This window comes from Uloborus diversus, unplaced genomic scaffold (assembly GCF_026930045.1).
Source record: "Uloborus diversus isolate 005 unplaced genomic scaffold, Udiv.v.3.1 scaffold_12, whole genome shotgun sequence".
In the NCBI taxonomy this organism is placed as follows: domain Eukaryota; kingdom Metazoa; phylum Arthropoda; class Arachnida; order Araneae; family Uloboridae; genus Uloborus; species Uloborus diversus.
This window is the reverse complement of record NW_026557876.1, coordinates 4,289,490-4,396,907: the sequence shown is the minus strand read 5'-3', so window position 1 is coordinate 4,396,907 and position 107,418 is coordinate 4,289,490. Positions and strand designations below refer to the sequence as shown.

The 107,418-nt window shown below is 35.4% G+C and overlaps 1 protein-coding gene across 1 annotated transcript; it reads right to left on the bottom strand.

The window, feature by feature from the left end:
• Positions 1-21,155: 21,155 nt before the first annotated feature.
• LOC129232487 (cystathionine beta-synthase-like) lies at positions 21,156-102,227 on the bottom strand. Its single transcript, XM_054866636.1, is given in 14 exon segments — positions 21,156-22,848; positions 29,642-29,726; positions 33,120-33,228; positions 41,137-41,271; positions 45,050-45,233; positions 50,697-50,781; positions 60,982-61,107; positions 64,292-64,303; positions 64,305-64,454; positions 68,748-68,962; positions 70,721-70,855; positions 78,672-78,778; positions 89,637-89,781; positions 102,217-102,227. Coding segments are annotated over 13 exon segments (1,674 nt in total). The 5' UTR covers positions 89,780-89,781; positions 102,217-102,227; the 3' UTR covers positions 21,156-22,660.
• Between the last annotated feature and the right edge of the window lie 5,191 nt (positions 102,228-107,418).

The window sequence follows — 107,418 nt, the reverse complement described above, 5'->3', positions numbered from 1 at the left end:
ATACGAGACTTTTTTTAAAAATAACATTTTTACTTTTTTTAATACTAATTTTGTGCGTGCATGAGAAAAATCAGGTTAAGATGTATCGTGTTATATCGAAACCGTGTTATACCAGACATTTTCAAAAATAACATTTTTACTTATTTTTAATACTAAGTATGCACATGCATTAGAATAATTTGGTTAAGATGTATCGTGTTACATCGAAACCGTGTTATACGAGACTTTTTTTTAAAATAACATTTTTACTTTTTTTAATACTAATTATGTGTGTGCATGAGAAAAATCAGGTTAAGATGTATCGTGTTATATCAAAACCGTGTTATACCAGACATTTTCAAAAATAATATTTTTACTTACTTTTAATACTAAGTATGCACATGCATTAGAATAATCTGGTTAAGATGTATTGTATTATATCGAAACCGTGTTATACGAGACTTTTTTTTTAAATAACAATTTTACGTTTTTTTCAATACTAATTATGTATGTGTATGAGAAAAAAAAACAAATTTTAAGATGTATCGTGTTATATCGAAACCATGTTATAGGAGAATAATGTAATCAAAGGTAATAGCAGTCTTGCACTATACAGACAAAAGCGAGAATCGCGTTCGTAGAAATTTTTTGCCTCCGCAGAATTTTTTTTCAAACTGCTAACGTTAATTTAAAAAAGTATTTTTATTTTGTTATTTTTTTAAGGGAATTTTAATAGGAATCGCAGTTTATTTCCATTACAGCCTTTTAAAGCACATGTGTAAAAAAAATAATGGTTTTTGCAGTTTTCTTCAGTTGGTGAAAAATAAGCAAACTATATGTTATTGTAAAAAAAAAAAAATTGAGTAATTTAAACCACTTTTTTAAAAATCTGTTTCATGTTTGAATATAAATTTAATTCTTTATTCAAGGGTGATCTAGGCAAAATAATTATTTGCAGAAAATTTTCCAGTTAGGATTTGTTTCGCCAGAAAGCTTTCCATTTTATCTAAGTCTGGGTAATAGTGTAAATCAAGGGATGTGTACCGTGTTATATCGAGACCAAGCTTCATGAACACAAAGTAAAAACTTATTAGAGTCATCAACCATTAACAGAATGTATGAAACCAAAATGAAATTCCATCTTTTTTAAACATAACTCCCGTGTTATATCAAAACCATAAAATGTTAAATTCAAGTTTCGAACCGTGTGATATCGAAACGGTGCTATAATAACCGTAAATTTGGTACTGTGTTGTAGAAGTACTGTGTTATATGAGGGATGCCTGTACATTAAACATAACTCCTACAATTTTTAAAAAATCCTTCAAAACTGATTTTGATAAAATGTTCCATTTTTTAATGCTTGAAAACCTTGAAAAGCGTCAAATTGTGTCTTTAGTCCTTGCCTTTTGTGATTTTTTAAGAAATTTTCAATAAGAAATCTTGTCAAAAGTTTTTTTGCTGCTACTTTCTTCAGTTTCTCAGATTTTATTTATTTACAACGAAATACCGAATTTTTTTCCAAAAAAATCCGGTTATTTCGGGAAAACTTTTTTTTGGAAATTTTTTTTATCCTTGAAAAGTCCTTGAATTATCCTTGAAAGCACTGTGTTAAGGATAATTAGCACAGCCTGAATGTTTTGCTTAATGAGGATATCCTTCATTCATTTTAAGATTTTAATACCTGTTTCCAGCTAAAAAAAAATTCTAGTAAAGCGCTAACTGATTATGCAATTTCACAAATTGAATAAAATAAAATTATCAAAAAAAAAATTGTGCTCGACTTGTATTTGTTATATTTAAAAGATATTTGTTGTTAAAAAAAACACAGAAAACATTTGCTTGTACAATTAATAATAATAATTTTATTTGAATATGCTCAAAACTAAATGAGCAGTAAAGTAAGTTTTGTTCTGTACAACTCAGCATAACAAAAAAAAAAAAAAACATTTTTGCTGAGTATGCTTGGACTTTTCAATGGCTAAATGAGTTTTCTCACAATGAAATTTTATTTCATGGTTGAGAAAGATTTATATTCTTTTAATTTCCTTTAGAAATAATTCCATAAATTATTTCATCAATCATTTCAATGATTATTTTTGTTGCATATGTGGCAATAATTCGTAAATATATATTCCAAAAGCACTTGTACTAACTTGAAAAAGTATAAATATAAGAATTCAGGGCTCACAGTACCTTTCAAGCACTTTTTTTTTTAAATTTATGTAAATTATATATATTTTTTTTAATTTATGTAAATTATATATATATATTTTTAATTTATGTAAATTATATTTTTTGTTGAAACCATAACATGCTTATTTACTTTGTAATCAATAATTTTTTTTTTAAATTTTAAAATATTGCTTACTTTTTTAAAAAATTCAAAACATTTAGGAAAATTTCAATTTTTTAAAAATCCCTAAAGCTTTTTTGTTTTTAAACTAATATAAAAAAACTGTGCATTCATTTGCTTTTGTGTTAACTAGAAAATTTTCTGTGATCAATTACGGAAAAAATCGTAATTTTTTTCAAAAAAATTTGGTTTTTAAAGGTATAACATGCTCTAAACATTTGAATAATTTATAAAATGCTTATCCAATGCACAGTTTTGTTAAATATATTATCTTAATTGCAAAAAGTATTACTTTAAAGCTGTATCTTTAATAGAAAAAAATCCTTAGGGATTCTTATGACACGAAAACACAAAAAAAGATCATCGAGGAAAATCAATTTAAAGTTTTCTTTTTGCATAAGAACACATAGCGAGCATGACTTAAAACCACTCATAACTTTTTAAATATTTGAACGGAAGCAATGAAACTTTTCCCCTGTGTTTGGACTAGTGTTTAGTTTTGAAATAAGCAATAAAAATATTTTTGACTGTTTGGTCACTTTTGAGGTACTGTAACCCCTTATGTCCATATGACCTTCAAAATAATAGACAACAGTCAGTTTTTTTTTCCAACATTTAACTCTTTTCTCAGATTTAAAGAGATCCAAAAAGGCTTTAATTTTTAGTGTACAAGTCGCATAACGTCCTATCAGTGCCACACTATCAGTGCCACTTTTACATCCACTTTATGATGGGTAACTAAGGTAAACATATGGGTTGTGGCTAGTGCTTCAGTAGTGGTCACTTCAAGGTTTATGTTTGAAGAAATAGTCTCCGGGTGGCCACTATTGAAGCACTGTTGACTACCAGTGTGTTAAACTGACTGTGGTGAGAAACAATTGAGTAAAAATGAAGTATTCATAGCTTTTTTTTTAATTTGCTTAAATATTTTGTATATAATTAGCAGCAATTCTTTATTGTCGAGTGAAATTGATTCCTCTAAATTTTCAATGACAAGCTTCTAGCGCATTGTGTTTCAAATGGCTACGTTGCAGTACCTTCAAATGATCACTTCATCTGTAAATAATTTCATCCAATGCCCTTCCTTCGTTACTCACCCCACTCACAAAGACAATAAAATCTTGGGCATGTCATTGGTTGAACATAATTCAAGGATCACGCCCACCTGTTGCCAATTGCTTACTCATTGGCTGTCATTTAGCTCATCATTAAAAATGACTTAGACTTGGAGGGCTGTGATTGGTTGAGCATGTTTTAAAGAACACGCCCTCTTGCTTTCGATTGGTTGTCATTCAGCTCATCATTAAAAATGACTTAGACTTGGAGGGCTGTGATTGGTTGAGCATGTTTTAAAGAACACGCCCTCTTGCTTTCGATTGGTTGTCATTTAGCTCATCATTAAAAATGACTTAGACTTGGAGGACTGTGATTGGTTGAGCATGTTTTAAAGAACACGCCCTCTTGCTTTCGATTGGTTGTCATTCAGCTCATCATTAAAAATGACTTAGACTTGGAGGGCTGTGATTGGTTGAGCATGTTTTAAAGAACACGCCCTCTTGCTTTCGATTGGTTGTCATTTAGCTCATCATTAAAAATGACTTAGACTTGGAGGACTGTGATTGGTTGAGCATGTTTTAAAGAACACGCCCTCTTGCTTTCGATTGGTTGTCATTCAGCTCATCATTAAAAATGACTTAGACTTGGAGGGCTGTGATTGGTTGAGCATGTTTTAAAGAAACGCCCTCTTGCTCTTTCGATTGGTTGTCATTTGGTCCGCTATTAAAAATGTCATCCAACCCAATGTCCACTATCAAAAATGACAAAACCCGAATGGACACCATTTGCTAATTGTGCTGTGATAGAAAAATGAATTGAGAAAATGTCGCTTCTCTGGCAGAAAGTCCTATGGAGACAGTGACGGTATATTTTGCAAGGAGGTCAAGATTTTGTACCTTCCTTAGAGGTCACCTTGGAGGGGAAAAATGGCCTGAAATTGTGAAGGATTCGATGGTTAAAATAAGAAGTAAAAATAAGAAATGACAACTTTAAATTGCAGATTGCTGCGGACACCTATTTCAGGATTACTGGGAACCTCTTTTTCAATGCAAAGAAAAGTGAGCTTATGGATAAAAAGACATTTTTTTTTCACTGAAAAAGGGGTCTGTAGTAATCTGCATTTTTCGGTTGTTAGTTCTTATTTTCACTTTTAAACAGGAGTGCCCACGGGGGGGGGGGGGGGAAGGGTTATTGCGCGCAAGTTACGCCATCAAAAAAAATTGGGGGGGGATTCATTTTTTTATTTATTTATTTAAATTCATAAATTGATTTATTTTCAATTTAAATAATTTATTTTATTTTATCATGTTTATATATATTTTATTTCGTTTACTTATTTAGTTTGTGTGTATATACATATAATTGGCGTAGCACAGAGAACATTTCTAATAAAATAATAAAATTTACAGTAATTTAAAATAAATAAATACAGTTGACTCTCTGTTTAACGACTTTCAAGGGACTACAAAAAATCGTTCTTAAGTAGAAAACGTCCTTAAACAGAATGCTTTAAACACTACAGTGGACTATCTGGGACCGTGAAAAGCCGTCGTTAAATAGAGAAAGTCGTTAAATAGAGCGTCGTTAAACAGAGAGCCAACTGTAAATATTAAAAATTCATAAAAAAGAGAGTTAAAGAATAAAAAAGGGAAAGAGGGTTGAGAATGTAGAAGGGGGGGGGGAATTTGCATCATTGAACTTGGGGGGGGCACCCCTGCTTTTCAAGCATAACAGTATTTATTCAACTTTAATTTGATGGTTGCTTATGAAGAGTGTAAAGAGATTGTTATTTTTGTAAAATGTTCTGCACCATGTATTAGTGAATGTTTCCCGTTTGTGCCACAGTAAAAAAAAAACTTTTTTACAGAAACAATGAAGGATAAAACAAACACAATTTGTAAAGTTTATCATGTGTACACAAGTTTCGAAGTTACGAGGAACCTTTTTTTCATTAGAGTTTTGAGCTTCCAACATTAAGAAACTGTCACCAAAGAAGCCAAAATGCAGTTCAGTGCCCGAGGCTCAAAACTTTTCTTTTTTGCACCAAAACTGGGATTCTCCGTAACTTGGAAAACTTGCATGCAATAATCTTGCATATTGTGAGCTCAAAAAATGTGGATTTTATTAATTTGTTTTATCAGCGATACTATTCAGTTGATTCACAGAACATAGTTTCAATTATCGGCTTCATTTTCATTTCAATGCAAACTTTTGTATGCGAAATTTCTATTTCTATTTCTTTTTTATATTGTTTGCTTGTGTAAACTCTTGCCACATTTCCCAAACTGTTTCCGTTATCGACTGCAGTTTTGAGTAACATTTATTGTATCGGTCTCCAATGTGCGTAACAACAAATTTCGCGTTGTCTAAAAATACGTGTATACAATTTTTTTAGAAGCGTACCAAATTCTTTTAGACACTGATGAACACCTCTTAAACTGCTTTAAAGCATTCCTCAACTGTAAATTACAGTTTTTTACTTAAAGAACTAAACTTTTACTGTATTTGAAAAATAAAAAACTGTTTTATTCAAGATGAAATACTAAGATGTACAAAATGAATGATCAACGGAAGGGAAAGACATAAAATAAAACAACACGGTATGCACAGTATGTAGCAATAATAAAATGTTGCACTATAATAGCACTGTACAGCATACAGTAACATATTTATTAGTATGAATGGAAGATTCACTCATATTTATTGTTGCGCTACCGTCGACGTTTTGTAGTTCTCGCAAGCATCTCGAGAATGTAAGCTCCCCTCCCCCCCCTTTTTTTCTGATCAGAAACTTTCTTTTTCTTCCCATTTTCACAAAGTTTAGATGAAGGTTCCATTACAGGGTTGCCACTCAATTTTGGAAAAAAAAATTCCCTGTGTTTTCCCTGTATGAATATGAAACATTACAAACGAGCGAGCACTGATTATTTGGAAAAGAAAACTAATATCTTGATAATTTCACCGCAGGGTAAAAAAAAGAAACACAAATTTCTAAATAAATAAGGGAAAATAAATAAGAATTCATAATAACTGAAATAATAGCATAGTGGTTGAATATATTCAACTTTTTATTCAAAAAAAAAAAAAAACTTCTCTTAGCCATGGACCTAAAAGTGTATAAGTGACCCAGAACAATGATTATCGACGACTCATTTCATGCACTCTAAATTATCACGAAATTCAAGATTCTATTTTTATGATAAATATTTTAATATTTACTTTTAAAAAAAAAACTTTCAAGCAAAATTACCATTTTTTATTTTACTTTATTAATATTATTTATAATTATTACTATTTATTTATTTTTTGGTAGTTTATATATTTGGAAATTGGTTTTTATAACTTCAATTTAAGAAGGAAAAAATTCCCTGTATTTTCCAGGTTTTTGAGGAAATTTTCGAAATTCCCTGGATTTTCCCTGTTTTTTTTTGTTGATTTTTGAATTCCCTGTGTTTTCCCTGTTTCTTCAGGTTTCCATGTGGAGTGGCAACCCTGCATTATATTTCATCAACTTTAATATTTCAAATGAAAAAACTTAAATAAATGAATGATGCTGAGTGACGAACAACGCGATGCATAGACTAGTTTGATGTGGAAACTTCTCTGTAAGTGATGCCTAAAGGGATGTAATAGTATTCACGAAACCAATATTTAGTAGCTAATAACGAAGCCGGTACTTCCTTCTAAAAAAATTCGTATTATAGACGAAAAATTCGCGTTAGCTCTAAAATTCATAACTCGTGAAAAAGCTCTTGTTCCACATTGGGGTGCTTGGGTATGCAAAACATAGTTCGGAATTGCACAAGAAATTCAATTTAATTTTAGCGGCGGCAAATTGCGTGATTTAAAAGTCTTTTGAAAACATTAATGTCTGTTTCGATGCCTTAAAATGCACTATTTTAATGTTTAAAAAAATATATATAAATAAAGTGTGCAGCAGTGCTTGGATATGCAAAGCCCAGTGCTGAATTCAACTAGAAACTCGTTTCAGTTTTAAGCACTTTATTATTTTTTTTATTTTATTAATATACAGTCGGACCTCCATATATCGAAGTAGGAAATTGCCAGAAAAAAATTCGATATATGGAAACGATCTTATTTTATCATAAAAATCTAATGAAAGATTAAAATTAAAGCTAATTTTCATGTAGGAAACCCCATTTATAATTTATACGAGCATCGGATTAAATGAAAATTAGTAATTAAAAAACTAACAGAAATTACACATTTTTCTCCTTCATACATCTTCATTCTTCGCCAATTCAACTTGATCCGCAACATTAAGGGATTTTCGTTTTGACAAATCGAGAGAAAAGTAAAAAATTAATCTACTTAACTTGAATGATTTTTACTGAAGTTAAAAAGATTAGAAATGATAATCAACAGACAAATGGGATAGTTTGAAACTACAGTGCTACTGGTTACAACTAAGACTTCAAATAAGAAATTAAAGAACTCCAGAACGGAACAACAACCTATCAACCTATCTACACAGCCCTCAACCCCAGATTCCTTATGAGTTTCGTAGCAACCTTTAGTGAACATCATTTTCTCCCCTAACCTTCATTTTTCGTGAGACAAACAGTCTAAAATGGAAAAAAAAATCTACGAATGTCTCGAATTTTTTTCGATATATAGAGATTTTTTTCGATGTATAGAAACACTTTTTCTGTGTAATGAACATAGAAATTTGCTGTGATTTCGATATATAGAAAATTTCGACATGTGGAAGTTCGATATATGGAGGCTCGACTGTATTATTAGTAAAATAAAATGGCGAGCGGGGCACTCATCAATATCACCTAGGGCGACAGAACTACTACCCTGTAAGCAAACTTGTACAGTAAAACTAATTTACAATAGATAACAACAATGCAAAATAAAATAAAAATTGTGCTCTTTAGCAGCGCACAGTAGTAACGAACCAACCATCCTTATCCCCTAGATCAGAGTTCCCCCCCCCTACCATTTCGCAAGTTATCTCCAAAATGTGTAATAGAATGGTTCGAAAAAAAACTTTTTTCCAGCTAGAGTCAGGCGTGGATCTAGAGGGGGGGCCATGGCCCCTCCCAATGAACTTGTGATTGTAGGATTTTTTTTTTTTAAAGGAGAAAAAAACGGAAATATTATGAAAAAATAACAAAATTTAACACATGTTTTTTACATTAAAAGAAATTTCGGCCTTAATTGGGAGAGAAATTATATCTCTCTCCTCGAAAAAGAACTATTATTCCTAAAATTTTTCTCCTTCGTTTGCATCATATCTTGATTCCAACTTTAGACACTTGGACGTTCTCTAAATGCTGTTGTCCTCAGAGTCACCTATTGCTCTCGAGACCAAAGAGAGCCTAAATTTGCTATTTACGGCTTTAATTTCGAAATGTTCCGTTGGGAGAGCTCACGAATCCTCAACGCTTTATTAATACGTGTAAAAATAGCTTAAAATTAGCTTTTTAGAGCCTCTAAGGTAAAATATTTCTAGCAAGGTTGGATTCCAAACACACACACTCAATCTCCCTTTAGAATCATTCATTTTAATAAAATTTCTCGAGAGTTTGTTCAAAAATTTTGGATAGCCCCTCCCGAAATGATCGGCTAGATCCGCCACTGGCTAGTCTCGAGGACAGTTTTTTTAGACTTACTAATAGTATTATGCTGTGAACATTTCAGCTTCTGACTCACATTTTAAGAGGGTGCTCAGTGACCCCCTCCATTTCACATCAGCCGTAGCATAGGAAATGCCACACATTCAGAAATTATTTGATTTCCCCAGCTGTGTTTTTTTTTTTTTGGAAATAATTATTTTAATGCAATGTATATGCTTATTACTAGTGTATACAGTAGAAGACCGTTATAACACACACCTTGGGACCAGAGCTTTTGCGTTATACAGGTTTTTGCATTATATAGATCATTTCACAAATTTTGAAACTAATATTCAGAATATATCCTATATATTAGCACTTCAGTATGAATTCTATCTGCAACGAGTATCAAAGCACCAATATTACAATTAGTCATTCACAAATAAGTCACAATCAAAATCCTGCACTTCTGCTAGCTTAATGGTTTGCATAACAGCTGCATTTTCAAGAGCCATCTGGTATTTTCTGTTTACTATGAGTACTAATTTTCAATTTAAAAGCTTTGAATGAAGACGAAAAGATGAAAAACTTTCAAAATTTAATTTGCCTAACAACTTTTATGTTTGCAAAGCAAAACAGAGGGATTTTTTAAACTTCAAAACCTATTGTTTACTTCTGAAAAGTAGTGCGGTTTATAGAGAATTGCGTTATACAGGTCGGCGTTGTAACGGTCTTCTACTGTATTACAATATTTAGCATTGTTTTCAATATATTTTTTAACCCCCCTCCCCATACCTATGACGTTTGGGGGGAGGGGGTGGAGCCCCCCCTTCCAGTTGAAATAGGAAGCTAGAATTCTTTCAGTAGGTTATTATCCACAAGTCTAAAAATAAGGAGGGGTGTCCTGTTATCCAGGAGAAACTTTTTTTTTTACATGTACAGTTGAACCTCCATATATCGAACTTCCACTTATCGAAATTTTCCATGTATCGAAATTTCAGCAAATTTCTATGTTCATTACATAGAAAAACTTTCTATATATCGAAAAAATCTCTATAAATCGAATTTTTTTTCGGGATTTTTTTTCACTTTGGACTGTTTCATGAAAAATGAAGGCTAGTGGAGAAAATTATGTTCCAAAAGATTGCTACAAAACTCATAAAGAATCTGGGGTTGAGGGGTGTGTAGATAGGTCGTTAATTCGTTGAGGAATTCTTAAATTCCCTCAAGATTATTTCAAGTCTTAGTTGTAACCAGTAACATTGTGAAATCAGTTTCAAGTTATCTCTTTATTCTGTTGATTGTCATTCCTAGTCTTTTTAGCTGCAGTAAAAATCATTCAAGTTAAGTAGATTGATTTTTTACTTTTCTATCGATTACATTGTCAAAACGAAAATCCCATAATGTTGTGGATCAAGTTTAATTGCCGAAGAATAAAGATGTATAAAGGGCAAAAATGTAATTTATTATTTTTTTAATAATTAACTTTTCTTTACTCCGATGCTCGTACAAATTAAAAATTGGGTTTCATACACGAAAATTAGCTTTAATTTTAATGTTTCAGGAGATTTTTAGGATAAAATAAGATCGTTTCTATAGATCGATGTTTCTATGTATCGAATTCTTTTCCGGCAATTTGCTACTTCGGTATATGGAGGTCCGACTGTATTTTTGAACCACCCCAATGCAGATTTTTCAAATCTATCACTTTTCAATGACTCACGGGATGAAATGTTTCCAAGGGAAACATGCATTTTTCACAAGTCTTGTCTACTTTAGCGCGTTTCATTGAAAACAAAATTGCAACGATCTGCACTAGAGCCGCTACATAGACAGGCCGACTCATCAGCTTAAGTTTAGCCGTTTTGGATCGGATTTTTCATTGTTGCACTGCTAGGGTTACCACACCAAAGTTTTGTATTTCGCCAAGTTTGCCGAAAATAATATTTATTTAATAAACAATTCCCGTGCCACTAATAATTGCTCACAGTGAACAGTTTTTTTTGGATGTATTCATTAAAACACATAAAAAAATCAGATGTATACATGTTTTACTTTTTTCCGAGATTTTTGAACACAACCTCCAAAATTTTCAATGTTTAAAGTTTTGTGAACAAAAAATGTCTTTTTTTTTAATGAAAAGTGTTCAATAGGTTGGTTCAAAAAGGCCACCCGCTATTTTTTAGTCTTACTAATAGTATTATGCTGTAAAAGTTTTAGCTTCTAACTCAAATTTTAAGAGGATGCTCAGTGACCCCTCCATTTAACATTAGCCATAGCATAGAAAATGCCATGAATTCAGAAACATTTCATTTCCCCTGATGTGTTTTTGTAAATAATTATTTTATTGCAATGTATATGCATATTACTCGTGTATATTATACAGGGGTGATTGTGAGTTCATCAAAAAATACCTGAAAGTTTCAAAGCGAGAACGGTGGGGGGGGGGAGTACTCTTTGGCCCCTCTTACTTAAGTGCACCTTTGCCATAGTTTTAAATAGTTCTGAGTCAAAATATTGTGCGCACATTTAATTAAATTTTTAATGGGTTACAAAGTTACTTTTGAGCTGGTGTTATACGAATTATCTTGACATTTGTACATCTTAAGGGATAGTTGTCCATCTTAAGGCTCTTGCAGGTATATTTGATGAGTATTATATAATTTAAAAAAATTGCGGAGGTAAGGAGATAAAAGCATAACGAAAAAAGAACATAATTCCGGTATTTTCAGACAAGAAAATACCGTAAATACGTCCGAAAATACCGGAAATTCGGTAAAATACCGGACCACAATCACCCCTGAAATTATAATACGCAGCATTGTCTTTTCAGTTCAATGTATTTTTTTAGCCCCCCCTCCCCATAAGTATGAAGTTTGGGGGAGCGAGTTGAGCACCCTCTTTCAGTTGAAATAGAAAGCTAAAACTCTTCCAGTACATTACTATCCACAAGTATGAAAATAAGGAGGGCTGTTCCGTTATCTAGGAGAAACATTTTTCTTTACAAGTATTTTCGAACCACCCTCATTTGACACCTACGCCCTCCCTTTCCTTCCGTAACCTCAAAATTTCAGCTCTGCAAACGGCGGAGTTTGGGAAATGCCGAGAACATTAAGAGTTCGTCTATTGTATTTGTTGTACAGATAAAATGTTCTACATTCCTTTATATATATATCCTCTTTGCAAGCATTTGTACGATGGACGGCCCCACGAGTGCAGGTTGCTCGTGTCATTCCAAAACTGTACATTCGACGACGAAGCACTCTCGATAATCGACTTCTTCTCGGATGATGTAAGCTGTATTTTTTGAAGAGTTTTTATTAAAAGTATAAACCAAAGTCTTGTTTATTTGTTGTCTTGATTCATCTGCTCATTACTTTCCTGTTTGAATTATGAAGACGCTGGGTATTAGTGCAGTGTTGCCAGGTGGTCAAATCCAGATTTCCCCAATTTCCTTCCAACTTTTCCCCAAAAAGCGATGTTTTCTATCAAAATTCCCCAAAAATCCAAAAAAATTTTTCCACTAATAATTTCTTTAAATGAATCGACTTCCTTTAATATTTTTGTCTCTTGAAAAAAAAAAAAATTCCCAGATAGCGTATTTTTTTTATAAAATTCCCCAACTTTTTTTTTCTTCCCATTTTCGCTTTTTTTTTTTGTCTTCTTTATCTTCACTAATAATAAAGCTGAAAGTCTTTCTGTCTGGATATCTCTCTGTCTGTCAGGATCTCTGTGCCACGCATAGTGCCTAGACCGTTCCGCCGATTTTCATGAAATTTGGCGCAAAATTAGTTAGTAGCATGGAGTGTGCACCTCGAAGCGATTTTTCGAAAATTCGATTTTATTCCTTTTCTATTCCAATTTTAAGAACATTTTCCTGAGCAAAATTATCATACGATAAACGAGTAAATGACCAAGCTATCATAACGTGGAAATGTAACGCGGGCAAGCCAATTGGCGAGAAATTCATCATGCATTATTTGTAAATATACAGGGGAACCAAAAGACCTTTTAATTTTCTACTGCGGGCAAAGCCATGCGGGTTCCACTAGTCATAAATACAAGCGTCTGACCGAGAGATAAGAAATAGCCAAATGTTTTTCTTTCTACTTGCATTTACTACTCTGCTTCTGTATGTACATTTAAACTATGATTTTTGTATATATTTATCCAAGAACATTTTCCGTTACACTTATTTTTGCCTGTTCCACGTACCAACTAGTTACTCACGCAGAACATTAATGCGAATTCCGTAGCATAATATTCCGCATAATATGAAATGCGAATTCCATAAAGTTGGGCAAAGCTAAACCAACGCTGTTTGAAACAAACAATGTAACTACTACTTCTTGTTGTGAATCTAAACACGAAAAAAATTCTTTTTTCCCCCTAGGTTTTTTCTTTCCCCATGTTTTCCCCAAGAAAAAAAATTTTCCCCAAAGAATTCCCCTCAAAACTCATTTCCCCAGAGAGCACCAGATTTCCCCAAAATGGGGACATTTTCCCCAATCTGGCAACACTGTACTAGTGGTGTTCCCATAGGGTATAACTCCATGTATGCCGTATACTCTCATTTTTTTGACATATAGCTTACAGTAATGTAACAATGGGATCTAGTGCCCCTGATAAAAGAAAGAAATGGCACCCCCCCCACACACACAGGATCGCCCACATCTGAAGTCACCGGAGGTCTTTGTGACCTCTAAAATTTTTTTTTTCTTTTTTGGAATATTTTGATTAATTAATTCAAAAAATAGGAGGCAGCATTGTAATTTTTTTTTAGTTTTCTTTTTTAGAATTGTTTTCAATAATGACATAGAGTTCCTTCTCAGTAGATGTTACATATGTGTATATATACAGTAGAAGACCGTTATAACGCATACCTTGGGACCAGAGCTTTTGCGTTACACACAGGTTTAGGTCGTTTCACAAATTTTGAAACTAATATTCAGAATATATCTATATCTTAGCACTCCAGAATGAGTTTTATCTGCAATGAGCATTAAAGAACTAATTATACAATTAATAATTTCCAAAGAACTGTGTTTCACAATCAAAAGAAAGTGCATTATCCTGCACTTCTGCTAGCTTCATGGTCTGCATAACAGCTGCCTTTTCAAGAGCCACCTGGTATTTTCTGTTTACTATGAGTACTCATTTTCAATTTAAAAGCTTTGAATTAGGATGGAAAGATGAAAAACTTTCAAGATTTAATTTGCCTAGCACTTTTTATGTTTGCAAAGCAAAACAGAGAGATTTTTTAAACTTCAAAACCTATTGTTTACTTCTGAAAAGTTGTGTGGTTTATAGAGAATTGCGTTATATAGGTCGGCGTTATATAAGGGTCTTTACTGTATATATATATATTTATACCTTCTAGCTCTTTTTCTCGCGAGATTTTTTTTTTACATTTTTCAAATTCTATGATCAAAAAAAAAAAAAAAAAAAAACTCGTTTTTTTAAATCGGTCAAAATGCCCCCCCCCCCCTCCCCCCACTTGCCAGAGCCACTCCTGCCAACCCCCCTGTTACGCTACTGATAGCGTTATACCCTCAAGCTTTAAAAATGTTCATATAATGACATATTACGTATATCATCGCATACACATATTGTGCGTAGTGGATTAGTGGGTGTATAACCTCGGAAAAACGGATGGGAACATCACTGCTGGGTACGAACTTTAATTAGTGCAACCACCTTAGGAGCGGATACAGGCTGCTATTTTAGGGGAGGGGTCCTGCAAAAGAAGGACCCTCTGCAGGGTTTGTACCCTCCTTCAAAACTCCTCCAATACTCCTTCATTTATAAAAAAAATTTTTGAAGGGCCCTTCAAACTCCTTCATTTTTGTTTTGACTCCTTCAAAACTCCTTCTTTTTTAGAGAGTTCAAGACTACATAATCTTCCTCTATAACAGAAACTTAAAATACTTACATTGACAACTAACTTCGTAACTAAGGCGATTTTAATATAGTCATTTCGTGCATTTTTTTTTTTTTTTTTTTTGATTTACAAATTGATTATAGTTAATTCATAAAAGTTGAAGATGAAATTTTATTAGAAGACTAAGACATTTCATAAGTGAAGTAAAACATGCTTAAATTGTGGTTGGCTATTTTTTCAAGTTTTATGATTATTGTTTTTCCCTCCACCGCACTCTCGGCAGCAAAATTCAGGTTGTCTAATCATTATTTAAATCTTTAAAAATATATAAGTAAATGTACTACATTAGGTGATTGCGTTAAAAAAATTGTTAAGTTTGTTAAGTTAATTGCAGTTATGATATTGTAAAAAGGGTCATCCACAAGGGATGTCATGCTTTGAGGAGGAGACGGGCTCATGAAATTGTGACAAGGGGAAAAGAGAGGGTGACACAAAGTCACATCACTCAGTTATTGTAGCGATATGTTTGTAAAAAATATGATGTGACAAGAGGAGGAGTTTGGGGGTGAAGTGTGACACTTTGTGATAAAGGGTGCAGATGGTCAAATATATTGAAAAAAAGTGTGACATCATTTAGTGACACTCCATTAGTACTCCTTCAAAATCTCATTTTACTCCTTCAAAACTCCTTCATTTTATTTCTGAAACTGAGTACGAACTCTGCTCTGCCTTACAAAGGAACCTACGGTTTCAGGTGCAAAAAAATTCTGAACCTGCTTGGATCTCAATAAAAAGCATCACATTGATCAGGAATAATGCAAAAACGTTTCTAATTAATTTCATAAGCAATGAAAAGAAGTACAGTCGGACTTCTCGGTTAGTAGAAACTTTATATAAAAACTTGTCAGGATCCTAATGTGTATCAGGGTTCGTACTCAATTTCAGAAATAAAATGAAGGAGTTCTGAAGGAGTAAAATGAGATTTTGAAGGAGTACAAATGGGCTGTCCTTAAATGATGTCGCACTTTTTTTCCCCAACATGTTTGACCTCCTTCCCCTTTGTCACTAATTTTCACACTTTATCTTACTCCTCCTCTTATCACATGTCATATTTTTTTAAAAACATCTTATACATATAAAATCTGAGTATCTATCTATCTATCTATCTATCTATGTCCAAGCTTCTTCTCCCGAACGACAGTGAACTGACCATCGAACCAGGTATCGATGGATTCGTCATCTTCCCGTCTTCATGTTTGGCTATTTAACATAATCCTCCGATAATAATTAGCGGAGATAGCAATTAAAAACTATTAATTATGACTCTTAGATTTCAAAATCAAATCCCTATTTTTCGAAGGCTTTCCTCCATTCAAATTATTATTCAGTGCTTCAACTCAACTTTCCGGATGAACGCTTTTATTAAAATTTACAGCGTGTAGAAAATCATTGAGATGAAAGATCTGTTGCCATTTCTTTTTCTCGAATATAAAGAAATAAAATTAGGCTTTTGTTTTAAGGCTTTTCCTGTGATCAGGGTGTTTAAGTTGTTTACTTTTCGATTATTTTGCCGTAATCTGCAGCAAAATTTTGCTGTGTGTTTTTTTTTTTTTTTTTGTTCAAGCCTGATTGTTAAATACGCGTCACATGACATAACTTTCATTTTCGAGGAGGACCGTGCACGTCGTAAAGTAAATGAGTGATTTACAAGTTATTTGAGTTCTTTGAGGGTTTGTACCTGGAAAACGGATTGATGTAATTCTTGTACGACCATGTGGATAGAATCCATCCAAATATTTATCTGAGTGGTATGTTGCATTAATAAACACCCGGGCAACGCCGGGTAGTAGACTATTTTATGTAAAAAGCGGATTGTTATTGTGCATAAATATTTCCGATATAGTCTATCAGATGTAATTCAGTTTAACGTGAGTAAAGATTATAGTTGATAATGCATATATTTTCCCCTTTTGTGCTGACTGAAAATGCACTCATAACTTGTATCATTGATTACGATTATTAACGTTGATGAGGTGTTTTGGCAAAAATATGTTTTACTGGTGTTTTGCAAACCTTGCTTTACGCGCATTTATTTATTCCTTAACGCGTTAGAAACTAGTGTCAGTGTACGACAAAAGCATCAACTGGACTGCTCTTACATTTTTTAGGTAGCCCGTGCAACGCCGGGCACGCAGCTAGTCTTATACATATAAAATCTGAGTATCTATCTATCTATCTATGTCCAAGCTTCTTCTCCCGAACGACAGTGAACTGACCATCGAACCAGGTATCGATGGATTCGTAATCTTCCCGTCTTCATGTTTGGCTATTTAACATAATCCTCCGATAATAATTAGCGGAGATATCAATTAAAAACTATTAATTATGACTCTTAGATTTCAAAATCAAATCCCTATTTTTCGAAGGCTTTCCTCCATTCAAATTATTATTCAGTGCTTCATCTCAACTTTCCGCAACAACGCTTTTATTAAAATGTATAGCGGTGAAGAAAATCATTGAGATGAAAGATCTGTTGCCATTTTTTTTTCTCGAATATAAAGAAATAAAATTAAGCTTTTGTTTTAAGGCTTTTCCTGTAATCAGGGTGTTTAAGTTGTTTACTTTTCGATTATTTTGCTGTAATCTGCAGCAAAATTTTGCTGTTTTTTTTTTTTTTTTTTCAAGCCTGATTGTTAAATATGCGTCACATGACATAACTTTCATTTTCGAGGAGGACCGTGCACGTCGTAAAGTAAATGAGTGATTTACAAGTTATTTGAGTTCTTTGAGGGTTTGTACCTGGAAAACGGATTGATGTAATTCTTGTACGACCATGTGGATAGAATCCATCCAAATATTTATCTGAGTGGTATGTTGCATTAATAAACACCCGGGCAACGCCGGGTAGTAGACTATTTTATGTAAAAAGCGGATTGTTATTGTGCATAAATATTTCCGATATAGTCTATCAGATGTAATTCAGTTTAACGTGAGTAAAGATTATAGTTGATAATGCATATATTTTCCCCTTTTGTGCTGACTGAAAATGTACTCATAACTTGTATCATTGATAACGATTATTAACGTTGATGAGGTGTTTTGGCAAAAATATGTTTTACTGGTGTTTTGCAAACCTTGCTTTACGCGCATTTATTTATTCCTTAACGCGTTAGAAACTAGTGTCAGTGTACTACAAAAGCATCAACTGGACTGCTCTTACATTTTTTAGGTAGCCCGTGCAACGCCGGGCACGCAGCTAGTATTGTTATAAAGACTGTGTGATGTCACTTTTTGTCACTCTCTCTCTCTTCCCCTTGTCACATTTTCACGAACCCGTCTCCCCCTCAAGGCATGACATCACGTGTGGATGACTCATATCATAATGGTGATTTGCTAAACAATTGTTTTTTTTTAACACAATCACTTAATATAGTACATTTGCTTGTGTATTTTTAAACATTTAAATAACAATAAGACAAACTGACTTTTGTAGCAGAGAGTGGGGTGAAGGGGAAAGCAATAGTTATAAAACTTGAAAAAATAGCCAAGTACATTTAAGCAAGGTTTACTTCATTTTTGAAATGTCTTAGTCATCTAATAATATTTTAACCTTAAACTTTTATAACTTCTATGATCAATTTGTAAATCACATCTTTATGAAAAAATAAATATGCGAAATTACTACATTAAAATCGCACTTATACTTCCACCCTTGTGACAAAGTTAAGTTGTCGACCTAAGTATTTCAAACTACTGTCATAGAGGAAGATTATGTAGTCTTGAACTAAGAAAGTAGGAGTTTTGAAGGAGTTAAAACCAAAATGAAGGAGTTTGAAGGGCCCTTCAAAAAAATTTCCTAAATGAAGGAGTATTGGAGGAGTTTTGAAGGAGCGTACGAACCCTGTGTAATAATTAAAAATGCGATAGAATATTTATAAAAGATGGACAGATAAAAAGTAATGTTTTACAATTAAAAAACTAAAATGGGGAATAACTTGTAGTACGTTTTATTCCAAGATAAATATTGAAAGTATGTGTTAAAAACACACACACATTTCCAAAAAATATTTTTATTTTGAAATTGAAAATTCCTCATTTTATTAAATTTACATTATTTTTTGAAAAATTGACTTCATTATCGGCTCAGTAAACACTCGGTAAATCAAAGCTCGCATGATCGATATTCTGCTGTAAAATTCCAAATGTTTACTTTCAAAATGTTGTAAAGATTGTTGCAATTGTGTTTACATTTTATTCATAAAATTATTTGAACGCAGTTTGAATTACCTGTATCCCCCCTCACCCCCCCCAAACTAATAGTGGAGTAATGAAATATATTTGATGCTCAATTTTACAGAACCACAAATGAAGTAAGTATGATAGACCAAGACAGGCTCCGACTGGCAAAGTCTGCTATCGCCAGGGGTCCCCGAGCTCGGAAGGACCCCCCAAACGAAGCTTATTTTTTTGTTATACCAAAAAATGATAAAACAGTGTTTTGATTTCCTTGTAACTCTTTCGATCTGCTTCCTTATGCCTTTTGCGAGGATCCGGGTCTGATTACTGAATGGACCAACTATGCTGTGGCCTAAGGCCCCTGCTTTTTCGGGGCCCCTAAAAAGCTAAATTTGTTTTAGCCAAAGACGAAATGTGTAAGGTGAATTGACTGCATGAGAGCCTCAAAAAATGTCTTGGCCAAGGGCCAACTTCAGAGCTACAAAAGAGGCAAGTTAGGTAGCTGTCTAAGGGGCCCAGGCCCGATTCCATACATTTTGGGCCCTCTGCAACAAAATCTGCAGGACCTTCTCCAGAGGCCACAAGCCGCAGTGTATATTGAAAACGTTAATAAGTCTTAGTGCTATTTTTTTTTCAATTGGGTTGTTCGTTGGGCCCTTAAGGACGTGGCCCCGCACTGTGGGATCTGCAGGTACGCAGATCCAGGCCTGAAGGCAGGGCCTGATGAAGATATTTTCAGCATTAGCACCACATACAAAGTCAAAGCATCGAAGATTGACATTGAAAGTTGTATTCTGATGCACTGCGTTAGTTACAGCCCAACCATTCAGACATTTATCAATCACAAACAATGGCAGCCCTCCCACCAACGTAGCTGGTCTGTACGCCAATCTCACTTAGATCATAGATCTCCTCAAATTAACGCATATTAGTTCCTTACTTCTTCGATTTCATGAGTTCTAATAATAACACGCTCAAAATAAAGTTATATGTGTAGTAGTAATATATATATGCATTTTGCTTACGATCTTGCTTTACTTTCACTTAAAAGCCTCCTTCAATTTCAAATCCCGGTTTTCCGATTGCACTATACTTGTATTGACCAAATATAGTTGTGGTGATAGGGGGGGGGGGAATACGTGACAGGGTTGGTACTCACTTTCAAAAATAAAATGAAGGATGATTAATTAACAAAAACGTTTCGGTTTAGATCCATCGCGCTTCGAAACCATATTGGCCACACTATAATTACTCACAAAAAATTTGATCAAAATCGGTCCAGCCGTTTAAAAGCTTTATTGTGACAAACGTCCGCAAAGAAGATTTTTTTGAAATTTTTGGAAAAGTTTCTTTTTTTCAATTTGTAAGCTTCCTGCGGGCCAAATGTGGTCCACGGGCCGTAGGTAGGAGACCCCTGGTCTATCCTATTTTGAAGAAGCTTAAATATTGCTCCCTGCCTATTATTTGAGAAAAGACGTGAAATGTGTTGGAGTTCTGGAAGGGGGTTTTAACCCCTCAAATGACTGTTCCCACTTTCGAAAGACTCCGAACTGGATTAAAAATACTGTTTAAGGCTTTCACGGGCGGCGTCAATATGGGGAGATAACATTTCCGGGCTTATTGGCCGTGGTCTAATTGGAGTAGAAATTAAAGACGTTTTGGCTTGCTTTGCTGCAGCCATCATCACCTGCTCAATTTGCTGCATCATCATATGGCACCCTGCTCTTAGATCCGCTCGCCACAACAGTATAAAACATACTGTGGTCCCATCCAATCAGAAACCGGTAGCCACCACGGCTTGTGAATCCCATCCAATCAGGAACCTTATTCCACCAGCGGCTTGAGAACGCCTCCCAATCAGGACCAGCAGCCCAGCAGCAGTTTGCTTAAATACCGGAGCCACTGGAGCCAGGAATCAGTCTCACCAAACTCAAAATACTGATGATGGCTGCAGCAAAGCAAGCCGAAACGTCTGGAATTTCCACTCCAATTAGACCACGGCCAATAAGCCCCGAAATGTTATCTCCCCATATGGATTAAAAATGTACACAGACAATTTTATTTGTCAAGATTATTTTATTGAACTTACAACAACATAAATAAATACACAGCGAGAGGGCACTGCTTTGCAATGCCACACATCATCCTGTACAGTGTAATATACAATATGTACAATAAGTATTTCAAAATGGACATGGACGCACTATCAGTTCATCTGTGCTTCAGTACTATTCGAGATCCAAGTCAACAATTGAATTATTTTAATCCAAAAACCCGGCCATTCTGTTCTTTGAAAAATTAAAGAAACAGTAGAAGACCGTTACCTTGGGACCACAGCTTAAGCGTTATACAGGATTTTGCGTTATATAGATCATTTCACAAATTTTGAAACTAACATTCAGAATATATCTATATATTAGCACTTCAGAATGAGTTTTATCTGCAATGAGAATTGAAGCACCAATATTACAATTAGTTATTCACAAATAAATATGTTTCACAATCAAAATCCTGCACTTCTGCTAGCTTCATGGTTTGAATAACAGCTGCACTTTCAAGAGCCATCTGGTATTTTCTGTTTATTATGACAACTAATTCTAAATTTAAAAGCTTTGAATTAAGAAGGAAAAACTTTCAAAATTTAATTTGCCTAACCATTTTTATTTTTGCAAAAGCAAAACACAGGGATTTTTTAAGCTTCAAAACCTATTGTTTACTTCTGAAAAGTTGTGCGGTTTATAAAGAATTGCGTTATATAGGTCGGCGCTATAACGGTCTTCTACTGTAAATGAAGACTTTTTTCATGAAATTTCCAAAGATTGCTTTTTGCCGATATTTTTAATTTTAATGACATCAAGCATGGTCTAAAAGTTCCATATTAAGCAGGAAAATCTTTATAAAATGGTATTTACATAATATTATCTCGGCAAAGAATAGGAATGTGCTACTTAAAACGAAAAAAAGTGTAAAATGAACAAATCTTGTGCAAGCAAAAATCTTAGTTGTAAACGTACCTCGATCCCATGATTTCAAAAGGGGCAAAGGTCCCGAAAATCCTCAATTCACTTTCCAGTCGATATAAAATAAGTAGGTATAGGGTAGCACATGTTAAAATACCTTCAAACTTTCAAAATAATTGAAATAGTTTCAAGATGCAAAAGGATTGAAATCGGCTGCCGTTTTCGCCAAAGCACGTGCTTCGTTGAACATGCAATGTGGAAAGCTTCCGAAAAAAAAATTATTTTCCCCTGGTGGACGACTAGTAAAGAGCGCCATCTATTGAAAAGAAAGTCAAACTTTTTGATGATTAATTGATAAAATTGCAAAAACGGGAGAAAATGGTAAAAAAACGGGAAATCGGGAGATGGAAGCAAAATACGGAAGTCTCCCGTTAAAAGCAGAGTTGGCTAGTATGTATACCGCACCAAATAAAAACTGGTTAGGGTGTAATTCTAATAGGTATTCATTTCAGGATGACTCGTCATCGAAATGTTCAAGGGGAGGCAATGACTGACGAAAAGCAAAAATGGCCGCCTTCGGGAACCGGACTCGGCCAATCGAAGCACCTCAGGAGTGGGCGGTGCCGTCCTCGTCGTCCGTGCTCCCGTCCTGCAGGGGGGCGGGGGAGGAGGAGGCGTCCGACTTGCCCCCCACCTGCGCCTGGGAGTCCTCGTTGGTGATGAAGCTGATGAGGTCCATCCGGGTCACCACCCCGATCACGATCTGCTTCGTCTCGATGCGGTCCTTGTCCACGACTGCAACACACAAGAGTCACACAATCACCACTTTTCTCCAATTCAATAAATCTTATACTATTAAAAACCGAGCGTATGTGCCTATGTATCTATCTACAGTGAAACCTCAATAAGTAGTCGACCGGTTAAGTGGTCACTCCGTTTAAGTGGTCGTTTTTCTTTGGTCCGGAAAAGGTCTCATTCACAGTAATGTAAAACGATCCTCCTTTACTGGTCATCAAATTCAATTTTACCCCCTTAACTAGTCACTCAAAAATTGTTTTCTAAAATTCCTTTTCCTCGTCGGATCTTATAAAATAGTGTTGGACTTAGTTGAAAGGCTGTTTTATAGTAATTTTTCCTTGAAATCTCGATCCTCGGTTCTGGTCGTTCAAAGCATACTTCTTGCTGTGACTCTGCCGAGTGCCAAGAGTATGAATCAAGCTCCTTTCAGCAAGACATACAAAATATAATGCCTGGAGAAAGTTAGTCAGTATTTAACATCCGTTCAAGGAACTACAAACACAGAATTTAAAGCTTGATGTATGTTAGAAGAGATTATTCTTTTCCGTAAGCAACAACTTCATCAGTCAATATTGAAGAATTGTATTAATGTACTGTAACTAAATAAGTTGTTATTTAGTAATGTATGAGTAAGAGAAAATGAAACAAAGTAACTATCATTAGTATTTTCCCCCTTTTTAATATTTCCACTAATTTATAGACATTGATTGCATAAGCTATTGTTTTTCTCACAGAATTCTACTGCTATTCATTGATATTTGTAAGGCTTTTTTTTTTCTTCCTTAATTTCCCACTCCACATAAGTAGTCACTCCGCATAAGTGGTCAAAAATTTTTGGTCCCTTGAGTGACGACTTAACGAGGTTTTACCCCAAATCACTTTTCCCGAGGCCCAGTGAACTGACCATTGAACCGGGTATCGATGGATTCCCCGTCTTTGTGTTTGGCTATTTGTTAGAGACAGAATTTCTACAAACATCTACACTTTTGCCATAGTAACTTAACCTCACGATAATCAACCGATGCTCGTTCGGACCAACGATCCGAGTGAATCGGAAGCCGGCTGTCGGATCGGACGCTTGACGTAACGGACTCCCGCCATTGGCCTAGCGGGTAGGCGTCCGCCACTTGGTGCATCCTGATTGGTTGCGTGGACGTGAGGGCATTGATGTGAATAATGATGAGGACAGGCTATTTAACAGCGGACGGAGTTGAGATTCGCTCTCTCTTTTTTAAGACTCGTTCGGTGATGTCTGTCCTGTAAAGCGTAGCTCGGGTGGAGCTCGTATTGCTCGGCTGATTGCCGATGAAGCTCAGCTGATCATAATAATAGATTAGCGGTATTAGATGGAGCTTACTGAACAAGCTAGTCATATTTAATTAGTCTTTCTACCTTTGGCTTCAGTTAATAGTTTATACAATTATATTTACTTTTTTCTCACGTGTTAATAAATTTTTGTTATTTTAAAGAAGTCTCTTCATCTGTTATTCACAGAAAGTTGATGAAATATTAGTTCTTTCACCAACTCTGCAAGAAGTATTAAAGTTAATAGGTGATATCAGTCATCAATGGTATCACTATTCAACACAATCCAATTTTTTGAATAATTTTTTTTCAATTCTCTCAACACTTCCACTTTCAGCGCAGAAAAACAGTGAACTAAATGTTAGGAATCAATAGAATAAACCGAATGTGGATCGACGAGAAGGATGTGTCCACTATGTTGTCTAGTTCGTTTATATTTTTTTATGACTGTTTGGCTAGATTTAGCCACAGTAACACTCAAGAAAAAACTTGAAGTTTTACTATGGCGATTATCTAGTCGGCTAGAATAAAGTTTCAGCAAGTAACAACTTCATCTCTTCGACTTCAACTTACGAGGGGGGACCCAAAAGTAACCGGATTTTTGTTCTAAAATATTTATTTATTAGTTTATTCACAAAATTTCTTTAATCCCCTTTAAAGTGTTCTCCCTTAGATGCAATACACTTGTTAATTCTTTTTTTCTACTGTTAGAAGCTCCTCTGGAACTCTTTAACTTTGACCATGTCCAGTGCCCGTTGCGAAGCAGTTTTTATAGTCTCTACATCATCAAACCGCTTTGATTTCAGAATTTTTTTCATCCCCGGGAACAGAAAAAGATCACAGGGGGGCTAGGTCTGGCGAATACGGGGGTCGTAGAACGACTGGCCACTCCTGAGAGGCCAAGTAGTGGTTAATAGTGAAGGCTGTGTGTACGAAAGCGTTATCGTGGTGAAGAAAAAATTCTTCTGATTGCCCGCGGGAGATCCAACTTACTCTTGTTTCTTCTAAAGTTTCGTCAATCATAAAATGATTTTTTGGCGGATTTTTTCAACGTTTTTATTATTTCGAGACATTGAAAGGCGCTCAGAACGAACATGATCTTCAACAATCATGCTACCACGTTTAAAGCGCCCAAACCACTCGAAAACTTGTGTACGGCTCATAGCATTCTCGTTGAAAGCTTGTTGAAGCATTTGGTAAGCTATTCCATTGCCGACTTTTCGAGCACGATGCAAAATTTCAAGCTTACAGTTTGTTTTTTCAAATTTGCCATAATGAGTTCGCAGGCGGAAAGCAACAACACTCGAGAAAACCAACACTACGATCCGAGGTTATCAACTAAACTGACGCCACTTGCACAGCTGGTTTGTGAAGGTCTCTACTTGAGCCATCTAACTGGAGATCACTCTACTACATCTAGGATTGGCATCGCACCATTAGTCCGGTTTCTTTTGGGTCCCCCCTCGTATAAGGACCGTTTCCATGGACACTCTCGACCCCGGAAAAAACCTGCTTTTCGCCGCATTCCGGTTATTAGCGTGTTTTATGTGGAATCTTTCTACTCCTGCTAGCTTCTGGAGTGAAAGCGGTGTTTCTACCCAGAATGCATTACGCGAAGCAAGTTCGTCTACCAGCCGCTAAGGATGCTGGGTAAAAACCGCTTTCTCTGGTATAATGGGAGAACCTCTTTTTACATGGAAGCAGAGAAATTTTCAATCGGGTTTTTTGCGGAGCCAGAGCGGGGATTTACTCATTGAGAAGGAATAGATGGAGAGAGTGCAACTCTACTATTCTGATACGTCAACAGTACCATGTGACCTGGGGAGCAATTTCGTGTGGACCGTAACCGCTGAAGAAGTTTTCATTAGCTGAAGCCATGTATGAGAACAACTTTTAACTGTAGAAGGGAAAAATTAGATTTATAGTAGTAGTGCAGTGTTCTAGCATTGTAAACGGTGAGGAAAAAGCCACACCAGGAGGTCCAGTAACTTTTCCCTAGCACGTACGAATGTTTTTTACTTCTAAATAAAGAAAAAATAACATTTATATGCATTTAACGAGTACATATTCCACAGTTGCCTATAATTTTTAAATTTTTGTACTTATTTTAGCTATAAAATTTATAAAAACATTGTATATCTTGAGTGCAAATAACAGTTTAGTTCCATAAAAACACTTTTCACTTAACTAGTCATTATTTTAACGGCTCTTAAGCATTTTGTGTAGATTTGCTTTGTTGGCGAGTATCTTCTCGCCAAGCTCCTGTGAACAGCAGATGCGCAAATAAAGATTCGCTATTTTTATGCTTCAATTTAAATACTAGTATGCCAGCGTATGAAATCATTTTAAAACATTGATTACAATACATATGAATCCATAAATTTTCAGTCAATAACAGAACACTTTAAACTATTTGTACACGCCCGTCATTTCAGGGAATAAACATCAAAATACATGAAAAGAGCAATTACATTATATTTTAAAATGCGGAAGGAAGTGGGGAGAGGGAATTTGAATGATAGGCCTGTATTTGTATCCGTTATTTATTTATTTATTTATTATTATGTGGTAAAGGAGTTGGAGCCAGAGTTGCTCTGATTTGTAGCCCCGACTTCATAATAAGCGCCGTCGCATCGTAAGAAAAATATTTAATGCCAAAAGAGCGATTGCGTGCCAAAACGCGACAACTTCCCAGCCAAAAAAGTCACCTGACCTGGGAAACATTGGATCCCAAGCTTATTTCACTGAGACATTTGCTATGGCTCCCTCCATTAGTATTCCTTCTCAATGGGATTTACTGATTCGAAAACAAAGTTGTGAACGCGGCTACTGTTGACAGTTCACTCTGCTAAGCTGATACATTACCTAATATGTTACTTAAAATCACAAGTTTATGTAAAATTAATCGAACCAACCAATAACAGTGGCGGCGATGGGGACTGAAGGGGTGGGCAAAAAAAAACCAGCAACAACTAAAAGCCATGACTTTTAGTGGCAGCAAAAAAATGAAAAAAAAAAAAAAAGAGAGAGAGAGAGAAACAAGTGCAATATTTTGCTAGGGCTGGTTTTGAGAGCAGATGAGTGCTAATTGATATCTTCATCATTGTGCCTTCATCGCGAAGCTATAGAAATTTTCAAACACTCCTTTAATTTCAACAGAAGAGAGGAGAATTTCAATTTATCAAAAACATGGCACCCTGCCCTTCGATCCGCTCGTCACAACAGTCTAGAACATACCGTGGTCCCATCCAATCAGAAACCGGTAGCCACCACCGCTTGTGAATCCCATCCAATCAGATACCAGGATCACCCGGCTTGTGAATCCCATCCAATCAGGTACCAGGATCACTCGGCTTGTGAATCCCATCCAATCAGGTACCAGGATCACTCGGCTTGTGAATCTCATCCAATCAGGTACCAGGATCACTCGGCTTGTGAATCTCATCCAATCAGGTACCAGGATCACCCATCGGCTTGAATCTCATCCAATCAGGAACCTTATTCCACCAGCGGCTTGAGAACGCCTCCCAATCAGGACCAGCAACCATTTGCTTAAATACCGGAGCCACCGAAGCCAGGAATCAGTCTCACCAAACTAACACCACTGATGATGGCTGCAGCAAAGCAAGCTGAAACGTCTTTAATTTCTACTCCAATTAGACCACGGCCAATAAGCCCGGAAATGTTATCTCCCCATATTGACGCCGGCTGTGAAAGCCTTAAACAGTATTGAATGGGGATTTTATTCCAAAATCTAAGTTTTATAATTAATTGTTGTTAATTGATGTCTCCGCTAATTATTATCGGAGGATATATAATTATTATTGTCCCAGCTCAAGTGAGCATAATTTCTTAATAAATATGTCTATGCAATGCATATAGTATATACTGCCGTGTGCAGGTAAACGGCAGTATCTGCAGAAATGAGTTTTCAAGATATTTGAAGAAACGCGTTTTGGATTCAATACCAATAATAGGGATATGTTGAAATTAGACGTCTTTTTTTCAGCGGAAACCAAAAAAGCGAGCTTGTAAAATAAAGATAACGTACAATAGATGACAAAAATGCAAAAACGAAAAATTTGCAGTTACTGCCCTTTACCTGCACACGGCAGAATTGTGTTCTGAAAATTTTGACACTTCCACTTTTCTTTTTTAATTTCTAGTTTTGGTTACAAAATTGAAAACTAAAATAAATAAATGAACCATGACCCCCCCCCCCCCCCCCGAATAGCCGCCACTGAACAATAACAAATAGATGTAACCAGTAAAGATTCAGGGTTGGCCGGATTGGACAGAATGGTTTTTTTTTTGAAAAAACCCATTTTGAAAAAAAACCCCATTATTTAGCCCACTTTTGGGTTTTTTTAAATTTTCCGAGAAGTTTTTAAAAAAATTTATTAATTTAAATATTTTAATAATTTAAACTTCTTTTTTATTTGTTCTTCACCACAGACAATGGACGTAAAAAATGAATTTTGAACTTTAATAGTATTTTTTAACTCTTAACAGCATTAAAAAATACTTCAAAGATTTTAAATAAATAAATTTAACTTTTTTCTTTAACTGGTCAATAAATAACTCAAATTATCTTGACTAAGTCCTGTCGCGTCGGATTTTCTCAATATTTGTAGATTGTACAGAGGAAACTACTCTAGCTAAAAGGCTTTCATGTGAATTATTTTCTGCAAACCAACACGTCACAAATCTTGAATAAACAAGGTATATTTTTTAGAAATTAACAGGTTTCACAAACGGTCGGACAGAATAGGATGTACAGTATTTTCATTATCTTACGAAAAAGTTTAATATTTCTTACTCTGTACACAGAAATAGAAAGACAGGCAACATAAAATTCAAAGAAATGTTTTGATTAAGCTGGAATGCAGTAGAAAGGGACTTAAACTATTTCAGGTTCTACAGTAGATTTGCGTAAAAAAATGAAATACAATAAAGTAAAATGAAAAAAAAAAAAATGTAGTAATTACAAACGAACAATGGATTTTATCACTCGAGAAATAACTTTGCCCTAACTGTTGGTAATCTTGGAAACTAAAAAATCTAAAACTTCACCATTCTTAGGTTCCGTTGTCTTTTTGACTTTTCTTCAGAAAACGCTGAATTTTCCAGCTTTTTTTACCCGAAGACGTTTTTTGTGCTTTGTCCATATACTTACGCTTTATTATGCTACAAGTACCCCACATTTTCCCTAAAAAAAGACAAAAAAAACCACATTTCTTTTTTAAAAAGCCAGCTTTAGTTGTTTTTTTTTAGGTTTTATTTTAAAAAAACCTGGGTCCATGGGCTTTTTGAAAAAAACCCGGGTTTTTGCCAACCCTGAAAAGATTGCATTCGGGTGTTGTAAAAACCAACGTAATGCAAAAAAAAAAAAAAAGTGAGCTCATGAAAGAAAAAAAAAAACATGCGACGAAAAGTCTCGAAGTGCTTTTAGACTTTGGGCGGAAAGACGTGAATCGATACTCACACTGCCTCTGGTTGTGGACCACGAGTGCGAAGTGGCCCCTGTCCAGGATCCTCGAAAGACGACCCAGGGTGGTATCCAGCGTTATCTGCAACAGACAATACAGGCTCATGGATTATCAGGATTGTGAGTTCATCAAAAAATACCTGAAAGTTTCAAAGCGAGAACGGGGGGTAATCTCTGGCCCCTATTACTTAAGTGCACCCATGTCATAGCATTAAATAGTTCAATAGTCAGAGTCGAAATAGTGTGTGAACATTTGATTAACATTTTAATGGGTTACAAAGTTACTTTTGAGCTGGTGTTATACAAAATTATCTTGACATTTGTCCATCTTAAGGGATAGGTGTCCATCTTAAGGCAGGTATATTTGATGAGAATTATATAATTTTTAAAAAATTGCGGAGGTAGGGCATAACCAAAAAAAAAAAAAAAACAACATAATTCCGGTATTTTCGGACATAAAAATACCGGAAATACGTCCGAAAATACCGGAAATTCGGTAAAATACCGGAACACAATCACCCCTGTGGATTATATACAGTAGAAGACCGTTATAACGCACACCTTGGGACCAGAGCTTTTGCTTTATACAGTTTTTTGCGTTATATAGGTCATTTCACAGATTTTTGAAACTAATATTCAGAATATATATATATATACTAGTGGTACCCGCACGGCTTTGCCCGTAATAGAAAAATGAAAAGGTCTTGGTTCGCCTGTATATTTACAAATAATGTAGGGTGAATTTTCTCGCCAATTGGCTCGTGCCCATGTTACGGTTCCACGTCATGATCATTTCGTAATTTACTCGTCCGTCTTATTCTAATTTTGTTCTTAAAATTGGAATAAAAAAAGAACCACGTCGAATTTTCGAAACATCGCTTCGAGGTGCACACCCCCATGCTACAAACTAACTCTGCCAAATTCCATGAAAATCGGCCGAACGGTCTAGGCGCTATGCGCGTCACAGACATCCTGACAGACAGAGAGAGATCCTGACAGAGAGACATTCAGCTTTATTATTAGTGAAGACTAGCGGTACCCGCACGGCTGTGCCTGTGGCAAAAAATAATTGGTTCGCCCGTATATCCTCATATAAATAATAGTCGATGATCGAGTAACCCGCGTGTCTCAACAATGAAACTCCCACCACGCAAATATTTAAAATACATTTAATGCTTTAGCCACAATAATGCGCTGGTTGAATGTAGAATATATTATTTGTTCACATTACCCCTATATATATATATATATATATATATATATATATATATATATATATATACACACACACAGTAGAAGACCGTTATAACGCACACCTTGGGACCAGAGCTTTTGCGTTATACAGGTTTTGGTGTTATATAGGTCATTTCACAAATTTTGAAACTAATATTCAGAATATATATATATATATATATATTAGCACTTCAGAATGAGTTTTATCTGCAATGAGTATTAAAGCACCCATATTACAATTAGTTATTCATGAATAAATATGTTCCAGGATCAAAAGAAAGTGCATTATGCTGCACTTCTGCTACCTTCATGGTTTGCATAACAGCTGCATTTTCAAGAGCCATCTGGTATTTTCTGTTTACTATGAGAACTAATTTTCAATTTAAAAGCTTTGAAATAAGATGGAAAGATGAAAAACTTTCAAAATTTAATTTGCCTAACCATTTTTATGTTTGCAAAGCAAAACAGAGGGATTTTTTAAACTTCAAAACCTATTGTTTACTTCTGAAAAGTAGTGCGGTTTATAGATAATTGCGTTATACAGGTTGGCGTTATAACGGTCTTCTACTGTATATATATACATTACAAAATGCAAACAATAAACACGTAAGGGATTTACAAAACTAAACAAATAAGAATACTAAAACTAATAATAAGACTAAGTTGATGAAGCCAGAACGCCTCAGCAATGGTTTACTCCATTTTATTTTATTTATTTCTTTTCTAATTTTCTTGTATTTTGTTTCAGTACATACATACATATATATATATATATATATATATATATATATATATATATATATATATATATATATATATATATATATATATATATCTTAATATATACATAAAATGCTAATGTGCGTACGTAAAGACAGGGTTTTCTCTATTACCAACAATTCCAATCAACTTCTGCTTGGGGTTGTAAGCACCCCTTGGTCTCCTGGTGGGAATAAGGGAGTTTGGTCGCGGTGGATGGAAGTGGGTGGTTGTGGGTGGCAAAAAGGTGAAAAAGTATATGTCTGTCTTTTCTAACTTATGAGAACTACGGGAAAGTTCATAAAATTTTGGGAATAGTCGAGAAAACTCCAGAATGTGTGCAACTGTTACAATCGATCTAGATTGTTCTAGAAGATTCTCAATATTTCTAGAATGATCTAGAAAGTTCCAAAACATGCGCAAACGCTACAATGGACTAAGAATGTTCTAGAAGGTTCTAGAAATTTCCAGAATGATCTAGAGAGTTCTAAAAAGTTCTAGAATGATCTAGAAAGTTCCAAAACGTCTATGAACGTTATAATCGACTTAGAATGTTCTAGAAAGTTCTAGAAATATCCAGAATGATCTAGAACGTTCTAAAAATTTTTAGAATGATCTAGATAGTTCCAAAACGTGGACAACTGCTAAGATCTATTTGTAATCTTCTAGACTGTTCTGGTACTAGAAATTTCGATATTCGATGGTATATAAACCAAAAGTCGGTGACTTTTCTTGCTACAAAATAACATCATCGAGGCCAGTATAATGACTGATAAAGACAAAGGACGAATAGATTTATACCACGGATACCTTTAGTATCAAATGGATTGCCTTTTACTTTTAAACGCTTACAATTCCCGGTGAAACTGGCTTACAGCATGACTATCAACAAAGCACAGGGTCAAATCTGTGGCGTTGACTTAAAGGAACCATGCTTTGCACACGGCCTATTATACGTTGCATACTCACGAGTAGGATCACCTCGAAATTTGTTCATTTACAGTCCGGGCAATAAAACTATAAATGTAGTCTATAAACAAGTATTGCAAAGAGAAACTAAAAAGTGTGAATGTATAATAGTATGTGATATATATATATATATATATATATATTTGTCATATATTGTATGTTCAATATAGTATATAAATAATTATGAAAATAAAACATAACTTTTCAATTTACTAAGATGTTTCGTATTTTAACTTATAATTATTTCAATTTCAATTAATTAGTTAATTAATTTATTATACTCTCTATACATCGCATGTTTAATGGTCGACAAAGTCTCTCAATATTTAAAATAGAAATCTATATAATCTACGTTGGAAAGAGAATTCTTAAATATTTTATGTATCATTAAACATGCAATGTATTTTAACCCGAGCAACGCCGGGTTTTGCAGCTAGTATATATATATATATATGGTAAGAAATTGGGGGAGGGGGTGTGACAATTCACAGAAAACGAGGCAGATGGGGCTCACCTTGTGGAAGGTCGTGTAGAGGATGTCAGACACCAGGGAAGTGGACATCACCTTGCCGGCCATGATCTTGGCCATCACGTTGCCCAAGGTCACCATGCCCTTGATCACTCTGGAGGGATAAGCAACACATACATATAATCCACACATTCACAAACCTCAGTCAATTAAATACATCCACCTCATTAAATCACTCCATTCTGCGAAAAAATTCCCTGCATTTTTCCTGTGTGAATACGCAACGTTATAAACAGGGTGTCCGCGCATATGAAAAGTCAGGAAAGTCATGGATTTCCACCATGATCGAAAGTGGTCATGGAAAGTCATGGATTTCAGTGTAAAATGTCCAAAAGTCATGGAAACTGACTGTTGGTCATGGATTTCGCACTCTGTACAGATCGCTGTTCTTCCGATTTCGAAAAAACGAAAATGATTTTATCGCCATTCATCTACTTTGTTTTTCGGTGCACAGAAAAGCTGATTTGTCGATAACATTTTCCTGACGACTTACATTGTGTTGACCAATCAGATGAATACTCAACGTTGAATCCTTCCAGCACCTGGCGAATTTGCCATAACTGCGCATGTATGCGGACTTGATCTCCTGACTGACAATATATCTATTATATTTATGCGCAATTTTGATGTCATTGTCAATTGAAGTAACTTGCGAAAGTCATGGATTTCAAGAACGTGAGTCATGGAAAGCTACGAGCAGAAGTCATGGAAAGTCAGGGAAAGTCATGGATTTCAAAACTCAAAAAGTAGCAGATACCCTGTATAAACCAGCGAACAGTGGAACATTAGTATCCTGATAGTTTTGTCACAGGGGTAAAATGTATTAATTGATCAAATCGACAGGAAATAAGTGAAGAATTAATTACAATCAGGGTTCGAAAATATCATGATGTTTTCAAAAATATCGAAAATATCCGATATTTTGATATATATCGGATATTTTGATATCTATCCGATATTTTCAATCAGCACAAACAAAAGTCTTCAAAATAGTAAATGCATCTTCAAAACACTCAAGATATTTTTATATTATAATTGCAATATGTAGACTTAAAATTAATGTTTCTTTAATTATTTACATCTAATATTTCATTTTACATTTATATCCATTTTAATGGAGTTCATTTAGCATTAGCCGTTTTACGCCTTTTTCTTCTGTTAGCTACTTTTACAGTTAAATATGATTCAGAAATAAATAGGATGCATTAGTCGGTGCACAGTCACAAGACATTTTCTTTTTTTTCTGAGCAATGTTTAAAATTTAATTAAGCACTTTTAATATGAATTAAAGTTGTTACATTACTAATAACTTTATGAATATAAAATACAAGTAAAAAAGGAATATTATATTACTTTGTTATATTATGATGTATTAAACATGATAAAATATAGAACATAACTTTTTGGAGTTTTTTTATTAATAAATGAACAACTTTACTATAATTAATATACCTTGTATATTGAAAATGCCGTAGTTCAAAAAATAAATATCTAAAATATCAAAATATCATGATAGTTTCAAAATAAATATTGGATATATATCGTGATATATATCGATATATATATCATATATTGTGATATATATATCATATATTGTGATATATATGATATATATCGACTGATATATATCGGTGATCTACGATTACAATAGCATAGCAATTGAATTTATTTAAAAAAAAAGACTTAGAAGCTCACAAGATAAAAAAAATGCATTAGTAAGCAAAACAATAAACATTGATTTCATGCTTCAATAAATATTGATTTCATGATTAAGTTAAATCAGCAGAAAATTCAAGACTCATGTCAAATAAAACAATGAATAATTTTTGCTCTCATGATAGACATTTCAATATTGACTTAAACAAAGAAAAAAAAATATAGTAAGCTTCCTGTTTTTGCATTTATTTATGATTTAAAAAAAATTATTATTATTATTTTGTAGTTTGTACATTTTTGGGCATTGATGTTTGCAACTTCAGTTTAAAAAAAATTATAAAATTCCCTGCATTTTCCAGGGTTTTTTTTTTTTGCTGATTTTTGAATGTTCTGTATTTTTTCTGTTCTTCAGGTTTCCCTGTGGCATGGCAATTAATTAATTATCAATCAATTAAAGTTCTTTCCATCAGATCAGCGCAATTCTCTCAGGCCCACGGAAGATCCGAGTCCCAGGTTATTCAGACGAAACGAGCTCTCAGATCTTCAACATTATGATCAATGTGGAACAAAATTTTACACAGTCGGACCCCGATTTAACGAACGTCTATTTAACAAATTCCCCGACTTGGCAAATTTTTCTTCTTCCCCGACTAAAATAAAGGCAAATCCCCTATTTACCAAATAATAAACACCGATTTAACGAACCTCTGTTTAACAAATTTCCCGATTTGGCAAATTTTTCTTTCTTCCCCAGCTAAAATAAAGGCAAATCCCTTATTTACCAAATAATAAACCCTGATTTAACGAACCTCTGTTTAACAAATTCCCCGATTTAGCACATTTTTCTTCTTCCCCGACTAAAATAAAGGCAAATCCCCTACTTACCAAATAATAAACACCGATTTAACGAACCTCTGTTTAACAAATTTCCCGATTTGGCAAATTTTTCTTCTTCCCCGACTAAAATAAAGGCAAATCCCCTATTTACCAAATAATGAACCCTGATTTAACGAACCTCTGTTTAACAAATTCCCCGATTTAGCAAATTTTTCTTCTTCCCCGACTAAAATAAAGGCAAATCCCTTATTTACCAAATAATAAACCCTGATTTAACGAACCTCTGTTTAACAAATTCCCCGATTTAGCACATTTTTCTTCTTCCCCGACTAAAATAAAGGCAAATCCCCTACTTACCAAATAATAAACACCGATTTAACGAACCTCTGTTTAACAAATTTCCCGATTTGGCAAATTTTTCTTCTTCCCCGACTAAAATAAAGGCAAATCCCCTATTTACCAAATAATGAACCCTGATTTAACGAACCTCTGTTTAACAAATTCCCCGATTTAGCAAATTTTTCTTCTTCCCCGACTAAAATAAAGGCATATCCCCTATTTACCAAATAATAAACACCGATTTAACGAACCTCTGTTTAACAAATTTCCCGACTTAGCACATTTTTCTTCTTCCCCGACTAAAATAAAGGCATATCCCCTATTTACCAAATAATAAACACCAATTTAACGAACCTCTGTTTAACAAATTTCCCAACTTAGCACATTTTTCTTCTTCCCCGACTAAAATAAAGGCAAATCCCCTATTTACCAAATAATAAACACCGATTTAACGAACCTCTGTTTAACAAATTCCCCGATTTAGCAAATTTTTCTTCTTTCCCGACTAAAATAAAGGCATATCCCCTATTTACCAAATAATAAACACCGATTTAACGAACCTCTGTTTAACAAATTCCCCGATTTAGCACATTTTTCTTCTTCCCCGACTAAAATAAAGGCAAATCCCCTACTTACCAAATAATAAACACCGATTTAACGAACCTCTGTTTAACAAATTTCCCGATTTGGCAAATTTTTCTTCTTCCCCGACTAAAATAAAGGCAAATCCCCTATTTACCAAATAATGAACCCTGATTTAACGAACCTCTGTTTAACAAATTCCCCGATTTAGCAAATTTTTCTTCTTCCCCGACTAAAATAAAGGCAAATCCCTTATTTACCAAATAATAAACCCTGATTTAACGAACCTCTGTTTAACAAATTCCCCGATTTAGCACATTTTTCTTCTTCCCCGACTAAAATAAAGGCAAATCCCCTACTTACCAAATAATAAACACCGATTTAACGAACCTCTGTTTAACAAATTTCCCGATTTGGCAAATTTTTCTTCTTCCCCGACTAAAATAAAGGCAAATCCCCTATTTACCAAATAATGAACCCTGATTTAACGAACCTCTGTTTAACAAATTCCCCGATTTAGCAAATTTTTCTTCTTCCCCGACTAAAATAAAGGCATATCCCCTATTTACCAAATAATAAACACCGATTTAACGAACCTCTGTTTAACAAATTTCCCGACTTAGCACATTTTTCTTCTTCCCCGACTAAAATAAAGGCATATCCCCTATTTACCAAATAATAAACACCAATTTAACGAACCTCTGTTTAACAAATTTCCCAACTTAGCACATTTTTCTTCTTCCCCGACTAAAATAAAGGCAAATCCCCTATTTACCAAATAATAAACACCGATTTAACGAACCTCTGTTTAACAAATTCCCCGATTTAGCAAATTTTTCTTCTTTCCCGACTAAAATAAAGGCATATCCCCTATTTACCAAATAATAAACACCGATTTAACGAACCTCTGTTTAACAAATTCCCCGATTTAGCAAATTTTTCTTCTTCCCCGACTAAAATAAAGGCAAATCCCCTATTTACCAAATAATAAACACCGATTTAACGAACCTCTGTTTAACAAATTTCCCAACTTAGTACATTTTTCTTCTTCCCCGACTAAAATAAAGGCAAATCCCCTATTTACCAAATAATGAACCCTGATTTAACGAACCTCTGTTTAACAAATTCCCCGATTTAGCAAATTTTTCTTTCTTCCCCAGCTAAAATAAAGGCAAATCCCTTATTTACCAAATAATAAACACCGATTTAACGAACCTCTGTTTAACAAATTCCCCGATTTAGCACATTTTTCTTCTTCCCCGACTAAAATAAAGGCAAATCCCCTATTTACCAAATAATAAACACCGATTTAACGAACCTCTGTTTAACAAATTTCCCGATTTGGCAAATTTTTCTTTCTTCCCCAGCTAAAATAAAGGCAAATCCCTTATTTACCAAATAATAAACACCGATTTAACGAACCTCTGTTTAACAAATTTCCCAACTTAGCACATTTTTCTTCTTCCCCGACTAAAATAAAGGCAAATCCCCTATTTACCAAATAATGAACCCTGATTTAACGAACCTCTGTTTAACAAATTCCCCGATTTAGCAAATTTTTCTTCTTCCCCGACTAAAATAAAGGCATATCCCCTATTTACCAAATAATAAACACCGATTTAACGAACCTCTGTTTAACAAATTCCCCGATTTAGCAAATTTTTCTTCTTCCCCGACTAAAATAAAGGCAAATCCCCTATTTACCAAATAATAAACACCGATTTAACGAACCTCTGTTTAACAAATTTCCCAACTTAGCACATTTTTCTTCTTCCCCGACTAAAATAAAGGCAAATCCCCTATTTACCAAATAATGAACCCTGATTTAACGAACCTCTGTTTAACAAATTCCCCGATTTAGCAAATTTTTCTTCTTCCCCGACTAAAATAAAGGCATATCCCCTATTTACCAAATAATGAACCCTGATTTAACGAACGTCTGTTTAACAAATTCCCCGATTTAGCAAATTTTTCTTCTATCCCGACTAAAATAAAGGCAAATCCCCTATTTACCAAATAATGAACCCTGATTTAACGAACCTCTGTTTAACAAATTCCCCGATTTAGCAAATTTTTCTTCTTCCCCGACTAAAATAAAGGCAAATCCCCTATTTACCAAATAATGAACCCTGATTTAACGAACCTCTGTTTAACAAATTCCCCGATTTAGCAAATTTTTCTTCTTCCCCGACTAAAATAAAGGCAAATCCCCTATTTACCAAATAATGAACCCTGATTTAACGAACCTCTGTTTAACAAATTCCCCGATTTAGCAAATATTTCTTCTTCCCCGACTAAAATAAAGGCAAATCCCCTATTTACCAAATAATAAACACCGATTTAACGAACCTCTGTTTAACAAATTTCCCGACTTAGCACATTTTTCTTCTTCCCCGACTAAAATAAAGGCATATCCCCTATTTACCAAATAATGAACCCCGATTTAACGAACCTCTGTTTGACAAATTTCCCGATTTGGCAAATTTTTCTTCTTCCCCGACTAAAATAAAGGCAAATCCCCTATTTACCAAATAATGAACCCTGATTTAACGAACCTCTGTTTAACAAATTCCCCGATTTAGCAAATTTTTCTTCTTCCCCGACTAAAATAAAGGCATATCCCCTATTTACCAAATAATGAACCCTGATTTAACGAACGTCTGTTTAACAAATTCCCCGATTTAGCAAATTTTTCTTCTATCCCGACTAAAATAAAGGCAAATCCCCTATTTACCAAATAATGAACTCTGATTTAACGAACCTCTGTTTAACAAATTCCCCGATTTAGCAAATTTTTCTTCTTCCCCGACTAAAATAAAGGCAAATCCCCTATTTGCCAAATAATAAACACCGATTTAACGAACCTCTGTTTAACAAATTCCCCGATTTAGCAAATTTTTCTTCTTCCCCGACTAAAATAAAGGCAAATCCCCTATTTACCAAATAATAAACCTCGATTTAACGAACCTCTGTTTAACACATTTCCCGACTTAGCAAATTTTTCTTTTTCCCCGACTAAAAAAAAGGCAAATCCCCTATTTACCAAATAATAAACCCCGATTTAACGAATCATTTTAACAACCGAGAAAAAATGTTAATTTGAGATAGGAAATATTAGATTGTTTCCCAAATGTTGTAAAAAGCAGAAAAAGACGTTTTTTTTTTGGAATTATCGATTTTTGACGGGCTAGGGGGCAACCAACGAATGGTGATTCTGATGCAGAAAGCAAAAGTGAAACTCCCATTCAAATTTACTTTTTGAAATTCTTTACATGGGTATTTTCTTCTCTCCGTAAAGTCGAAAGAGAAATATTCTGAGTCAAGTATCAAGGAAACTGTCAAACATCTATTACTCAGTGCAACAAAATTTCAAATTAACTGCTGTGTAATAAGTCGTGGAATGCTGAATAAAAGGTGTAAACTTTCTAATTATGGATATTTTTGCGCAACTTTCTTATTAGGGGCTTTAGATAAGGAAAACACAACTTTTTAATTTTTTTTTCACACCCCGATATTACAAATAACCAGGATTTAACGCGTAAAAGTTTCGGTCCCGACGAATTGGTTAGAGTGAGGTCCGACTGTATACAGTTTATTCTGTTAATTGCACTGCAAAGGTTCATCAAAACAGGTTAGCTAAATTAATTTAGCAAGCATGGCTACCACACTTCCGTCCAAGGGACGGCATTCCGTCTTTTCAAAAATTTTGGCCATCAGGTTTTTTTTCCATGTTCAAAATGATTTTTATAAATGAAACATATCTTTACTTTTGAATCTCTCTCTCCAAAAAGGTCTTATTCTTCTGAGGACGAAAAACTGGCCTATCTGCTAAAGTTAAAAAGATAGCTGTTTTTTTTTTTCAAAGAATAACTAAATAAGTTACTCAATCTGTTGATTTCAACCATTCTTATCTTAATCTGGAAAATTTTGTTAAAGTTCTTATAACAATGCATCTTATAGCCAAGAATCTCAAACCTGAATTTTTTTTAATTACTATTTTTTTGTATGAAATATGAACTATTTATGTAACATGAACTATACAATCTGAAGCTTTTTTTCTGCAGTAGCAAATAGTAAGTTTTTTTAGTTGTATTTTATCATTAGGTTCTTTTTCTACTTTTGCCTCCTAAAAATCTTGGACAATGATATGTTGTTTTTTTATTTAGGTTTTAATTTTTACTTAATCTTACAATTTGGTTTTACTATATAGTTACAGCATCAAAAATTAGCATTATATATGTCTAAAACATCAAACAAACTAAGTGCTAACATTTTGGTGTCGCAAAATGGAGCCACGCGTTTTTCAGTCCTGGCCAATTTTTAGAGTGGCACCCATGTTAGCAAGGAAACATATCTTGCCAATGAATCAAGAAGTGTGGGATAAGTTTTCCAAATCGTCAGGCTCTGACCACCCTACCGAGTGACTTCCATCTCTTTGGATCTCAAAAGAATTTCTCAGCGGCATGGGAGAAATCTGTGTTCCAAATGTGAAAACCACATCGGGCTGGATTGCCGAACTGCCGACCTCCCATTGCTTCTATGAAAACTCAAAAAGATGGAAGTCTCCGGGAGCGAGGTCGGGACTCACCCGGAGTCGTCGACCACGGGCAGCTGGTCGAATCCTTCCCTCACCATGCAGTCGATGGCATCCTGGCAGGACATGTGGGGCAGGATGGTGAGGGGCCCACTCAGCTGGAGGCTGGACACCTTCAGGTCCCACCACCTGGAAGAGAAGTTAATGCACCCGCCTTTAATAAGAAAAAAAAATTACAGACTGTTAAAAAGCAATTTTTGCAAATTCCCGCACTCATGGTTCTTCGACTTGATAGCCACAAAATGTCACTCACCAATTCACAGGTGTCGAAGTAGTCCTATATATCCTATATTTTCAAAAAAAGTATGAAAATCGTCCTATATTTCCTATATTTTTGGGAAATGTCCTATATTTCCTATATTCCGTTTTTTTTTTAATTAAATTTATTTCTATAAAGCAACAGTAAATAAACTATCTGACTTCGGATTTTTCGTCAAAAGTACGTGTGCAAACGAATTTAAAATTAAAAAACGCAACTCACTAAATCCTGCAACAGGCATCTTTTCTCATTGGCTACAGCAATATGACGTCATTGTAGTGGGTGGAGTTTTGAGAACGAATTCTGAAGTTGGTTTTAGAATTTTGCGTTTGGCAACAGCAGTTTGTTTTGTTTTCCAGCGTGTTTTTTTTCGGTTTTTGGTTTTCGCGGGTATATTTTTGTGTTCAGTGCATTTTCTGATCGGAATGTTCTAATAGTCTGTTTGCAGTCTTTTGTTTTGGTGGAATTTTATTGAACAAAATATCTGTATAATTGTGCTACAAAGCATTGGTTATTTACTGTTAGTTCTCAACACAAAGACGGTTTTTATTTATTTATATGAGCTATGTTTGTGACACTTCTATCCCTGCAAAAATTGTGAGTTGCCGTGTTAACTATCAATAAATTTCACGTTCTTTTTTTTTTTTTTGTCTACAAAGTACACTTTTTTCAAAAATTATTCTTTCAACTACAGGAAAGTCATTTCAGGTGTAAGTTATAATTTTGTTTAAGGGTTTTTTTTAAACAAAATCATTGATAAGAATAAATAAATAATATGTATGTATTATTTCTTTTTTCATAGCGAAACTATTCATATAATGTGTCCTATATTTGTCCCATATTTTTTGTGTAAAATGGCCTATATGTGACAAGTCGATCACTTCTACCCCTGAATTAATCTTAAAAGCTAATTGTAAGACGTATTTACTTACTCGTTTTTTTATTTGATGCGTGAGCAGTTGCATTGTCCCTTTACGGACGCTTGTTACGAGTCGCTGATCGGAAAGCTACGATGTGTAAACATCGGAATGAATGAATGATTCCAAGGATGTGACGTCAGCGCATGAATGACGTAATCTCCTGATGACTCGGGGCAGATAGAATGTTCTAGAAACATCCAGGCATTTCTTAGGCACGCATTTCCGGCATGGCATGTGTAGGATATAGGCAGAAGGAATCACTTCTGCTCTCGTTTCTCATCGATTCGGCCGAGGATATTCGTTCTTTTTGACGAAGCTCGCTTATTGAAGCGGCGTCCCGAACTCAGCATAGGAAATGGCTGTTAGTTTTCGCCATGAGCGTTAGGGACTTAAATTTTTTTTTGAAACATATTAAGGAAACTTTATAGTTAGTTGAAACATGTTTTGATTATTTTACTGTTTACAGAAGTTGTATGATTTACAGTTAATTTTTATTACAGTAGAAGACCGTTATAACGCACACTTAGGGACCAGAGCTTTTGCGTTATACAGGTTTTGGCGTTATATAGGTCATTTCACAAATTTTGAAACTAACATTCAGAATATTTCTATATATTAGCACTTCAGAATGAGTTTTATCTGCATTGAGCATTAAAGCACCAATATTACAATTAGTCGTTCACAAATATGTTTCACAATCAAAAAAAAGTGCATTATCCTGCACTTCTGCTAGCTTCATGGTTTGTATAACAGCTGCCTTTTCAAGAGCCATCTGGTATTTTCTGTTTACTATGAGTACTCATTTTCAATTTAAAAGCTTTGAATTAAGGTGGAAAGATGAAAAACTTTCAAGATTTAATTTGCCTAACAATTTTTATGTTCGCAAAGCAAAACAGTGGGATTTTTTAGACTTCAAAACCTATTGTTTACTTCTGAAAAGTGGTGCGGTTTATAGAGAATTGCGTTATAAAGGTTGGCGTTATAACGGTCTTCTACTGTGTATAGTTCAATAAAACAAAGTTAGTTTTAATTGACTCTTGTTACTTCAATCTTCAAAGAAACTTTCAGACATGATACGAAGGCATCTGCTAACCTGTGGAGTTGACTGTTTTTTAGTTACAAGAGTTAAGCTTGCGTGTTAGGCTGACACAACTTTTTAACAGCTCCCTTCCAGGGCATATTTTAAGGAAATTTGACTGTGTGGGCAACTCCAACTTCCTCGGAAAGGGGGGGGGGGATTGTAAATGTGCAGTTTATGTTTGTTGAATAATCGTCAAAAAGGAGTTGGGGTGTGAAAATTGGAATTAGGGAGATTATTGTTAATGGTCGTTTCGTTCGATAGGAAAAGAGTGTAAAGAACATAAACGCTGTGACTCAGCGTTTAAAATAGTTCAAACAGTCACCGAGTTTTTGATTTTTTTTTTAATTTCATTTATTATAATATAACCATTCATTTTCATTTTAATACAACCAAATTCAAATAACATTGTCTTTTTCAAAAAAAGATTTCATATAAAACCTCTCTTTGTAAAGTTCAGATGCTTCTTCATTAGAACCATTTGAATCTACAGTAGAAGACCGTTATAACGCCCAACCTATATAACGCAATTCTCTATAAACCGCACTACTTTTCAGAAGTAAACAATAGGTTTTGAAGTTTGAAAAATCCCTCTGTTTTGTTTGCAAACATAAAAATGGTTAGGCAAATTAAATGTTGAAAGTTTTTCATCTTTCTATCTTATTTCAAAGCTTTCGAATTGAAAATGAGTACTCATAGTAAACAGAAAATACCAGATGGCTCTTGAAAATGCAGCTGTTATGCAAACCATGAAGCTTGCAGAAGTGCAGGATTTTGATTGTGAAACATATTTATTTGTGAATAACTAATTGGAATATTGGTGCTTTAATACTCTTTGCAGATAAAACTCATTCTGGAGTGCTAATATATAGATACGTTCTGAATATTAGTTTCAAAATTTGTGAAATGATCTATATAACGCAAAAACCTGTATAACGCAAAAGCTCTGGTCCCGAGGTGTGCATTATAACGGTCTTCTACTGTACATAGAAACACATAACCGATGGAAAAATTTAGGAAAATGTAGGTGGGCAATTTTATTTGACTCTGGGGCCAATTTTACTTAACTGTTTTTGCAATTGCCCAAAAAAAAACCCATTAAAATATGCCCTGCTCCTTTCAGCTTTGTAATGGACGAAGGGCTCTAAAATTCCAGTTCTGATTGCCTAAGAGGTAGGCCTGTGCAAATTTATCAATTCTCAATTGGTTGAATATAGAAAAAAAATATTCTACATGCTTTTCGGCGTTTTCACCCCATTCTGCGGTCCCTCGGGACTTTGGATTATCGAGAGTCGACTGTACTGCCGTCTGCAGGTAAAGGGCAGTAACTGCAAATTTTTCATTTTTTTCCATTTTTGTCATCTACTGTACGTTATCTTTACTGTACAAGCTCGCTAATTTGGTTTCCGCTGAAAAAAAGGTGCAAAAAAGACGTCCAATTCCAGCATTTCCCTATCGTTAGTATGGAATCCAAAACGCGTTTCTTCAAATATCTCGAAAACTCATTTCTGCAGATACTGCCTTTTACCTGCACATGGCAGTGTATGGCCATATGCATGCTTATTCAAAGAATCAGTTATAAGGTCACTCCTGGGGGTGACCTTGCATGGAGCAAGTGGTAGTCGGTTGCAACGAGGTCGGGCGACTCACCAGTGCTTCTCGCTCATCTCCTGGTGTATGTCGATGAAGTCTCTCTCGGTGAGCCAGGAGTCTGTCAGGAACTTGGTCATGTAGTTCCTCACCCCGTCAGGGAGGAGCACCACACAGCGCTGACCCTCGCGCAGCTCCCTGGCTGCCCTCAGGGCGCCACTCAGGGCACTGCCGCTGCTGCCACCTGGGGAGAGAAGGAAGACTATGAGAACGGGATGTTGTATAATATATTCAGACATAATTAGTCTTGCCATTTAAACAACCCTCTATTGTCATCATAAATGTATGCGTATCAATTTTCTCATTGTTTGTCTCACTGTCCGGTAGATGGCGCCACGAGTGGGCATCAACTGTGTTTCTTCTGTGGGATATAAGAAGTAAGATCACAGAGTGTTTGTGTGGTATTTGGTGTGTGGCTGTCTTTCAGCATGGTGTTCTTTTTTCCTCATGTCCGAACAGTGTGTGTTATTTAGAATATTTCACCTTACAGGTATGAAGTTAAATGTTCATCCATCCTGTTTTGCAACGTACATTGTAATTTCTTTAACTTACCAACTATTTTAGACTTTTAAATACAAGCTTTTTATAGCAGAAGTATCTTTCCTTGTAATGTGTCATATTCACTCTGCTTAGTGTTAGACAGTATTAGAATATGTCAGGTATCTTCGCTAATGCAGGGTTCGTACTCAATTTCAGGAATAAAATGAAGGAGTTTTGGAGGAGTTTTGAAGGAGTAAAATGAGATTTTGAAGGAGTACTAATGGAGTGTCATTAAATGTCACTTTTTTTTCAATATATTTGACCCTTTATCACAAAGTGTCACACTTCACCCTAAAACTCCTCCTCTTGTCACATCATATTTTTTACAAACATATCGCTACAATAACTGAGTGATGTCACTTTGTGTCACCCTCTCTTTTCCCCTTGTCACAATTTCATGAGCCCGTCTCCTCCTCAAAGTATGACATCACTTGTGGATGACCAGGGCCGATCCTAGGGTGTCGGCCGCCCGTGTGCAAAGACCTAATGTGCCGCCCCTCAAGAGTAATTTGCATATTTTGATTAATCTTAAACGTCTATATAAACCTTTCTTTAAATTTCTATGCCAAGTTCGAATTTAAAAAAAGGGGGGGGGGGAGGGAAGAATGATCTTATAAAAAGGAAGAAATTTTTTAAAAGAAACTCCTTAGGTACAATTTATATTTTTGAAGAAAGTAATAGATACCAAAATTTACTAGTCGTAAAAACGCATTTTATAGTCTTTCTTTGGTGACATCAGAGAAGGTACGGAGGAAGGGGGAAGCGTGGGGGGAGGTGTCAGGGGTTCAGGGGAGGAGGATTGCTCTAAGAAAATTATCGAAAATGGCGTATGAAAAATATTTTTAGTTAATCTTTAGTTGTGTTTGGTTGCAAGGACAAAACATTCAAGTATGTTCAAGGTGCATGGAGAAATTTTCGAAATTGAAGTCAAATATCGCAATTTTAGGAACTTTTTCGAGACTTTAGGTGAAAGTAATGTTGCAGTTCTTTCCTAAAATTCTTTCAAAATCGAAACCAGCTTGAAGCTTATTTTTTAAGACCGTTGCTAAGGTGCGTAGACCGTACCTTAGCAAAAGAATCAGTGTTCTTCCCGAAAAATCTCCGAAACTGAAACTTTAAACCCGCAATTTTGGGTTACCTTTGATGACGTAGCAAGAGGGAAAGAGGTTCAATCGTCTCCCATCGAAATATAAGTTTAAAACGCAAATTTAGGCCGTCTTTAGTGACGGTAAGGGATCTGGCGGCTATCCTCCGATAATTTCTCGGCACTATTTTTTAAAAAACCCATTTTTGGCTATATTTGAAAACAATAGGGGAAACGTGAAAATATTCTGAACCAAAATATTTTTCGGAACTGAAAGGCTATTTTTGGGAAGAAAGGATTTTGAAGCTCTTAAGCGGATATTTCTCAAATCGCATTTTATATCATCTTTGGTGACGTTTACAAAACTGGGAAGCTCTACGGATCTTTCGGGTATTTTTTCAACATTAATACCTGAAAAATATAACTATAGACTTTTGTCCACCTCACGTCGACGATTGATGGATATGCCTTAGCGCCGTGAAAAGTTACAAAAACCTGGAAGTTCTCCTCCGGAATTGATTATAAGAACTATATGATGCGGCCTGCGGCCGCCCCTTGCTTTGGCCGCCCTTGGGCGGCGCACACTCTGCACACCTGCTAGGATCGGCCCTGTGGATGACCCATTTTACAATATCATAACTGCAATTAACTAAACATTTCTTTTGACGCAATCACTTAATGTAGTACATCTACTTATGTAATTTTAAATATTTAAATAACAATCAGACAACTTGACTTTTGCTGCCGAGAGTGTGGTGGAGGGAAGAGCAATAATCATAAAACTTGAAAAAATAGCCGAGCACCGTTTACGCATGTTTTACTTCACTTATGAAATGTCTTAGTCTTCCAATAAAATTCTCACCTTCAACTTTTATGAATCAACTATGATCCATTTGTAAATCGAAAAAAAATAAATGCACGAAATGACTACATTAAAATCTCCTTTGTGACGAAGTTAGTTGTCAATAGAAGTATTTTAAGTTTATGTGATAGAGGAAGATTATGTAGTCTTGAACCAAAAAAGAAGGAGTTTTGAAGGAGTTCAAACCAAAATGAAGGAGTTTGAAGGGCCCTTCAAAAAAAATTCATAAATGAAGGAGTATTGGAGGAGTTTCGAAGGAGCGTACGAACCCTGAAATGGCGTTTGATATCCTGTACATAACACGGGAGACCGAAGCGAGGTCTCCGAGTCATAGGACATGTAAACGGGGGGCGCCCCTGACGGGAGGTCACCGTGACCTCCCAAAACTTTCCTTATCTGGTAATTTTTGTCTGGCAATTCAGCAAAACTGCCATAATTTGGCTAAATTTAAAGTTCCCTTTGACAAACGTATGATAATTCAGCAAAATTTGTAGTTTTATTCGGCAAAGGTATCATAATTTGGAGTTCGTCCACCAAAATTATCATAATTTCTGCAAAATTCGGAGTTTCGTTCGGTAAAATTGTCATAACTCAGTGAAATTCGGAGTTCCCTCTCGTTGGGCAGACTGAAAATTTCCACCCTCTCAAAAATTTATGTTTGCATGCAAAGTGATTTGAAACTGCAGGGTTTTTATAAAGTCTTAAAGAGAAGTTGTTGAGAAATCTGCCCTTCAGGTTTAAACACAATCTTTTTCTCATATTTTGATCCTGATCTCAAAAAGTTTTTTCTTTTTTTCTCAAAGTTAATCTACTTCAAGACTTCTCTTTTTCACAAAGTCTACCTCTGCACCTTTCTTCGACTGGGTCGTTGGTATTTTGCATGTAGCTCTGCCCTAGCCCTAGCTTATTAAGGACAGTGACTTACTGCTTAGTCGAATGGGGGGTCTACCGGAGTAGGGCTCAGCTAAGAAGGATTTTCTAGACCTAAGAAACATCTTACACTGTCTAAATGCTCCATTTTGATAAACAATCAGCTTTAATGTAAGAATTTTCAATTGCAGAAATCCTCATATAATAGCAAATAGCTATGGCATGATAATCTTATACTATTAAAAACTGAGCGTATGTATCTATGTGTGTACCTATGTATGTATGTCCAAGTCACTTCTCTCGAACGCCAATGAACTGACCATCGAACCGGGTATCGATGGATTGGTCATTTTCCTGTCTTAATGTTTCGTTATTTAAGATAATCCTCCGATAATAATTAGCAGAAGTATCAGTTAAAAACTATTCATTATGACACTTAGATTTCAACATAAAATTCTTATTTTTCAAAGGCTTTCCTCCATTCAAATTATTATTCGGTGCCTCATCTCGACTTTCCGCAGCAATGCTTTTATTGAAATGTGTAGCGTGAAGAAAATCATTGAGACGAAGGATCTGTTGCCTTTGTTATTTTCTCGAATACGAACAAAAAAAATTCTGGTACTTGCTTTGAGGCTTTTTTTTTTTTGTAATTGGAGGATTTAAAATGTTCCTTTTTTTGGTTATTTTTCAGCAATCTGCCGCAAAATTTTACTGATTTTTTTTAAAAATAAATTTAATTAAACAGCCTCTAAAATTTAATTAAACAGCTACAAAATTAAACATGACTATAAAAATATAAACATCCTCATTTAAGAAACTACATTTGCAGAAAATAGAAGTCCACATCAGTTTCAACATCCGACAAAAGTTTCATTCTCGGGATTGGAGAATCTGGGGTTCGATGCCGACGTCCCACTAGGGGGCCCACAAATGTGGTACATCAAGCTACTGTTATGGATTAGCGCCTCTGCCCTCCCCTTCAGGTTAATGTTAAAATTGTGGTGGTAACTAGTGGCGCCATCTCTTGATGGTTAATTCAGTTATAACAGTTCAGAGCAAGGGATAACGATGAGAGCCTACTAGAAGGATTTAACCTGTTCGAGATGAATGACGCGTCTTTGCGTCAGCGCTAGGTGGTTCTTCAGAGATGAAAGACGCATCCGTGCGTTACGGTAAGTAGTACGCAGCTGGCCTAACGACGCTTTTAAGCGTTTTGAATTTGGAATGAAATGTTTACTATTAGATGGCGTTACTTATCCATGTTCCGTTCAAATGATTGCTCTCCTGCATTAGTATTTCTCTCTCTCACGTCAGAATGGGGTGTGTCAAGTGTCTGTGATTTATTGGATTTCGTGAAAGAAAATATAAACATGTGCTTGCAAGTGAGAAGGGAAACGTATACTCATTTTGAAGTGGCTCTTTCTAGTTTCGGTTCCATTTATAATGGGATTGGAGTTGAGATATTCTAGCAAGGGGTTTTACTTTTGTGTTCATTTGGTAGCCATGATGAACACGTTTTATCTTTCCGAGGAGGAAATATCTTAATTTATGACCGATACCTCTATGGATCTTTTGGGTCACATTGAAACATCTATAAATTATTTTTGTTGGAGTTCTTCATACAGTAGTTACTTTCAAAAATCATACGCCGAAAAAGAAGGCAAAGAACTTAGACGGAGATGTGTCATTTGCTAAAAGCAGAATAAAAGACGTCACACTACGTATGAGTGTAAAATGTTCAATGCGCATTTATCTGTGCTTTGAAATTTTTCATGCGGCTTTAAAATATTAATTGTTACAATATTCTTCAAGTATTTCATAATATTAAGAGCAAATACTTTCCCTGTTTTGTAGAAAATAAATTGTTTAATTTTGGTACTTTTAGTTATTGTAAAAAACAATATATTTTGCATTTTTATTGTTAAATATCAATTATTTTCATCCAATTTTTTGTTATAATTGAAATTTTGATATATTTTATCATGTATTAAAAAATAGTTTCATTTCTGCTTAACGTATACATTTTATCTATTATTATGTATGTGTACTTTCCGAAATTGCGTATTAGGCTTAGCGGGAGAAATTGCCCCGACCTGTGTGCACACAGTCCTTGGTAACAGTTGCCGTCCTGAGGGAGTGCTATATTCTGCGGACTGCCGTCCCGAACGGGTTAAACAAATGGAACAGTGTTTCTCAGAGCATCGCTGGGGCTGAATGTCAAGAAGACAGGTGCCTACATGGTCCAGAGACAAATACAATGACCATTTTGAGACATGTACACAGTTACTTACCACAAAGTAACCCTTCTTTCTTGATCAGCATGCGAGCCAGCTGGAAGGATTCCTTGTCGTTTGTCTTGATCCACTTGTCTACTATCTGAAAGAAGGCAAGAATCGTCACCGACACACTCGTCTTAATTTTTTAACGAACGGCAATGAGAACGACTACCAAGTCCCGATCTATTTTTTTGAAACGCTAAAGCAAAAGAAATACTTCAAATACTTAATACAGTCGAACCTGTTTATCTCGAACCTGCCTATCTCAAAAACCTCTCTATGTCGAAGTTTTTCATTTTCCCTGCATATAAAGACCTAATTCAATGTTTTCCCCCATGTTTGTCTCGAATGAAATTTTCTGAAAACCTGTATATCTCGAATTTGGACTAAAGTAACTTTCTTGAGTTCGATCCCCGACGATCTTTATTAACTGGAATTTGGAGACAAAAAGCATTTTTCTTAATATTGGCAGTCACATAATCCTCTAGAATTAAAACTTTATGTACAAGAAGCAAGTTTTCTAGCAATTATATCCATTCGGAAACTGAGAGGAAGGGGACATTGTTGATGAGTAAAATTGCTTCCAAAGTTTTACTTTCGAGTCATTGCTCCAATTACTTATTTTTAGAACTTTTTTCAAAACCTCTGTATCCCGAAACCTCCATATCTCGAATTTTTCTTCTCTCCCGTAAAATTCGAGATAGACAAGTTCGACTGTAGACCAAAGTAAACAATTGTTTCAATCAAATTCAAAAATGTGCATTGTTGGGGGAAATATTTTGATAAACTGTAACAAGAAAGTTTCTTTAGCACTAGCTTAATGCAAGGTTGCTAAGTGAAAAAGTTGATGCAAGATATATCATGATGCTGGATAATCAATAATTTTAATGCTGTTCAAATTTTTATTTCCGACTTTTCGAGTCAATGAATTTTAAAATACTTTCAAGCGTTAAGTTTTACAGTCAGGCAGGGGGGGCCCACCTAGAGGGGGTCGTGGCACGGACTGCGCCATGGAAATTTTTAGGGGGTGGGGGTGTTTTGAGGGGGCATATCTTTCTTTTTTAGAAGGATTCTTGATTGGGGGGGAGTCTTTACTGTTTTTATTGGGGGGGGTACACCCCTTTGCTCAAAGGGGGATCTGGGTCGGGGTGGTCATTTGATCATGTCAGGGTTTCCGCTACAGTCGCATTTTTCACATCATGCGAAAACACTATCTGAATTGCGAAAATAAAGCAATGCATTTTCGCTTTTTTCCTCAAATAAAAAATAAATTATTTTTTTTTTAAAAAAAAAGAAGAAATCTATGATCCTAGAGAGAAAGCATGCATTGCGATAATCAACTTAATCTTTTTTAAATCTTAGCTAAGATGTTTAAACTACAATTAAGTTCAATAACTATTAGTCTTATCCAGCATTATGTCCCCCCAAAAACTGCTTTATAAGGAGGAGGAGACTGCAACGTTCTAAACACCAATCGTGTTTTCTTTTTTTGTTTTATGTTTTAAAAAAATAGCTGTTGTACTTATTTCTTCAAAGATGTCACAGATGAAATATGAATTTTATTTTCAACTGGAAATGAAACACACTGAGGCATATATAAATATATGAGAATGTGTAACATTTTAGCATTTTGCTAACATTTTCCCCTCAATTTTAGCTTTTATGTTAAAGAACTTTTGAACCCAGCTTAAACCTTGGATCATGTGCATTTTCTTTATGAAAATTATGAAAAAATCTTAAAAAAATCCACACTGAAGTGGGATGTGGGGAGAAAAGAGTGGATATGAGATGGGTACAACCTTCTAGATATGTCCGGGTCAATATAATTAACTAAAACTTCAACCTTCAGTTTTTGAAAAAATAAATAAATCAATCAAAACAAAGAATATTTTCTAAATTTTATAAAGTTTTCAATGACACAAAAAACTTTTGTTGAATGAAAAAATATTTTTTTAAAGGAAAATTGTTAAATGCATGGAGTACAGTTGACCCTTGTTTATTGCGGTTAATTGCTTCCGGACTTCACCGCGATAACTGAATTTCCACAAAGTAGGATTCTGTATTTATAAACCGAATATTTTCCTAATTAGAGGGCATAAAACTTACTGACGACAATTTAAATAGGTTTTTAACATACTTAGAGCCCCCTAGACCTGAAACAGCACCCTTATCCAACATTACCATTGTATTACTTAATATATAGCACAAAATATGAGAAAACGAGATACATTACACGGGATATATATCACATTAATTATATTGGGAAATAAAGTACACACACACATGCAGTTCTTACACACTGCTACCAATCTATGAAAATAGCTCAACTTTTGTTCGATGGATAATTCATTTCCAGTTAGTGACCGTATGTACCCCCTTTCTTCCTCTACATTTATTCTCATCAAAGGTATTACGCATACAGCTTAAAAAGCTAGTACAGTAGAAGACCGTTATAACGCCGACCTATATAACGCAATTATCTATAAACCGCACTACTTTTCAGAAGTAAACAATAGGTTTTGAAGTTTAAAAAATCCCTCTGTTTTGCTTTGTACACATAAAAATGGTTAGCCAAATTAAATTTTTCGAGTTTTTCCTCTTTCCACCTTAATTCAAAGCTTTAAATTTAAAATTTGTAAATTCAAAGCTTTAAATTTAAAATTTGTACTCATAGTAAAAAGAAAATATCAGATGGCTCTGGAAAATGCAGCTGTTATGCAAACCACGAAGCTAGCAGAAGTGCAGGATAATGCACTTTCTTTTGATTGTAAAACATATTTATTTGTGAATGACTGATTGTAATATTGGTGCTTTAATATGCATTGCAGATAAAACTCATTCTGAAGTGCTAATATATAGATATGTTTTGAATGTTAGTTTCAAAATTTGAAATGATCTATATAACGCAAAAACCTGTATAACGCAAAAGCTCTGGTCCCAAGGTGTGCGTTATAACGGTCTTCTACTGTAGTACGTTTTTGAACACCATTAGAGATGTATTTATCCCCTAGTAATAATATAGTGATTTATACTTTGCAGTTAGCGTTTAAGGTTAAATTGAGATAAACTTTCTTCTGCGATTTTAAATCTCCACTCTCTCAACTAGTACAACTACAATCCCTAAGAAGAGCTCACCTTACCTAAAAGACATTATTTGTAATTCTCTGGTAAGAAAAAGTTTACACGAGAACATAAAAAAGGCTCATTGCTAAAATTGAAAAAAAAAAAAAAAAAAAAAAAAACAGAAAAAGTCACAATGTAATGAAACCGCGAAAATCAATGCGCGAAGTAGCGAGGGACAACTGTAGTTGAATGCATAAACAGTCAATACAAGAACTAAAAAAATGAATTTGATTTTTCCCTTAAACACTTGAGGGGAGACGACCACAACCCCATGTTATTTTTAAAAACAAGCAATGATTCAGTAAATATTAATAAATAGATAAAAAAAAACTGGTTTGAAATTCTAAGCATGGTTATTTTTAGTTCATTATTTAATTGTTACAAATTACCTTACATTGCAGAAAATTATATGGGTTTTTTGTTAAACTCATTCAGCATCATTTCATGCTTAATCTCAAAGTAATTTAAAATAAAAAAAAAATCAGCCGATCAGAGAGTGAAAATCTTCCGATTACAAATAATTGGAAAAGTGGCGCCGATGACCAATTGATTGGGGCATCCCCATTGCTTGCCATTTTTTTTTCACCTAAAACTTATAAGGGAAATGGTCAAAATTTTTACATTCAAAAATGTGCAAACTTTGTTTACTACATTATTTTATTTTTGCCCCTCCCCCTAACCTCTGTTGTATGCGTTTACTGCAAAGACAATCACAAAAGGAAAAAAACCTGAAAGTTGTGCGATTGAATTGTTTGTGTTGAGATTTGAATTAATCAGGGTCGCCACAGAAGTTCAAGAATGAAATTCCCTGACATTTCCAGGTTTTCCAGTCGCTTTTAGAGAAAATTCCAGGTTAATGAATGCCGACTTGCCATTATTAAATACCAGCACAATATATTTTTTAATGTAAGTAAAGCTACTTTATGAACAAAATAATGCTTAAAAAATGATTAATAATTGTAATCTATATTTGGGTTAAGTTAATACAAACTAAAAATTTAATTCTATTGATTACAAAAGGACTGAAATCTCAAACACACTAAGCAATTTTCGGCAAAGTCACAGTTTCAATGTTGGCATGTTTCCAAGAAAAGTTTTCACCTATAAAAGCAAAAATTTTTAGACTTTAAATTTTTGCGAACATCATCCATATCACGAGAAAAAAAAAAGCCGAACGAAAGCCCGTAAAATACTAATAAGGCTACAGATGCAATGCAGAAAATAAAAGTAATTTCTAGCTAAGCATGGCTTGGTTTTTTTTTTTTTTTTTCAAAAGAAGCAAAATAAAATGTAGTGATATAATTCAGAACTTTATAATTTTTGTATTGATATTTCTTTTTGCTTTTGTAACCTTATTACATTCAGTTTTCAAAAATGAGCTTGAATTTTCCTTCGCTCGCCTATCAGGAAAATTCGCATCCCTAGAATGCGACATTTCCGTACTTCAGCATTTTTAACAAATGGCAAAGCAGTTTTACCTATCCGATCAAAAAAAAATGGGAAGGATTCCCTGACATTTCCAGAAATTTCGATAATTTGTGATTTTTCCCGACATTTCCCTGACCATTTTAGGTGATTTTTATTTTCCCCGACACTTCCAGGTTTTCCAGGTGTGTGGCAACCCTGTTAATGCTCACAATGTTTTCTGATGCAAAATGTTGCGGACGAATCGGCAATGACGTTTTCTTGCTAAGTCATCAGTGTGACGTCACAAGCGTTTTGCTGCAGTTTAAATGGTGAGATGACCATCTGCAACACATTGTTGCATCAGTTGATACTTTAAAACTTGATTTTAGCATTTTGGAATTTACAAGTAAAACTAATGCTTTTAAATTTCTGCCATGTCTTCTTATTTCCATTGCGTAAAACTCAAGAGTTTGGAGTAGAGATCCTTATATACGGAGAGATTGGACAAAGGCACGTTGATCTCCGCCGTGTTTAGTCCAAGTGTTGTCAGCTTGAAATGGCGTGTGAATTTTTAGCTTTCCCACGGAATATAGGACATGCTAATCTTTAAAGAACAGACTGATATAATTTCTCCTCGTATTTTCATTAAACAGAGTGAGCGCCAACAAGGGCACCCATATAGGGGAGCAAGAGGGGGCTCGAGCCCCCCCCCTTAGAAATTGGAATTTTCTTGCTTTTAGTATATTTTTCTTTGCAAAAATGTAAAAACATTTCTTCTCTAGCCATCAATGAATAATTTATTAAAAATGTCAAACTTTAATAAGTCTGATCTGCACTGAAATCAGTTTCTATAGGGAAAATATCCTGCTAAACCATGGGGAAAATATGTGAGCCCCCCCTTAAAATTATGCATATGGGCGCCCATGAGCGCCAAGTCTGTCAATCCGGCGCCAATCGTTTCGTATCGTCATAGCGCTTACAAAGAAATTTTTTTTTCTCAAAAATTTGTTCAAAAAGATGGAAAACAAACAGATATTTGTGATCTGCACATTTCATTTCATAATATCATAACTAGTTTATAATTTATTTCGATACAATGTACAGTGATATTTGGGGCAGAAGATGCATTACGGTCTACGGGTAGTGAGCATCTTTGGGCATAAGATGGCCGCCATTCCGAAGTTGTCCAATCTCTCCGTATTTAGGATCTCTAGTTTGGAGGGGTATTTTTTCTTTTTTTAGGGGGGGGGGGGGGGGCACCCAGAGGCGGCGGTTGGCACTGAAAAGTGGGGGGGGGGGTCAAAAAAAAAAGACAATTAAACGCTTTAGGATTTTTAGCGGCAGCAAAAAAATGAAAGAATAAAAAAGATTTAAAAAAAGAAAAAGTACAACATTTTTCTAAGACTGGTTTTGAGTGGTAATTGTTTGCAAATTTAACAGCTTTACTCGCGTTTTTCTTAAGATTTTGATGCATTTTAGACCCAACGCCTCTCCCCGAAGGAACGCTTCGACATGCATTAGACTTGCATTATTTATCCCAAAGCATTTTGAGATGTCACGATCACTTGGCAATCACAGGGATGAGAGTGGTCAGAGAGCAAAAAGGAGGAAATCCAAAAAATTTCGTAAAAGGAATGACATCCAAAACCGCATCAAAATAGAACCTGAAAGCCATGATTTTCAAAAATTCAATAAAAAATGGCTAATTTACCAGTTTTAAAGGTAATACGTATTTAATTAAGTATAAGTAATAATTTTATACAGTTTGCTGCAATGTACCATTTCTTGCAAGAGTGTTTATTAATAAATAAGTCTAAATTTTGAAAAAGAGGCAACAATTTCTAACCCCTGAGCTATTGAACAAAGGATTGGGAGAGTCGGAAGTCAATCTTGGCTGTATCACACAATAGTGTCAACTTTTCATATTTTTTAGAGAAAAATACATTTTTTTCATTAAAACCATTTGAGTTTATAGTGTTAAATGAGTGAGAACATAAATTTTAAAATTCGGGTCTGTTTGTAGAGTAAAAATTTACAATGGAGAGAAGAATCTAAAATTTCTTTATGTGGTAGAACATACTTTTCATTGTAAGAATTGAAAATAAATAAATATATATGTATATAAACGATTGGTTATCTTTTTCCTTGCACTGGAACCCAAAATTTGTCTTTAAAAACTTCCTAATACGATTTCGGAATCAAAAGAACAACTTGCAGCCGCCTCATTTAATCATGAAATCTCAAAACTTTTAACAGGTTGTAAAGCCTAAATGGTTTGAGATTCCCCATAAATATTTTTTACACTTCATTTAATACACAAAAAAAGTAACCATGCAAAGTTTCAATAAAATTCGAGACTGCAGGTGCTATGCCACATTTTTTGATTGACTTTTGCATTTTTTCCAAAATAAATAAAAGAGAAAAATATTATTGAAATGATGAATAAAATAAGCAGATATAACGTAGCATATAGTGAAAAAACACCCAACATTAAAAATAATTGAAATACTTGCAGGATGCAAAAAGATTGAAATCGCAAACAAGGCATGCAAATTTCGGGCAGCACGTGTTTGACATCGTTGGCATGATTCCAAAACATACGTTTTTGGCAGATATCGCGGAGGATGAAGATTCGTGGGAGAAAAGTAGAAAAAATAAAAAATCGGGGACCGAAAATTTGAAAAAATCGTATTTTTTCCCGATTTTTGAGAAAGATAAGGCTTGAAAGAAGTAAAAAAAGGAGGAAAAGTTCTAAAAATGAACAGAAAAAGCCGGAAAAATCTCATCCCTGCAATCATTACGTTTGGCAAGTGTGGCTTGTTTAAAGGACAACAATTGATTTACTAATATCTAAACGATGAATAGACAGGGTTCACACTCAATTTGGATAAAAAAAAATTCCATGACTTTTCCAAGACTTTTTCATGACCTTGTTATACAAAGAGAATAATATTATTCAATGCCAAACTTGCCAATTTTCAGAAATGAGCCATAACAAAACTTTTACGTGAATACCACTACCTCACTGAAGCTATTACTTGAGAATGAAAAAATTTCAGTGCATACCTGCAGGAACTAATAAACTATTCTCTCATTTGTCTTTATCATATAAATTTAAGTAAAGTAAAAATATAGTGAAATGCTATATTGATGCTTAAATGTCAAATAAATATTTAATAAATAGGGCAGAATAGTAATGAATGCGAGGAAGATTGAATCAGTCACTAACTAAGCTTCCAATAATAAATTCATTTCATAAAAAATATTGCCCTTTGGTGTCAACAGTACTTCTAATCAACCATGTAACTTGACAGTACAGTCAAACCTCCATATATCGAGTTAGCAAATTGGCCGGAAAAAAATTCGATACATAGAAATTTCGATATATGGAAACGATCTTATTTTATCATAAAAGTATCCTAAAACATTAAAATAAAAGCTAATTTTCGTGTATGAAACACAATTTATAATTTATTCGAGTATCGGATTAAATGAAAGTTAATGATTAAAAAAATAACAGAAATTACATTTTTACGACAACCATACATCTTCATATTCTTCGGCAATTCAACTTGATCGCAACATGAGGGGATTTTCGTTTAAACAATGTGATCGGGAGAAAAGTAAGCAATCAATCTACTTGGATGATTTTTACTGAATCTAAGAAGACTAGAAATGATAATCAACAAACAAAAGGGATAATTTGAAAACTGATTTCACAGTGTTACTGGTTACAGCTAAGATTTGAAATAAACTTGAGGGAATTTAAGAACTTCAGAACGGAATAACGACTTAACTACACCACCCTTGAACCCCAGATTTCTTATGAATTCCGTAGCAACCTTTAGTGTGAATGTAATTTTCTCCTCTAGCCTTTATTTTTTTATGAGACAAACAATCTGAAGTTGAAAAAAAAATCTACGGAATGTCTCGAAAAAAATTTCGATATATAGAGATTTTTTCGATATATAGAAACAATTTTTCTATATAATGAACATAGAAATTTACTGGGATTTCGATATATAGAAAATTTCAAATATGTGAAAGTTCGATATATCGAGGTTCGATTGTATTTATTGTTCATTGCCAAGTTTGTCAGTAAGTTCATTTTCCTAAACCAGGTACTTCAGCTGGCCACATGGATTAGTTTTGTGAGATGGCACCCACTGTTTGACTATTAGAATCCCCCCTATATCTATGTTCTATTGCCTGACTAAAGTCTTTATTTTTAAAAGTCTTCAACAAATTAAGATAAACTCTGATAAATGTAATGCTTTTTTTTACGAGTGGTTGGAATCAACCTCGGATGCAATTGAATTACACTTTCTTTTTGAGTGAGCGTGGCAAAATCAAGAACATGAAAGGCTTTTTGCTACAGAATATAACAAAAAGAAGTTATGAAAATAATAATAAATTCAAAATTAGTGATGTCCAAACTGAAAAATCACATTAAAAAAGGGGGTGGGGGGCTGTTACAGAAGCGGATGCAAAAGGATTTCATAACTCAGTTTTGTTTTTGGGAATGCTCCATTTTTGAGCATTAATAGCTTTTTCATGCAACACTATTAAACTACTCAAGATTTTTAATGGTCTTTTTGCTACTGTTACTTTATTACTATCCAAAGACATTTTGCCATAACTTTAACTAAATTTCCATGACTTTTAATGAAAATATTAATTTTCCATGACTTTTCCCAGGTCTGAAATTCATTTAATTTTTCCCATGACTATCCAGGATTTCCATGACCCGTACCAATTCTGAGAGATCAACTAAAAGTGACTGCTAGAGCTGAACAATGTATCGGAAAACAGATATACAAAAGTTAACAAAAAAATTATGATCTGAAAATTTCAACGTTTCTGCTTTTTAAAAAATAATTTCTAGTTTTGACTCCTAGATTGGAAAATAAAGCAAATAAATGAACCATAAAAGGGGGAATTGCCCCCCCTCCTGAATTGCTGCCACTGGGGGCACCCCCGATCAAGGTATGCATAGGGGTGCAGTGGCGTAGCCATGGGGGGGATAGGGGGTCAGAACCCCCCCTCCATGGGCCCCAAAAAATCATTTTTCAGTTCAACTTGAAGAGTTTTTGTTTATGAGCAAAAAGATTTTATTTAATATAATAGCTTTTATGACGGTAAAAAGCTTATGTCTTTCTGTTTGCACAACATTTTTTTCTCTTTGAGACAGGGCTTTCCTTCTTATGACGGCAGTATTGATTAAGGGTATTTTCAAAGAAGAGATTGGTTTATAATGTCCTTTGTTGTTTAATTGATAAAGAGAAATATATATATTTATATATATATTATATATATATATATATATATATATAATTATATATATATATTATATATATATATATTTGATAGCAATATAAGGACTGAACAAGAATGAAAAATTCTTTTAAAAAGAAGGAAAAAATTAAAAAATCCCCAAAATAACCCTGGGGGCCTCATCAGGGGGTACTCCCCAAGGGTAGGAGAAAAACCATGAGATGTTTCGTGATGCCTATTGAACTGAGTAGTGAAGTTCATTTTGGTTGACTTGTCCAGATTATAAATACAATTACATGATAGTGTTTCTATATATATATATATTATATATATATTATATATATATATATATATATTTTTACTTTTAAACTTCAAAAAACATTAATCCCCCCTAAGGATTTTTTCCTCGCTACGCCACTGATAGGGAGCATGCGAACTAATGATAGGAATCGAAAGAGGGCCCAGGAGTGTAGCAATAGATTGATGAACAACTCACCGTTCGGTCTAGGACAGTGGGCACAAAGTCGTATCCGATGCCCTCCACTTCGTAGAAGGAGGTCTCTGTCTCGTTCAGGGCCTCTGGTTCTGCAAGGATGGAGCCGTAGGGGTCCACGCCCACAATCTGGGGGGGGGGGGGGAGAGAAAGAACTCTGTCAGCATTATAGACTAATAATAAGAATAGACCGAGCTTTCCCAGACTTGCTGATGAAAAAATGGGTTCATGGATACATCATGTGACTGGTGGGATGCTTGGCGAACACTTTGGCGGCATGGTTGCTAGATGGCAACATTATCTATAGTTTGGCACTCGACATGTATTTAAAGACGTAATGTGTCTGCATTATAAATTTTTCCAGGTGCAGAGATTGAACTGTTTTTCTTTTAGTTGTGCATTATTTTGACATTAGTAATTGGTTTTTGATCACAGTTTTCAGTCACTTTTATTTCATTTGGAACTGCTACGTCAGCGTTGGCGTAAATGTTTTGCGTTAACGCAAAAATATACTAATCGGTATCTTAAATTGAAATTGTAGGTAAAAATCTTACCGTTTGCCGATTCTTTTTGGGCGCTTGCATCTTTAATTGCTTAGAGAGTTATTGAAATTGACTAAAGAATATGCACAGTACTATCTAAACGAAAAACTCACTATATTAACAAAATATTTACAACTTAGATCCATAAAAGATCATTCTTCCGTGTTCCATCAATTCTATTTATTTTATTTCTCGCGGGCGTTGATCGTCTGCTACGCTCAACGCCCGCTGTTGCTAGGATATCCACCAGTCACATGGTTTGGTTTATGAGCAGCAAAAGGGTTGCCATAGCTTGGTCTACTCTTATTATTAGTCTATGGTCAGCATTTCACGAGAACGAGTTGAAAAGAGCTTCGAGCGCAATTCCACTCAAGATTGGGGCTTCAATTAATAATTTTATTGAATTTAAATTTTAATTTAAAAAAAAAAACTAAGCTTCCTTTCTGCGAAATTTTACTTCAGTATAGAGAAAAGAGTCTACTTAGGGTAGAGAAAAAGTTTCATGATTGCATCTTTAATAGATTTTCAGAAAAAGGTACATGAACCTGTGCAAATTAATATTGACGGTATAGGGGGTACTGACTCCCCTTAAGGTATCCGACTACGTTGAAAAGGCGATTTTCGACCAAAATTCACTTTTTCTCAAAATAGTTCTATTCAACAGCCCCATTCCTTAAGATTATGAAACATTTTAGTTTTATAATCTACGCGAACTAGAACTCACGTTATAAGCATTTGAATACTAAGCATCTGCAGTATAACGCGTGTTTGTCGAATCTTTACTTACGTTTTTTGAAGAATGCAATTATTTCTCGATACTGGCTACGGAAAACATGATTTTGCAAATTCTATTCAGTATTCAATCATGAAATTTGGCATGCCTGTCTTATAAGTACTTGTGAGTGGAATAGACCACAGATTATGTAAATGATGAAATATTTTTTGATTTATAGCTTTTTTACCGAAAAAAGGTGACAAATTTTTGAGAAATTTCTGGATAAAGTCACGTAATTTGTCATAAACCTTAAAATTCTAGAAATATTTCTTAGCCTGCGGTCTGTTTCATGTGTAATATTTATAAATGTGAAAAAATCTAAGCAAATTGTTTACAGCTAGTTAATTTTTATTAATACAGTGTTTCTCCTAACTGGTAATTTTCAGTCATTTTTTCCAAAAAATCACCCATTTAAAAAAATATATTGATATTGTGGTTTATTTTTAAGCAAAATACATGTTTTAAGATCATTCTGCTTCTAAAAAAACATTAATTTTATTTCATAGTAGTGTTTTTAAAAAAAACTGCTCTGAACCTAGTCGGATACCTTGAGCTATTACCGTATTTTCGACAATAAGCGCCGCACCCGGTGTAAGCGCCGCATCGTAATATATTCTCAAAGAAAAAATTTTTTTAATGTATGCGCCGCACCCGGTGTAAGCGCCGCACCTTCCATAAGCTCGCACTCGGCATTAAACGATTTAAAAGCGCAATCAGTAGTAAAGAAAGCTGGATTAAATGTAAATAAAAAATATTTATTTTATTTCTCGTTAGTATTTTTAATTAACGATAGTGAAATATTTTAAAAATTCCCCATTTTGTACTTTTTGCCTTCGACATCCTTCGATTGGCTATCACTTTTCATGTTTAATTTATCCGATTTCCGACGGCAAACGCATCTCTCGTCAATGCCAAACTCTCTAGCAGCAAAACGATTTACAATTGCTTCTGCCTTTACTACCTTAAATTTAAAGGCTGCAGTATAACTTTTGAATTGCTTAGGAGCAATTTCAAAGCAACTCTGAAAAAATTCCGTAAAAAAAGATAAGCCAAGAACGTACGAACGACAGCAAAAGATGCAACACGATGATGTGAGTGAATAATAAAATTAGAGCTAGGAGACAAGTTTCCCATTAGGTTGCTTGACCAAGCAACCCATTTTTGTGAGGGAGGTGGTAAATTCCCTTTATAAATTGGAAATCCATCCCTCTCTCTTACTAGTACTTTTGCTCCCTTCTCTCCGACGCGATAAGGCTTGCTTGCCCACGTGTATCAGCGTTTCTCTCCTGAGTGAAATGCGTACAATCACTGACTCACCTTCCCTCCCCCCTCTTTGCTTTACTTGTCGCCCAAGGTCGAAGGATTTCCTGTCCCTACGCTCCGACGTGATAAGGCTTGCTCGCGCACGTGGATCAGCATTTCTCCTCAGTGAAACACGTGTAATCGCTGACTCACCTTCCCTTCCCCCTCTTTGCTTTACTTGTCGCCCAAGGTCGAAGGATTTCCTGTCCCTTCGCTCCGACGTGATAAGGCTTGCTCGCGCACGTGGATCAGCATTTCTCTCCTCAGTGAAACACGTGTAATCGCTGACTCACCTTCCCTTCCCCCTCTTTGCTTTACTTGTCGCGCAAGGTCGAAGGATTTCCTGTCCCTTCGCTCCGACGTGATAAGGCTTGTTCACGCACGTGGATCAGCATTTCTCTCCTCAGTGAAACACGTGTGATCGCTAACTCACCTTCCCTCCCCCCCTCTTTGCTGTACTTGTCGCCCAAGGGCGAAGGATTTCGCGAAAGGAAAGCAAACGATGTGGTGCCATCTGTTAGCAGCATTTTCAACTTTTTTTTTTAAACTTGAAAAAAAAAACCACTGTACCCGCCGCACCCGTTATATGCGCCGCACCGCTAATTTTTTTACTTTTTTTCTTGTATGCGCCGCGGCGCTTATTACCGAAAATACGGTAAATAAATTGACCACTGCAATGAGCGCCATTAGTTACCTTGCAGTTGGGGGCACCTCTCCTTGATCTTGCGCCCTATTCCGGTGATGGTGCCCCCGGTCCCTGCCCCCATCACGATCATGTCCACTCTGCCCTCGCACTGCTCCAGGATCTCTTCGGCCGTGTAGTCATAGTGGGCCAGGGGGTTGCCAGGGTTACGGTACTGGAAGGCATTCAAGTCCTCATTACTGATCGTTCTCAAGAAAATACAGTACAAAAATTTCATGTTGTTCAGTTACACAACAAAATGATTATCCCCGATTACAGAACAGTACAGTACCTGCACATGTCTTCAGAAGTAAATACAGTCGGACCTCTCCATACATCGAAGTAGCAAATTGCCGGAAAAAAATTCGATATATAGAAATTTCGATATATAGAAACGATCTTATTTTATCCTAAAAATCTCCTAAAACTTTAAAATTAAAGCTAATTTTCGTGAATGAAACCTAATTTATAATTTATACGAGCATCGCATTAAATGAAAGTTAATAATTAAAAAAATAATAAATTACATTTTTGCGCCATCATACATCTTCATTCTTCGGAAATTAAACTTGATCCGCAACATGAGGGGATTTTCGTTTTCACAAATCGAGAGAAAAGTAAACAATTAACGTACTTAACTTGAATGATTTTTACTGCTGCTAAAACGACTAGGAACGATAATCAACAGACAAAAGGGATGACTTGAAGCTGATTTTACAATGTTACTGGTTACAACTAAGATATTTGAAATAAACTTAAGGGAATTTAAGAATTCTAGAACAAAACAACGACTTATCTACACACCCTTCAACCCCAGATTCCTTCCGAGTTTCATAGCAACCTTTAGTGGACATCATTTTCTCCCCTAACCATTATTTTTCATGAGACAAATAATCTAAAGAGGAAAAAAAAAATCTACGAATGTCTCGAAAAAAATTCGATATATAGAGATTTTTTCGATAGATAGAAACAATTCTTCTATATAATGAACATAGAAATTTGCTGGGATTTCAATCTATAAAAAATTTCGATACGTGGAAGTTCGATATATGAAGGTTCGACTGCAGAACTAATTAAAGCTAATGGAGAGAACCAGAAGCTAATTCAACTCCATTAACATTGATAAAAAAGTAAAACGTTATATAAGAGGGTCAGTCCGAAAGTTAGTTGCACTGCTCAAGAACACAAATAAAGGATTGAAATTTTACAATAACTTTAATGTAATTTTAAAGTTCCATTCAAAATCTACTTTTTAACGTAACCACCTCCACAATTCAAGCATTTGTCGAGGCATGGTGCAAGTTTTTTGATGCCTCCTGCTAAGAAATCCCGTCCGATAACCGTAGTTGGGTTGCAGCTTTGACTTTGTCATCTAAATGGTATCACCGCTTTGAAAGTTCATGTTTTTTGGGACCAAAAACATCGAAGTCGGGAGATGAAAGTTTGGGGTGGCTTGGGAAGGTGATTCCACACTCCCCACCTAAACTTGGTTTTCCCTCACGCTCAGCGTCGTCAATATCTGCACGTCCATTCTCAAACATGTTGCACCATTTCACTGAAGCTTAACGTGACATTGCATTTTCACCACGTACTTCATGCTACTGTCCATAAATTTCAGTGCAGTTGCACCTTTTTGTCTACAAAATCGAATCATTGCACACATTTCCGATTTGGACGCTACTTGCAGCTGTCGAGACATGTTTGCGACTGATAATCAGAAAAACTAAACTTGTCTTGGGGAAGCCGATGCGTTACTCAATAAATCAGGGTTGCAAACTCCTAAAAATGTTTCCCCCTAAACTGAACTCATAAAACCCCTAAATGACGTCAGAAAGTCACGTGATCCTTTAACTGTGACATCACACATGGGATTAAAAGATCACGTGACCATTGATATTTTTCGTTGCTCAGTGGAATAAAATCATTTTTACCATTTTTATGTCATTTCTGATCAAAACCAATGGTTACAAAGGCTCAAAAAGTAAATGCAAGTAACAAAGTGCATGAATCAATCGAAAAATAGCATTTTCATAGGTAAAAAAAGAACATTTTTACCTAATAAAACCCTAAAATTTAAACCGCTAAATTTACCCCAAAAAATTTTCACCCCCTAAAAAAATCCAATTCTAAAATTTCCCCCCTAAATTTAGGGGGAAAACTCCTAAGTTGGCAACCCTGCAATAAATGAACACGTCTCAAGTGTTGCCACAGAATTTCATCAAAATTGTCTTAGACGGAACAAATTTACGAAGAAGTGCAACTAAAACTTTCTGACTGACCTACGTATCTTTTCTTTACTAATAATAAAGCTGAAAGTCTCTCTGTCTGGATCTCAGTGACCCATGCAGGGCCTAGACCGTTTGGCCGATTTTCATGAAATTTGGCCCAAAATTAACTCATAGCATGGGGGTGTGCGCCTTGAAGCGATATTTTCAAAATTCGATTTTGTTCTTTTTCTATTCCAATTTTAGGAACTCTTCACCGAGCAAATGATCACAACATGGGCGAGTAAAAATTACCAAATGATCATAACGTGGAACCACAACATGCGCAAGCACAGTAAATTGGAGAGAGATTCACCATCCATTATTTGCAAATACAGGCGAACCAAATGATTTTTTCATTTTCCACTACGAGCAAAACCGTGCAGGTACCACTCGTTAGATATAAAGTAATGAAAGAAACCTTCGTTTTAAGTCTGTACATTGTTATAATAATATAAAAAAAATAAAGAGTGTGACTTGAGGATGCATTTACTCTTTTGAAGACTTGAGTTTGTGCCGTTTGAAAATATCGGATGTGCATCAAAATATCCTACAGATATCTAAATATCGGATACAGTAGAATACCTTTATAACGCCGACCTGTATAACGCAATTCTCGATAAACTGCACTACTTTTCAGAAGTAAACAATAGGTTTTGGAGTTTAAAAAACCCCTCTGTTTTGTTCTGCAAAAATAAAAATTGATTGGCAAATTAGAGACAGTTTTTCATCTTTCCATCTTAATTCAAAGCTTTTAAATGGAAAGTAATATTCACAGTACACAGAAAATATCAGATGGCTCTTGAGGATGCAGCTGTTATGCAAACCATGAGGCTTGCAGAAGTGCAATTCACTTTCTTTTGATTGTGAAGCATATTTATTTGTAAATGACTAATTGTATAATTAGTGCTTTAATACTCATTGCAGATAAAACTCATACTAGTGGTACCCGCACGGTTTTGCCCGTAGTAGAAAATGAAAAGGTCATTTGGTTCGCCTGTATATTAACAAATAATGGATGACGAATTTCTCGCCAATTGGCTATATTCATTTGCTTGCCCATGTTACGGTTCCACGTTATGATAATTCCATAATTTATTCGTCCACGTTGTGACAATATCCTCAGGAAATTTTCCTTAAAATTGGAATAGAAAAAGAACAAAATCGAACTTTCGAAAAATTGCTTCGAGGCGCACACCCCCATGCTATAAACTAATTCTGTGCCAAATTACATGAAAATCGGTCGAACGGTCTAGGCGCTATGCGCGTCACAGAGATCCTGACAGACAGAGAGACTTTCAGCTTTATTATTAGTAAAGATTCTGAGTTATTAGTTTCAAAATTTGTGAAGTGATCTACAGGGTGATTATAATTAAAGTTCCACTTTCAAAACGCTATAAAAATAAAACCACTAGTCAGAATGACGTCAAACTTCAACGGAATATTATCGAAGATGGGGGGAAACGAATGGCAGAATAAAAATAAATAGTTGGAATTTTTAGCAATAGATGGCGCTGCAGGTGTCAAAATATGCAACTCAAAACACCTGTCATGCACACGACTCATTGAAGTTGCAGTTTCCCTACAGCCTAGCCGTCCCGATCACCTGATCTTAGCCCATGTGACTTCTGGCTTTGAGGCTATCTGAAAGCTGTTGTGTTCAATGCTCCGATTGCAAACTTTACTGAGCTGAAGGCCTTCATTGCGCAACATATTCTTAACGTGACCCGGAAACACTTCGATCAGTTGTAGAACATGCCGTTTCTCGATTTCAACTTGTTTCAGAAAACAGGCGGGGGACAGCATATTGCGCCAGTCTCAGGGAAATTAAAGATGAATTTGATTTTTACTGATGCTTTTTCTACGGTTTTTGGCCTCAGGACAATTAAAAACCGATTTAATTAAATGATGCTTACAGCGCCATCTATTGCTAAAAATTCCAACTATTTATTTTTCTTTTGCTGTACGTTTCCCCCGTCTTTGATAATATTCCGTTCAAATTTGACGTCATTCTAACCAGTGGTTTTACTTTTACAACGTTTTGAAAGTGGAACTTTAATTATAATCACCCTGTATGTAACCTGTATAACGCAAAAGCTCTGGTCCCAAGGTGTGCGTTATAACAGTCTTGCACTGTATTTCCGAACCCCGATTCCGACGTGTTTCGCTGGAAAAGGAAACAAACAATTCAAAAAGGATCCCACCTGGTCCAGGATGATGCTGTTGGGTATCTGCTGGTTGACCTTCTGCGCCACGCTGATGTGCGACTCCGGTGCGTCGAAGCGTGCGCTGGTGGGTGTGCGCACTATTTCCGCCCCCAGTGCACGCAGCACGTTCACCTTCTCGGTGCTCATCTTCTCCGGCATCACGATCGTGCACCGGTAGCCCTTCACGGCCGCCGCCAGGGCCAGCCCGATGCCTGCAACAATGACTGTTAGTTTTGTAGCAATGGCAATCGCAGGCTTTTTTTAAAATAACTTTTTTACTTGTTTTTAATACTAATTATGTATGTGCGTGAGAAAACTCACGTCAATATATATCGTGTTTTATCGAAACCGTCTTGCGTGTAGTATCGGCACCGTGTTTCGTGTAGTATCGGAACCATGTTTCGTGTAGTATTGAAACCGTGTTGCGTGTTTTATCGAAATCATGTTGCGTGTTGTATCGGAACCGTGTTTCGTGTAGTATCGAAACCGTGTTATACGAGACTTTTTTAAAAAAAACTCTTTTACTTGTTTTTAATACTAATTATGTATATGCGTGAGAAAAATCATGTCAATATGTATCGTGTTGTATTGAAACCGTGTTGGGTGTTGTATCGAAACCGTGTTTCGTGTAGTATCGGAACCGTGTTTCGTGTAGTATCGGAACCATGTTATATGTGACTTTTTTTAAAATAACATTTTTCTTGTTCTTAATACTAATTATCTATGTGCGTGAGAAAAATCATGTCAATATGTATTGTGTTGTATCGAAACCGTGTTTTGTGTAGTATCGAAACCGTGTTTCGTGTAGTATTGAAACCGTGTTATATGAGACTTTTTTTAAAATAACTTTTTTACTTGTTTTTAATACTAATTATGTATGTGCGTGAGAAAACTCACGTCAATATGTATCGTGTTTTATCGAAACCGTCTTGCGTGTAGTATCGGCACCGTGTTTCGTGTAGTATCGGAACCGTGTTTCGTGTAGTATCGGAACCGTGTTTCGTGTAGTATCGGAACCGTGTTTCGTGTAGTATCGGAACCGTGTTGCGTGTAGTATCGGAACCGTGTTGCGTGTAGTATCGGAACCGTGTTTCGTGTAGTATCGAAACCGTGTTTATACGAGACTTTTTTACTTGTTTTTAATACTAATTATGCATGTGCGTGAGAAAAATCATGTCAATATGTATCGTGTTGTACCGAAACCGTGTTTCGTGTAGTATCGAAACCTTGTTGCGTGTAGTATCGGAACCGTGTTTCGTGTAGTATCGAAACCGTGTTATACGAGACTTTTTTACTTGTTTTTAATACTAATTATGCATGTGCGTGGGAAAAATCATGTCAATATGTATCGTGTTGTATTGAAACCGTGTTTCGTGTTGTATCAAAACCGTGTTGCGTGTAGTATCGGAACCGTGTTGCGTGTATTATCGGAACCGTGTTTCGTGTAGTATCGAAACCGTGTTTCGTGTATTATCGAAACCGTGTTTCGTGTAGTATCGAAACCGTGTTTCGTGCAGTATCAGAACCGTGTTGCGTGTAGTATCGGAACCGTGTTATACGAGACTTTTTTTAAAATAACATTTTTACTTATTTTTAATGCTAATTATGTATGTGCGTGAGAAAAATCATGTCAATATGTATCGTGCAGTATCGGAACCGTGTTGCGTGTAGTATCGAAACCGTGTTTCGTGCAGTATCGGAACCGTGTTTCGTGTAGTATCGAAACCGTGTTGCGTGTAGTATCGGAACCGTGTTTCGTGTAGTATCAAAACCGTGTTATACGAGACTTTTTTTAAAATAACATTTTTACTTATTTTTAATGCTAATTATGTATGTGCGTGAGAAAAATCATGTCAATATGTATCGTGCAGTATCGGAACCGTGTTTCGTGTAGTATCGAAACCGTGTTGGTAGTATTACTTCATACTTAAAATCAGAACGTGATTGAAAAGTAGGAGACAGCAGGGTACCTGTGTTTCCGGAGGTGGGTTCTATGAGGGTGTACCCCGGCTTGATGGTCCCCTGTCGCTCGGCCTCTTCTATCATCCTGAGCCCGATGCGGTCCTTCACGCTGCCTCCCGCATTGAAGAATTCACACTTTGCCACTGCAAAAGAATGGTACAAGTCCAAAATTTGATTTTTTTTCCCAAGGAGTATTCAAGCATAAAATCGCCCTTTTTAACTGCGGAAATCGAGTTGAGAAAAACCTGCCAAAAATTTTGAGAAAACAAAAAAATCCTTGCCAATTTCTTTCCTTATTATGAGGGCGAGATTAAGGCATGAGCGCTGGTCTAGAGCAGGACAATTTGGGGGGGGGGACCCCAAATCGGTCGCTGAAGTTTTTAAGGAATGGAGTCATTTCATGTTGCAGTCAAGCTAAAATTGCAGTTAATCTTAATAGTTTTATGTTTAGGAAAACTGCAAAGCAGCCAGTAAAATATAAATTGAAGTCCTCAGTCTGGAATAGCAAATAACCGAGCTGGAGGCAGATGTCATCCCATTGAAGCTGAGAGCCAGTGGCGGATCATGGGATTGTGAGGCCCCAGGCGCAGCCTGATCCGGAGGCCCTCTATTGACACAACAAAAATGATATAGTTTATTAATATTAACAATGCAGAAAATCATATTTTTTGAATAAAAAAAACAAGTTTTGGAGGAGGTGGGGTGCGCAGTTACATTCTCATTTAAAAGGGACATTTCGGACAAAAAAAAAACATAATTTTTCGTAATTTAGTCAGAGCAAGGGGAGATTTCCACCGAGCTCCAATTTCTGGCATTTAGCAAAATCCCAGTTTTACCCGGTTTTCGAACGCAAGTGTAATTCAGTGGCTCAGCTGGAAAAAAGTCTTAGAAGGGCGGTGCACTTCACAAAAAGAAAAAAAAAGGAAACCTGTGATCTGATAAGTGAAAGGGGGTCCGGGGGTTCTCCCCCGGAAAAATTTTGAAACTTGAAGTTTTAAAAACATAATTTTAGACTTTCTTTGCTGATGTTTGGGGACAAAAAGGTGCAGGTGTCTCAGCGGAAAGTAGTAGAAATTGAAGCCTTACAAACGCTATTATAGGCCATATTTATTAACGTTAGGGTAAGGGATGGAGACCAGGGAGTGCCCCCGATCAATCTTTTTAAAAAATAGATCGAAATCAATTTCTCTCTCCTCCCCCTTCCCAATTTTCGAAATTGAAGTTTCAAAAACGCAATTGTAGACAAACTTTACATGATAAACAATTTTTCAAGAAAAATTTGCTGAATCTCTTCTGTGAAAATTTGTTCAAAAATTATGGCCCTAAAAGCTTCAGCAATTTTTTTTACTCAGGGGCTATTCCACTTAAGTTTTTTCTAAGTGTAGTTGAAAAAACTTGATTTTTTTATAATATTAAAGGAAGGTTAGTTCGGGGACCCTTGCTCGAATATTTCCTGAAATTTAAGTCTTAAAAAGGCGATTCTTAAGACCATATTTTGTAACATTAAGGCCAGTAATTTTTCGAGGGTCATTTAATAAGTCATCAATGAAGCCTTTTTATTTTTGTTCCTGTATTTTTTTATTTATTTTTTGACTTCAGTTGGATGATGAATTTCTTTCGTAGCACGTTTACAGAATGAAGAAAATATGAAAGAAACATCAGAATTTTTGAACATCCAGATTTTTTAACACTATTTTTCTGGAAGTATTTATTTTCTTCTGAAATTCAAAATTCGAAAATCCTTATTCTGCCGAAGGTTTCAAGTAAACCTTAAAACCTATGTTTTTCTTTTTTTTCTTTTTTTTTAAATCATTACTATCATTTTTTTTCGAAGCATTAAAACACGCTCTTTACCTGTGCAGAATATGGCATATGTACACTCCTGAAAATAAACTGGAACACTTCTATAGTTGGGGAAAAATTAACCTGGCAGCATTGTGAAAGCTACGCAGATCTAATTCTTAATTATAGCATTACGACGCTGTCAGGTTAGGTTTGCCCCAACTACAGTTTTTATATAAAACGTTTGCCTTCAATGAGTAAATCAATCTTTATGAAATATAAATTCGAAAATATATTACAAACTAATGGCACCAGTGAAAGAAGGAGAACACTCAAAATCAACTACTTTCGCAGCAAAGGCATTTAAAATTTTTAAAGTAATTTTATAAAGCGTTTTTGCAATGAATTGACAGATGTTCCTTTTCTCCGTAATGAAAATATAAAATACAGAAGAATGAACAGTATATATATATATATTTTTTTTTTTTTCAAAAGCTAAACCTTTGTACCATTAAACCTATTATATTCAAAACACCATATCATCATTTAACACCATGATAGCAGCATTATTCTAAAAATTAAAGTTATTAAAACATATTATTAAACTTATCTCAAAAAGAATGATCTTGTCGTTGATTGAAGACACAGAGCAAAAGCTCGTTCACGAGCACGAGTGAATCACAACAGCGGCGAACGTTCTCCGTTCTTCCTCCAAAAAAAAAAAAAAAAAAGAAAACAAATTCCCGCCTTTTCCAAATTACTGATTTAACTAAATACGTCATAAAACTATCTTGTTACGGGTTGGTTGTTGGTGGGAAAGCGGGAAAATTTGCAAAAAGTAAAGAAATAAAACACAGCTGTGCCATTGTGCCGATGGATTCGACTTGGACCCCCCACAGATCTGTCTGCTCCCTTCGGCTCTCTTCTCCTTCTAGATAAGGAAGGGCAATATAATTGTTCGTCAAGAAAAGTGACCATTCGCAGAGGTCGAGTTACATGATCCCATGTCCTCCTTGCCTTAAAAACACCGACTCGGGCATAATCGCACAAATGACGACTGGGATATTTTGAAGACTGATATAATACTGCGACAAATGACGACTTGTTATCTTTTTTTTTTGGGGGGGGGAGGGTCTAACCCTCTCTAGACACGACCTTGGCCAGGCCCGGATCTATAAATTTTGGGCCCCCCCCCTCCCGCATCAAAATCTGTAGGGCCCCTCCCCAGAGGTCAGCAGTGTGTATTTATAACGTTAATAAGCCTTAGTGCTAGGTTTTTTTTTTTTTTTTAATTTTTACTTCTTGGGCCGTTGGGCCCCTTACGGACGTGGGTCCCCTGCACTGCGGGATCTGCGGGTACACAGATCAGGGCCTGTCCTTGTGTATTTCAATTAAAGTAAATATCTTCATGATCAATAGTGTTTTTTTTTTTAACAAGATGCAGACTCTTTACTCAGCCGAGTAGTAAGTGACCGAATGTACGAAGTACTCGGCCAAAAAACTACTTGGAACGGTAAAAATTATTCTAGCAAGACTATTTGTGCATTTTATCGGAAAGTACTAGATAGTTTTAAGTAGGAGTATTTAAAAACATACAATCTTGAACTAAAACTCTGGGAAGAATGAGGAAAATCCAAACTCCTGGGAAAATCTAAACAAAGGCACCTGAAGCCTGGGGTCCCTTAAGACTCAAGAGGCCCTAGCTCTATTGGAAGCAATCATCCCGCGCCTAAAATCCATGATTATCTATCAATGTCCATGAGTTTTGAGTATTTACCATGGAAAACCATGATTTTGAGGATGTGACACTTGTCGGCTCCGAGGCCCCCAGCTATCGCCTCATGCGCCTATGCGGTGATCCGCCACTGCTGAGAGCATAGACTAATAATAAGAGTAGACCGAGCTATGGCAACCCTTTTGCTGCTCATAAACCAAACCATGTGACTGGTGGATATCCTAGTAACAGCGGGCGTCGATCGTAGCAGACGATCAACGCCCGCGAGAAATAAAATAAATACAATGGATGGAACACGGAAAAATGATCTTTTATGGAGTCCGATTTGTAAATTTATAATTCTAAGTTGCAAATATTTTGTTAATATAGTGAGTTTTTCGTTTAGATAGTACTGTGCATTTTCTTTAGTCAATTTCAATAACTCTCTTAGCAATTAAAGATGCAGGCGCCGAAAAAGAATCGGCAAACGGTAAGATTTTTACTTACAATTTCAATTTAAGATACCGATGAGTACATTTTTGCGTCGACGCAAGACGTTCACGCCAACGCTGACGTAGCAGTTCCGAATGAAATAAAAGTTACTGAAAACTGTGATCAAAAACTAATGACTAATGTCAAAATAATGCATAACTAAAAGAAAAACAGTTCAATCTCTGCACCTGGAAAAAAATTATAATGAAAACACATTACGTCTTAAAATACATGTCGAGTGCCAAACGATAGATAATGTTGCCATCTAGCAACCATGCTGCCAAAGTTTTTGCCAAGCCTTCCACCCGTCACTTGATGTATCCATAAACCAATTTTTTTCATCAGCAAGTCTGGGAAAGCTCGGTCTATTCTTATTATTAGTCTATGGCTGAGAGTGCCAACAAAGTGAATTTATCTCACCAGCGAGTCTCTGCAGCATGGTGTGGTTCAACTCGTGATGAATTGAAGGCAAACCTTGGGTATTTAGCAGTAAGTTACCGCCCCTAAGCCAGGGCTAAGGCCCAGAACTGCATGCAATATACTTGTAGAATATATTACCGCTAACAGCGTTTATAACTTACATCCACCATGATAACTAAATAACAATTTCCGTCTGTTGAGATCAGAAGACACTTATTTAAAAGCAAATCTTTTATTGAGGATGTTATAATGTGCAACATGAATTTCATAGCTACGAGCTTTGTAGCTAACAAAAACAACGGCATAACCTTCTAAAAAAAAAAAAAAAAAAAAAGTTTCCTTACCTTATAAGTACAGAACATTTGCATAGTTCAGAATTTTACAGTTCACGGTTTGCAGTGATACTTTTCACTTTAAATATATAAGAAAGAATATGCAAATGTGCTTTCAAATGTATGTACGAAAAACAATCAAATTAAATAATTCTAACAATACCAGACAGCCCGGTTATCACATCCTGAGACCAGGGCCGTCCTGGGGGGGGGAGGGGGGGGGCGAGCGGGGCAATCACCCTGGGCGCCACAAAATGAGGGGGCACCTTTTTTGATGAAACACGACGACATCCACACGAAAACGACTTTCACAAGGGGAGCTCCTCATCCTATAAAATGCCCCAATTGTATAAAATTATTGGCGCCTTGAGGAGCCCCCTCATTTCGTGTATCATAGATACACAGTCATAGACACACAAAATAGAGAATCATTGTGATGATTCTCTATTTTTTCCTAGGGCACGAAAATATTCCTCTAAGTCTCCAAAACATTAGTTTAATTTGTATCATTGAAGCAGATAACAATTTTTCAGAATATAACTGTTTAGAAACAAACAAAAGGCACTTCTCCTTTGTCTAGTGCTCACCAAATTTGCTTGAATTCTGCCCCAGCGTGCAGTGACGTAACCATAAAGAAGTTTTAAGGGAGCACATTCAAAAAAAAAAAAATCTTTCTGATCGGATAGGAAAAAGGTCTAAAACTGTCTGGTCAAAAATTTGAAACTTTTAGTTTTAAAAACGCAATTTCAGCCTTAAAAACACTATTATAGGCCATGTATATTGATGTTACCGTAAGGGAGAGAGCTCAGAGACTGTTTCCGATCGATTTTTTTTTTTTAAATAGATTGAAATCTATTTCTTCTCCCCCTGCAAGTTTTTGAAATTGAAGTTTCAAAAATGTAATTTTAGACAAACTTTGAAGATTCTATAGATAGGAGGATCTGGAGCATTTTCCAGGAAAATTGTTCCAAAATTATGGTTCAAAAAATTTAAGCAATGTTTTACATTCAGGTGCTATTCCACTTTTTTTTTTTTGTAAGTGTGGTTTTAAAAACCCATTGCTTGTGATATTAAAGAAAGGCGGCATGGAGACCCTTGCACGATGATTTTCTTAAAACTCAAGTCTTGGAATGCAATTTGTAAGACCATATTTTGTAATATTAAGGCCACTGATTTTTCAAAATTAAAGCTCCAAAAACGCAATTCTGAGAGATTTTCGATGTTCTTGAGTATTTGTGAGCTTCTCCCTAAAACTTACAAATATGTGACACAAAAGAATAACATCTTTGTTTATAACATATTTGAAAGCTGGTATTAAGTTGGTCCAAGTAAAACCAAAAACTCATTAAAAGAATCATCGAATGAGTCCAGATCGAAATTTAATTTTAATGTAATTTGCTTTGATAAACGCATTTTCTATTTATAATCAGCGAATTATTTGTTCGTGTTCTTAGTTTGATCAATATGAATAACCAATTCAGTTTTTATTGTTTGTTTTTTATCTAGTGGGATAACATTTTACAAGATAAAAATTTGGATTTTTGACGTTTTTATTTTGCGAACAGTTTTGGGCATTAAGGTTTCAGAAATATTAGAAACAGATTCATTGCTTGCATTTTTAATTGTATTGTGCATAGCCCTCCGATTATTCTGTTCATTAATATGTAAAAAAATAATTATTACGTGTTATGCATTGATGTTATAACTAACTTGATTTTTCTGTGTGTATAGGGGGGGGGGGCGCCAGGAACTTTCACCCCGGGCGCCGTGAGCTCTTCGGATGGCTCTGCAGTTTCGTCCTTAATTAAAAATCTTCAGTCAGGAATAGTGAATAACCGAGTTGGAGGCAGATGTCATGCCTCCTCTGGAATGTTTTTGAAAATAAATTCAAAAAACGAAACTTTAGGCGATCTTCAGTGATGCGGAAGACAAGTTCTTCAGAAATTTTTTCGTAATTCAAGTCCTGAAATCGAACTGTAGACTATATTCAACGACTTTAAGGGAAGGACCTCTCCTCTGAAACTTTATCGAAATTGAAGCCCTAAAAATGAATAATTTGTTTCAAGTTTGACCTTAAAAGTCTGGAACAGCCATGACCAACCTCTTATGTTATAGATTCTTCTGTCGTATGACATAACGTTTAAAATTAATGGGAGTTTACAGACATGCCTTTTTTGATCCAAACATTAAGACTTTTGATGAAGTAACAAAAATATTTTCACTTCGTCATAGAGACATATCTTCAGAAATTACCTTTCAATACATTGTCCTCAATATCTTCCGTAATGGCGTGAATCAAACTTAAAAAAGCTATACTCACCTGTCTATTTCTTCTTAATGAATAAAATTGTGATCGAAAAATAGTTCAAAATACTGCTTCTCTTGGGGGGGGGGGGGGGTAACTTTAGCACCAAATTGTGGGTGTTGGAATTGGACGAACCAAGTTCTGGCTTCATGGAAGCATTTTCGATCTTTCTCTTGCCCGAACTCAGGCCCAGGGCCTGATCACCGCACAGGCCAACTAGGCCTGGGCCCCCATGTTCCTAAGGGGCCCCGAATTTTTTAAAAATTACTGCATATCATTAAAAAATCAAGTTTTTTGGGAAAAATATTAAAATTAATTATTTATTGATTGATTGAAAACTTCCTCTTTCAAATAATATTGTATATTATTTTGCATTGACTTGAAGTGTTAGAATAGAGAGGGGGGCCTCCATATCATTATGGGCCTTGGGCCTTACTTTCACTTAGTCGGGCCTTGCTCAGGCCGACATTTCAAAATAAGCGCTGCCCGTTATCAGAGGCAAGAGGTTAAGGATGAATTAGTACTATTTAAAAACGTACACTGTTTTACAATAATTAAAATATTAAGTGCCAATTTAGTTCCAGTTCATATAAACGTTTTCAGCGTTAGACAAAACCTTTTAGACCACACTATAAAAAATTCAAAATCATGATTTAAAACAGATTGGAGAGACTGAATACCGTTGACCTTAAATCACAATAAAAGCTAGTATTTAAAAAATGAAGACTAATGCAAAAATCAGAGATTTCAAAATTAAATCAGTTTTAAAACTAACAACATTTGCAACCAAAAATTTTCAAAAATACAAAAGCAATTTCAAAATTCATCTGCAGATTGAAAATATCGGATATATATCAAAATATCGGATATTTTCGAACCCTGTCCTCAGAGGGGTAAAGGTGTGAATGACTTACACATCTCGCACTTGATTCCGAACTCCTGAGGAATTTTGTTGAGGCGAATCATGGGCGTGTTCCCGATGGCATGCAACACGTTTGGCAGGATTTTGGGATCTTTGGCCCTGAAAGGAAAACGACAATCAAAACAAATTTCCAATCACACACCGAGCTCTGCCCCGACGGTTAAAGAATGGGGGTTGTTTCCTTCAGTCAAAAGTAGTACAGTCAAACCCAAACCTCCATATATCGAACTTCCACATATCGAAATTTTCTATATATCGAAATCCCAGCAAAATTCTATGTTCATTACATAGAAAACTGTTTCTATATATTGAAAAAATCTCTATATATCGACATTTTTTTTCGAGACATTCGTAGATTTTGATTCAACTTCAGGCTGTTTGTCTCATGAAAAATGAAGGTTAGGGGAGAAAATCATGTTCACTAAAGGTTGCTACGAAACTCATAAGGAATCTGGGGTTGAGGGCTGTGTAGATAGGTCGTTGTTCCGTTCTGGATTTCTTAAATTCCCTCAAGCTTATTTCAAATCTAAGCTGTAACCAGTAACACTAAAATCAGTTTCAAGTGATCCCTTTTGTCTGTTGATCATCATTCCTAGCCTTTTTAGCTGCAGTGAAAATCATTCAAGTTAAGTAGATTGAATTCTTTTACTTTTCTCTCGATTACACTGTCAAAACGCCCCCCCCCCCCCCCCTAATGTTGCGAATCAAGTTAATTGCCGAAGAATGAAGATGTATGACAGCGCAAAAATGTAATTTCTGTTATTTTTTTATTTTTCAACTTTCATTTAATCCGATGCTCGTATAAATTAGAAATTGGGTTTTTATACACGAAGATTAGCTTTAATTTTAGTGTTTTAGGAGATTTGTACGATAAAATAAGAGATAAGATCGTTTCCATATATCGAAATTTTCATATATCGATTTTTTTCCGGAAATTTGCTACTTCGATATATGGAGGTCCGACTGTACTTATAGTCACTGAAATTGATAGAATCAACAGAAAAAAAATGTATATTCATTTGAATTTTTGGCATCTTGAATTCAAATTATGTTTTTCGCAATCACGAGCGTGTGTGCGTATGAATGCGCGTGTGTGTTTGTGTAGGCGCATGTGTGTGGGTGCGTGTGTATGTGAGTATGTATGCATGTGTGTGCGTGCCGTGTATGCAGTGCTTTGTGCGTACGCGCGCGCGTGTGTGTAGGCATATGTGCTTGTGTCTGTGTGCAGGCATGAGTGTGTGTGTAAGCATCGCGAGTCCGGTCGACGCGACGGTGGTGCTGGCAGAGGGTGCTGGTGGGAAAATAAAATCATAGGAATTCAAAAGAGTCAAATGAGAACAATAAGCAATCGTGATTGCTCAAAAAAACAACAACATGGATCCAGAAAATACTTTCATTTCCCCAACAGTTATTTCTTAATTCATTCTTCAAAATGTCCGATTGTTCAAACAAGGCGTGGTCTTGATGACGTCAAAAATGATGCTCTTATTAGGCGCATCTTTCTACCGCATTTTCACGTTATGATAATCAACAAGCGAATCAAATATTGCGCTCTGCGCTTGCAATCAACCCTATCGTTGCCAATACACGTGAGTAAAGATGCGAATTAAATATTTTGGACCGTGAATGGCAACAATGAGTGGCATTTCATCATTTGTGATGTCATCGGCAGATGCACAAACAATATAAAAGCGCACCGATTTAAGTAATGTTTTAAAAAAATATTTAACTTATACAAATTATTTGAAAAATGGTCAGATCCTATGTTTTTTTAAACATGTTCCTTTCAGAAAAAAATGCTTTTAAAATTTTGGAAAGGACCCCATTGCTGTGCTGAGAAACCAGGATTCGCCAACATATGGATGTCTCAGTTGACAAATCGATTAACTCCACTTTAAAAAAAAAATCATCATTTCTACTTTAATAGTGCTCAATCAATGCTTAGCATGTGAATTTGGATTAAAGTTTTGACTCAGTACATTTCTGACCATGTCAAGGGCGCCCATATAGGGGGCAAGGGGGGGGGGGGGCTTGAGCCCCCCCCCCTTTGAAATTAGAACTTCCTTGTTTTTAGTGCTTTTTTCTTTGCGAAAATGTAAAAACATTTCTTCTCCAGCCTTTAATGAATAAGTTATTAAAATTGTCAAATTTTAATGACTCGAATCTGTCCAGAAATCGGTTTCCATGGGGAAAATATCCTGCTAAACCATGGTTAAAATATCTGAGCCCCCCCCCCCCCCTTACAGTTTTGCATATGGGCGCCCATGGACCATGTGGTGGCAGAAAATGTAACGCGAGGCTCCACTCCTATGAATAACACTATCTTCTTCACAACTTTTCACAGCTTTTTGATTTATGGAGTTAATCGATTTGGAAAGTGAAGCATCCATATATCAGTCGATATATATATCATGATATAAATCACGATATATAAACCCAATACTTATTTTGAAAATATCATGATATTTTGATATTTTCAATATTTATTTTTTCAAATGGTATTCTTCTTTACTAATAATAAAGCTCAAAGTCTCTATGTCCGGAGGATGTCTGTGACGCACATAGCGCCTAGACCGTTCGGCAGATTTTCATGAAATTTGGCACAAAATTAGTTTGTAGCACGGGGGTGTGCACCTCGAAACGATTTTGCGAAAATTCGATGCGGTTCTTTTTCTATTCCAATTTTAAGAACAAAAATATCATAAGATGGACGAGTAAATTACGAAATTATCATAACGTGGAACCGTAACATGGGCACGAGCCAATTGGCGAGATACGAAATGATCATAACGTGGAACCGTAATGTCGGTACAAGCCAACTGGCGAGAAAATTCACCATACATTATTTGTAAATATACAGGCGAACCAAAAGACCTTTTGATTTTTCTATTACGGGCAAAGCCGTGCGGGTGCCACTAGTTTCAATATAAAAAGTATCTTAATCGCAGCAATTCATTTCTTACCAAAAAGTATGCACTATATTTTTATGATACATCATTTATATGACAAAGTAGTATAATATTCATTTTTACTTGTATTTTGTATGCATAAAATTATTCGTAATGTAATAATTTTAATTCAAATCAAAAGTGCCTAATTAAATGTTAAACATCGCTCAGAAAAAATGAAAATGTCTCATGACTGTGCACTGACTAATGTATATTAATATGTTATACTGAGTCATATAACTGTGTAGCTAGCAGAAGAAAAATTGAGTAAGCTAATGCTAAATCAACTGCTTTAAAGGGTTACAGTACCTCAAAAAATGATGAAACGATCAAAAAAAATTTTTTATTGCTTATTTCAAAAGTAAAAACTATTCTGAACACAGGGGAAAAGTTTCATTGCTTTAGTTCAAATATTGAAAAAGTTATGAGTGGGTTTTAGGCCATGCTCGCTATGTGTTCCTATGCAAAAGAAAAACTTCAAACTGCTTTTTCTCGATGATAGTTTTTTTGTGTTTTCATGTCATTAGAATCCCTAAGCATTTTTTTCTATTCACCTTTAAAGTAATACTTTTTGCAATTGGGATAACATAGTTGACAAAACTGTGCATTGGATAAGCATTTTATAAATTACTCAAATATTTAGAGCAAAATAAACCTTTATAATAACTGACTTATTAATTTCCTATCTTAATCACCTATCTTAACTGACTTATTATCAAGTGTTTAAGATAGGTGTGTCCCGTACGTCCAGATTTTTGAGGCCGTGATCCGAAAAGTTTACAAAATCAATGACGTTAAATCCAAATATCGAGCTCAATTTTACAAAAAGAAAAAAAAAAGGGGGGGGGGGGACGCCACCCTTTAACCCCTCATCCAACAACAAACTTGCTTGATTTTTGAACCCTCACTTTTTTGGAATCGAAAGTCACCACTGAAAACGATCTGGAAACGCGCAAGGGAAGACTTACCGGCACGGACGGTGCATTAGTAGGAAAACCCGATTTACAGACACGACACGAGGCGGTGAATCTTTTTGGAACTAGCCGCCTGCGGCAATCAGCTTGTTCACATTTTTACGCCATTCGTCTTTTCATGCAAGCAGCTACCTACGGCGGCTGTTTGGCTAACTTGTGTCATTCACCTTTTTACATCAAGTTTGCCGCCTCCGGCGGCTATTTAAATAAATTTGGCAGCGGTACTAATCAATCCATCTCTCGCTTTTTCAAAATTTATTTGAATAAAATATTTTCTATTTTTATATCCACTTGCGTTTCGTGCGATTCGTTTTTTCACGCCAAGATTGCCGCCTTCGGCGGTTATCTACCTGTACGATCTATCTCTAACTTTTCTTATCCATCTCTATTTTAACCTCCCCGCCCATCCATTAACAAAAACAAAGATCACTTTAAAAAAAAAAGGCTTTTCTTTTATTTAAGTAGAGAGAAAAAAAGTTATCTCCTATGTTCCCCGTAGTTCGCAAAAAGTAGCGTTTCCAAAAGAAAAAAAAAACTGTTTAGAACAAACGTGATTCATATAAGCGGCGGCCACTCTATTACTAAAATAAATATTTGCAGTATTTACGAACAGGGTTCGTACTTAATTTCAGAAATAAAACGAAGGAGTTTTGGAGGAGTTTTGAAGGAGTTAATTGAGATTTTGAAGGAGTACTTATGGGCTGTCATTAAATGATGTTGCACTTTTTTTCAACATATTTGAATTACATTATTATTACCCCTTTGTCACAAAGTGTCACACTTCACCTAACTCCTCCTGTCACATGTCATATTTTTCATAAAAATATTGTAACAATAACTGTTACTTTGCCACCCTCTCTCTTTCCCTTGTCAATTTCATAAACCCATCTCTCCCTCAAGGCATGACATCACTTGACACAATCACTTGATATAGTACATCTACTTATGTATTTTTAAATATTTAAATAATAATTAGAAAACCTGACTTTTGCAGCTGGAGGAAAACAATAATCATAAAATTTGGCACAAAGTTAGTTTGTAGCGTGGGGGTGTGCACTTCGAAGCGATTTTTCAAAACTTCGATGCGGTTCTCTTTCTATTCCAATTTTAAGAACAAAAACATCATAAGATGGACGAGTCAATTACGAAATGATCATAACGTGGAACCGTAACATGGGTACAAGCCAATTAGCGAGAAAATTCACCACGCATTATTTGTAAATATACAGGCGAACCAAAAGACCTTTTGATTTTTCTATTACGGGCAAAGCCGTGCGGGTATCACTAATTTCAATATAAAAAGTACATTAATCGTAGCAATTCATTTCTTACCAAAAAGTATGTACTATATTTTTATGATACATTATTTATATAACAAAGTAGTATAATATTCATTTTTACTTGTATTTTGTATGCATAAATATATTCGTAATGTAATAATTTTAATTCAAATCAAAAGTGCTAATTAAATATTAAACATCGCTGAGAAAAAATGAAAATGTCTCATGACTGTGCACTGATTAATGTATATTATTATGTTGTACTGAGTCATATAACTGTGTAAAAGTAGCTAGCAGAAGAAAAATGAGTAACACAGCTAATGCTAAATCAACTCCTTTAAGGGGTTACAGTACCTCAAAAAATGATGAAACGATCAAAAAAAATTTTTTATTGCTTATTTCAAAACTAAAAACTATTCTGAACACAGGGGAAAAGTCTCATTGCTTTAGTTCAAATATTTAAAAAGTTATGAGTGGTTTTAGGCCATGCTCGCTATGTGCTCTTATGCAAAAGAAAAACTTCAAATTGCTTTTTCTCGATGATGGTTTTTTTTGTGTTTTCATGTCATTAGAATCACTAAGGATTTTTTTCTATTCAGCTTTAAAGTAATACTTTTTGCAATTGGGATAACATATTTGACAAAACTGTGCATTGGATAAGCATTTTATAAATGACTCAAATGTTTAGAGCACAATAAACCTTTATAATAACTGACTTATTAATTACCTATCTTAATCACCTATCTTAACTGACTTATTATCAAGTGTTTAAGATAGGTGTGTCCCGTACGTCCAGATTCTTGAGGCCGTGATCCGAAATGTTTACAAAATCAATGACGTTAAATCCAAATATAGAGCTCAATATTTAGTAAATTACCGCCCATAAGCTAGGGCTAAAGCAGAAATACATTAAATACACCGCCAGCTCAGTCATTTCCAGCCGAGGACTGCAATTTCGTGCTTATTAGCACTCATCAGCCCGGCATAGGAAAGTGACTGAGCTGGAGATGGAAAACCTCTTATGGAAGCCAAGAGGGCCAAACAAACTGGTAGCTAATGTAGAATTAGGTAGCTAATGTAGAACAACTGGTAACTAATGTTTGTTTGGCCCTCTTGGCTTCCATAAGAGGTTTTCCATCTCCAGCTCAGTCACTTTCCTATGCCGGGCTGATGAGTGCTAATAAGCACGAAACTGCAGTCCTCGGCTGGAAATGACTGAGCTGGCGGTGTATTTAATGTTAATATAGAGCTCAATTTTACAAAAAGAAAAAAAAAGGGGGACGCCACCCTTTAACCCCTCATCCAACAACAAACTTGCTTGATTTTTGAACCCTCACTTTTTTGGAATCGAAAGTCACCACTGGAAACGCGCAAGGGAAGACTTACCGGCACGGACGGTGCATTAGTAGGAAAACCCGATTTACAGACACGACACGAGGCGGTGAATCTTTTTGGAACTAGCCGCCTGCGGCAATCAGCTTGTTCACCTTTTACGCCATTCGCCTTTCTATGCAAGCAGCTACCTACGGCGGCTGTTTGGCTAACTTGTGTCATTCACCTTCTTACATCAAGTTTGCCGCCTCTGGCGGCTATTTAAATAAATTTGGCAGCGGTAATAATCAATCCATCTCTCGCTTTTTCAAAATTAATTTGAATAAAATATTTTCTATTTTTATATCCACTTAAGTTTCGTGCGATTCGTTTTTTCACGCCAAGATTGCCGCCTTCGGCGACTATCTACCTGTACGATCTATCTCTAATTTTTCTTATCCATATCTATTTTAACCTCCCCGCCCATCCATTAACAAAAACAAAGATCACTTTAAAAAAAAAAAGCTTTTCTTTTATTTAAGTAGAGAGAAAAAAAGTTATCTCCTATGTTCCCCGTAGTTCGCAAAAAGTAGCGTTTCCAAAAGAAAAAAAAACTGTTTAGAACAAACGTGATTCATATAAGCGGCGGCCACTGTATTGCTTAAATAAATATTTGCAGTATTTACGACCAGGGTTCGTACTCAATTTCAGAAAAAAAACGAAGGAGTTTTGGAGGAGTTTTGAAGGAGTTAATTGAGATTTTGAAGGAGTACTTATGGGCTGTCATTAAATGATGTTGCACTTTTTTTCAACATATTTGACCACCTAACCCCTTTGTCACAAAGTGTCACACTTCACCTAACTCCTGCTGTCACATGTCATATTTTTCATAAAAATATTATTACAATGACTGTTACTTTGTCACCCTCTCTCTTTCCCTTGTCAATTTCATGAACCCATCTCTCCCTCAAGGCATGACATCACTTGACACAATCACTTGATATAGTACATCTACTTATGTATTTTTAAATATTTAAATAATAATTTGACAACCTGACTTTTGCTGCTGAGAGTGTGGCGGAGGGAAAAACGATAATCATAAAACTTGAAAAAATAGCCAAGCACCATTTAAGCATGTTTTACTTTACTTATGAAATGTTTTTAGTCATCCAATGATATTTTCATCTTCAACTTTTATGATTTCTCTGATGAATTTATATATATCACATCTTTATGAAAACAAAATATACGAAATTACTACATTGAAATCGCTCTTATACAACCGCCCTTGCGACTAAGTTAAGTTGTCGATTCAAGGATTTAAGTTACCGTCATAGAGGAAGGTTATGTAGCCTTGAACTAAAAAAGAAGGAGTTTTGAAGGAGTTAAAACCAAAATGAAGGAGTATGAACAGTGGCGTAGCTAGACCCGACTTTCGGGGGGGGGGGGGGTTACTTCTTTTTTATATATATATATATATATATATATATATATATATATATATATATATATATATATATATATATATATATATATATATATATGTATATATATGTATATGTATATATATGTATATATATATATATATATACATGTATATGTATATATATATATATATATATATATATATACATGTATATGTATATATATATATATACATATATATGTATATATACATGTATATGTATATATATATATATACATATATATATATATACATATATATATACATATATATATATATATATATATATATATATATATATATATATATATATAATCGCTTGGAATTTTTTCCTTTTCTTTTTTTTTCTTTCTCTTCTCTCTTCTTTTTCTCTTTTTTTTTGAGACTAACTTTTCGGGGGGGGGGGTTTGTCCCCAAAACCCCCCCTTAGCTACGCCCCTGAGTATGAAGGGCCCTTCAAAAAAATTTCTTAAATGAAGGAGTATTGGAGGAGTTTTGAAGGAGCGTACGAACCCTGTACGACAGGTTGGTAGCTGACTGACATATTGGCAACTGACTGAATATTACAAACATGCAACACAAAATATCCATTAAAAAAAATCTTTTCTCCTGGTTTATTTATTTCTTCATGCTGAATTTAACGCTATAATTGAATTTCTAAAATGCATTTCAGATCATTTAAAAAAATAAAAATAAATAAAAGCATGGTAACTGACTGACATGTATGCAACCAGCGTGAAAAGTAGTCTAGATTGAATAAAAGATTCTCCTCCGAAAGCAGAAGGATTATTCATACATTTAAACTGCGATCAAGAAATAATGATTAACACTTTGTTATACGGCATTTGATTTCATAAATATTATTAAAATAACAAAATTACAGTAATTAGAACAGCTTGGTGACTGACATTTCAAAACTTCCTACGTCCTAATATAAAAAATTCAGAAGTATGCTTTCTTTGCCATTAGGGCTAATCCAGGGGCCCTTCAGCCTAACAATGGGCAACACCAAATGGGCAATACAAATGGCCAATTGTATTGGCCATTTGTATTATTGTAAAGTAATGTAGAACCTCAAATAGTTTAAAAATTCCTTTTTACTGAATTACAGCTTAATCAAGACATTTCCTTGAATTTTATGTTGCCTGTTTTTCTATTTCTGTGTACAGAGTAAGAAATATTAAACTTTTTCGTAAGATAATGAAAATACTGTTCACCCTTTTCTGTTTTCTGTCCGACCGTTTGTGAAACCTGTTAATTTCTAAAAAATAAACCTTGTTTATTCGAGATTTGTGACGTGTTGGTTTGCAGAAAATAATTCACATGAAAGCCTTTTAGCTAGAGTAGTCTACAAATATTGAGAAAATCAGACGTGACAAGACTTAGTCAAGATAATTTGAGTTATTTATTGACCAGTTAAAGAAAAAAGTTAAATGTATTTATTTAAAATCTTTGAAGTATTTTTTAATGCCATTAAGAGTTAAGAAACACCATTAAAGTTCAAAATTCATTTTTTATGACCATTGTCTGTGGTGAAGAACAAATAAAAAGAAGTTTAAATTGTGAAAGAATCTAAATTAATTATTTTTTTTAAAACTCCTCAGAAAATTAAAAAAAAAAAAAAACCCAAAAGTGGGCTAAATAATGGGTTTTTTTAAATGGGTTTCTTCAAAAAGAAAAAAAAAACATTGGGTCCAATCTGGCCAACCCTGGGATGTGCACCTCGAAACGATGTTCCGAAAATTCAATTGTGTTCTGTTTTTATTGCAATTTTAAGAACATTTCACCGAGCAAATCATTACAACATGGAGGAGTAAATCACCAAAACGTGGGCGAGCAAATGAACATAGCACATTGGCGAGAAATTCCTCATCCATTATTTGTAAATGTACAGGCGAACCAGATGACCTTTTCGTTTTCTGCTACGGGCAAAGCCGTGCGGGTACCGCTAGTAAAGAGTAAAAATAGTTCGACTGCGGTGGTGTCAGTGTGACGCCCCTAATAACAGGGGCCAATCCAGGATTTTTTTCTCGCTACCTATTTTTGTGAAAGTATTGCATCATTCTATTTTTGTGAAAGTTTTTTTTATCAGCATTGTTTTTGTGAAATTTTAGACGCATCCTAATTTTTGTAAAAGAAGTAGTGCAACAAGTGAAATTTTAGTTCGAAAAGGTGTAAATGTCATCTATTATTATTTGTAACAGGTTTCATTTTTTTTTCAGGGGGGGGGGGGAGAGCTGAAAACCTAAGAAGTACGAAAAATACCATCGTAATTTCAGCTTAATGGTCTATGTACTGTGTACAATATAGGAAATTATGAGAAAAACGGTTCCTCAAAATAGATGTTTAAAGATTGCGATAACATCGCATAAATACACTTTGGTGTGAAACAGCTAAAAATTAGTTAAAATACTACAAAAAAGGTTTCTATTTAAGCGGTTGTTCATATAATCCTGCTTATAATTTTATTTTATGAGTATATTTTGTTTTAAACAGAAAAACAAATTTTATATTTTAAAATGCGAATTTTTGTGAAATTTTCGATGTTTTTGTGAAGCTACTGATTTTATTACTCGATTTTTGTGAAAGTGCCGATTTCAAAATAAGATTTTTGTGAAGGTACCGAAAAAACGGTAGCAAAATCAGCCTGTATTGGGCCTTGAATAAGTCAGGTTGTTGGTATATATTATTTTCGGGCATTGTTTAAAATCTTCAAGAAGAACATTATTGCCTCAAGTATGCAAATTAGTTTCATTATATAAGAAGAGGCATTTCTGTGTTTTTTTGGTTTTGAGATTCTGAATTGCTAGTATGCTGCCTTTTATTTACGCTGTGGTTGTTTTTAATAAATATGTTACTGTTGTATAAATGCTTGATGTTTTGTTTAAAGACTAAGCTGCAACTCTGCTATGTTGGAAATTTTTCAACACAGGTTGCGTGCTAGAGTGCCATAATGTATTGTAAGGAGGTGCCACTTACCTCTTGGGGTGCTGGTGCACTGAATCGTCGACGGTAGCGCCGTGGTGCCACGTGCACTTGCTGGGTAAGTCGGGCCGCACGAAGTCCAGGCTGCAGGACGTAACCCGAGTCCGCTGGCTGATCTTGCTCGGTGAAGGAGACATATCTGCACAGAAGGAACGAGCGGCCGTTAGACCATACATGCAACACGCAAATCCGGAGCGGAAGTCATTGAACTAAGGCCCCTATAGTGGAGGAGCCGACGCATCCGCCATTTTGGAGCAAACTTGATCCAGTGCTTTGTAGCAATAGCATTGCTGCTGATGTTTACATTTCTTTAGCATGTGCTAAATGGAGTCAAATGGGTGGTTGTTCGGCTGTAAATTGTGCAAACAGCTCCAGAAAAGGATTTCAGCTCTTCAGATTTCCAGCAGATGCAGAAAGAAAAAAGAAATGGATAATTGACTGCGAGGATAATTGTCCGCGAAGTGACTGGCAGCCTGGAAAGGACGCCAACTGTTTCCAAAATTTCGCCAATGTTCACCTTCGCTCTCTGACTCTCTTGTTCCCTGTTTGGTGAATAATTGCCAATAAAGATAACTTTCCGTGTTGTACGCTTGCTCCAAAATGGCGGATGCATCGGCCTCTCCAGTTCTAGGGGTTCTACATTGAACGAGCAATTAAACGGGCAAAAGGCCTGCAACAAAGCAACCGCGCATCTCCAGTGTTTGCATCCTCGTAGGCTACGGCTAGAGCCGCTACATAGACAGGCCGACGCATCAGCTTAAGTTTAGCCTATATTTGGATCGGATTTTTCATTGTTGCGGAGCAAGGGTTACCACAGCAAAGTTACGCATTTCGCCAAATTTGCCGCAAATAATACTTCATTTAATAAACAATTCACGTGCCGCTAATAATCGCTCGCAGTGAGCAATCACCAAACGCGATAACTCGCCAGAAAAGACAACCACTCAAACACGCGCTCCGATCCAAAATGACTGCTGATGCGCTGGCTCGTATTTTTAGGGACCTTGGCTACGGCAAAAGTTATTTGCGCGCATGCGCTTTTCGGACGCTTGCCCGTTTATTATTTCTTCTCGTTGCCCATGGAACCGGTTTCGCGCCGTTGTCCGATCTCTCCGTATATAGGATCTTTAGGTTAGACTCGAGCAGCCATTTAAAATATGGATGGGGAAGCGACGAATGAACTTCAGGACGTTGCCGGGCCGTTAATCGCGTTTTCGTGTTCACTTGCAACTTGAAATCCAATTAAAAATGGCGCCGAAAATATAATGCAATAGAACACAATTAAAACAAAAGCATAAAAAACAAATGAAATTAAGTTTGAAATTTAAAATAAAATTCAGAGATGAGAAACTTCTAGCACTACAACATAAGTGAGATACATGCAGTGGCTCCAAAAGTGTTCGTACACCTACGACTTTCAGCGAAATTGGCCCCTATCCATCGATTAGAATTAATATTTCGGAACTGGTATTTAATTATAAGATCAATGATCAATTTTTAACAAAACTACATGAAAAGTTTTTAAAAATATTAAAACTTTCTTTAAAAAAATAAAAACCAAAAAGTGCCGGAAATTTTATCTCACAAAAGTCTTTGTACACTTTAAAAAATGTCTATATATTATTGGATAATCTAACTTTTTATCAAGTTATTATTTAGTAAGATATCATGCAGTATCAACACCTTTTAAACGCCTGGGAATAAATTTCATCCTTTTTTACTTTCTTCTATATCTAATATATAGAAGAAAGTATTGGATTCGTGCAAATTTTCGAATTTCGAATTTTGACGGATTCGAACGTTTTGAGGTGTGCTGAGTCCATTTCGACCATTTTTGGAAAATGTCTGTCTGTCTGTGTGTGTGTATGTATGTGTGTGTGTGTGTGTGTATGTATGTGTGTCACGTCTGTGTGTGACCAGTTTTTTGTGGCCGCTCTACAACAAAAACTACCGCATGAAATCGAACGAAATTTAGTACACATATGTGCCCCTATGTGAACTTGTGCCCATTAGTTTTTGGCGCGAATTCCTCTAAGGGGGGTGGAGCAATGGGACGTTTTTCGAGTTACGCGTGCTTGCTATTCCTCAGGAAGTTACTGGCGGAATCAAACAAAATTTGGTCCATATGTTGGTATTAACAGGAACAGGTGCTGATTCAATTTTGGTGTCAATAACTCAAACGGGGGTTGAGCTGTAGAACGTTTTTTGTCGTCAATTGTGACTGCTGTATCTCAAGAAATAATGAACGGAATGAAAGAAAAATTTATCGGCAAGTAGCCCTTAGTGGGTATAAGAACTGATTTTATTTTTGTGTCAACAGCTAAAAGGGGGGTAGCGCAATCACCCGTTCTTTTTTTCCATTTTGAGTGTCCTATCTCAAGAAGTAATGCTACGTTCTGGTTGAAATTTGGAATATATGTGAATCCATATGTAAACAGGCTTTGGTTCTATTTTGACGCCGATCGCTCCAAGAGGTGTTGATTTTTTTTTTTTTTGAATAAAAATAGCTTTATTAATGCAACAATAAGAAAGATAAATCGTAATAGATTGTCGTCTGCGTATTTCTCGTGATTTTAATTGAATGAAAATGATCGGAAATATTATCTCAATGATTTAAAATTTTTAACTGTTGCCATCTTATGTTTGTTAACAAATAAAATATTTGTAATTCATTCAAGCAAGGCTTTTAAAATAACTTTCAATTTTCGCTCTTTGCTTTGCTTTTGCAATAATTCAGACATTGGGATAGTCGTCAAGTTTTTGCATGTGTCATTTTGTTTTTGTCGGGAATATTGCTTCCTCGTCAAGCATGGGGAGGGATCAGAAAAAAAAAAAGAAAAATATAGAAGAAAGTTTCGTGATGGCCACAACATACTAGTGTATAATTTTATATTTATATTCGTTTTCATAAAAGCTCAAGCTTCTCATTTTTTTTTTTTTTGCGAATAAAAATATTTTTATTAATGCAACAATAAGAAAGATAAATCGTAATAGATTGTCGTCTGCGTATTTCTCGTGATTTTAATTGCATGGAAATGATCGGAAATATTATCTCAATGATTTAAAATTTTGAACTGTTTTGCCATCTTATGTTTGTTAACAAATAAAATATTTGTAATTCATTCAAGCAAGGCTTTTAAAATAACTTTCAATTTTCGCTCTTTGCTTTGCTTTTGCAATAATTCAGACATTGGGATAGTCGTCAAGTTTTTGCATGTGTCATTTTGTTTTTGTTGGGAATATTGCTTCCTCGTCAAGCATGGGGAGGGATCAGAAAAAAAAAAGAAAAAGAAAAATATAGAAGAAAGTTTCGTGATGGCCACAACATACTAGTTCTTTCTTATTTTGCGTAATTTCTGAGTAAGTGTTCAACAACACTTTGAGTCTTACTGTTTCTAGCTCTATTTTCGTTTCAAAAGCCGCATTTTCGTAATCTAGGCACCAAATATCTCTAAATATGTTGCATTAAGTTCAAATCTGGAGATTCAGGAGGTATTTTCTAAACTTTAGGGCATCAAAACAGTCAAGTGAGAACAATAAGCAATCGTGATTGCTCAAAAAAGAAAAGAAAAGAAATCAAGTGAATTCGAATGCATTACCTTCGTAAATTCAATGCAGGATCTCGACAAGGTTTTAATTGAGTCAGTTAAGTAGAGACTTCGCTATGAACGAAATACGACATTCTATTAAGCACACCTTGATCGGGATTGGCTCGTTATTGTTCTCGATGACGTCGAACGCAAACGCCATTCGCTGCCATGTTGCATTTGTTTTCGCAAATATTACGACGTCGTAAACATCAAGATAAATTAGAATGAAGAAATCTCTTATTTGCTCTACTAGTAATTGTGTACGAACTGTAAACGCATTTATTTTCACGAGTTTTTCGTAATCGCAAAACTTTAAACCTCGCAAAATATACATTTTTTTTTCCAACTTTCGATTCTGTAGTTCTTCTTTACTAATAACAAAGCTGAAAGTCTCTCTGTCCGGATATCTGGATGTCTGTATCTCTGCGACGCGCATAGCGCCTAGACCATTCGGCCGATTTTCATGAAATTTGGCAAAAAGTTAGTTTGTAGCATGGGGGTGTGCACCGCGAAGCGATTTTTCGAAAATTCGATTCTGTTCTTTTTCTATTCCAATTTTAAGAACATTTTCCCGAGCAAAATTATCATGAGATGGACGAACAAATTACGAAATTATCATAACGTGGAACCGTAACATGGGCGAGCAAATGAATATAGCAAATTGGCGAGAAATTCATCATATATTATTTGTAAATATACAGACGAACCAAATGACTTTTTTTTAATTTTCTACTACGGGCAAAGCCGTGCGGGTACCACCAGTATAAATCACCGATGTCTACGTTTTCGCGAAGATAAGATTGTACAAAATGCAAATAAATTTCCACTACCAAAATTTCGAAAAAGAAAAAAAAAGGGGGCTAATCTTCGCTTTTTTAATTAATATTTCCGGTAATTAAAGCCCAAGAAAGATGAGACCGATTTTAAGAACTTTCCATCAAGTCGCCTTTCTAACAGAAAAAAAAAAATGTGAGTTCTTTCCCATTCCTTAAAAATATTTTTTTCTTAAGATCATGGTAAAAAACATGGGTAAGTTACTTTTTTTTCTCTTAATTTGACCCTTTATATATATACTAGTGGTACCCGTACGGATTTGCCCGTAATAGAAAAATTAAAAGGTCCTTTGGTTCGCCTGTATTTTTACAAATAATGTGACCAACTGCCAAACTCCGCTAAATGAATATTTTTTTTTAACTAGCAATTCTCGGTCTGCTAATAAATTGCTCGCGGTGGAAAATCATTAAAAGGTAATACAGTGAAACCTGTGTAAGTTGACCACTTGCGGTGCAGTACTTTGGTGGTCAACTTAGACAGGTGGTCAACTTATAAAGGGGGTAATGATTTTTTTTTTTTTTTGTCATTTCTTGACTAATTGACACTTATTCTTTCTGTTCAACTCACTTTCATTGTTTAGCATTACTTTGAAACAATAATTAAAAATGTTATTTAAATATTTTTAGAGATTATTTTCCCAGAATGACATATAATGTGTCATGCAAATTTAAAATTTCAGTAAATTGATCAAAAAAAAAAAAGTCTTATTGTTTATGAAAAGTTACTCATTTGGTATTAATAGTTCCTAAAAATTCATAGCTAATCAAAAATTACAAATTTTTCGCTTTATTTTTTTCTCATATACATTTATAACCCCATGATGATCTACTCAAACTCAAAAGGAGGTTGAGTTATGCTGCTGTTTCATTTAGTTGGTAAAATGCCGGTCTGACATCAAAAATATTCTTGGAAAGCTATAAAAATAATAATAACAATAAAAAAAAAATAATTCGCTGAAGAAAGTTTTAAAAAAATAAACCAAGTGGTCAACTTACAAAGGGTTTTTTTACAATACTCCAAACCAAATTTGGTGTTCATTAGTGGTCAAGATAGAGAGGTGGACAAGTTACAGAGGTTTTCCTTCATTATATAAGATAGACCTAATTCCGTTCCAGACAAAAGCGGTCAACATAGACAGGTGGTCAACTTACAAAGGTGGTCAACTTTACAGGTTTTACTTACCTTGCCAGAAAAGGCAACTACGCGCTCCGATTCAAGATGGCTTTCATCACTTCTGACGTCACACGAAACATTTTGGTTTAAAAATTAACTAAAAAAAAATGCTGGGAAAATAAAAGTATTTTCTGGATTCATGTTATTTTTTTTCTTCTGATTCTACCTAATTTCCGTGACGAAACGTAGTACTTTTGACTGAAGAAACAAGCCCATTATCAAAATCGGTTCCTCTAAAAAAAAAAAAAAAAAAAAGCCCGGGGGAAACACTATTTTGTAATAGAAATACATACACACACACAAATAAAAATATTTTTGTATATTTAAGTATTTTAAAATTCTTTTCGTACAGTAGAATCGATGGAATCAGGGTTAAGCACTCAAGGTACCTTTGGGTTTTAACACATATTTTCAGTCAAACACGGTAACTTTTATGCGTATAAGATCCTATATATGAGTCATTCTCCGGAAAACGTAACTTTTGAACGCAAATATTTTTCAATTTCGAAACCTTTTTGTTTTCTTTTTTTTTTTTTCGTTCTCACATAAAAGTGTTACCTACTAGAAGTAACCATAAACAATGGCCCAGCGAAGTTCCAATTATTTTACTCATAAATAATAATAAAAAAAATGCCTTGTTCACGGAAATAAAAAAAAAATAATAAAATAAAAAACTTTTAATATTTAAAAATCGAGGCCAATTTACAATCAAAGTGGTAATTTTGTTAATTGTGCAAACAACCAGCTATTTTAATGATTAGTGGGAATATGATATTAAGCTCTCTTAATAAAAGTACGGCTCAATTACTAGTTTAAAATGTGTGTTAAAAAATAGTATTTAGTAAATTTGAGGATATACTGGCAATTTATAATTTCGGTACAATACCTATTTTTGATGTATTTCTCCTCCATCATTTATTTCATCTCAGAAATAATGACATTGATAAGGTCTGTCATAGAAGTGAGGAATTTTCCATTATTATTGGCCTAATATGGATACATTTTTAAGGGAAATATTTTTTTTTCTTCGTTGCTACAATCTGTACTTGTAAAGCATATGAAAACATGTTCACTTCTTTCCTTACATTAATTTACGTCCCTGAAATTCAATTGGCAATTTAGGTCTAATAAAATCGAGGAAAAATTCCAAGACCTATGCCAATAGTCACTTGTTACTCTACCAAAACATTGTGAACAGTTCGAAATTCGAACAGTGTTCGTGCGTAAATGGATATAATCCGTTTCGAATGTAAACTCCTCGCATGAGACAGAAGGAAAATTCAAGTTTTCGGGACAACAAGTATGAAGGGGTTGACGGGACATTCACCTATTTTGGCGTCAGTAGTAGCCCTGGTAGGTGCGGCCGAACGGCATAATTTAAAATTGGCCCCCGCCGAACTCAAAACTTTAAAAAGTTCCCTGACATCCCATTGCTTCTCACCGCCTCCGATGTAAAACAAAACTAGTGAAGTGTTTTGTTGAGCCTCGAAACGACACAAAACGGGTGATGCTCGAACCGGTCGAACTCATTTCGAAATCGTTTTCGACCAGTGACGAAAACGAATCCGATTCACCAATCAGATGTCCAATAGGGAAGTTTTCGATTTTTCCATTTTATTTTCATATGATAGAGTAACATGTATGAACATCATAGGAGAAAAAAATTTTGCGATACGATAAGTAGTTTTTTTTACATTAATTTTTAAAGTTCAAGCGCTTGTGACGTCAAATGGCACAGGAAGTGACGTCATGCGCTCTTCCGCCGCGGGAGAAGCCGAAAGACGTGCAGTTAGCTTCGAAGACGAAACGTAAGGCCTACCTCCTCGCGTTTGTGGAACATTAAACCTCTCATCCTCTCGGAAATATTCGAATACCATCATTGATGTTACTTGAGGAAGATTATTAGATTGTGCTTTAACGAATCCGGCCTCCATAGTGTGTTCAAAAGGATGATTGAATTTCTAAAAAATAAAAATGTCAGCGCGCTCAAAATGTCCGTAGCGAAAACAAGGGATCTTCGGCGGAAGGCTGCCCATGAGTGCCTTGTGACGTAAGCTCGTGACGTTTCAGAAGAGCGCAAATTTGCGTGTGGATTTTTAAAAATTCATTTAAAATCAATCACGGTGTTTTAAAATTCGGCATTGGTATTTTTTTTAGTTTTGAGGGTCAATTAACAATATCCAATAGTCAAAATATGAACATTTAACAGGTTGCAACTTCCATATTCGTCTCGTAAACGAGTTGAAAACGAAAGTCAAATACCGTAAAGTACGAAAATAGGACTGAAGGACTGATCACGTGTTCTCTCCCACTCGAAAAGGAATGAGCGTTTTTTCTTTTAGATATCTTTAAGCTGCGTTCTACAAAATACAAATTAAACATACCAACGAAGCTAAAATTATTTTCGCATCCAAAAAGATTTTCTGACGTCAAAAATAGCCGAAAAGAATGAATCCGCAACCAAAATGGAACAATGTATGCGGCTGAGTGAGTAACTGTAACCGAAACAGAAGATTTGACGAAAGAACAAAGTTATTAGCGCACGATAACACAGAAGTCAGTTTGTTATGACACTTCCGAATTTCACATCATCGTAAAACGAGTGGTGATAAATATGCTCCAAGGAGAGCGATAAAATGTCAGCGCTTTAATTCGTTATCTTTTCACAAACGAAATCCTTACCTTGTACAGCAAATAGAAAGTTATTTCGATCATTCTCTCGAAATCTATTCATATATTAAAGTTCTTTCGAAGAAGACAGTTACCCAAGGTCACGTGACCTCGTTTTCCAAGGGCTCTGTACTCGACACTTTCTACACAGTTTACAAGTCATGATGCTCAAGCGATAGCTCTTTTTTGAGCAATCCACATGCACTCATGCCTGCACACAGACACAAACACATATGCCCACAGCAAAATAAGTCCTTATTTTTTCAAGGGAGGGGCGATTGATTTTCATTACTTACTTTTTACTATGTGTACTGATTTAAAAATATTGATCACAAAGGTTTTGGACTTTAATTCCGAAAGAGTTCCGAGAGAGGGTCCCAAACCCAAACCTCCGGCATCCCAACATCAATGAAATTCGTCTGAATTTTAGTTTTTTGAACTTCATTTTCGAAAACTTACCCGCGGAGAGTCCCTCAAGGGAGGGGCGATCGCCCCTCCCTTGAAAACTAAGCAATAACTAAAGAGTGAACAAAATCGAAAACTAAGCATTTGCGATGTCGGAAAAAAAAAAAAAAGCGAAGAGAGAGAGTTGAAAGAAATCTTTGATGTCCCACACAGTAAAAAAAAAAAATGTGTAACCTTACTCCATAAATACGGTGGCAGCATTCTGCACCTTGTGCAATCTTATTCCGGGGGCTAGCTTCCTCTACAGCAATGAAATAACTTAATTGATAAAACGGCGTAACGTAAGGTAACGAACCCAGTAATTGGCACTTTAAGAGTTTGTCCTTAAACTTACCTCTGTTTTCATTACTTCGAAAAAAAATATTCACTTGCAAATATTTTTGTATGAAAGAATGCACATCTGAGCATCTATTTAGTTCACTAAAATCTTAAAAAAATGAATTGATACTTTTATAAAAATATATGCATAAAAAGTTACGAAAATCACCAGTCATTGGCACCTGATACACCAGTGTATGACACCTCGTGATCCAGTAATTGGCACATGTTAATAGAACAGGAAAATCACTTCGATTTTCACTTTCAGATTACATACAAATTTCATCATCATAAGTAATATAATTAATGTTGATTTAAAGTAGGTAATTTTATATAAATTGATGTTAAATCACACATCTTGATGTTAAAAACGTATTTTAGAGAATAAAAATTTGGAATGTCACATGGAAAAAAATATTGAGATTCTTGCTGATTCATCTGTTGGCATGCAATTTTGATTTTACGAATAATAGCTGTTTTCACATAAAAAGGAACGTCAACCCGATGATTCTGAGGGACCATAAAAAATGAACCGATTCTCCATAGTCGCAATATCGGACTGATGGTCAAACACACACACACACACACAGATATATATATATATATATATATATATATATATATATATATATATATATATATATATATATATATATATATATATATATATATATATATATATATTCTCTCTTAAAAATTTAACAATGTATGCTGTAGGATTCAAATCAATAATAGAACCCATATAATATAGTTGCTGCAAAAGTATCAGTGACATATTGCACTAAACATTAGTGTTTGTAGGCACATGTGCCAATTACTGGAGACTAGCAAAACTGAAGCACCACTAAATGGCACACACACACACACACATCCATCATTATTTCAAAAATCCCAAAAAGGGACAAAAATTTACTTCTACGCGCTCAAAGTAACACCTTTCCAACTAAACAAAACTTTTGACAACCAAAGTTTAAAATTTATTTTAAGTCAGATTTCAATGGATTGATGTGCATGCTTTCCTTAAGCCAGAGAAGAAGCTTTTGCACCAAAAATAGCAACAATTGTTTCTCTTTCCTATGCACTGCTACCATTTAGTAACATGAATTGAAGTTATAATCTTTAAAGTAAAGATACATTCAGTAGCTATATAGCCTTCTACTTTTAAAATATTGGATACGAATATTATTTTAGGACATTTTTGTTGGAAGTGCCAATCACTGGTGACCTGCCAATTACTGGGGGTGTTACCCTATGAGTGATACACGAGTTTTATCAATTAAGTTCATAGAGCAAAGAAATGACATAGAGAGACCCCGCTATACTAAGAAATTGTAGCCGGAAGTTGTTTCAAAACATTCTACTACTGAATCTCAATTGGTTGTTAATTTAAACTTAGATACTGTTGCAAGTTTATGATGAAGCACGTTTTTTGAAATTGCATCAAGACATGAATTGAAATGAAAAACCAATCCGCCGGCTACTTTATCCGGTCTCTTTGCGAGATTGGTGAAAACTATTCTCGCTAAGCGATCACGTCATCGTAACCCCACCCAACACTGCACAGCCGTATCCCAATATGGCGGCTTCAATTTCATCTCCTTTTTACCATAGACGGTGTAATAATCGGTATCTTGAGTTTAAATTTCAGGTAAAAATCTTACCATTTTCCGATTCTTTCTGGGCGTTTGCATCTTTTGACTTCATGAAGAGTTATTAAAATTGACTAAAAAATTCACAGTATTATCAAACGAAAAAAAAATTCAATATATTAACAGGTATTTACAAATTCAAGGAACAAGCTTTAAAAATCGGACTGTATTGAAAATCATCTTCGGTGTTCCATCGATTCTATTTATTTTTTACCTCAATCAGTTCACTTCAAATCAGAAAAGCGGTGGGCGGAAGGAAAAGTTCAAAAAATAAAAGTTCAAGGCTATGTATATTTCTTCACTCTATGGACTGATACAGACTTGCCAAGTAGGATAACGGCACCAGCAACAGACAGTCGTAAGTTGAGAAAATAAAGAACTTTTGCACATTTTGAAGAGAAAAGGGGTACTCTGTCCATGACTCATCCTCTTTCCTTATTCTGTCTGTTACTGTGTATCATCAGATCAGTGTCTGTTACTGGGGGGTCGGACCTTTTTTCTCGAAATGGGCAGATAAAAATAGAACCAACTAACTGGGAGGATCCAGGGGCAGCCAAACGTTAGATGAGATGTAGTTGCATAAGAGGTAAATAGTTTTCAAAGTCTCAATAGGGCCGTTTCCATGGACACTTTCGACCCCGGAAAAAAACCTGCTTTTCACCGCATTCCGGTTATTAGCGGGTTTTATGCGGAATCTTTCTACTCCTGCTAGCTTCTGGAGTGTAAGCGGTGTTTCTACCCGGAATGCATTACGCGAAAACAAGTTCGTCTACTAGCCGCTAAGGATGCTGGGTAAAAACCGCTTTCTCTGGTATAATGGGAGAACCTCTTTTTACATGGAAACGGGGAATTGTTTTTTTTTTACAGTGCGTAACGCTTTTGAATAGCTGATGCTAAAGGTGTTAGAAAAAAGTGTATATACTTTTACAGTACCTCATTTCGGATCAGATGCAAACAGTTTTCTTTTTGAGAAGTTCAAGTATACAAGCACAGGCAAGAAACAAAGTACAGAGAACACCGCCGAATAGGGTGGCACGGATAAGGGAAAACAGCGGATAATCCGAATAATAGGTGAAAAACGAAACTACTGCACACAATAGCAGAAAAATATGAATGACACTCACACACACATTTAAATTATAGCTAAAAACATTGTACGTTCCATCTACTAACATTGAATGCAAAAAATATACAGATGAGGCAGTGAGAAGCAAAGGGATGTAAGTGGACATTTTCAAAATTCGATTTAAGGATAACATCCTAGGTAGACTTTCATTTAATTTCTTTTCCTAAATCATGCTGTATAAAAGAACTTACCAGGGCTACTAGTACAATCTCTTGTCTCAAGACATGGGAGCGGTTCCCCTACCATTTGTGCAGGTTATCTCCAAATTTTTAATTTTGCCCTTTGCTTCTCACTGCCTCAGGGCCAGATTTGGAAGTGTGGAGGCCCCGGGTCAACGAAGGAGAGGAGGCCAATAATCAGGGTTCAAAAATATCATATTTTCGGAAATATCCGATACTTTGATATATATCCGAATATTTTGATATATATGTATATATCCGATATTTTCGATTTTTTTTTTGACCCCGTGAAAATTAGGATATTTTGTAAAAATTTTATTGTGGGGGCCCCTTCGTTGTGGAGGCCCAGGGGCAGTAGCCCCGCCTGCCCTCCCCTAAATCCGGCCCTGCACTGCCTTATGTGTAAAAACTAAAAACGAGCAAAGACACAATTATAAGTTTAAAAAACATTTAATGACAGTTAAAAAAACGACCAGCGGATAAACCGAACGCCGATAATTGAGATTTTACTGTAGAGCACTAATAAAGTAGGAGACCGACCGCGGGAGAGAAAGCGGTAAAAGAACTTACCAAAAGGGATGGTTCGCGTCCTCCTATACTTCTGAGTCACTCCCGGTGCTTTAAATAGAGCAGAATCTATCTTATCGGCTGATAACGAACCGGCTCGGCACCGGCGCAATTCGAGCACATGTTGATATACATGTTGATATACATAATTATTGGTATGGACAATTGGCTAAAGGCCTTTCGGCCTTTAATTTCGAAACATTTCAACCACACACATAAGCATGAAAAAATTTTCACTACGCCACTGGTCCCATGAATCACTAATATTTATATTCTGGTAGACAGATGGATGTTTTGGTCGGACCACTGTTGATTGACGGCAATCCCCTCTGTGGAAAAAGTCGCAAAACCTCATTGCCGATGTCAGAGAACGCGCCACTGAAAGCTTCGCCGATAGAAAGTGTGGGAGGAGATCTTTTGTTGCACATCCGGGTCTCACGAAACGGAACTTTCTCTTTGATTATTATTCATGAGGGGCGACTCGTTCCGTCTGCACACCAAGGACGGATACAGAAGCGGAGGGACAGAAATTTCTTCCTGTATATTTTCAATACTGAAGTTTAAAAACCGTAATTTTATATAATACTAGTGATACCCGCACGGCTTTGCCCGTAATAGAAAAATCAAAAGGTCTTTCGGTTCGCCTCTATATTTACAAATAATGTATGATGAATTTTCTCGCCAGTCGGCTTGTACCCATGTTACGGTTCCACGTTATGATCATTTCGCATCTCGCCAATTGGCTTCTGCCCATGTTACGGTTCCACGTTACGATAATTTCGTAATTTACTCGTTGATCATATGATAATTTTGTTCTTAAAATTGGAATAGAAAAAAGAACCACATCGAATTTTCGAAAAATCGCTTCGAGGTGCACACCCCCCTTGCTACATACTAACTTTGTGCCAAATTTCATGAAAATCGGCCGAACGGTCTTGGCGCTATGCGCGTCACAGACATCTAGACATCCTCCGGACAGAGAGACTTTCAGCTTTATTATTAGTAAATATTAGATGGTGTTAGAAGAAAGGGAGCTCTTTCCAGGAATTCTTCCGGAATTGAAGTTTTTAAAACGCAATAGCACATCTCTTATTACTCTGGGGATAGGGACAGGAACTTTCTACAGGAATATTATCGAAATTGAAGTTCCGAAATCTCAATTTTAGACCATAGATGATATTAGGGATAGGTAAACGAGGGGTTCAATGCACTCCTTCGAAAATTTTTAGAAATTGAAGTTCTAAAGAGTGAAAAACAATCGCCCCCTCCTTGAACATTTTCTGGATCCGCCCTTGTTGCACACTCCTCCCCGGCTGGCGATCTGTCAAATTTTAAGAAACAGGAAAACTCAGAAAATTCTTATGCACTAGTGCAGGGGTCTCCAAGTTTTTTCACTTGCGGGCCACATTGTAAATTTTTGGAGGCGAGGCGGGCCGGTCCAACAATATTTTAGCTCAGATGGTCTATTTAGCGCTAGCCCTCCCCCCCCCCCCGTCCACCCATACATCGCGAATATATTTTTCTATGTGTATTTTAGTTAAGCGTTCAGTGGTGGTTTTGAAAATTTCTGGGTTTGCTACTAAGTTTTGATTCCATAAAGCGGCTGATTCAATAATGCTGGATTTCAGGCCCGTGTCCAGGTTTTCATAAAGGGAGATGTTTTAAAGCGGGGTGGGGGGAGTAAGAGTTCAATTCACTACCAACTTTGGTTTTATGTTAAACTAGTGGCACCCGCACGGCTTCGCCCGTAATAGAAAAATTAAAGGTCTTTTGATTCGCTTGTATATTTGCAAATAATGTATGGTGAATTTTCTCGCCAATTGGCTTGTACCGACGTTACAGTTCCACGTTATGATAATTTCGTATCTCGCCAATTGGATTGTGCCCATGTTAGGGTTCCACGTTATGATAATTTCGTAATTTATGATGGTTTTTTTTTTCTTAAAATTGGAATAAAAAAAGAACCACATCGAATTTTCGAAAATCGAATCCCCATCGAACCCCCAATTCCACATCGAATTTTCGGTGCACACCCCCATGCTACATACTAACTTTGTGCCAAATTTCATGAAAATCGGCCGAACGGTTTAGGCGCTATGCGCGTCACAAACATCCTACAGACATCCAGACATCCTCCGGACAGTGAGACTTTCAGCTTTATTATTAGTAAAGATTACTAATCCCAGCATGGCATTTATAGACCTGTAAGGACTACTGTACCATCCCCCACCCCCGCCCCAGAAGAATATTTTTGGCTGCACAAATAGCAGCAGTATTCCTTCATTTTACATCTTCTTTTCAATCTAACCTTGTTTGTTTCTTTTTAAATCAAACCTATTTATGTTTATTACGCAGTATATTGCAATTAGTATTAAAAACTGCCCACAGATCTTTTTATAATGTAGCACATACATTAGGTTTCATATTCTGGAATAATGCTTAATAAACTAAACAAGAAAGAGCTTATGGTAGATGCAAATTACATTACTAAATACAATCAATGCATCTTTATAGCTGCAACATATACCGCATTCATCATAACCTTTTAAAGCAATATTAACGCTGTTAATGCTTTGTGTTGACAAATCATTCAGTGGTTCAGCCATAATAGTTTTTCCAAAATGTTATTTCAGCTAGTAAAGCTCTAACATTCTTAAATTACAGAAAAACTACAGAGAGAAAGGGTTTTTTGAAGCGTTGCACACAAACTTTCACATTAAAGCTATAAAAGTCAGCTATAAATTTTCTTTTGGTTTATTATTTTTTCCCCCAATGGGAGGGGTTTAACCCCTAAAACCCTCCCCTTGGACACGGCTATTCATTCTGTTTTTGACGATTTGATTCATTAAAGCAGCTGGTTCAATTCAGAGACAAACTTCCATTTGCATTTCAGAAGGCACCTTGTCAATATTACACTTAAAAGGGTTTTAAAAGCGTTTAATTTCGTCTGATGCACGATCAAAGTTTTCAAAGCTATTTGTGGGAGACTTTCGATTTCTGTTATCAAGTTTTTTCCCCAAAATTGAGAATCTAGCATTAAAGTTTGGCAATGAACATTTAAATCTGGTGTCAGCCTCCCTGTCAGGCTGAGCTGACCACAAATTAAACGCTGGTGAAGACAGGAGTGGGCATGTGTTTTCCCTGGGGCCAATAAATGCCCAATGCCAGGGAACTAACGGGAGAATGAGAAAAGAGATTCGAAACCTTCGATTTCTTCAACTTCCTCAATGATATATCGATAACATCATCGAAGCTTTAGAAAAGTGCGATTCCGAAATGATGCACGAATAATCCGCAAACCGGATAATCCGCACACGGATAATCGGGAGTATACTGTAATTGTTTCTCAGACCGCAAGTCAGACCTTCGCGACCTCGTTTTTTCGCCGCAACCGCACCAGGGGCCCTACAACGTAAGTAACGTTCCATTCTGGTGACGACGTTTTCTCCCTCACGAAAACCGAGAACAACCGAGAAAATAGTCGGTTCCTCCCATTTGCTCTTACCACCATTGCATCGAGTGAGTATTTTGTCCCTGTTTCCAGCGTTCCGAGAACTACTCGTGACGCGGGAAAGGAATCTCTTCAGTCGGACTGGAGTTCTTTTTTCCTACGGCAAAAGAGGCTTGCAACTCCGTTTCCCACGGCATTTGCGGTTTCTCGTACTAATTGAGTTTTTGTCCACAGCAACGGGGATCCGCAACTTCTAATTCCACGGCGTTTCGGGATCCGAGGAGTTATCTCATGGCCAAACAAATTGGCAGATACATTTCTTGATATGTCATAACCAACCTTTTTTTTTCTTTTGTGTTTACGCATTTTATTAATTTTATTTTTGGCTTATTTTTTTCTTTTGAAAATATTCTTTCGAAAGAATACTTTAAAATGTAAAGTGCCTCTTTGTTTGCCTTTTGTTTAATATACATCAGTTTTCAAAACTTTTTCACGGTAAGTAAGCGAATAAAATTTGACAATGGTCTAGTTTTAAGATTATCCCCCCCCCCTAAATTGTTGACAATGTAGTCTCATCCTTACGATTATGTTTCGTATAATTAGAAATGCCGATTTGGGAAGCATGGTTGCTGTAGTTTGAAACTAGTGACTGTTAATCTTCGTTTACACCAAAGAATTCTCTTTCTTCATGAACTTTCATGCGCCACATATTTGTTTTGATTTCATGATTCTGTACAAAGCCTTGAGAAAGGTGGAATCTTTATTAATTAAAAAAAAAAAAAAACTAAGCAATTGTTATATTTTTTGAAAAAATAAACGATGGACTCGCTCTTGATTATCTTTCAAAAGCAAAACAAACGGCTTTTAAGAACCATTTGACAGAATTTATTTGGTTCATAATGACCCCACTAGAAACCGTGAAAACATTATACCTATTAACGCAAAAACAAATCTATTGTTTAATGGCATTAACTCTTACGGACCAAGATTGTGGACACCTTACCCATTTTTTTAAAAAACCATTAATAATCGAAATTTGTTTAAGAAAAGGCTAAACAATTTTATACTCAATTCTATTGCAGTCAATTTAGGATAAAGTAGCATATTTGTAATAGTATACCTAGGTTCCGTTATAAAATAGACGTACTTTATTGCATTACTTGTGTTGTGTTTATGTGTTCTTTGTATGATTATGCATTTATTTTTTGTTTATTCTACCTTATGTTATAAACTGGCCCAAAATTAAGTTCTTTTTTGAGTGGTGAGAGCTAGTCAGGCTACTGTTATAGCTTTTACTCCTATCTACTCAATCAGAGATTTTCAAATAGACAGGGTGAAATATATTTAAAAAAAAAAAAGAAAAAAAAACCTTTTTTTATTTAATGCAAATTTGAAGAATAATGGATTAATAATAAAGCTGGGGAATTCAAAAACTATCGTTTTGAATTGACTACAATGCCCTTTCTCATTACTTCTAATGAAAAAACAGTGGTCCAGCAAATCAATTCGGCTAGAATAGTGTATAACTTATAACTTAACATGAAAAGTGCTGTGGGGTTTAAACTTTATTTCTTTTAATTAATTACATGGAAAGTGTTTCGCGTTGATTTTGTACTGAGGTTACAACAAAACAGTGCGTAAACATACTGCGAAAAAAAAAAAAACTGAATGCAGTTTGATTCGAAAAATAAAGCTTGATATTTTATGAAATGTAAATTAAAAAATATTTGGTAGGTGAAAACTTTCTAAGGATC